This window comes from Salvelinus alpinus, chromosome 25 (assembly GCF_045679555.1).
Source record: "Salvelinus alpinus chromosome 25, SLU_Salpinus.1, whole genome shotgun sequence".
Lineage (NCBI taxonomy): Eukaryota > Metazoa > Chordata > Actinopteri > Salmoniformes > Salmonidae > Salvelinus > Salvelinus alpinus.
In genome coordinates this window covers 14,492,311-14,636,489 of record NC_092110.1, presented here as the reverse complement: position 1 = coordinate 14,636,489, position 144,179 = coordinate 14,492,311, and the positions used below count along the sequence as shown (strand labels likewise).

Below are 144,179 nucleotides of genomic sequence, written 5' to 3'. Positions count from 1 at the left end.
CTACAGGACAATAGGCAAGCAGCTTGGTGAGAAGGCAACAACTGTTGGCGCAATTATTAGAAAATGGAAGCTGTTCAAGATGACGGTCAATCACCCTCGGTCTGGGGCTCCATGCAAGATCTCACCTCGTGGGGCATCAATGATCATGAGGAAGGTGAGGGATCAGCCCAGAACTCCCTTCAATGACCTGAAGGGAGCTGGGACCACAGTCTCAAAGAAAACCATTAGTAACACACTACGCCGTCATGGATTCAAATCCTGCAGCGCACGCAAGGTCCCCCTGATCAAGCCAGCGCATGTCCAGGCCCGTCTGAAGTTTGCCAATGACCATCTGGATGATCCAGAGGAGGAAAGGGAGAAGGTCATGTGGTCTGATGAGACAAAAATAGAGCTTTTTGGTCAAAACCACTCGCTGTGTTTGGAGGAAGAAGGATGAGTACAACCCCAAGAACACCATTCTAACCGTGAAGCATGGAGGTGGAAACATCATTCTTTGGGGATGCTTTTCTGCAAAGGGGACAGGACGACTGCACCGTATTGAGGGGAGGATGGATGGGGCCATGTATCGTGAGATCTTGGCCAACAACCTCCTTCCCTCAGTAAGAGCATTGAAGATGGGTCGTGGCTGGGTCTTCCAGCATGACAACGACCCAAAACACACAGCCAGGGCAACTAAGGAGTGGCTCCGTAAGAAGCATCTCAAGGTCCTGGAGTGGCCTAGCCAGTCTCCAGACCTGAACCCAATAGAAAATCTTTGGAGGGAGCTGAAAGTCCGTATTGCCCAGCGACAGCCCCGAAACCTGAAGGATCTGGAGAAGGTCTGTATGGAGGAGTGGGCCAAAATCCCTGCTGCAGTGTGTGCAAACCTGGTCAAGAACTACAGGAAACGTATGATCTCTGTAATTGCAAACAAAGGTTTCTGTACCAAATATTAAGTTCTGCTTTTCTGATGTATCAAATACTTATGTCATGCAATAAAATGCAAATTAATTACTTAAAAATCATACAATGTGATTTTCTGGATTTTTGTTTTAGATTCCGTCTCTCACAGTTGAAGTGTACCTATGATAAAAATGACAGACCTCGACATGCTTTGTAAGTAGGAAGACCTGCAAAATCGGCAGTGTAACAAATACTTGTTCTCCCCACTGTATCTATAACAGGGTCCGTAGCGTAACGGTTGGCGTCACTGCCCTGGGATTTGAAGGTCCTGGGTTCGCCTACCGGAGGGGATATTTTGACCATTCTCTTTCGTGTATAGATTTTGACACCCCCCTCCCTTTCCCAAAACACACACACCGTCAGATGCACTCTATCCCTACAGTACAAATGAACACAATAAATTGCACAGGTTGTAAACGTTTCTCCTTTTCTGGCGCCACTTTCATTTGAGAAGCTAAGAAATTTGTCAAGCTGGCCCGGGTGGAGCTGAAAAATGACTCGCACATCTTAAGGTTATTGTACACTATCAGTAGTACTTATTTAAAAGCAGCCTATGTTCTCTTACAAATGAGTACTCCCATCTGTTTTCATATTTATACTGCCATTTATAAATGTGGGAATGTGTGCTCTTTTACTGCTGTTGGACAGCTGTGTACAGCATTACTAAGAGCATTTGTAGCTGAAGGATTTGTAAATATGTGTTCTTAAAAGTGTTTTTAGCAGTTTGCCACAGTGTTTGTATCAGGAGTTACCAAGATTGCTATTGACAAGCCACAGGGTTATGCAGGCTTTTTTGTTCAAGCCCCGTGCTACCACACCTGATTTTACTACTCCGCTGTTGATCAAGACCTCAGCTGTTCATCGAGACCTTGAATAGTACAGTCAGGTGTGGTAGAACTGGGCTTGAACAATAAATCCTGCATAACCCTGTAGCTCTTAAAGAGCAATTATGGCCATCCCTGAACTATATCTGATGAATATACGATTGTACATTGTATATTTTGTAATAACTCACTATTGTTTACAGGTAATGTAGTGTCCTACTAGGCCTTTCTTCAGTACACTTTAAAGTACATTTTCATGTTAATAGGTACATGTTGATTATTTTGTATTTTCCAGCAGCTTTCTCATTTTTCTTGTTACAAGAGATCAGTGAAAAATTATTCAGTTTACACCATATATTGGCTTAAATGGGTTTCTGGTTTTTCGCTTTCCTCTGGAAAATCAGCTGTTAATATAAAATAAATACTAATAACTACATTATTTCAGTTGCCATTTGTCATTATTGTGTACTTTTACTTTTATTGCTATGTTTTGCTGTATTATAATGTTGTAAAATAGTGTTATATAAGCACCTTCTGGTGTAAAAACCATGGCAATTAGTCAGGCTGTTTGAGAAGGTTTGAATTCTAAGCAACCTGCCTACACATTGTTTGTAGTACAATAGACCAGCATAGCTACTATAGTACATTAGGTCAAAGCTGTGTGCTGGAAAACCTTAGAGCATCGGTGAAGTACGCATTGTGGTGCACATTTCCTTTTTTGGCTTCAGACCAATGCCTACTCTCACTTAAAACATATTTTTTTTAGTTTGACTGGGCTCTGGGTGAGAACTTCACTGCAAGGCAAAAAGCTACTTCAGAAGGTGTATGTTCTAATGATGTATATAAAGACTAGAATGCTGATGCTATGTGTTGGTCAGTGAGAGGCTTTAAAGCCACCGGTCGGCCATATTGGCACGCCCCAGTAATAGCGGTCCTCCACAAGAATGAATGGAATTCTACAGTATTTCAAATAAATATTTAAAGGACAAAATTATGTGTATTTAAGTATTTTGTTTTTGTAGTGGGGACAGTAACATTAACACTTTCTAACAATTATACTTTAAGGAGAATGTTATATATTTGATTATTTATATGTTTAGCTCACATAATATATTTTAAAAGTATGCATTAGGTGTCTGTAATAGAATAAACGTGGTAAAAACACTTTTAAACATTAAGACATTTCTATAGCTTCCAAAATATATTTTTTTACAACGGTGGGGAAGTGCGAAGATGGAGGTACAGTGGCTTAAAAACAGCACCCCCTGTCAGTTATCTAGTGTATATATATAAATTCTGTATGGGTAGTGGGTATCGCATGATTTGGCCATCGTTAAAACTGTCTGCCCCAACCAACAAGTTTATACAGCTTATCTGAGGAAGTTGAAGCTTGATTACCTAACTGTTTTCTTTTATATGCAACTCTGAGCGATAACATTGCAAACATAGAAAGTCAAACTTGAGGTCATTGTTAAAGTTGTGCTTTATAATCCTGTCCTTGTCCTTTCTCAATAATAACCATTCAACCAGCACTAAACATGTTTCTTCCTCTCAGGGTGATATCACATCCATTCCTGAACTGGCTGACTACGTCAAAGTCTTCAAGTAAGTTCAACAACTGCTTCAGTGGTAGAAGTTGTCTTTAATCACAGATCTAGGATCAGTGTATCATCCTGAAATCCATTAGGGGGAAATTCTAAACTGACCTTAGATCAGTGGCAAAGAGCCAACTAGCCAGTTCCTCCTAACTCTCCAGACTGCCTCCGTTGATTCATTTTAGCCCTTTCTTGATGTTTGCTAATGACTGGCCATGCGCCTTTAAAGAAGGCATTGTCCCTGGGATGTTAAATCTAATACTATGGGAGCAGGAAACAAGGTTTGGGCCTAAATTGGAGAGCTGTTGTCTGTTCAGTATCAAACTTGGCTGTATGAATTGGGTTTGTGGGCTGGCTTGTTCCCAGGACCAGCTTATTGGTGGGGCTCAGGATGTATCAAAAACACTGATTACTGCAGTGATTCGGGTTTACGTTAGGACTAGGACCAGTTATAATGGTCCTCTTCAGTTGGTAGAGCATGGCCCTTGTAACACCGGGATAGTGGGTTCGACTCAAGAGACCACCCATAAATAAAATCTATGCACGCATGACTTAGTTGCTTTGGACAAAAGCATCTGCTAAATGGCATATGTTATATTGTTATTATATTATAGGCTCTAACTAGGGCACAAAGCAATATCTTTTACATAGCTAGGCGCCCAAAGTTTTTCCTGGTCAGGTGGTGAGTAAAACCCCTGGCCCTAGTCATAAAAGCCTTTTGGCCACAGGCCCGTGTTGACAAGCAGGTAGCTCTTGCAGCTTTAATAATGTTGTAAAAATATAAGCTGTAGACTATTACTGAGAGGTATTTCCACAGTAATTGTCCTCCATTAAAACTCATGTCCAACGTTGGCTCCTCTCCCATTCATGCTACTGACTCCGTTATGGACCACAGAAGGAGGCTGAGAAGGCTCTCGCTGTCTCTTTCTCTCGTCTTTTTTTCTGTTAGACTTGGCCCCTCTGAAGTGGAAAAAAGTACCCCCTTTTTTATGTGGCGTGACGGCTCCTCTTGGTGTCTGGGGTTGGGTTAGCGTTGCTAAGCTATGTGTTTTGTGATTCAAGCAGAACTGACTACCCCCCTGTCGCTCTTTTTCTCTCCTATGTGTTTTCCAGGCCAAAGAAACTGACACTGAAAGGCTACAAGCAGTACTGGTGCACGTTCAAGGACATCACAATTTCCTGCTACAAGAGCAAAGAGGAGGCTCATGGGACACCCTCTCTCCAAATGAATCTAAGAGGTACTAGTACACACACACACACACACACACTAAAGAATTCAACAGTTCCTTTACAACCTGAGTCTGTGTGATCCCCAATGGTGTGTGATGGATGGTTTTGACCACCTACCGCCCCCTTCCTCTCTGAACTGTTCGTGTTTTTGTAGGTTGCGAGGTGACACCAGATGTCAACATCTCCGCTCAGAAATTTAACATCAAGTTGCTTATCCCGGTAGCTGACGGCATGAACGAGATCTGGCTGCGGTGTGACGCTGTGAGTACGGCTTTTTGGCCCCCCACAGGCAGACCTCCCCCCAGGGGAAACACTGATACTGTAAATGCAGTACATATAGTCATCTTATAATCATAACCACCATCCTTCTCTCTGTCTACTCCCTCCCCTCCCCATGCAGGAGAAGCAGTATGCCCACTGGATGGCAGCGTGCCGCCTGGCCTCTAAGGGGAAGACAATGGCAGACAGCTCCTACAATCTGGAGGTCCACAACATTCTGTCCTTCCTCAAGATGCAGCACATGAACCCTGACCCCCAGTTCATTGCGGAGCCAGCCGTCACCAACGACATCAACTCTGAGTGCCTGGTGTCTCCGCGCTACCTGAAGAAGTACAAGAACAAGCAGGTAACTGAAATAACCAGTGTCTGTGTGGAGAGGAGACCCCATTTATGTAGCCTACAGCTGAATGGCCATGGATTCAAATATGCATGCAGGTGGATACATACACTGCGAGTGAACAGACAAAGCTATGGCAGCAGAAAGCAACCCTGGCGAGATAATGGGGAAATAATTGTTCCAGGGGGAGTTTGTTGTGTATCCCCTCCCCGATGCACCCCAGCTGGGCGCCTCCTGGCGTCTGGGTTGTCCTGCACAGGAATGCAACCTCCCTCCCTCTTTCGCTCCCTCCTTCCCTCTAAGGGGAACCCAGGACAGCGGACCATGCACTCAGCAGTCTAAAAGGGAGGATTACCACAAGTGAAGCTCAAAGGCGATCTCCTTACTCTAAACTAGCTACCTTCCCTCGTCTCCTTTCTGTCATTATAACTGAAAGGTGACTAGCAAGGAAGCTAGTTGACTGGATAGAGGTCCACCATGTTAATTTCACACATCCATGCCCTGCCAGATCTGTGCTCAAGAAGGAAAGGAGAAGAGGAAAATAATATAATACTGAAGACTATTGAGAGACGCAGCCAGAGAAATCCAGACAACCTAAAGGAGTTGTCTCACTAAGAACTCGGAGGCAAACCACCAAAAGCCAACCAATGATGAGATGTCACATTTATGCATTAGATGAACTTGTTTAAGGGGCAGTATAATTGTGCTCTGTACTTAGCAAATTCCCATGTAAATAACAGGCTGATGTATATACTGTACATTAGACATGCAGAGCACATGCCTCCACAGATGGGTGGGGGAGTGGCCTTCCCTCGCTTACTCACTCAATGAGGTTCTGATTAAGCTGTATAGGAAAAGTGGGAAGTTATTTTGGTGTGGGTGTGTGTTTCGGTGGTTAAGTGATGACTCCATACTAGTCTGGGTTTGGACTGTAACCATAGCTTCAGCCTGGCGTGTTACTGGGTCGTCTAGGAAAAGAGCATGGGGAAAGACCACTCCTGATGTGTGAGTGAGAAGGGAGGAGGGGGAGAGCTCTTCAAACAGGAAATGTCTATCCTGAGTGGACATCCTGAAAACAGTCATTACTGTGTCCACTGAATCACATTGAAATTGTATTTTTGTTCTAAAAAAAGGAATGAGAAAGAGCCAAACTTGTTTATTTGGCATTGCTGCCTATAAACAGGATAGGTGTGTGAGTGTGTGTGTGTGTAGTGTGATGGGCCTTCTACTCAGATCTCATTCAAATTCTCACCCCTCCTAGCCTCTTTACCCAGGCCTGCGGGGCAGTCTGTCTGTATGGGGCTGTGGTTCTGGCCCATCTCCAGTCTCTGTCTCAGTGTGAGGCTCTGAGCTCTAACCCAACCGAGCCTAGCTAGGCAAGCAAGGGATGGACCAAAGGCACCTCATGAAACACTCCTTTCATCTCTGGCTGGACAGGGCTACTGGTGGTGGGATTAGCAAGGGAAGTTTTGAAGAGCATTGTGTGCTTTTTGAGAATTTGTTCTGTAGTTTTTGTGTGTGTTTTGGAGGGGAGTTTCAAGACATGAGTTCCGCCACTGTCAGTCAGTCAGCTAGTTGTGCTGTGGGAGAGATGTTTTCAGGGTACTGCCTCTCCCCCCCCAAACTGGACTTCCTCTTCTCACCCCTCCCCCCCCCCCCCTCCCCTCCCCTCCCCATGGGACTTCGTGCTCTAATCCCAGCAGATACGCACAGGAATTTATAGATTGCCGAGTGTTGGGCTAGATGGTTTCTTAACTTCCTAGCCAAACATACAATTTTACATAAGAGAAAGCAAACTGGGGAGGCCAAATAACAAACCCCAGGATTTTGCTAGTTAACCAAATCCAGAGAGCTGTAGCTCTCTATACTACAGCTGTGTGATGCCTTGGTATGTATTACCACCTGGTGGACATAATGGGAATTGCATACACAAGGCTGCTGGCCTGCCCTACAGTACTCAAGCTAGTTAAGTGTAAAATAAAACCTTCAACAACTATCACCCAGGTCTTTCAAGAAATAATTACTCCAATTAAATGTTTCAAACCTGTAAATCAATTAAATCAGTTTGTAATCGTTTGTGTCCAGATAACTAAACCCTCTGCTTGCCCTGACAGATACTGTACTGTGACTGCTGCTGCTTTCTCTCCACATGGAGACTGCTGCATGATCCTACAGACTCAACTCTCCTGTTCACTTGCCCTGTTCTGATTCAGATTCTGCTGCTTTCTCTCCACATGGAGACTGCTGCATGATCCTACAGACCTCAACTCTGCTGTTCATTTACCCTGTTCTGATTCAGATTCTGCTGCTTTCTCTCCACATGGAGACTGCTGCATGATCCTACAGACTCAACTCTCCTGTTCATTTACCCTGTTCTGATTCAGATTCTGCTGCTTTGTTTTGGAGCTATTTTCTTTGCTCCATGGCCTTGTTCTCACCTGCTTGTTTTTCTTTCTTCTTTCTATCTTCCTTTCTTTCTTTCTGTTTTCCCACTACCTCCCCTCCTTTTGCACTCTTCTTCCATCCCTGCCTCCCTCCCTCTTCAGCCAGGCTATATCAGGGACCTGGTAAGTGGAAATGGCTTTGTCTTGGGGTCGTGGTTGATTTACCATAGTAGTAGTTGTTTAACAGTCTCAATAGCTAGTTTGTTTCACCTTTAGTCTTAGGAAACCTGAAACTTCCCAGTCCAAGTGTGATTGCTAATTGAGTTTTGTTCAAGCCTCATTTCCTCTCATTTCTCCTTCAACTACTAACACACCCTGAATGGGATAGTAAGATGGTAAAGTGGTGAGTCTGTCCTGAAGACCCAGGTCAGCATCTGTCCTACTCCTCATCCCACTGACTCATACGCCATGGGTTTGGGCTGCTCTCCTTCGAACTCAACTTTAGGGCTGTAAAGAACCACACTTGCGCCGGGGCGGGGAGGCACTTCATGGGCCATTAGACTTAGACTGACCTCTGGGGATCTCAACTGTTGGTTCATACTTTAGTTCGGTGATCTTGTGTGCCTTCCTATATTTACGGGGAGGTGTCTTTGGGTTTGGGGGTTTATAGCGTGGTTTTAGTGTGGTGAGGGTGGGGCCATGTGTGCACAGTAGGCCAATGTCTGTGTCTAGGGCAGGGCAGGGCTGTTCAATTCAGGTCCTGGAGGGCTGAAAAACATTAATTTTTTGTTTCTACCTGGTAGTTAATTGCACTCACCTGGTGTCCCATGTCTGAATTAGTCCCTTATTAAAAAGGGAGGATGAAAACCAGAAGTGTTTCAGCCCTCCAGGACCAACATTGAACAGCCCTGGTCTGGGGTTTGGTTTCAGAGTGGAGGTGGTGTTGGTGTGTCACGTGTTCAACAGCCTTTCGATATGTGTTAATCAGATTTCGGCCCGGATCCTGGAGGCACACCAGAACGTGGCCCAGATGAGTCTGATCGAGGCCAAGATGCGCTTCATCCAGGCGTGGCAGTCCCTGCCCGAGTTTGGCATCACTCACTTCCTGGCCAAGTGAGTCCCTCTCTCTTCTTCCTCATACAGAAAATAACAGACATTTTCCCAAGTCTGTGTTTCTCTGTCTGCCTCTCTCGGTGTCTTTGTGTTTTTGGACTTTTTGTTTTATGGCTAACAGAAATGTTTTTGTCAGATACAAAGTTGCATGGTTGAAATCCAATAAGCATATTACTTCCAAGAACCACATCCCAAGCAGTGAGCTCACTTGGAATTCTCTGTCATTCCCAGATTCCAGGGCGGGAAGCGGGATGAGCTGATCGGCATCACCTACAACCGTTTGATCCGGATGGACGCCAACACCGGAGACGCCATCAAGACTTGGAGGTTCGCCAACATGAAGCAGTGGAACGTCAACTGGGAGATCAAGATGGTACAAATTTCAGCTTTTAAACCAGGAAAAAAACAGTTTGAGACAACGTATTCAATACTCTAAACAGAGTCACCGTCAGTTTGTTTTCGCTTTATCATCTTAACATGGCATTTCACATGTAAATCTTTCACATCTTTACTAAATGAATTGTCAGTAAAGTCCTATGGTTTTGACTGTGTGATCACCCTGTGCCCTAGGTGACGGTGGAGTTTGCAGATGAGCCCAGCCTGGCCTTCATCTGTGCGGAGGTAGACTGTAAGGTGGTACATGAGTTCATCGGAGGCTACATCTTCTTGTCCACGCGCGCCAAGGACCAGAACGAGTCTCTGGATGAGGAGATGTTCTACAAGCTGACCAGCGGCTGGGTCTGAGTCTGACTACCCTGTGCCAGGGGTCAGAGGTCAAGAGGGGAGGGAGGGTGGGGACTAGATCTTATGAGTTTATTTTATTTGTTATATATTTTTGATGGTTTTATTTTGGAACTGTGCTAAAGAGACCCACACGGCCGCCCACTATCGTTATTGCTGTTAAGAAGCTGACACCCTTTATTTTTTGTTGTGTTAATGCTGACAAAGGTATTTGTAAACACTAATATTTTGCGCAATGCTGCAGCCCAGATGATCTCTGAACTCCAAACCCTGCCTGTGGCTCCCCCATCCCTCTCCAATGCACAGGGGACATCGTCTACTTCCTCAAGCAGCGATCACAAAGCTACGTCCATGAGAAAGTATCACATGTCAGGAGACCTCTCCCTCACAAAGACTCTTTCTAAATTCCCCCCCCCCCCACTCCGACTCACCTGAAGGAACTGATCAAATTGGCCCGTCAGCTACTCCACTACGTCGTCATCGTAATCCGACCAGACCACAAAATCACGTATCAGTGTTAATGAAGAATCACATTATTTATTTATCCCTGTTTTGTTTTCCTGTTTTAATTTGGCATTTTAGTAAGATGTGGTGCTCTACTTAGTTTTTGAAGTGGCCTGTGGTTTGCCTCACATGCTACTCCTGTGATATGATACTCTGTCTAATTTATGCTGCGGAGTGCCACTTCACTCTCACGTATTGTATAAATATAGGCAGTAGCAATCACCAAAGTAAGAGTATCGGCGAAACGGCGACACACTTTTACTTCCTCGGCAGAGACAGGAAGTGGAAGTGGGGTAATTTCCTTCCGTCATTAATGAAAGGCTGAGGAGAACGCATAGCTCATGGAGATACTTGGGCACCGTGTCCTCTCCACCCAATGAAGGAGTTTCACTTGATCTAACTAGTCCATATGAAGTCACGTGTAAGCACTTCTCCAGTGTACATATGATCCCTGAATAAGCTGTAGTAGTTAAATTTATTTTTAAATTTTTTTTTACAGTGTTTTCTTTGTCTGAGCATACCTCCAGTGGCAGTTTCCTCTCCCCTGTGTTCAGTAGTGTGCTTTAAGAGTTGAAACAAGCCTTGGTGCACACCTACAGTAGTGCTTTCCTGTTGTCTGCATTAGTTAGTGTGACAGCAAAACAGGTTCTGAATATACACAGAGCTCAACCAGGGTGAATGTCCTACAATGTGTTCTGTAAACACCTGAATAACCATGCCTAGTTCTTACAGCTAAAATATGTCAGTGTGGTGCTTGATCATCTAGAAGGGGTCACTGAAGGATACTCTGTTTGAGAAGTTATTTTTATGGTTATCTTGTTGACAAGTTCTGAGGTAATTACTAAAAATGCGAATGTGTATGTTATTGTCATGGAACATGTGGTGCCATGGCTTGTTGGCCAAATGATGTGGCTCAGGTACATGCTGCTAGCCACATAGGGTTGTCAGATGCCCACAGCATGTAGGAAAGGCCTCAGCTCTGCCTTGAGACTCAGACCCTTGCCATTGCATTGTGCATGTATAGTACAGCTGGAGGGATATTACCAATAATAACAGTGGTCCCAAGTGCAGCCTCCTCTTTACGTTATCGGCATTCATTATCTTACACCGTATAGTATTATTATTATTCAGTACCATTTTCATTGTTACGCACCAGCAATAGGTCACCAAGTTTGAAGAATGAATTATGCAAAGTCCGGATTTCTTTTTTCCTCGGTATGAAGGAACATTAAATGAAGTATTCGTTTTTTGTAACTTATGTAAAAACACAGGTTGAATTAAATTGTACAGTTGTTCTTTTGTTGCTGCTTTTTTTCTTGTTTTTTTTTGGAAGTGTATTTTTGTTTCCAGATAAGAGGGGAGCCATTGGTCAACATTGTGTAGTATGAAGATTTGTGCCTGCCAATGTTACGGTCTTATTGAGTTTTTAACATGATCTATATATGAAGATAACACTAGTCTCAAACTCCAGGTTGGTAGAAAGTTCATGAAGACTTGTCTCACACTACATATTATTATTATTACTCAGAAACATTGATAAAAGGGCTTTTCAATGTACTTTTTTCTTGTTGCCTCCTATAATCAGAATTACATTGCTAATTTCTGTTCTTGCCTTTTTTTTGGCACTGAATGCGCTCTAGCTCTGTAAAATTTCACCAATGACACCTCCCTAGGCTATCAAACTCTTACTCTGTTCAGTGCCTTTAAAAAATATATATCACTTAATTTTCAGAGTTGATCACCATTGTAGCTTTTCTTTGAACAATGTTTTTGGTATGAAGGAGACCCTTTTAGTTGAGATAGAACCTAGTGTTTGAGACAAACGAGCGTAAATGAACTGAAGAGAAGGAAGCTTAGCCTATTTTTTTCCTACTATAACGTTGTTTTTTTGTTTGCCTCCAATGTCCAGAGCAGCAGTGCATGGCCTGCTGTTTTCAGACTGCAAAGAAATGCATTTATTTTAAAAAATAAAAATACTTTTTATTTAAGGTTTGAGTTATAATATTATATTCCTACTTATTCAAACATCGAGGAAGTGATGATCGCAGATTACTGGGGACCAGAAATCATTCAGGATACCGCTTTAAAGCTACAGTATGTAATTTTCTGTATCTGCAACAATCGAAATTTGGGTGATTCTACCCTGTCTCCACCAGAGGGCAGTACGTAACCACCCCATCTTCCACCCACTGCTGCAGTCACGTCATATCCAGGACTGGATCCAAACTTCTCTAAAGGTCACTCACTGTTCTTAAAGCGGCTTCCAATGTTATCTGGCATCCGTCAGAAACAGAGTGGCAGATTGATGGGGAGTTAAAATGAGCTCAGAGTGTTACCAACCGTCTTCGTTTACAGGCTTTTGGCGCCCGATCCCTGTCCCGCCACGGCAACCGTCCGTCTGTCACCTGTGGAGCAGCTATGGTGTGGAGGTGGAGGTGCCATGATGATGGCACTCAGGCCACCTGGTGGCTGCAGTGTCTTGGCATCCTGTAGGGTGAGGTGGGGTGTGATTCAGACAGGTGACAGAGGTGCGGGTGGTGGGGGGATGCTCAGGAGGTGTGTCATAGGTGTAGACGGTTGGATTTATTCTGTCTCTTTGGATATACATATGTGATCGTAGCTACATTATCTGAGAGAAAATGTTAACATACACATCACAGTGCAGTTTCGAAAACAAAATGGGTAGCATAGTCTAGTCATGTTCATGGAATCGCAGAGACGTCTGAGCATGTAGGATTATTTATGGTGACATTCAGTATCCCTCTGTGTGAATAGAACTAAGTGCTTGTCCACTCGTCTCCACCCTCAGTCCTGTCCTGAGGTCAGATGAGGTGTTACTGGTGTAGCTCTGGGTACAATGAAATCTACAGGAACATCCTGCCCTTCAAAAAGATGTCAATGACAGAATCGGGAGATAAAACGAGGCATTCTTCTGCAGTAGCATTTACACAGTAAAGTACTATTCAAAGCACCCTTATTTTTTATCAGGGGTAGTGGTTCAGACATGTATATCTGCATGGAGGATGTCACTCAACCAACTAAAGCTGTGTGTGTATCCTCAGTGTGCTTTTGTGTCAGTACCTCATCTCACAGCCAGCCGCATCCTTTCCCCACGTTCCCTTCCCTGGGTCTTCTCCAGAGGGAATATTCCCATTGTGTGTGATGCTGAATGGGAAGTGGGGAAGTGCCTGTCCTCAACCAGTCGCCACTCCACCTAGTGTCACATAATTCCTATGACCTCATGGTACAACAGGGTGACGTCCACCAAGATAGGAGCAGAAGGAGTAGAACTCTTCAAAGAAAATCCACTCCGTTGAGTTTGAATAGAATTACATTGAGTTTCAACTGATTTAATTAAATGACACACATTAGACACGGAGGGTATCTGACACCACCTGTAACTACTGAAGTGCCAGCTGTCTTCCACAGTTAATTTCTAAGAAGCATATTTCCTCGTCTTCCTCATACCTAGTTAATGGAACTGAGGGTTGATTCATTTTAACTTGATTGGTTGAATGAGGATTTTTATTTGTTAGGGGGGGTGCAACTCAATATTAGGAAGGTGTTCCTAATGTTTGGTATACTCTGTGTGTGTGTGTGTGTGTGCGCACACATTCATCCTCATCGAGAGTGATGTTTAAAATGTGTGCACTGCTTACATTTCCTCATGACTGCATCAAAAGGCCAACTATTTGGCAGGCGACTCTATATTCCCAGTCTATCGGAAAAGTGAATGTTACACATTGGAATAGTGTAATGCCGTCCAGGAAAGCAGACCATAATAGGCAATAAACCAATGGGAAATTACAAACAGTCATTCTCTGGAGCTGGATATTAATTTATTTCAGGACTAATGCATCTTCCCATACTGGGGAAACATGTTTGTCTTTGTGTTCAGATGCTGCCTTAGTAAATAGAGTGATTGCTTTCTGGAGAATGGATGTATTATGTCCATCTTGTAGTATTTCTCCTTGCCTGTAGAGGGTACTGATTTCCACTGAGGTGCTATGGGGTGCACATGATTAAAGTACATCAGTGCACGCACATCAAATCCTGTCAAGTCAATCATTAAACACTTAACTTGTACTGAACTTCCTCAGCCTTGTTTGATTAGAAAGGACCATTGTTACGCACCAATGTACAGATGTCAGTGATGGACCTGTTGGCTGGGGCCAGGGCATGCGCCTTAAGTGTGAAGCTTGTACGTCATAAAGACTTAGATCATGTGCCAAAGGGTGTTCTCTCTGATGAGGTCACATGGTAAGATGGTGTTTATAGAGATGAGCTGTGTCTGTAATGGGAGCCAACAAAGTTTGTATAATTTGCGGCAAGTCGTTACTTTCACACAGACATGCACACTGGTGAACACCCCTCTACACACTCCCAAAGGATATTGCAAAAACTTTTCTTTGGATCAAATTCTAACTAAATATCACAAAATAATCACATTTTAAATATAATTTCCCAAGTCAAATCTGCATCTTGGTAAACATTTTATAATCTCTCTAGTTGTGTTTACAGTCAGAACCTCTCAAGGTATAATCCTCTCTCCCAGGGCAGGTTGCAGCTTCAGGCATTCTGACTCAAAATTGGCTCATTTGCATTACCGTCGCCCCCGAAAGCCTCTTTAATTCAGTACAATCTTGTTTCTCACACGAGCTAATGCAGTCTGGAGCATTGACCTTATTTCAGAACATAGGAAACGGGTGTGACGATCAACAATGAGAGTGAGGCCATGCAGGTCCCAGCACCCCTAAGGGGTTTGTGGGGTTTGGAGCTGTGCTCCATTGACATAGGCCTACATTACATGTTGTGTAAGAGCTGTAAAAAACAACATCAATCTCAACACTAAACCACTGAGAACGGTAGCCAAGGGAGGAATAAAAATGTATGCAAATGAATTACGTACAGTAGCCTATTTCGTTATGTTTGGAAGAAACAGCCATGTTGTCAGAGACGTCTCAGCGAGATCTCTCTTAATTGTGTGTTGCCAAATGACATCACCTCAACACAATCAATTATAAATGTATTATTATCAATGATCTTGTCCTTGACAGATCACTGACAGGAGCCACCCTGGGTCCAAATCTACCCTCTTCTAAGTCAGCTCATCCGTTTCCAAGTATCTATTGATTACTTATCTGCTGCTTCACATCTCTAACACCCCCCACCATAGAAACGTAATAGGCAATAAGCTCCGTCTCCACCATTCATCCCCGGGATCCGGCAGCCTACGTGTCTCCACATTAGCCCTCTGCAGTATAGATATGAGAACTTCCCGATGTGACACACTCACTCTGACTGTAATAAAGCCCAAAATTGGACTTTGGAAAATAGAATTGGATCCTCAGCTGCTTGTCATACCCAGGGGCTGTCTGGCCATTGATTGACTAAATTAGCTGGCCGGCTGACGGTTATCTGACAGCAAAACAATAAAGAGTCAGCACTGATTGGGTTACTGCCTGCTGGGGACATGGGGAGACAAGGGTGGGACGTGTTGAAGATGAGGTCTCTGCAGTTGATACAGGGACAGCAGAGGAGAAGCTATCATATGAACTGCAGTGTATATGTAAAGATAGTGCAGTCTTCTAAGGATCTCATTCGTCCCAGACCGTGATAATGGATTGGTTCTTGTTAGCAGAGTGCGTTTGTGCTGATAAGTGAGGCGGTGTGAAATGTTCTGATGAAGAAAGACCCAAGCTATACTCTAGGTTCTATATTGGCTGTATAAACTATAACTAATGCCCATTTTTTTTTTTCTTGGTCAGGGTCCTAGTGATGACTAATGGTGGATGCATCACAGCCCATTTAGCTAGCACTGCATGAATATGGAGTATTACTGAATATGATCTGAATATGATCTGATACAGGGATTCCTCTGAAATTCCTGCTTTCACGTCTAAGTTAAGCTGCCTTTAGGCAAAGAGTGAGATGAAATGTTTTCTCAGTGTTAGCACAATGTACTTCATATTGTCACATACACTGGAGAGGTTAAGTGCAATGTGGTGTTTTACCGGGTCAGTCATAGCAGTACAGCACCACTGGAGCAAATCAGGGTTAAGAGCCTTGCTCGGGCCTCCCGGGTGGCGCAGTGGTCTAAGGCACTGAATCGCAGTGCTAGCTGTGCCACCAGAGATTCTGGGTTCGAGCTCAGGCTCTGTCACAGCCGACCGCGACCGGGAGGCCCATGGGGCGGCGCACAATTGGCCCAGCGTCATCCGGGTTAGGGAGGGTTTGGCAGGCAGGGATATCCTTGTCTCATCGCGCACTAGCGACTCCTGTGGAGGGCCGGGCGCAGTGCACGCTGACCAGGTCGCCAGGTGTACGGTGTTTCGTCCGACACATTGGTGCGGCTGGCTTCCGGGTTGGATGTGCATTGTGTCAAGAAGCAGTGCGGTTGGGTTGTGTTATGGGGGGGCGCATGGCTCTCGACCTTCGCCTCTCCCGAGTCCGTACGGGAGTTGCAGCGATGAGACAAGACTAACTACTACCAATTGGATACCACGGAATTGGGGAGAAAAAGGGGTATATAAAAAAATACAAAAAAAAGATCCTTGCTCAAGGGCATATTGACAGATTTTCACATAGTCAGCTCGGGTATTTGAACCAGCGATCTTTTGGTTACTGGCCTAGTACTCTAACCGCTAGGCTACCTACCGCCCTACTACAAGTACTATTTGTTTTGACCAGAAATCCATTACTTGTGACTGCTTGAAAGCCCTTAATTGATTCATACTTATTGTCAAAGTCTAATCAAAGTGATTTTGTAGAGTTTATTTAGGAAATTTAAATGCTGTAAATGTCTTTTCAATTATATTTTCCTGCTGAAATGGCTGCTCAGGGAAGTCTCCATATAAAAAGGCACTGGCAACATGTAAAGCTTCCTTCCAGTTTAACATCAGTTCTAGAGTGCATCGTTGGCGGCCCACTATTTAGTATATAATTGCTCTGCAATACATGTCAATTCTCCCTTATGTGTTTATTGTGATAATGTTCAAACTCATTTATGAGTTTATATTGGAGCGCAGATTCTTCTTCTTGCTGATAAATATTATATAACATACTGGGATATCCAGCACCTGCACAAAACAAGGGTATGTTTGTGTACAGTCTACTCTTTTTCTTCCTGGTGTATACCACAGGCTAGGCTGTAGTGTAGAGTGGATCTGCTTTCACTTTGTGATTGAAAGGTCATTGAACAATCCTAGTCACGTGACACATTGTTCAACAGCAGAGAAAGTCTTTCTAAAGACCAACCGTTATGCCTGACCGAGCCGCATCAAGGAAGTAGTAGTTGTAATTATAAAGCTTACTGCACCTTCACTCTAAACATTGTTTCATTGTTTTCTTTAGAAATGTACAGTCGTATGACCATAGTGAATCTGATCCTATTCGGAATGCTCAACAGAGCTTAATTACTTCCGCTTGTGTGGAGCATTGTGCTAGAATAAAGTATGATTAGGTATTAAACTGAGATACACTCGAGCAGAGAAACTTAATTGAACAAGGAAATCGGGAGACATAAAGCAGAACACAAGAAAAGTTAGGTTATTTATAATGCGAGTCAGGTCACGACCCAACTGTGTGACTAAAATAAGTGGTTTGGCTATGGGTGACGTGTCACAGAAATTCAGCCTGCCTCTCCTGTCTAAAGTCAATAAAGGGTTGTGAGCTGAACGACGATTAGTGTTTGACTTCACACAAACCTACTCGAATTGGAACAAAATCATTTGGGTATGCACTGTCCCCACTTGCGTCAAGATGTCCACTATTGGTGCGGTCTGCCCAACGCATCACCGGGGGCACACTGCCTGCCCTCCAGGACACCTACAGAACCCGATGTCACAGGAAGGCCAAAAAGATCATCTAGGACATCTACCACCCGAGCCACGGCCTGTTCACCCCGCTACCATCCAGAAGGCGAGGTCAGCAGAGGTGCATCAGAGAGACTGAAAAACAGCTTCTATCTGTTAAATAGCCATCATTTGCTGGCTACAACCCAGTTACTCAACCCTACATCTTAGAGGCTGCTGCCCCATATACATATGGTCACTATAATAATGAAACACTAGTCACTTGAATAATGTTTACATACTGCTTTACTCATTTCATATGTATATACTGTATTCTATTCTACTGTATTTTAGTCAATGCTACTTCGACATTGCTCATCCTAATATTTATACATTTTCTTAATTCATTTATTTTACTTTAGATTTGTGTATTATGTTGTGAATTGTAAGATATTACTGCACTGTTGGAGCTAGGAACACAAGCATTTCGCCACACACGCAATAGCATCTGCTAAATATGTGTATGTGACCAATAACATTTGTTTGATTTGAAATGTTGAAAACTAAGATAAGATTTATCTAGAGCCAGTAAATCACTCTGATGAAAGAATATAAGACATGCTCTCTGTTGTTTGATTTACTCCCACTGTTTGGTTCAAGGAGATACACAACCAAACACACGCTAGAAATGAAGCCTTGTCCTCCTCTATAAACTATACACATGTATATTCATCTTACATGCAGATCTCATGCCCTGCTTTCCCACCCATCAGATAATAAAAGACCAATTCTCTCCTACATTTCTCACGTAATCCTATTTCACTGTAATGACCAGGGTATGAACTCTTCAACATACTGATTTGAATAAACAAGCCACATGAATGCCCCTTTTGAGTGGAGCGTTTGATCAGTCAGAGGAAGGGAAGGGGGATACCTAGTCAGTTGCACAACTGAATGCATTCAACCGAAAAGTGTCTTCCGCATTTAACCCAACCCCTCTGAATCAGAGGAGGCAGCCATCTGGCCGCATGGGGAGAGGAGAAGCGGCCCGCGCTAGGAGAAGAGCAGAGGGTCCGGCCTTGCCGTTCTGCTCCCCTCCCCTCTCGTCCCCCTGTTTACACTATTCTCTACACAGGGACTGGGGCGCCTTGTTCTCACTCCCTCCTCTCCTGGAGCCCAGCTCCACCACAGTGATGTCATGGGCAGGAATGATGTTTATGTGTTCCAATGTGAGGAGTGTGTGTGAGGTGTGTGTGTGAGGAGTGTGTGTTGCAAGGGTTGGAAGGGGTGAAAGCAGCCCTCAGGGTGATGGAACTCAAAGAGAGGGAGTGCTAGGGTCTGCAATACTGCTCCTCAACCAATCAAAGTTATATTAGATAGATAGATACAGTACGAGTCAAATGTTTGGACACACCTACTCATTCTAGGGTTTTTCTCAATTTTTATTATTTTCTACATTGTAGAGTAATAGTGAAGACATCAACACTATGAAATAACATACGGAATCATGTAGTAACCAAAAAAGTGTTAAACAAATTAAAATAGATTTTAGATTCTTCAAAGTAGCCACCCTTTGCCTTGATGACAGCTTTGCACACTCTTGGCATTCTCTCAACCAGCTTCACCTGGAATGCTTTTCCAACAGTCTTGAAGGAGTTCCCACATATGCTGAGCACTTGTTGGCTGCTTTTCCTTCACTCTGCGGTCCAACTCATCCCAAACCATCTCAATTGGATTGAGGTCGAGTGATTGTGGAGGCCAGGTCATCTGATGCAGTACTCCTTCACTCTCCTTCTTGGTCAAATAGCCCTTACACAACCTGGAGGTGTGTTGGGTTATTGTCCTGTTGAAAAACAAGTTAGTCCCACTAAGCGCATACCAGATAGGATGTCTTATCGCTACAGAATGCTGTGTGCTTTCAGAATGCTGTGAACTCTGTGAAGCATTTATTTGGCATACAACTTCTGGTAACACCAATGAACTTATCCTCTGCAGCAGAGGTAACTCTGGGTCTTCTTTTCCTGTGGCGGTCCTCATGAGAGCCAGTTTCATCATAGTGCTTGATGGTTTTTGCGACTGCACTTGAAGAAACTTTCAAAGTTCTTGAAATTTTCAAGATTGACTGACCTTCATGTCTTAAAGTAATGATGGACTGTCGTGTCTCTTTGCTTATTTGGCTGTTCTTGCCATAATATGGACTTGATATTTTACCAAATAGGGCTATCTTCTGTATACCACCCCTACCTTGTCACAACACAACTGATTGGCTCAAACACATTAAGAAGGAAAGAAATTCCACAAATTAAATTTTAACAAGGTATACCTGTTCATTGAAATGCATTCCAGGTGACTACCTCATTTTTTATTTTTTTTATTTTTTTATTTCACCTTTATTTAACCAGGTAGGCTAGTTGAGAACAAGTTCTCATTTGCAACTGCGACCTGGCCAAGATAAAGCATAGCAGTGTGAACAGACAACACAGAGTTACACATGGAGTAAACAATAAACAAGTCAATAACATAAACAATAACAATAAACAAGTCATGAAGCTGAGATGGCAAGAGTGTGCAAAGCTTTCATCAAGGGTGGCTACTTTGAAGAATCTCAAATATATTTTGTTTTGTTAAACACTTTTTTGGTTGCTACATGATTCCATATGTGTTATTTCACAATGTTGATGTCTTCACTATTATACTACAATGTAGAAAATAGTAAAAATAAAGAAAACCCTTGAATGAGTAGGTGTGACCAAACTTTTGACAGGCACTGTAGATAGATACATAGGTAGATAACAACCATAAAAAAAGTGTTCCACCCATCTGAAACGTCCACATAGCCTCTTCTGCCCAACTGAAGATGTGGCATCTGTCTGGTCTCTGTGGTGTGGGAGTGGTGTACGAAACACCTATTTACAAGATCTTACAGAATTGAGCAATAACTACTCTCTGTTTTTCCACTTATTGAGCAATCCTTTCCTGCAGTTTGAGAGGTGAGTTGAGCCTTTGTAACCTTGACTCAGTTTCATGCTGAATGTTTTGTTTCTTTCATCGTCTCCGCTTCTCAAATTCCCAGTCTCTCCTCAGAGACACACAGCTGCCCAAATTCCCAGACAAGCCGGCAGGAAATACCTGATGGCCCTCTCTAACCCCCTGGATTCTCTCCCTCTCTGTTTCTCTCTCTCTCTCTCACACACAAACACGCACACACACACATTCCACATGGAACTACTGAAGAGGAAATATGACTCATTAGTTTGAGTCTGTTTGTCAGAGTGGGTTACCGTAGAGACGGTAATGCTACTATATCCCTGCCTCCAACTTGTCCTGTCCCAGTTGGCTCAGGGTAAGAGCAGCAAACTGCTATCATACAACATACAGGTTCAAATTTACTAGCTATAATAAAGCCCCAGTAAATCACATTGCAGAGGTACGGAAAAAAAGTATGTCCCAGAAGAGTCCCAAGAATCACAGTCAAATTGTCAATTCTTTCAACGAACGCTCTCCACATGTTGAACTAGATGCTTGCATGGTTCGAGATACTGAAAACACAACACAGAACTTCACAAACTATTGGAAATTGGTCCAGAGGAAGCTTTGATGGCCAGAGAAACAGTTCTAGTTCTATGACTGCCAACATAATCTACTGTATATCTAGGACTATCAGTGCTTGTGCTTAGGGAATTTTATACTGATCTCCAAATGACTCATATTCATGGGGCAATTAACCTGACCTTACCCCTAATTCTCCAGAATGGTGGATTCATGCCAGTGGTTGATGTTATGATCAAGTTAACAGGACTACAAAGAGTGTAGTGTTTGCTGAAAAGCAGGGAAGCAATGGCTGGTGCAGTACTTTCTGCAACAAGAAAATAGGTGATAGATAGCGAGAGGATTTATAATCTCTTATTCAAAAATCATGGATCACCATTGTCATAGCCACATCCAAGTGTCCCAATAATGTCCAAATAGTCTTCAATGATTTCCTTTTGCTAGTTTATTTTCCTCGTGACCAGTCATGAAAGGAGAAAATGAGGAGAACCTTTTTAAAACTACTGAGACACATATTAAACCTGTTCTCCCTGTCTTTGGTGTATAAAAGAGAAACTCTGCCAGGACAAGAGTTAGAGGTCTCTAAAGAAACTGGATGACTCGCACTCAACCAAGCAGAAAACTGGACACACACACACAGCACACTCAGGGTCTGATTAATGCAGGGGCTTACCGGGCTGAAGCCCCTGGGCCCAGGCCCATGGGGGGCCCAAGAGGCAGCAGCACAGAAAAAAATAATCGAAAAAGTCTCAAAAAAATAAATAAGGAAATAAATACAGTATATATTAAATATACAGTATAGATTATATATATATGTATATATATATGTATATATTTACTGCAACTGCCAACCACAATGAGTGTGGATAGCCTGCTGCTGCCTGCTGCTATGCTAATTGTCAGATGGGGAGGAGAGGAGGTAGGGGTCCACATGGATAAGTGGGTGGCCCTGCCTTGATTGGGTAACTGATTCATAAAAAAATGAAGATAAACTGCATAACAAATAAATGTGACTGGTCAATTGTGTCATTCAGGGGCTGGGCCCCCCAAAAATACATATACAAATAACATACTTTTTTTGCCAACCACAGGAATGTTCTCAATGTTCAAAATACACCAGAGAGCATAATTTACCCACAGAGAATCAATAGTTTATAAAAATAATTACTGTGGATCACAGGAGGTTGGTGGCACCTTAATTGGGAAGAATGGGCTGATGGTAATGACTGGAGTGGAACCAGTGGAATGGTATCAAATACCTCAAACACATGGTTTCCAGGTGTTTGATGCCATTCCATTTGCTCCGTTCCAGACATTATTATGAGCAGTGGATGAAGTTTTATCACAAGCACATACAGGTAATTACCAAAATAAAGGAAACACCAACATAAAGTGTCTTAAAAGAGTGTTAGGCCACCACAAGCTGCTAGAACAGCTTCAATGCGCCTCGGCATAGATTCTACAAGTGGACCTAAACAATACCAGGAAAATGCACCTCACACCATAACATATACTTTGTATCCCTCATTTATTCAAGTGTTTCCTTTATTTTGGCAGTTAATGGTATACAGTTGAAGTCGGAAGTTTACATACACTTAGGTTGGAGTCATTAAAACTCGTTTTTCAACCACTCCACAAATTTCTTGTTAACAAACTATAGTTTTGGCAAGTCGGTTAGGACATCTACTTTGTGCGTGACACAAGTCAGTTTTCCAACAATTGTTTACAGACCGATTATTTCACTTATAATTCACTGTATCACAGTTCCAGTGGGTCAGAAGTTTACATACACTAAATTCACTGTGCCTTTAAACAGCTTGGAAAATTCTAGAAAATTATGTTTTGGCTTTAGAAGCTTCTGATAGGCTAATTGACATATTTTGAGTCAATTGGAGGTGTACATGTGGATGTATTTCAAGGCCTACCTTCAAACTCAGTGCCTCTTTGCTTGACATCATGGGAAAATCAAAAGACATCAGGCAAGACCTCAGAAAAAAATTGTAGACCTCCACAAGTTTGGTTCATCCCTGGGAGCAATTTCCAAACGCCTGAAGGTACCACGTTCATTTGTACAAACAATAGTACGCAAGTATAAACACCATGGGACCACGCAGCCGTCATAACGCTCAGGAAGGAGAAGCATTCTGTCTCCTAGAGATGAACGTACTTTGGTGCGAAAAGTGCAAATCAATCCCAGAACAACAGCAAAGGACCTTGTGAAGATGCTGGAGGAAACAGGTACAAAAGTATCTATATCTACAGTAAAAAGAGTCCTATATCGACATAATCTGAAAGACCGCTCAGCAAGGAAGAAGCCAGACTACGGTTTGCAACTGCACATGGGGACAAAGACCTCACTTTTTGGAGAAATGTCCTCTGGTCTGATGAAACAAAAATAGAACTGTTTGGCCATAATGACCATCGTTATGTTTGGAGGAAAAGGGGTAGGCTTGCAAGCCGAAGAACACCATCCCAACTGTGAAGCATGGGGGTGGCAGCATCATGTTGTGGGGGTGCTTTACTGCGGGAGGGACTGGTGCACCTCACAAAATAGATGGCATCATGAGGGAGGAAAATTATGTGGAAGGACAATTATGTGGATATATTGAAGCAACATCTCAAGACATCAGTCAGGAAGTTAAAGCTTGGTCGCAAATGGGTCTTCCAAATGGACAATGACCCCAAGCATACTTCCAAAGTTGTGGCAAAATGGCTTAAGGACAACAAAGTCAAGGTATTGGAGTGGCCATCACAAAGCCCTGACCTCAATCCCATAGAAAATTTGTGGGCAGAACTGAAAAAGCGTGTGCGAGCAAGGAGGCCTACAAACCTGACTCTGTTACACCAGCTCTGTCAGGAGGAATGGGCCAACATTCACCCAACTTATTGTGGGAAGCTTGTGGAAGGCTACCTGAAACGTTTGACCCAAGTTAAACAATTTGAAGGTAATGCTACCAAATGCTAATTGAGTGGATGTAAACTTCTGACCCACTGCGAATGTGATGAAAGAAATACAAGCTGAAATAAATCATTCTCTCTACTATTATTCTGACATTTCACATTCTTAAAACAAAGTGGGGATCCTAACTGACCTAAAACAGGGATTTTTTACGAGGATTAAATATCAGTAATTGTGAAAAACTGAGTTTAAATGTATTGGCTAAGGTGTATGTAAACTTCCAAATTCAACTGTACCTACAGTCGTGAGTCCGCAGTTTGGGCAGCATGTGTGCAAAATATACAGCTTGTGGCCATAGACATATAATCCATAGAAGGGTTTTGGAGACTCTTACCCTTGCAATTTGACTGTTAAACTCATGGGTAAACTAGCAGTGGGTGCCAGTCCTGACTTGAATGGGAACTGCCATCTATGGATCATATTTCTATGGTTGGTTGCGGTTGTAGGTTGGCTTTTTGCAGATTTCAAAACACAATCGCTGAAAAAAAAATTGGTTTGGAAAGCAAATGCCCACTCTTGTCTGTAGAACAAATATAACGTTTTTTCAGGGCCTCCCGAGTGTCACAGCGGTCTAAGGCACTGCATCGCTGTGCTTGAGGCCTCACTGCAGACCTGGGTTCAATCTCAGGCTGTGTCACAACCAGCCGTGACTGGGAGTCGCATAGGGCGGCGCACAATTGTTCCAGTGTCGTCTGAGTTAGGGGAGGGTTTGGCTGGGGGTGGCTTTACTTGGCTCATCGCGCTCTAGCGACTCCTTGTGGCGGGCCGGGCACCTGCAGGCTAACTTCAGTCATCAGTTGAACAGTGTTTCCTCCGGCACATTGGTGTAGATTTGGTAGGTCATATTTCGGAGAACGCATGACTTGACCTTTGCCTCTCCTGAGCCCGTTGTGGAGTTGCAGCAATGAGACAAGATCGTAATTGGGGAGAAAAAGGGGGTAAAATACACAAAAAAGGAGAAACGATTTTTTCTCAACAACTTGCACATTTTTGTGAACAGCAGCAGTGTTCTTCAAAGTAGCTCATCTTGAGATAAGCTATTGCCACAACAAGCACATCGGCCATCACCATGAGTAGCCTATGGCTTCATCTTCATCATTAGTAGCTTACTGTAGCCTATAATATATATATTTCCTCCTAATATTGTACAATCTATGTGTCATTTCATTGGCCTGGGCTATTGTTGGTTTGAAGTCAAGACCAGTTTAATCTCAGTTTGTCAGTGTCAGAGTAGCCACTCATTTCAGTCATTTGTGTGGTATTAAAAAACATTCAACTAATGTCTTCCATCATGTAAATGAGGTGGAATTGCATGAAATGCATTTTTAAAAGGCAGATTTATTTTCAGACCCTGCCCCCCAAAAAATCCCATGGGTGGAAATCCTTTAAACGCCTCTGCTCAACTGTAGCCTATTCCACATCGCAAATGTTATTATGGGTTTATTATAAAGAGGCTTTTTCTTCATCAGTTAATTTACCACTCATCGAATTGCATCTTGGTGCATGGAGTTGTTTGCAGAAAATTATGGTCTGGGAGGCGCAAAAAAAAAAAGCCCTGGGGCCTATGATTTCTTAAACCGGCCCTGGGCACACTCTGTGGGAATTCCTATGGAACACCACACTGTTGGCATGGCTATGGGAATGAACACACTAGCAGGCAGGGTGGCAACAGCTGGCATTTGGGGAGAGCAGGCATGTGGTGTGTACATTGACAACATTTATTTAGCCTAATAGGCTACCAGTCAATTAGTGCAGAACTTTGTGCAGTTAATCAAGGAAATATACATACTGTACGTTTCCAAGCAATAATTCCAGGCAATTAAATGAAGTGTTGCAAATATTGGTTTCATGAAAGTTTATAGCCAACAATTGAAAAACAACTTTGGTTGGCCTACCAAAAGAGAGATTGAATGCATTATCATGGATGCATAGGCCTATCTATTCAAGGCCAATATTTCAGATTTGATATCAAGCAAAGTAAGAAAATATAGAAGGACAACCACTATAAATCCTTCTCATTCGAAGGAAAACAACTATAAATCATGGCAAACATACTTGTTATTTTGGAGGAGTGCTTTTGAGAGTCAAATCAAATCCAGATTGCATTTACGTAGCGCCTACTCCACGTGACTGGCGGTTTGGAAACCTTGCTGTGAGAACCTGCTACTGCTTTTCCATCGAGACAGCAGTTGTGGCGCGCTAGTAGTCTAGCTCTGCGAGAGTTTGAGGCGCTCTGTCTTTCTTTGAAATACGACTGTTGAACGAAATTAGGCTACTTCTTTGTCAAAAACGACATGCTACCTTTAACTTTGATTAGATAACAGGAACGACTTTGCAAGTGAAAGTTCATGGACTCACGGTGATATCCTTTGAGGCTTTGACGCTTGAACCACACGTGAAACAGTCGCCTAACAAGAAGTGAGTTACTTTTATATTTACTGTTCTGTTTACTCTCGGTTTTTCATATTATGAAAATGTTATATACACATAATAGCAAGTTCAAATTGTGTGATGAGTTAGTTATCTACGTTTGTACTGGACTTTCGTTCAACTATTAACATTAGAGCGCAGAGTCCTGTTTGTGTCACTCTGTCTTCACGGTGCCTGTAGCAAGATTCAGCTAAATATCTCCTAGAAGTTGTTACTGTTAAAGGCACTTCATTAGTTTACGACCTATTGCACACGTCAAAACATTCATTCAATGGATTATTCAGGATTTGAAGACTTACATCTTGTAAAATGCATGCAAAACAAATAATTTAAGTATTTGGGGCTGAAGTCTGACACCAAGTTAATTTCAATGCTACACTGTCTAAGTAAAGTTTGTTCAAATTGTACAGAACATTCGACTATTGCAAAATCTGGCTTTCAAAGGCATGCCACTCACAGTACACCGCAACCACGCCGCCTAATTTTGAAGTCTGATTTTCCCATGCTCATAATTTTCAAACTGAGACTATGGTGTTTTGAACACTAGCCAGACATTGTTCAAACTTCAAATAGCCCCCGATCTGATTTCAGGGAGGCTTTTGTCACAAGCTTCATAGAATGGCAAATATTTCATTTATGCTCCTAATAATAATGCATCCTGCTAGTTTCATATAAGGATGCTTTATTGCAAGAGCTATATTTTCATAACCTGAAGCTCATTATTATGTGCTCATCTGTATATTAAGACATTAACTGTGGGTTGAACTTAATATAAAATGTCAGTCAGGCTCAGGGGAGAACGACTGACCCCTCTCATTGAAGCCACGACGTTCAAGGCCAACCACGGTACTGCAGGCATTCTTTGCAGAAAACCGGATCTCCCATTTTATAGGGAATGGGGAAATGGCCATTTTATATTACACCTGATGTATGTCCTTGAACCGATTATTCTTAAATCGCACACAGAATAAGTTATAAGGATCATTTAGTAGCTATTGGCAGCCTGCAGTACCCCGGTCGGCATTCTGCTTGACATACTCAATGAGAGGGGGCAGTACTGAGCTAGCCTGCAACGTCAATAAATCTCCCACATGAAACGACATTTTAAGACTTCCTTGGCTTCAAATGCACTATTTAGTGTTCTCATAGGAACGAATTGTATCACGTGATCGATAGCTTTTTCCATTCATAAATAGTCATTGGTCAGGCTATTGAGAAAGTCATTAATATACGTGGGATTTGATTTGTTTGAATACCACACCCAGCAATAAGGAAAAGTCACATGAGTATCATTGATCATAAGTTTGTTTGACTTTTATGGTTTATAAAAACCCAGGATGTCCTGTTCATATGAAGCTATTGTTGAAAGCAGTAACCTAATGGAAGGCAGTTTTCCATGAGAAAAAAATAAATATTTACCAGCCTAATGGCCAGATACTATTGTGTATGTGTAACAATGCAATGCTCAGACAGCTGATTTGAAATGGGGGTAGTACTTGACTTCAGTTCTCTCACACACCTGCACACAGAGAGAGAGAGAGCGAGAGAGAACATTTTCCACATGTTCACTTTAATAAATACAATCGTGTACCACGTGATCCTATGGAACATTACAAGAAGGAGAATGTAAAACACAGCCAAAAACATGGCTTGCTGAATCTATGGAACATATGTTCTGAAGTGCTGTGTTTTGAAGCACTTGTGGAAACCGTATCATTTTGCAGGGCTATTGGCCCTACTCCAAAACCATATCAAAGCAATTCATTAGTTATTAGTTCATGCAGATGTGCATGTTGCTGTAACCTTGCTAACCTACAATATTACTCTGTCATAACTTAGTGGCTATCATATTGGACTTGAGTAATATCAAAAACCTCTTAATTTGATGTCATTGCAAAGCAATTAGGCTAGCCCCAAATGTATTATGTAACAAGTCTAACAACATGTCCGTTTTGTTACTAGGGTAATTACAGTAGCCTTCAGGGTTACTCAAATGGCATGAGTGGAAGGTAATGTAAGGTGTGAACCCACTAAAATCAGGCTGTTACTAATCATTTTCCTCTGAACATTGTTATTTTTCCCAGTTCCATAGTGTTTAGGCAAGCTACAATGCTGAGCTTGAGTTTGTATTGGAGCCAAAGTGTGGAAAAAGCCATTTGGAAAATGCAATACATTTAAGCTGGGTGGTAATTGCTCATTGCAGATAAATCCTATCTCTGTATTGCCAAGTCTCTGACAGGTTGGGGCCATGCAGGGCTGCTGCTTCCACCTTATTCACCTCATCTCTTGCTCTCCTTAATACTACTTCTTATCTCCTAGCTGTTGACCAACCCAATTAACTCCAAATGCACACCACACTCCCATGAATATTTAATTGCAACATTTAGGCTGCTCGAGTACACCATGAAAGATAGGCTATTGGAAATGATTAGACTATCTAACCTATTACACATGGTGTGATGATTTTGACTGGTTTTTCTCTGAATATCCACTGCCATGCTTGCTGGAAGGGAAAGTGGAGACACTCCTTTTTTGTGCAATGAGAAGATAGCCGAACTAACGAGGCCAGTTTCCTGTCTTCAGTGGCTCATATAATGGAGAGTGGAACAAAACCAATCCTTGCTAGTTTCCGATGAAGCTTCAACATGGGAACACACTGTCCCATCCCACCACTTGGCTGGAGGATGCACACATGAAATGACATCACTAGGCAAGTGTGTATGGGCAAACAGCCTTAACACACTTTATACAAATTACAAAGCATATTCATGCAAAACCAACACAGCTAAGGGAATGTTCAGTGAAACTTAAATAACAGGTTTCCAATTTGTCATACTTCAGCTAGTTTGGATCTTTGTTTGTTTTACAGGTAAGGAGGATCTATTGACACTATGTAACTTTGCTTGTAATACTTGCAGTGCATTTGGAAAGTATTCAGACCCCTTCCCTTTTCCCACATTGTTACGTTACAGCCTTATTCTAAAATCGATTAAATACATTTCTTTCCTCATCAACCTACTCACAGTACCCCATAATGACAAAGCGAAAACAGGTTTTTAGAAATTTTAGCAAATTGAAAACATATCTTATTTACATAAGTATTCAGACCCTTTGCTATGAGACTCGAAATTGGGCTCAGGTGCATCCTGTTTCCATTTTTCATCCTTGAGATGTTTTTACAACTTGATTGTAGTCCACCTGTGGTAAATTCAATTGATTGGACATGATTTGCAAAGGCACACACACCTGTCAATATAAGGTCCCACAGTTGATTGTGCATGTCAGAGCAAAAAACAAGCCATGAGGTGGAAGGAATTGTCCATGGAGCTCCGAGACAAGATTGTGTTGAGGCACCGATCTATGGACGGGGTACCAAAACATTTCTGCAGCATCAAAGGTCCCCAAGAAGACAGTGGCCTCCATTCTGAAATGGAAAAAGTTTGGAACCACCAAGACTCTTCCTAGAGCTGGCCGCCCGGCCAAACTGAGCAATTGAGGTTGAAGGTCCTTGGTCAGTGGGGTGACCAAAAACCTGATGGTTATTCTGACAGATCTCCAGAGTTCCTCTACTGAGATGGGTGTCTTTCTTGAAGGTTCTCCCATCTCTGCAGCGCTCCACCAATCAGGCCTTTATGGTAGAGTGGCCAGATGGAAACCACATTCAAATGTTTTGACATGATTTAGAAATAAACACACCTATCAATATAAGGTCCCACAGTTGACAGTGCATGTCAGAGCAGAAACTATACCGTGAAGTCCAAGGAACTGTCCGTAGATCTCAGAGATATAATTGTCATGAGGCATATATCTGGGGAAATGTATAAAACATTTTTAGTGTTGAAAGTTTCCAAGAACACAGCGGGAAATGGAGAAAATGTGGAACTAACCAGACTCTGCCTAGAGCTTGGCTGACCAACTAAACTGAGCAACTAGGCAAGAATGCCCTGTGTCAGGGAGGTGACCATCAACCCAATGACCACGCTGACAGAACTAAAGAGTTCATTGGCTAAGATGGTAGAACCTGCCAAAAGGACAACAGTCTCTACAGCACTTCACCAATCTGTTCTTTATGGGAGAGGGGCCAGATGGAAGCCATTCCTGAGAAAAAGGCTCATGAAAGCATGCCTGGAATTTGCAAAAAGGCACGTGATAGATTCTGTGGTCTGATGAGACAAATGTAACTATTTGGCCTGAATGCAAAGTGTAATGTCTGGAGGAAACCAGAAACAGCTCATCTCCCATCTAACACCATCCCTACCGTGACGCACGGTGGTGCATCCCCACAGCATCATGCTATGGGGATGCTTTTCAGCAGCAGGGACTGGGAGACTGGTAAGGATAGAGGGAACATGGCGCCAAATACAGGCAAATGCTTAATGAGAACCTGCTAAAGAGTGTAAACAACCTTTGACTGGGGGTGCGATTTACATTCCAACAAGACAATGACCCCAAGCATACAGCCAAAGCAACGCTGGAATGGCTTCAGAACAAGAATGTGAAAGTCCTTGAGTGGCCCAGACTTCAATCCCATTGAAATTCTGTGGAAAGACTTGAAGATTGCTGTTCACCATCACTTCCCATCTAACTTAACAAAGCTTGAAAATCTGCAAGGAAGAATGAGAAAAAAATCCAGATTTGCAAAGCTGATACAGACATACAAAACACGACTCAACTGTAATAGTTGCCAAAGGTGCTTCTACAAACTATTACACATTTCTAAAAACATGTTTTCACTTTGTCATTGTGTGTGAGAGAGAACCTATTCAAGCTGTAACACAACATAATGTGGAATAAGTCAAGGACTTTCTGAAGGCACTTCAATAGAATGAATAGAACGCATTCAAGTCAATGATGGCATAATGGGTGGACTGGCAGCCATTGCGAGTGTACCCATTAGAGCAAAGCAGGAAGTGTACCCATCAATATGTGCTATGATTTTGTTGATTCAACTCCATTGACATTACGAAAAATCCATTGCATGAGCCATATCAGTTAACATCATTTGAATTAACATTCTACATTGGCATGGAGAAGATTGCATCATAATATCAAGCAGCTATTGCGAGTGTACCCGTAAGATAACGAGTCAAATTGCCAGGGTTAGAGGTTCAAAGTCCATTATATTCATTGTTTGCTACAATACCTTGCTTGTTTCAGCAAGGGGCAAACATTTTTAGCACGTTGTTAAGAGTCCATATTATTGCCTCCCGAGTGGCGCAGTGGTCTAAGGCATTGCATCGTAGTGCTTGAGGCGTCACTACACACCCGGGTTCGATCCCAGGCTGTGTCACAACCGGCCGTGACTGTGAGTCCCATAGGGCGGTGCACAATTGGCCCAGCATCGTCCAGGTTAGGGTAGGGTTTGGCCGGGGAGTACCATTACTTGGCTTATTGTGCTCTAGCGACTTCCGGTCGTCAGTTGAATGGTGTTTTCTCCGACACATTGGTGCAGCTGGCTTCCAGGTGTAAAGAAGCGACCTTCATCTCCCCCGAGCTCGTTGGGGAGCTGCAGCAATGAGAAAAGATTGTTATTGGATATCACGAAAAAGGGGGTAAAAAATTAGTCCATATTATTGCAGAAACGGAGTCAACCGCACAAATGCGGTCTTCGTTAGCTGTTCGTTCCAAACGGTTATGACTGTTATTTTCATGACGCTCTTCATCCATAACCGTCGGTTACACGATTATACGGTAATTGTGCCAGTCCTACTACACTGCCAGTATTTCCTTACTGCTCATGTTAAGAGGAGTAGGCTTACTAAAAAATGCCCTGACCCAAACCAATTTAAGATTTGTACTGTTTCTCACCTCACGTGATAGTTTTATGTGGAACTATGCCACTAATGTTTTCAGTGAATGTGTTCTTCTGCAATGTATTTCTCACCTTAGGCCTAGATCCTTCAATAAATATAGCATAAAGAATGTTGTCACCTTGTTTTTTAAAACATTGTGCAGACAGTGACACCATTGTGCAATCTCTCTGCTGTAAGTAATACTCTGGAACAATTTTCACGCACCTGTTGTGGAACATTTCAAGTTAATGTAGGTCTATCTTCTACATACTGCATCCATTTCAAGCACAGTGTTTTACCTGCCAAACGCTATGCAACTGTATTCCTTTAGAAATAAATAGTATTTTCCCGATATGAATATTCTCATTCCTCCCCTGAAAGACAGCTGTTTTAGAGCGGGCTCCCTCTCATCATCCTTCCTGCATTCTACTCTGTTAGAGGCCCACCCTCTACAAACTCACACTCGAGCAGAGCTGAAGAGTAGCTGTTATTCCTGTTGATAGTGGAGCGTTCTCTAAGGAATGTGAATGGAAGATAAGCCCCAGGAATGTGATTTCCCCTGCTTATCGCCGTCTCACTGGCTCGATCTGCAAACTGCCATCTGAAAACAACACTGGATGTGGCACAAAGAAAGTTAAACATAACACCTTGGCATCACACCAGGCACGGTGCTCCAACTGTGGGTTGGTTAGTGCACAGATTAGAGTTGGGCGGTATTTGGGTGGATTTTCATACCGTTTTGTACCATACCGCACAAAACAATTCAGGCAACAGGGATCTTGATCCAGATGGGGATTGAAGATTGAATGTCTGTAGTCTGGTACCAGTCTTTGCCACTCTATCTCATTGCCAAAGAGACTGGCCTTTCAGCAGTCTCAATGTTCAATATGCAGCTGGATTTAAGGCGGAGTTGCTCGTTGGTTGTTGGAAATAACATGAGTATGTTGATAACCTGTGAGGGTTATCAACTCATCAGTTCTCCTCGATCATTAATGATTCATATTTGAAGATGACAGAAAGGCCAGTTTCTTTGGCAATGACAAGGAGTGGTAAGGAGTGGAATGTTAGCTAAAGAGACTCGTACTTAGGCTAGAATGTCTCTGCTGTAACCAAAAAGCTTGATCTAGCCACTCAGCTAGCAAGTTAGCAAAACAAATGCATAACTGGAGCCCTGAGCTGTGTGTATATACTTTATTTGACACATCTTACATTTCTTGTAGTTATACTTCATTTATAGTCATAAGCATTGCAATATCATACCGTCTGTATTTCAAAATACCCCAGTATAAATGGTATATCGCCCAAGCCTATTTCAAATCCTCCCTTTTCTGAAGGATTCTTCAAAGGGTTGTTAAACCCTAACCTTTCTCCATTAACTGTAAATGTCAGAGGAAAGTAGCTGTAACAACAGCATTCCAAATTTCTCACTATACCAAAGATTAATCATAAACAATCAGGAATCAGTTGTTTCCTGATTTTTCTGGTCGTTTTTTAAATCATTGTTTGGCAATTCTGGAAGATGTCAAACTAATTGAACTGGCTTTGTGGTAGCCTCCGCTTTTGCAAATCCTGCACCTGTCCTATTGTTGTGAAGCTCTCTCAGCCTGGCTGTTGTGCCAGAATTCTATTGGCCTGTGTAAAGAAGTAAGCAGGGAAAGGAGTGGTGGGGAGTGCTGAAAGTTTTGGCTGTGGGCTAAAGCGAAGCACCCTTACTCAAGAGGCCTCTGGAGAGCCGTGAGCTCTGGCTGAACAGATTTCACGTTAACACACTAAACAAAAGGAGAGACTGCATCCGGCACCGACCCCTCCTTTCACCGCTTGGCGAGGTACAGTGAATTAAGTGTTTCTGGGAAGGGAGTGATTGTCACTGGAAAATGGGGTGACAGACATGGTTACAACGCAAGTCTCGTTTTCAGTGTCGTAAAGTACTTAAGTAAAAATACTTTAAAGTACTAAAGTATTTTTGGGGGGTATCTGTACTTTACTATTTATTTTTTACAACTTTTACTTCACTACATTCCTTAAGAAAATAATACATTTCCAGAAGTACTCATATTTTGAATGCTTAGCAGGACAGGAAAATGGTCCAATTCACACACACTTATCAAGATAACATCCCTGGTCATCCCTACTGCCTCTAAACAGCCATCACTAACATAGAGAGTCTGCTGCCAACATATGGACTCAAATCTCTGGCCACTTAAATAAACAGACTTAATAAAGGTATCACTAGTCACTTTAAATAACGGCACTTTAATGTTTACATATCCTACATAACTCATCTCATATGTATATACTTTATTCTACACCATCTACTGCATCTTGCCTATGCCGCCCGCATGCCATCGCTCATCCATATATTTATATGTACATATTCTCATTCATCCCTTTACATTTGTGTGTATAAGGTCGTTGTTGTGAATTTGTTAGATTACTTGTTAGATTTTACTGCATAGTCGGAACTAGAAGCACAAGCATTTCGCTACACTCACATTAACATCTGCTAACCATGTGTATGTGACCAATACAATTTGATTTGATCTGGCGGACTCACTAAACACAAATGTATTGTTTGTAAATTAGTGTTGGAGTGTGCCCCTCGCTATTCATGTATGTATGTTATTTATATATATATATATATAAAATGGTGCCTTCTGGTTTGCTTAATATAGGACTTAAAAATGATAATTATATTATAGCAATTATGTTTACTTAGGTATATTTAAAACCAAATACTTTTAGACTTTTACTCAATTAGTATTTAACTGAGTGTCTTTCACTTTTACTTGAGTCATTTTCTGTTAACATGCATTTACTTTTTCTATAGTATGACAATTGGGTACTTTTTCCACAGCTGGTTTTCACCATTGCCAGGCAGTGTCGGAATGTAAGGCTGATGTAATTCAAACCATCACTGAAAAGTGAAATCCACCCTCAATCTCCAAGGTCCTCCCTTCCATCCCTCACGCTTCAGTTGCCCACCTGAGGCAGGATATAGACTCCCCACTGTCTGCTTACAGCTTTGGGAGACACAGGGAGCCTTCTCTCTCAGCTGGAGGATGGTAGTGGATCGGTAGGGACACCCAGGATTAGGGCTACTATCTGTATCCCTCTCTCGCTCTCTCTATGCCTCTATACCCCCTTCTTAAGGTGACAGTAGGACCATTGACATTTGACGTTCAGGTTTACTTGTGTCTTCATATGATTTGTGTTTGAGGCCATCTCTCAAAAGAAAATCGAAGTTTTCATATGTTTTATTCATACGCGTAGGTTCATAATGAAGCGTATTATTCCCACTATTATTAATTTCATTTAAGTTCTGAATTACTAGAGAATCATTTGTACAGAGATTGGTGGGCACCACTGGGCTGAAATGGTGGAAGAACAAAGTGTTTCTGTTTTTTATAGGAAACGGAACAAGGCCCTATCTGTCTGTGTGTACGCCTGTGTCATTTAAGATTAGGTAGGACTAGGGTTGCACATTTTGGGGAATATTCAGAGGTGGAAACTTTCCGTGGCAATTAACGGGAATACATGGGAATAAATATTAATACCATTTAAATGTAGATGTTTTTTGCATTGGATATATTTACCATATCATATGGAGACATAAACCTTTTACCTTATCATAAGTAGACATAATTGCAAATGATTAAATCCTTCCACTAGAAATGAAAAAACTATTTTAGTTATGAATTGAACATTAATTAAATTCACATGGGATTATTTCACTGAACAACAAAAGGGAATATTGAATGATCCCCAATGATCCATCCCATCTCCCAAAAACGTTTTCAATATATGTCTGTAAAATGATAGTCTAGAAACAAAAGCTTTGGTTGTCTTCCCCTCAGGCTTCCATGTCTTCTCCCTGGACCTCAATGTCCACCTCTTGAACATCAGTCTGAGGCCTCATCTTCATTGTCACTTACCAACCTTGTTGAGGATGGCTCGTTGTCATGCTCAAAAAGCCTCAAATTTGCCCGGGTGGCCACCAATTTTTCAACCCTTGTATTGGTCAGCCTGTTGCGTGCTTTGGTGTGTTCCCAAACAAGGGCCAGTTGCGCTCTGAGGCGGCTGATGTTGGTGGGATTTGGAGGATGATGGAGGCAACAGGGGAAAGAGCCTCAGATCCACAAAGTCCCTTCCACCAGGTTGCTGATGAGATATGTTGGCACGACTGCCATATTGCATCCATCCTAAAGCCCTTGACTGGAAGTGTACTTCGCCAGACTGCCAAGAACCTTGCCCTCATCCAGGCCAAGGTGGCGAGACACGGTAGTGATGACACCATAGGCCTTGTCGATCTCTGCACCAGACAGGATGCTCTTGCCAGCATACTTGGGGTCCAACATGTACGCTGCGGTGTGTATGGGCTTCAGGCAGAAGTCTTCATGCTTTTTGATGTATTTCAGAACTGCAGTTTCCTCTGCTTGGAGCAACAGTGAAGTGAACAGGGCAGTATGGATTTCTTCTCTTACACCTGCAAGCAGTCTGAACTTCAGACAGGATGGCATTGTCTCCCTCAATCTGTGCAATGGCTACTGCTATAGGTTTCAGGAGTTTCAGGCTGCTTATCACTCTCTCCCAAAATAGATCATCCAGGAGGATCCTGTTGATGGGGCTGTCCATAACGGCAGACTGTGATATGGCCATTTTTTGGAGAGACTCCTTCCCTCCAGGAGACTGTCAAACATGATGACAACACCACCCCAACTGGTGTTGCTGGGCAGCTTCAATGTGGTGCTCTTATTCTTCTCACTCTGCTTGGTGAGGTAGATTGTGGTATAACTTGATGACCCTTCACATACCTAACCATATCCTTGGCTCTCTTGTAGAGTGTATCCATTGTTTTCAGTGCCATGGTGTCCTTGAGGAGCAGATTCAATGCACGAGCAGCACAGCCAATGGGTGTGATGTGAGGGTAGGACTCCTCCACTTTAGACTAAGCAGCCACCATGTTTGCAGCATTGTCTGTCACCAGTGCAAGTACCTTGTGGTCCAAGGTCATTGATGACTGCCTTCAGCTCATCTGCAATGTTGCTTTTTCTTCTACATTAGCTGCAGTGAAATGTCTCCACATATCAGATTGTGCCCGTGGCATTTTCTTGTAAAGATTAGTTAAGCAGTTAGATTAAACAACTAATTTTGTAAGATGTTTTAAAATGAAACGTGTATGGAAACCGGTGAATTAACGCTCCTCAGTTAGCAGGCTCAAGCAAGCTAAAACCCACATGGTAGCAAAAACTAACTAGCAGAAATTGTTAACAAGTTAGAAATTATTTAACACACTTTGCTGTAGGCTACTATTTACTAGTTGACAAAAAATCATGTATGTTATATACAATATATTCACCCCACCCAGTATTGTAATCAAAACTTACCAGAAAGCATGTAGTCCTTGGCTCAGACAGTGTAGTAGTGTGGCCTCAAGAGCTTCTCATTAGTGTGCAAGATCTTGAGAATCAGCTGTGCATGATGGAAGAGTGCACTGCACATGTGATAAAAGAATGCACTTTTATGAGCATGGCATAATTTTTGGGAATGTAGTATTATTGTTATTATTATTATTGCCTGCATCTAGCTGATCTAGGGTTTAATCATTAGTCCAACAATTGGAAACAAGAGTTTCTATTGGACAAATTCAGATATGTTTATCCCTGTTCTGTCTGCTTACGTTAAACATTTTTCAACAGAATCGCCGATATGAATACACCCCTGATCACCCGCACACACACTTCACTTTAATAGCAACCACATATAAACCGCATGATCACTTTGCTTGTTGTATATTTCCTTCTCGCATCTACACGCACTCCTCCTCTCACCTTTTCTCTTCGCTTGTGGACTTCAGTGCCCAACACAACAGCTGTCTGTGACCAGGCGAAAAACCTTTCCAAGCCAAACCTTCATACTATAACCAATAACCGCTACACACAGCTTACATCGTTGTCACCATATTAGCTAGTCATAGTCAACATAGCTAGTAGACATGTCAGTTCATGTTGCAAGAGCTCTCATAGGTTGGAGGGCACCCTCAGAAGTTGTCATAATTACTGTGTAAGTATGGAAGGGGGTGAGAACCATGAGCCTCCTAGATTTTGTATTGAAGTCAATGTACTCAGAGGAGGACAGAAGCTAGCTGTCCTCCGGCTACCCCATGGTGCTACCCCAGGGAGTGCTGTTGAGGCATCAAGTGTGTTTTTATCAATTTGTTGACGTGAATATGTAGAATAGTTTTATCATTTTTTATATTTTACTTTTACATTTAACTATTCACATTTTTTTGAAATTCACTGAGGAGGATGGTCTTCCCTTTCCTCCTCTGGGGAGCCTCCACTGGTGTATGCACATGTCTGTAGATTTAGGTGTTGGATGTTTTAAACATTACAAGGAAAGACACTTTTGTTGGCTAATTGCTCTTAAAGAACTCTTGACTTGTATGGTGTTTACTCTGAGATAGACAATTTGTTTAGAGCCTCATCTGCTGATGTTTTGAAATGCCATTTGCTGAGCTGGATTGTTTTACTGTTTGGTTTTTAGGCCAGTTAAATTGTGCCCTGTGGATAGGTGTACCTAGCAGTAGAAACAGTTACTGTGCCAATGCTTAGAACTAAATCTCGCCAGATGCAGCACCATTCATGATTCAGAAATCAAAATGTCTGAAAGTAAACAATCCTGGCTTTTCTGGATGGAATCTCGATGTCTCTTGACGTTTCATATTACCTGTTGTATTTATTGTTCTCAAAGAAAGACCAGAATGTTTTTCTAGCTGGACTGTTGAAGATGAAGAGATGGGTGCTCAGTGTTTCCTCTATCTCAGAGCTTCAGATAAGTGTTTGGCAGTTGAGGAGGAGAAACAAGGAAACAAAATAGTTCCACAGAAACATAATCCGCAGCGTTGGAAGCTTAACCTTGATGTACAGTCGTTTGCTTATCTGGTTTAATAAGTCAACTGTTCTTCCTCCATCAAAACTACAAAAAGCTGTTAGTGTTTTCCCTACAATTAATTAGTCTTGGCAACGCTTCTAACGCTGCGGATTATGTTTCTGTGGAACTATTTTGTTTCCTTGCTTCTCCTCCTCAACTGCCAAACACTTATTTGAAGCTCAATGCAGTGTGAAAAACAGTTATTTTGGGCCTGCTTATTAGAAATCCAAATTGACGATGGCAGTGTTGCTATGCCTCCTCTGAGTCGCCTAATTCATGTAGCATTTGTTGTGACGGACAGTTATATTTTTGTATCACCAGTGCACCACCTCCGTGTGTGTGTCTGGCTGAGACAATGATTAAACGCCATAGTTCTCTGGAGAGCATTTGGACACAATTAAACACTGTTGTTTATGACTGCGTCCTCCATTAATGTAACCACAATTGCACTGCCTCAGCACTGCTTTCTCTGACACGATCAGCAAAGCACATTGTGTTTGAGGACCTGGGTGTTCCGTCTCATTCGATGACGAGCTGCCAGTTTATAATGTGAACAAAGTTACATTTAAAAGATATATTTCAAGTAATGTCAAATGTGATGACTGTTCAATGGCAATGAGATGTTTCTGAAAAGTTTCCTAACTGAAGTCATTAAAATTTTGCAGCAGATGTTGGAGGGAACATTGCCTGTGTAATATTAAGAGAGATGTCGATATTTGCACCACTCCACTGAAACGATGGCCTGTCTTCCATATTGGAGGCGGTCACTCATTCTGTCATTACATTTTTTTATAGGGCCATTTATTTTGGGGAGCAGAATGTTTCTGAAATGAGATTGGAGTGGTCTTTCTGATGCTGGGGACTGGAAAAGCACAAAGCAGTCAGATGTAATGGCCATTTTTCTTTTATTTCTTCCGGGACTGATCTCTCACTGCTTTCGCAATGTGATTTCTTCTGACATGTAACAAAGACATTGTTTCTACCAGTGTGTCTTTTCCTCCCTTCATAATAAGAATAATTCAGTGATATGGGCTGGACTGATTGATTTAGGCTAGAATGTTCTGGAGAAAGTTTGCATTGACAATACATGATTTATGTGAGAGCTACAGGTAACTGCCAAAATAATGGAAACACTTAAGTAAATGAGGGATACAAAGTATATTGAAAGCAGGTGCTTCCAGACAGGTGTAGTTCCTGAGTTAATCAAGCAATTAGCATCCTATCGTGCTTAGGGTCAATTGTAAAAATGCTGGGCAGGTAATTATTTTGATCATTGTTTTGGCTACAATGGCTATGCCCCAACAAGATGACAATGCCCCCATCCACAGGGTACGAGTGGTCACTGAATGGTTTGATGAGCATGAACATAATGTCAACCATATGCCATGACTGACTCAGTCACCAGATCTCAACCCAATTGAACACTTATGGGAGATTCTGGAGCGGCACCTGAGACAGCGTTTTCGGGGTCACCTTATTTTTTTCATTGTGAAGATAGATTTTTTTGCAGCTGCAGAGTTTTAAAACAGCCTATCACTCGAATGTTGTTGTATTAAATCAATGCATGCGCAAGCACTCTCGCAGTCTTCCTCAATTAGATTCAAATTACATCCAAAGTAGATCATCCTGTTCAAGATTGATATATGCATATATATATATAGATGTCCTCGCTTACCTCTTTCAGGTAATACATTCAAAGCAGTATTTGCTTTATATTTAGCTAATTAATGATGGGTTATGCATAATAAGCTTCTAACTTATAGCCTCTGTCTCTTGCGCAATACACACACACCTGTGCTCCTCTGGCCTCTCTCCTTAAAAAAAGCTCCTTAGCTCTTGGAGTCCCATGCAAGAAAAGCTAGACTAGAATAGCTTGTCGGACATTTTTTTTGTGTATTTCTCATAGCAATAGACTATTCAAAGAGGGATGCAAGCTCTTGTTTGCTGAATGTTAAATACAGCAGCCAATAGAACTCATGGGTAGTTTGAAAGAAGAGCGAACGCGCGATGGCGGTAGGCTATAGCATTCATTTATTCAGACACATAACCATTCAATCTTCATGAAGAGAAGTGAAAGCCATCAATCTAATTATAGTCCTATTATACAAGCATGTCATTAGAATAATGAAGATGAGGACAACAAAACTTATTTAACTGTTGTGAGGAAAGAATGAAGCAACAATAGAAGAGGTAGGCTATAACATTAGGGGAAATATTATAAAATGTATATATGAGTCAGCCTCCTAATACAAATAGGCCCTATTATATTTTAAAATCAAATTCTCTAGCCTATACTTATAACTGTGTAGGCCGTATGTAATGCACCAGAATCCGCATGTGCCGCACCAGAAAGTTCTGTCCCAACTTTATCATGAGTTGGACTGGAATTATGCACCTCCTTCATGTAATACAGTTTACACTCAATAAGATTAGCCTACTGGAGCTTGTTTCATTTATTTACCCAAGAGAGCATATAGCTAGCTACATCTATGGGCTTTTATGTTTTTATGACATGCGTAAAGCCTATAAATCATATGTATTGGACAATCATGTAGGATATTTTTGGGTTTTGGTTTCATAAAATGTATTTAATGTATAGCTTATCAGGCTCAGGAAGCATCAGGCTTGATTTAAAAAAATATATATTTATATGCTTCATATCTTTTTGAATTAAACTTCCGGTTTTGGCAGGAAATACTGGGCTACCCGGGAGAAAAGAGATTCATTCTCAGGATGCAACATTTGTAAAATACTGGGAAAATATTAAACCCTATAACCTTACCCCTTCCACCAAAGTCAAACAGTAACACTCACCAATGATCTTATCTCTTTCCATCCACAGAGGAGCGCTGACGACCTCCTCTCCATCTACCCTCTCTCTCTGCGACTCTTCCCCCCTCCCTCAAGATGAGTGCCAAGTCAGCCATCAACAAGGCGGTGTTCACACCCCACGATGAGAAGATGCTTGCAGCCGTGCAGGTGAAGAGGAGGACCAAGAAGAAGATCCCCTTCCTGGCTACTGGAGGACAGGGAGACTACATGACCTTCATCTGCCTCTCAGGTACTACAACCCTCATTTTTCACCTTTTTCATTTATTTGTCTTTCCTCTTTTTACCTCCTATCCTTTCCTAGTTGTACCTCTTTTTCTCTCGTTGTTCTGCCATTCCTCTCTTTACAGTCTTGTGTTCCTTTCCTCTCTTCACATCTGTGAGTGCTGGGGCTCCTGGGGCTCCTGTGCTGATGATGACTACTCCAGACTGACAGGTTTCCCTGTAGCATTGTCTGTGGCATGTGGCTATAATGTCCCTGCTATTGACAGGTTTTTTGATGGCAGTGGTATGAGTGTGTGTGTTTATTTGTATGGATGTGTGTGTGTGTTGGTGGCCCGACTAGAGGGTGCTGTGCTGCATCTGATCGAACGTGTGCCCAGAGTGATTATCCTCACTGTCAGTGTTATCAGCCTGGAATTGAGGTAACATGCTAGAGAGACCACAGTCACATTGCAACACACGTCCCCTTCAATTCACCTTCTAATACGCTCTCTGAAGAGCCTGTTTACTGTTGCTGAGCCAATATAGCAAGACCCTTAACCAATTTAGGGTTTAAATGGATGACATTTACTTTGAAATATATACTTTAAAAAAACTGAAATTGGGTTTAAAATAGTTTCTGAAAGATGTTCTATCCTCTGAAATATTGCACTCTTAATCAGTCATGCTCATTAATATATGTGAGATCGAGAGGAACGGGTACAGAGCATTTTCACTAGGCTAAATTACATTTCTTTAACCCATTCTGCAGTCCTATTAAACCATTCTTTGGCAGCAAATCATGTCATCATCTCAAGGTCTCAACTCATTTAATATGGATAGTGTGGGGAATTGATCTATCAGTTACACGCAACCTTGAAGGCCAGAACTACCGTGTCAAGACTCAATGTAGTCTCCCAGTAAGTAATTACAACATGGTGCAATATGACAGTTGACACTCTTTTTACACTGATGTCTCTAGTACTGTACTGCACTCCTCTTCACCAAAATATTTTAATATATTATTATTATAATTATTCTTTTTAGATCTTAGGCACCTTTCTTAGACCTTAAGCACCTACAAATTCGTAACGTGTTGTACGAAGTGGATTTGTAACATATACGAATTGCAAGGAGAAAAATAAATATTGATATATGCAGCCATGCAATCTCCTTAGGTAAACATTGGCAGTAGAATGGACTTACTGAAGAGCTCAGTGACTTTCAACGTGGCACCGCCATAAGATGCCACCTTTACAAGTCAGTTAGTCACATTTCTGCCCTGCTAGAGATGACCCGGTCAACTGTAAGTGCTGTTATTGTGAAGTGGAAATGTCTAGGAGCAACAATGGCTGAGCCGCGAAATGCCACACAAGCTCACAGAACGGGACCGCTGATTGCTGAAAATCGTCTGTCCTCAGTTGCAACACTCACTACTGCGTTCCAAACTTGCATAGTGCCAACTGTAAAGTTTGGTGGAGGAGGAATAATGGGTTGGGGCTGGAGTTTGGGTAAAGCCCTTTCCCGTTTTAGCATGACTATGCCCCCGTGCACAAAGCGAGGTCCATACAGAAATGGTTTGTCGAGATCGGTGTGTAAGAACTTGACTGGCCTGTACAGAGCCCTGACCTCAACCCCATCGAACACCTTTGGAATGAATTGGAACGCTGACTGCGGGCCAGGCTTAATCGCCCAACATCAGTGCCCGACTTCACTAATGCTATTGTGGCTAAATGGAAGTAAATCCCTGCAGCAATGCTCCAACATTTAGTGGAAGAAATAAGAAATGAATGAAGTTGTGCAAAATTGTAAGGGCCCATTTTGGCTTGTGAACACTACTTTCAAAACTACTGGCTGAAATTATTCAAAACCTCCTACAGCGTCACTTTAAATATCACTGTAAATATGTGATGCAAAAACTGTGTTGGTGGGATTTGTTGGAGGGGGAAGAAGATGAATCCTCCGTTTGTCCCACTGACTGCTATAATGTGAATGGATGCACATTCACAATTCCATTCTGGGTTCCTTGTACATGTAGCTAGGTCTACTACTACTTCTTGTAAGGGTTGTGCTTTGTGGAGCATCACAGATCCTGTCCCTCTATATGGCTCATCAGCTTGTAGGAGCTGTACACATTCACTACCGACTAGGCCAGGCCTGGGCAATTATTTTCCATGGAGGGCCACATAAGAATATATTTTTGCCATCGCGGGCCAGGCTCATATTACAGGACTATACATCATGTGTATGACTGTGTTGGCAGATATATCTACTGTAAATCACATCCAGATATGCTACATATTTCACTTTTTTAACATGCACAGAAACCACATCCATGTTCTCATTTTGGTAGGTAATTTCATTATTAAACATGCAATGAACTACACAGAGGGAAAAGTACACTGTGCATTCAGCACCACGGACAGAACTCTTGTTATTGGGTATGAACAAAAACACAGAGAGAGAGCTCTACATTACATTTAAACTACTCAGTGTGAGTAGATGATGTGTGAGTAAATGATGTGCACTGACTAGAGCGGTGAAGTCAGGTATAGTTTCTGACGTCGTTATGCTTAGGATTGCTAAGAGGTGAGAGTCAGTGAGAGATGATCTGTGCCTTTTTATTTCATCACTGATCATGTCTGTTCACATACGTAGGTTGACCCAAACAGTACAAACATCTTCTGGGCATGACTCTTAATCTTTGGAAAGTTTTGTTCATCGAGAGATGCATAGAACCTCATCAGTGACATTGTTTTGAATAGTTCTCCAATCACTGCATCAGACTGAAGATTGATAAGCTCAAGTTGCAGGTCAGTGGGGGCGTTATCCACATTGAAGGTGAAAGGAGAGGAAACCAACAGCATGTCATTTTCCAACACTTTGAAATCCTCAAAACAATGAGAACTCACCGTTCAAAGCACGCAGCAGCGATGTATACTTCTCCCGCTGGTCATCTGATAGAGAACAGACTAGTAGTGTTGGAAGGTGGATGTATACTTCTACCGCTGGTCATTGATAGAGAACAGACTAGTAATGTTGGAAGGTGGATGTATACTTCTCCTACTGGTCATCTGATAGGGAACAGACTAGTAGTGTTGGAAGGTGGATGTATACTTCTCCCACTGGTCATCTGATAGAGAACAGACTAGTAGTGTTGGAAGGTGGATGTATACTTCTCCCACTGGTCATCTGATAGCGAACAGACTAGTAGTGTTGGAAGGTGGATGTATACTTCTCCCGCTGGTCAACTGATAGGGAACAGACTAGTAGTGTTGGAAGGTGGATGTATACTTCTCCCACTGGTCATCTGATAGAGAACAGACTAGTAGTGTTGGAAGGTGGATGTATACTTCTCCCACTGGTCATCTGATAGCGAACAGACTAGTAATGTTGGAAGGTGGATGTATACTTCTCCCACTGGTCAACTGATAGGGAACAGACTAGTAGTGTTGGAAGGTGGGTGAGATTGTTGGCTTCTACTTGGCGGGTCAGGAGGAGTAATTTTCCCTTGAAGGCTTTGACAAGGCTGTACATGTGATGTGCAAACTACTTCCCTTGTAGTTTGGAATTAATTTCATTCATGAGGGCCATGATGTCCACGGTGAAGGCAAAATCAGCCAACCATTCTTTATCTTGCAGTTGATACTCAGCAATCTCTGACTTCAGATTGGCACTCCACCAACGTTCAGTCAATAAAATAAACTAACATAACTCAAGTAGCAGATATAGGATATGGTAGAAAGAGTATGTGGCCTTTTCTGTAGTCGACAGGCTGGAGGTAAAATATATGATGTAATAAGACGAACACTTTTTACATAATGCAGGTTTCTCCGATCAAATGGCCGAACCTAAATGGACATTATGGAATGGAGGAGTTTCACCCCATTGTCATGATCAGTGGTTTCAAGTTTGAATCCGTAATTCTTTTTGACAAGCTGATCATGGCGAAAAAGAAAATACTTCTGCATTTCCGGCTGTGTAAACACATTGCAAATAGGCTCGCGATAACTCCTGATAAGGTTGGGTAGCTGATATTCAGTGCTTAAATAGCCAACTTTATTAGTCATAGGAATCAGGACTAATTAAGCCAGTGCAATGGGCCATGTGGATGGGCATTCATAAAATTCCGTTGTGCGCTGACGTGGTAGGCCACACCCTGGTCCAGCCCGGATGTCGTTTTTTGGTGCTTGACAGACGGTAGGCTTACCACATAGATAGCCATTCATAAAATTATATTTCAGGAAACACTGTAGGCTATACATCAGTAAGCACGGACCGATGCCTTTTGGCTGTCACTTCCACGGACATTGGTCCAGACAATCTAAACCAATGATAGATGTTTATGTTTGGTTCAGATTTTGTCCGGTCTGGACCAGCCTTGATTTGGTCCAAACATAGACCTCTATAAATTACTTATTTTCAACTTTCATTCAGAACCGAAAATTAACCTGATTTCAACGTCCGGATTTTTTTGTTGTTGAAAATGACGACCAATCGAAAGAACAGCTGACTCTTTGTCGACCACCATTTATGACATTTTTTGTCAGGGACAGCCATACTTCTGTGTGTGCTTGTGTGTGTGGGAAAACCTCAAGGATGCTTTGACAATCCCATGACTGCTGCTCCAGTGGTACAGAACAGTAGGCAGTGAGGCTCAGGGAAATACAGAGGCACTTTTATTATGTAAGAAGCTATTGACACGCCTTTGGTACAGTAAGGCTGCTGTGTTGACATGGCCACCATACTGACCTAGGATCAGTGTGCCCAGAGTGCTCTACTGTACTTCACTTTCTCTGGCCACTGAACGTAGTGTACCGCTACAGCCAGTGACCCCAGGCAAGATGGATGCCGTTCAGATCGGTCCAGTCAGGCCATGACTGGTCTAGTGCCCTACCGCATGTCTTTACTCAAGCAGAGAGTAGAGCATCCTTTCATTCAGACTATGCGAGAGGTCTCTCAAAGAACATTGTCATGAATGGTCTCGTTACGTTTGCATACAATGCACTTTATCATGACATAACCATTATTGAATAGTTTGGTACAAAATGTTACCAAGTAGCCTGATTTTAATTTATTGGTACTCAATGCACAGTGAAAATAAATTACTGCCGATGTTGGTCTTGACAAGGTGTTCTTTACAGCGTACAGCATTGATCTTAAATCAATTCACGCTCAAGGCCATGATTTTATTCAATTGACCTTCTAGCAACAAGAAAGCTAAAAGTTTAAAGGTGTGTGTTTGTTCACTGAGTGTGAGTTTAGTGGGTGTGAATTGGATGGATGTTCTGTTGTTCTCAGGGAGCTGTGCGGCCGGTGCATTCTTCACTGAACCCTATAGGCCTGGACAAGATGCTGCGACTGCACTTTTCCTTGTTTTCTTTCACTTCTGTCTCGGCAGGAACCACACGAACGCTCGCTGACTTGACTGTTTGGCCAGGAGGGCCAGAACTAGCAAGTGAGTCAGTGTACTCTGGGATCATCAAGTAGAATAGTGTTACTTAAATGACTCTACTACAGGGCATTTCCTGTAGCATTATTTGCCTAAAATCAATGAGCTGGCTATTAAGATTTACTATCGCTGCACTGTCAGTGTTATAGGAATGTATTAAACAGGGTGTGATGTATACACTGTTGGAATAATGGCTGGAAACTCTTGCACTGCTTTTTATAAAATGGACTTGAATTGGTGGAAATGTAGTCAGACATTGGAAGGAAGTTGGGACATAAAAAACAGTGGTACAGTGGATGCTGTTGTTGCTGTGTGTGTGTGTGTGTGTGTGTGTGTGTGTGCGCGCGCTTAATACGCTTGTATAAAAGGACATTGATCTCAGTCTCTCTCTCTCACACACACCTAAAGGATAGTGCATCAGGGCTTCGTACTCCGTATGAGAGAAAAGGAAAGTGCTGGCGTAGTGCCAGGAACCCAGGCAGGGCCAAGTCAGTGGGATCAGACTTTGATCACTGTGTTCCCATGTTTGTCTCTCTCCAGTACTGAATCTCAGGGCTTTTACACTGGGCAGGACAGCTAAACAAGTGTTGAAGACTATATTGACATGAAGTACAGTATAAACAAAGGGCAAACGAGCACCTTTGCAGTTTTGGATGTTCTTGTATCATTTTCCCGTTTGTCTGTCTGTGCGTTGGAGGCTGGTCAGGGCTTAAGGGAGTTTAGGGCAGGAAATGAGGAGCAGGCAGTGATATGGGGCCGTTCCTGTCTTATAATACACAGCAAGACCCTGCCATGTCCCTAACAAATCTGTGTGTTTATGTGCAGGTGTTGTGTTTTGGTGTGTGTGTTTGTATTGTAAGTGCTTATGCAGGCGTACGTTTGTGTGTGGGAGCACATGCTTTTGTATGCATGATGTGCTTGTGTGTTCACACCGGTGTGGATGACCATGGTTGCATGTGTAAAGGGTCTCTCTCTGTGTGTGTCGACATTCCAGCAGCCCCAACCCCCTGTAGGTAAATGTGAACCTGAGACATACTCCACCAAGCACAGAAGGCCTGACAAACATGAACGCATTGATCTCCAACTTGAATTGGGACCAATCCGTCACTGATTTTATGAACATTAGCCGCCTCCCCCTTCCAGGTCCCCACCAGTAAGCAGTCAGAACAGATTTGGCTCCTTCTCTCACCCTATTCTACTAAACAGATCAGACTCCGCAACAAAAGCCAAATGGCAATATATCCATTTGGAATATTGAATAGTTTTAGAATGTCGATTTTATGGTAATCACAATACATTGCATTCACATGACGAATACAACTATTCATCACCTTCATAGATGATTGATTATGTAGGGAGATGGATTGGTGTGTAGCCCCACAGGCATATTTGTAGACTAAGCTTCTTAGCTGTAGTGAATAGGTAAGTCAAGAAAGCTGTCTGAACTTAGTTATCAAGTCTGAATCACAGCAGAAATCCTCCCCACCATGATTATGTATTCACATGTGGTTTTGCAGAGAGGTCAGTGTAACCCACACGGTCCAGATGGAACGAGGATGGATGCATATTTATTTAGAGAGATAGATGGAAGGCTTTGACACCATCTGCGCTACAAGATGGATGACAGTGCTTTTAAAGGCAGGTATCCATCAGGGAAAGGTTACACTGAATCTCTCAGCACTTCAAAGTCTCATGTAGTTAACTTAAGAAATATTGGATCATTGTACTTCTCCTCTGCAACTCTCCCCTAGGTCGTTGCTGTATGAAAAAGTGTTTTCAGTCATCTTACCTCGTGAAAGTAGTCGTGACGAGAAAGTCAAAGATTTGGATTTACATTTCTTTGCCAGGATTTGAGAAAAGTTCCTGAGTGTTTAGCTTGAAATGAAGTCAATGTTCTCAACGTCTTGACAAATAAGTGTTTGTGGAGGTCAGACTTGGTTGGTCTGGTGTTGGTTTTGAGGAATGTTCTGTATTCTTCTCTCAAGGCTGATGATGCAGCAAGCCACTGCAGATTGATGCGGGACTTTGCTTTCAGTATTTACAGAGTGGAGAGAAATAGTGCAGGACATCAGCAGGATGGTATCTGTGTGTAGGACTGTATGTGCCTGTCTGCGTGTGTGTGTGTGCAAGCTAGGCTTGGGTGGTATATCGCATACCGGGGTATTTGGAAAAAGCCATAGGATGGTTTCTCAATACTGTCAATTAGAGGTCGACCGATTAATCGGAATGGCCGATTTAATTAGGGCCGGTTTCAAGTTTTCATAACAATCGGAAATCTGTATTTTTGCGCACCGATTTGGCCAATTTTTATTTTATTTTATTTTTTACACCTTTATTTAATCTTTATTTAACTAGGCAAGTCAGTTAAGAACACATTCTTATTTTCAATGACGGCCTAGGAACGGTGGGTTAACTGCCTCGTTCAGGGGCAGAACGACAGATTTTTACCTTGTCAGCTCGGGGGATTCAATCTTGCAACCTTACAGTTAACTAGTCCAACGCTCTAACCACCTGATTTACATTGCACTCCACGAGGAGCCTGCCTGTTACGCGAATGCAGTAGAAGCCAAGGTAAGTTGCTAGCTAGCATTAATCTTATAAAAAACAATCAATCAATCATAATCACTAGTTAACTACACATGGTTGATGATATTACTAGTTTATCTAGCATGTCCTGCACTGCATATAATCGATGCGGTGTGTATCGTTGCTCCAATGTGTACCTAACCATAAACATCAATGCCTTTCTTAAAATCAATACACAGAAGTATATAATTTTTAAACCTGCATATTTAGCTAAAAGAAATCCAGGTTAGCAGGCAATATTAACCAGGTGAAATTGTGTCACTTCTCTTGCATTCATTGCACGCAGAGTCAGTGTATATGCAACAGTTTGGGCTGCCTAATTTGCCAGAATTTTATGTAATTATGACATAACATTGAAGGTTGTGTAATGTAACAGGAATATTTAGACCCGTTATCTACACCCGTTAGATAAAATACAGAACGGTTCCGTATTTCACTGAAAGAATAAACGTCTTGTTTTCGAGATGATAGTTTCCGGATTCAACCATATTAATGACCTAAGGCTCGTATTTCTAAGTCTATGATTTGATAGAGCAGTCTGACTGAGCGGTGGTAGGCAGCAGCAGGCTCGTAAGCATTCATTCAAACATCACTTTCCTGCGTTTTGCCAGAAGCTCTTCGCTGTGCTTCAAACCTATCAACTCCCGAGATTAGGCTGGTGTAACCGACGTGAAATGGCTAGCTAGTTAGCGGGGTGCGCGCTAACAGCGTTTCAAACATCACTCACTCTGAGACTTGGAGTAGTTATTCCCCTTGCTCTGCATGGGTAACGCTGCTTCGAGGGTGGCTGTTGTCGTTGTGTTCCTGGTTCGAGCCCAGGTAGGAGCGAGGAGAGGGATGGAAGCTATACTGTTACACTGGCAATACTAAAGTGCCTATAAGAACATCCAATAGTCAAAGGTTAATGAAATACAAATGGTATAGAGAGAAATAGTCCTATAATTCCTATAATAACTACATCCTAAAACTTCTTACCTGGGAATATTAAAGACTCATGTTAAAAGGAACCACCAGCTTTCATATGTTCTCATGTTCTGAGCAAGGAACTTAAACGTTAGCTTTCTTACATGGCACGTATTGCACTTTTACTTTCTTCTCCAACACTTTGTTTTTGCATTATTTAAACCAAATTGAACATGTTTCATTATTTGAGGCTAAATTGATTTTATTGATGTATTATATTAAGTTAAAATAAGTGTTCATTCAGTATTGTTGTAATTGTCAATATTACAAATACATTTTAAAAATCGGCCAATTAATCGGTATCAGCATTTTTTGGTCCTCCAATAATCGGTATCGGTATTGGCGTTGAAAAATCATAATCGTTCGACCTCTACTGTCAATATCTTTCTTTGAATTTTTTCAATACATTTGAATATTTGTAGCTACTTTTTTAAGTTAATACCTGCAGTCAACTTGTGCAATATGTTAGATGAAGCATATTGCGTTCTTCATTTCACCTGTCACATTATGAAGCTTAGCGTAGTTCCCCAGAACAGTCACGTGTTGGTAAATAGCACAACAGGAGGAAGCGGGAGCCGGTGAGTCTATCGTGTTCTATAACTATTGGAGAGTCTACGTTGTGCGGCGCACAAGAGGTGATGAAGTTACACTTGTATGCAATTCACTACTAACATCAGATATCTTATAATGGCTTTCTGCTAGAAGTCAAAGAGCTCTGGATGAGTTATTTTTTCCTGTGCTTCCTATTAGTGTTTTTTTCCTCCTCCATTCTTCTCCCCTCTGCTCAGTGTACACATGCTGCTCTTCCTTTGGAAAAACATTCATCACAACTTTGTTCCTTTAAAAAAAAATCTCATTCACTTTCGCTTGTAAATGTCCACACTCACTGAAAATTACATTCGGTTGCTACTAGCTATGCTTGTATAACTTTATGAGCTGGATATGCCTGTCTGCAATTAGTTTGTTTGTTGTAGCTTATAATTTTTTTCGAATTTTGTCGATGTGATTTCACTATTTTATGCTAATTCTGTTAGCTTTCTGGTAATAAAGGCCTTTTCTTGCGTTTTTAGTACCCCCTTGTGTGCCATACCGGTAATACCGTACATCCTGGGATGAGCGAAGGACAGTATGATATGAAAATCTGGATACTGCCCAAGCTTAGTGTGTGCCAATGCCAGTAACTGGGTCTGTAGTTAGATTTGTATGCACCAGTGGTTGCCAACCTTTTTTGAACAGTTGCACAACTTGAAGGGATATAAAATTCTGTGGCACACCTAAAACTTCCCTATGAATTTATTTAGTGGTAATGACCTCCATTTCATCTGGTCCATACTGCAAACCTACTATTTTCTGTGACAAAATTCCATGTCACGTTTATACACTACATGACCAAGAGTATGTGGACACCTGCTCTTCGAACATCTCATTCCAAAATATGGCCATTAATATTGAGTTGGTCCCTCCCCTTTGCAGCTATAACAGCCTCCACTCTTCTGGGAAGGCTTTCTACTAGATGCTGGACCATTTCTGAGGGGGCTTCCATTCAGCCACGAGCGCCTTAGTGAGGTCGGCACTGATGTTGGGCGATTAGGCCTGGCTCACAATCGGCCTTCCAATGCATCCCAAAAGTGTTCATTGAAGTTGAGGTCAGGTCTCTGTGCAGGCCAGTCAAGTTCTTCCACACTGATCTCGACAAACCATTTCTGTATGGATCTTGCTTTGCACACCTGGGCATTGTCATGCTAAAACAGGAAAGGGCCTTCCCCAAACTGTTGACACAAAGTTGGAAGCAAAGAATCATCTAGAGTGTCATTGTATGCTGTAACGTTAAGATTTCCCTTCACTGGAACTAAGGGGCTAACCATGAAAAACAGCCCCAGACTACTATTCCTCCTCCCCCAGACTTTACAGTTGGCATTATGCATTGGGGCAGATGGCGCTCTCTTGACATTCGCCAAACCCAGATTTGTCCGTCGGACTGCCTGATGGGGAAGCGTGATTCATCAGTCCAGAGAATGCGTTTACACTGCCCTAGAGTCCAATGGCGGCGAGCTTAACACCACTCCAGCCGACGCTTGGCATTGCGCATGGTGATAGGCTTGTGTGCAGCTGCTCGAGCATGGAAATATATTTCAGGGAAACTCCCGTAGACCAGTTCTTGTGCTGATGTTGCTTCCAGACCAGAACAATTTGCCGAACTGACTTGTTGAAAAGGTGGCATCCTATGACGGTACCACTTTGAAAGTCACTGAACTCTTCAGTAAGGCCATTCTACTGCCAAAGTTTGTTACCGGAGATTTGCTCGATTTTATACACCTGTCAGTAACGGGTGTGGCCGAAATAGCCGAATCCACTAATTTGATGACGTGTCCACATACTTGTGTGTGTGTGCTGGTGTGCATGCATAAGACAGTCTCTAGAGAGAGCCAGCTTGTTATGTGTGTGTAATAGAGGATGTTCTATCCAAGCCATCAAACTAACCTCGGTAAAGTCTGACCGGTTCCGCCACATAGCTCCTTTTCACTTAACGGGATTGCAACCATAAGAAGTTAACGGGATGATATGACAACAGCCAGTGAAAGTGCAGGGCGCCAAATTCAAACCAACAGAAATCTCATAATTAAAATTCCTCAGACATACATGTGTCTTATACGATTTTAAATGTAATCTTGTTGTTAATCCCACCAAAGTGTCCGATTTCAAATATGCTTTTCAGCGAAAGCACCACAAACAATTATTTTAGGTCACCACCAAGCCACAGAATAAGCACAGACATTTTTGCAGCCAAAGATAGCAGTCACAAAAAGCACAAATAGAGATGAAAGTAATCACTAACCTTTGATCTTCATCGGATGACACTCGTAGGACTTCATGTTACACAATACATGTATGTTTTGTTTGATAAAGTTCATATTTATATAAAAAATCTGAGTTTACATTGGCGTGTTACGTTCACTAGTTCCAAAAACTAGTTCCAAAAACATCCAGTGATTTTGCATAGCCACATCTATTCAACAGAAATACTCATCATAAATGTAGATGATAATACAAGTTATACACATGGAATTATAGATATACCTCTCCTTAATGCAACTGTGTCAGATTTCAAAAAAACTTTGCGGAAAAAGCAAACCATGCAATAATCTGAGACGGAGCTCAGAACAATAGCCAAATTAGCCGCAATGTTGGAGTCAACAGAAACCAGAAATTACATGATAAATATTCCCTTTGATGATCTTCATCAGAATGCACTCCCAGGAATCCTAGTTCCCCAATAAATGCTTGATTTGTTCGATAATGTCCGTTATTTATGTACAATTAGCTACTTTGGTTAGCGCGTTTGGTAAACAATTCCAAAGGCACGAAGCGCATTCACTATAACGTGACAAAATGTCCAAAAGTTCCGTAACAGTCAGTAGAAACATGTCAAACGATGTATTGAATCAATCTTTAGAATGTTGTTAACATACATCTTGAATAACGTTCCAACCGGAGAATTACATTGACTTCAGATGTGCGATGGAACGGAGCTCACGCATGTGAACGCGCATGGTCAAAGAATGGTCACCTCATGGCAGTGGTGACTAACACTTCTCTCATTCGGCCCCCCTTCACAGTAGTCATCAGACAAAGTTCTACAGACTGTTGACATCTAGTGGAAGCCGTAGGAAGTGCAAACAAATTCATATCTCGCTGTGATTTCAATGGGATCTTGGTTGAAAATCCACCAGCCTCAGAATTTCCACTTCCTGTTTGGATTCTTTCTCAGGTTTTTGCCTGCCATATGAGTTCTGTTATACTCACAGACGTAATTCAAACAGTTTTAGAAACTTCAGAGTGTTTTCTATCCAATACTAATAATAATATGCATATATTAGCAACTATGACTGAGGAGCAGGCCGTTTACTCTGTGCACCTTTCATCCAAGCTACTCAATACTGCCCCTGCAGCCATAAGAAGTTCTTCTCCTTCTCTGTCTAACTCTATTCCTCTGGCTTTTATTGCCATAGATATATATTTATTTGCGTTTTATTTAACCTTTATTTAACTAGGCAAGTCAGTTAAGAACAAATTCTTATTTACAATGACGGCCTACCAAAAGGCAAAAGGCCTCCTGCGAGGATGGGGGGCCTGGGATTAAAAATTAAATACAATATAAATACAGGACAAAACACACATGACAACACTACATAAAGAGAGACCTAAGGCAGCAACACATGACAACACAGCGTGGTAGCAACACAACATGGTAGCAGCATAAAACATGGTACAAACATTATTGGTGCACAGACAACAGCACAGAGGGCAAGAAGGTAGAGACAACAATACATCACACAAAGCAGCCACAACTCTCAATAAGACTGTCCATGATTGAGTCTTTGAATGAAGAGATTGAGATAAAACGGTCCAGTTTGAGTGTTTGTTGCAGTTTGTTTCCAGTCGCTAGCTGCAGCAAACTGAAAAGAGGAGCGTCCCAGGGATGTGTGGGCTTTGGGGACCTTTAACAGAATATGACTGGCAGAACGGGTGTTGTATGTGGAGGATGATGGCTGCAGTAGATATCTCAGATAGGGGGGAGTGTGACCTAAGAGGGTTTTATAAATAAGCATCAAACAGTAGGTCTTGCGACTGGTATACAGAGATGACCAGTTTACAGAGGAGTATAGAGTGCAGTAATGTGTCCTATATGGAACATTGGTGGCAAATCTGATGGCCGGATGGTAAAGAACATCTAGCCGCTCGAGAGCACCCTTACCTGCCGATCTATAAATGATGTCTCCGTAATCTAGCATGGGTAGAATGGTCATCTGAATCAGGGTTAGTTTGGCATGTATAAACTCCTCCATTACAGCTCTTGCCACTTGGCAGCCCAGTGACTTTACTGTGGTCATTTCTTTGGCTGTGTAGAAGTAACATATTTTTGTTTAGCAGTAGGGATCCCTATCTCTTTATGACTGGAACTCTGATAGTTGAGGGGAAGAGGAGGCGGTGTGTTATTTAGATTTTTTATACATTCCTCTCGATCGCTCTCTCCTCCCCACCTTGCCCTTTGGCTGCTACCTCTCCTCAGCTCCTGATTTAAGGCTGCACAGAGCCTGTGAGGGTCTCTTCTCACACTGGAGGGGAACAGAGGAGAGGGGAGAGGTGGAAGGGGGATATTTGGACAAGGAGTTAGTGCTTTGAGTCCCCTCCAAGATTTTAAACCTATAATGGACAGACTTGTATTGAATATCTATGCATCAGACAAATTATCTGGAGATGGCATACTGCTATGTATTTGAGTTAGTGTGCCAATTTTGTGTACTTGTGTGGTGTAATGGATCAGAGCTAATAAGCTTATGTTTACAAAATGTGGAATTCTTGATGCCGTGAAGATGTTTGTTGCTAGTCTTCACTGCAGTGGAAAACTCAGCATGTTTTCTTGTAGATGCCACAAAAATTAATTGTATAAGTTTTATTGCACCCAAGTCTGAGTGAGGCTTTTAACAGCTTGGCTCAAGGCCAAAGAAGAATATGTTCACAATCTTCTCCATGAGACCAGTAAACAAGCTCCTGGGGCGGCAGATGGCCTAGTGGTTAGAGCGTTGGGCCGAATCCCAGAGCTGACAAGGGAAAACTGTCGTTCTGCCCCTGAGCAAGGCAGCAACTGTTCCCCGGGCGCCGAAGACGTGGGTGTCGAATTAAGGGAGCCTGCCGCACCTCTCTGATTTAGAGGGGTTGGGTTAAATGCGGAAGACACATTTCAGTTGAATACATTGTTGCACAACTGACTAGGTATCCCCCTTTCCCTCATGTCCTGTAGCTTTGGAGTGCTCACCAATGCCCATGTTTGACTTACAGTAACAACAAGTGGGGTCGGCTGGTTCCAAACTCTTAACACGTAGCAGAGGATGCATCTTACAGGCGTTTGTAACCAGACAAACTCTTAACACGTAGCAAAGGATGCATCTTACAGGCGTTTGTAACCAGACAAACTCTTAACACGTAGCAGAGGATGCATCTTAGAGGCGTTTGTAACCAGACAAACTCGAGTTTGGATGTCTCTTCTCTGCTGAGAGATGTAGTTACTTTCTAAATGATTGAAAGTCATGGTGGTTAATGTTTCACAGCTTGTGTTGAGCTGATGCTCGTAGAGGACAACGGTGCAGAGGATAACAATGAGGTGATTGGATAGTTAGATACACAAGGGCAACCGCTCAGCCAACGTACTGTATCATGACCAGAGTTGAACCAAAGGTACATTTCCTCTTTGCAATTGAAACTGACCTAGCCGTCCTCAGGATGTTTTCGGCTGTTTGGTTGTACCAGAGCATCATCTGTGAGGTGTGCAATGTGTTAAAATAAATTGACAGCATTGAAAATGTAGGGAGGATGAAAATAAAAATAAAGTAATATACAAAGTCTCTGTAGTGGCTGTTGTAAAAGGCAGCCATGCATATTATTGGCCAGTGCCCTGTACTTGTCAAACGGAAGGCCTTCATGACTTAACACTTAATAACCTGCTTTATTTACAGCTTCTCAGTGACTTCCAACCACTTTCTACTTCAGCAGTAATTAACTGCCTCAGATGTTTGGAAAAATAATGGTTTGAGAATTAATGCTGGCCAAAGATGAAAAAATATTAATGTCAGCTTTTGACCACATTTAATATTTTATTAATTCATACTTTGATTAGTTCATATTAATATTGTAGAGCAAAGTATCCAATGCTACGTGAGACTGTTGTAGAATGTAGCAATCATAGTGACACTTTCCCTCTAGAGTCAACTCAAAATAAGCAAACAAAACCAATGTCTTATTTAAAACCTCAGGATCAGACCCATTTTCTCTTAAAATGACATACCCAAATCTAACTGCCTGTAGCTCAGGACCTGAAGCAAGGATATGGATATTCTTGATACCATTTGAAAGGAAACACTTTGAAGTTTGTGGAAATGTGAAATTAATGTAGGAGAATGTAACACATTAGATCTGGTAAAAGATGATACAAAAAGACAACATGCATTTTCTATTATTAAATGTTTTTACATCTTTGAAATGCTAGAGAAAGGCCTTAATATAATATTGCAGTTTAGTGGGTGGCAGCAGTGGGTGTGTGCAAAGTTTCAGATTGATCCAGTGAAGCATTGCAATACTGGACAACATTTTGTATCAAGTCTGCCCAAATGTGCCGAATTGGTCAATTGATACATTTTAAAGTACATAACTATAGAGAACATACATTTTGTATTACCATATATCATTTTTGTAAGTTTGCACACTCCCAGGAATGTCATACATGATGGATCATTCGCTTATACTCTAACTTTCACACATCTAAATGGCTGAGCGGGGTGGGTGTAGAGCCAGAGACGGCAGCGGTTTAAACTGTACATTTGTATATAAAAATGGATTTCATCAAACTATGCTACATTTTATCTCTGGCACCCTCAGGGTGACAAATCAGAGCAAGATTACTGAATGTAAGTACATTATTTACCTTCAGAGGTGAATGTATCAAACCAGTTGCCGTCATGCATCGTTTTAGTTGTTGTGCATTCTCCTCAAACAATAGCATGGTATTCTTTCACTGTAATAGCTACTGTAAATTGGACAGTGCAGTTAGATTAACAAGAATGTAAACTTTCTGCCCACGTAAGACATGTCTATGTCCTGGGAAGTTTGCTGTTCCTTACAACATCATGCTAATCACATTAGCGCACGTTAGCTTAACCGTCCCAGTGTAGGGACACCGATCTTATTAAAGTTTCCCTGCCCTTGATTTGGTCTTTCTAAAAAAAACACAACAGGAGACCACAGCCATGTAGTCTGAATGAGGTCTGAATGGTTTGGGTCCGATTCATTCAATTGTCTGGTGTGTTTAGTGACAATTCCATGCTCCTGCAGGATAGGAGGATGTCTGTGGAGAGAGAGAGAGAGGAGAAATAGAGGGGGAAGAGAGAGGGAGTTCTCCAGGGACTTAGCATCTGATAGGCCTTACTGGGAAAAGAGGCATGGAGATGTGGAAAATATGAGTGATGTGGTTTACCCAAACGCTTTTAATAGGTCTTTGGTTTTACAAAATCCTGACCAATTGAGGAGAGAATATATAATGTAACATATCAAATATTGATCCAAATTTCGGTATTCTGTAGCCTTCAGAGTAAGTTTTTTTTAAATATGGTAAAGGACAACGCCATGTCTTCTACCATTCCAAACTAAACCAACTGACAGTATATTCCCAGTTTGACTGTACTACATAGTGTAAGCATTAACACATTTTCAATTTATTTCCAGTAGGAGCAGAAATGTCATTGAGGCAGCAGCTCAAGTTCCCCCTGTTGTTTTCAAATAGGTTTATCATTTTAAGCCATGCTGTGCATGAATACGCCATGCTAGGAACAATGCAAAACAAAGACGGTGGATCCAGCTCGCAGTAAATCACAAAGTTTGCCTTATCTCAGGATGTTACATGAGCCAAATGCTTATTCCACAACTCTTAATTCCACACACACTCATACGTGGCGCTCAATCTTCCCAAGCGGCGGTGGGAGTGTAATTTGTGCCGTGGACTGATATACAGCCCCCCCCCCCCCCCCCCCCCGTCCAACAGAGAGGTGTCGTCCGAGACCCCCAGTGCTGCATAAATAAAACATTGAGAGAGACGCCATCATGAATTAGTCACAACCTCTGGATGATTATGGCTCCCGGTGCTGTCACTGTCTTTCCCTCTCTTTGGGATCCCTCCAGGGCTCATGTTTCTCAGTGCCTCCTGCCTGTTATAGAGAAGCCTCTGTTGCTTTCGGATGCTCCCAGTTGAGGCAGATCTAGTTTCCGCCACGCATTGAGATCTCAGATTGAGCTGTCTGTCACACTACAGAGGCAGTAGGCAGGAGGCTACTATCTCCCTACAAAAATCTGTGTCTATCTGGTACAAAGGCCTCAGGAATATATACATTTCACTTACCCACAGAGATGCCCTTTTGTAGTGATATTGTGCTCTTGTCTTACTAGGCAACGGGTGTTTTCTGAAGCAGTTCAGATGCAGTACTCCTCTCAGTATCAGCATCTTCACCCCACTGCTTTCCCCATGAGGGAATAATGTCATTGGAAACTAGAATGATTGATTGAACAAATTAAGTTTCTTCATGATACACTACGAATGACTACATGTAATTCAGCCTAATGCTTTCCTTTCTTTCAGTGAGGGTTTTGCACCTTTACACTCTCTGCCTTTTGCACTGCAACCAAAGTCTGCTGAACCAGTCCCACGAGTATGGTCTCCTAGTGCCTCTGTGAATATAGATTACACTGAGAAAAAAACTACCCTATCTGTCTTAACAAAATGTTGCTTAGGTTCGTTGTCAACCCAAGCCAATTCCTCAGGACAATGAATTGGCTCATTGGCTGGTTGTAACTTATTGTGTCAGTGTCAGAGAATTATCGATCAGCTTTTTGCAGAACAGTCTGCACTTTTCTCTTTCTCAAAAGCAAATATTTGTTCTGCTCTCTCACCGGCCTTGTGGGTTGGTAACGGGTAATAACAAATACAAGGCTCTTTTACCCTGGCACATAAATAAAGATACACTTTTTGGAGACTTCAGATTGGTGGCGTTGTCTCGTTACTCATTTCCATTTTCACACATCAAGGCGTATTCCTCTTGCCTGTCACATTTTATCTTTGGCACTTGATCCATTTGATCCCACTCTACTGCAGCAGCAGGAGCAGAATTTGCCCCTAAAGCAATTTTGGATTAATGACATTCCCCAAACTCAGGTCGTAGGTTCCTGTCCATTTTATTACCCTAAACTGCCAGGAGTGTTTCTCAGCCGCAATCCCTCAGAGTAGTCTTGCAGTATGCTCAGGCTGCCTATACACATTTATCTTATTGCATGGAGGGAGAATGGTCTTCAGGAGTCCCCTTCACTGCATATTCATTGAAGATTATTTCTGAAAGGGGGGCGATTTTAAGTGAATGCTGCACGTTTATTGCTTTCATTTGTCATCTGCGTTGAGTGCGGTATACCATGAATGATCCACACTTTCACACGGGTGACATGCTCAATGAGGAATGCACATAGCTTCTAGCCCAAGGGCCTGTGTAAATGTAGCACACACACACACTTACATATACAGTGCCTTCAGAGTATTCACACCCCTCAATTTTTTTCACATTTTGTTGTTACAGCCCGAAATTAAAATAGATTCAATTGAGATTTTGTGCCACTGGCCTACATGCCAATACCCTATAATGTCAAAGTGGAATTATATTTTTTTATACATTTTTACAAATGTATTGAAAATGAAATGCTGAAATGTCTTGAGTTAGTAAGTGTGCAACCCCTTTGTTTAACAAGTGTTTTAACATGATTTTTGAAGGACTACCTCACCTCTGTACCCCACACATACAATGATCGGTAAGGTCCCTCAGTCAAGCAGTGTATTTTAAACAGACTCAACCACAAAGACCAGGGAGGTTTTCCAAGGCCTCGCAAAGAAGGGTACCTATTGGTAGATGGGTTAAAAAAAAAGCAGACATCGAATATCCCTTTGAGAATGGTGACGTTATTAATTACGCTTTGGATGGTGTATCAATAGACCCAGTCACTAAAGATAAAGGCGTCCTTCCTAGCTCAGTTGCCGGAGAGTAAGGAAACCGCTCAGGGATTTCACCATGAGGCAAATGGTGACCTTTAAAATAGTTACAAAGTTTAATGGCAGTGACAGGAGAAAGCTGAGGATGGATCAACAACATTGTAGTTTCTCCACAATACAAACTTAAATTACAGAGTGAAAAAAAGGAAGCCGGTACAGAATACAAATATTCCAAAACATGCATCATGTTTGCAATAAGGCACTAGAGTAAAACTGCAAACATTTTTGGCAAATTAACTTGTCCTGAATACAAAGCATTATATGTTTGGGGCAAACACAACACATCACTGTGTACCACTCTTCATATTTTTAAGCATGGTGGTGGCTGTATCATACTATGTGTATGCTTGTCATCGGCAAGCACTAGGGAGTTTTTTTGAATAAAAATAAACGGAATAGAGCTAAGCACAGGCAAAATCTTAGAGGAAAACCTGGTTCAGTCTGCTTTCCAACAGACACTGGGAGATGAATTCACCTTTCAGCAGGAAACACATGACCAAATATACACTGGAGTTGTTTACCAAGACGACGTTGAATGTTCTGGAGTGGTGTAGTTACAGTTCACTTAAATCGGCTTAAATGTATGGCAAGACTTGATCATTGCTAGACAGCCATGTTCAACAACCAACTAGACTGAGCTTGAATAATAAAAAAATGATCATGTGCAAATAGTGTACAATCCAGGTGTGCAAAGCTATTAGAGACCTAACTAGAAATACTCAACTGTAATCGGTGCTAAAGGGGATTCTAACATGACCCCGGGGTGTGAATACTTATGTAGATTATATTTCTGTATATCATTTGTGACTCGTTTCAGGAAACTAGGCGTATGTCGTGGTTCACTGCTTCATAGGAGAGCCATTTGAACGTAAACTTTTTGGGGGGCAGAAATGCCTTCTGGAACATGTGAACTTTCATGTGCCTTAATAACAGACTTGTATGCCATCTGTAAATACAAATACAATTGTTAAATTACGAGCATAGTTGGTTTACCCACAGCAAAAACAGCAACCTTCCATGATTGGCTGAGATGAGTGGGCTGGGCATGCCAAGAGATGAGTTTGGATTGGTCTGCCATATAGCACACTTCTATTTGAGCTGGTCAGTAACGAGGTAATCCTGTCTAACACTGCTTTAAAAAAAAATGTATCGCGACCTGTTGCTCTCCACTTTCTGGAGGACCGAGGTTTGAAATCAGTGGAGTTAGAGTATAATAGCTAAGGAGATGGAGAAAACACCTGTATCCGGATTACATCTTCAAATTAAGGGCAACCATGGCATCTGTGACAGGGAGAGGCATACATCCATGATGTATACGGGTAAGATGATCTAGTTAACTACATTTTCAGATATTACACGTCTCTAATTTTGACAGTCGTTTTCATTTCAAGTTAGTGTACTGTTAGCTAGCCAGCTAATGTTACGTGTATGGTCTTATTATTCCTATCTCAGAGCCATTTGCTTTGCTAGTTTGGTATTGGTATTTTAAAACCCTAAACCCTAAAACCCTAAACATAATACAGAACATCAATAGACAAGAACAGCTCAAGGACAGAACTACATACATTTAAATAAAAGGCACACTTAGCCTGCATATCAATGCATACACACAAACTATCTAGGTCAAATAGGGGAGAGGCATTGTGACATGAGGTGTTGCTTTATCTGTTTTTTGAAACCAGGTTTGCTGTTTATTTGAACAATATGAGAAGGAGGTTCCATGCAATAAGGGGCTTTATATAATACTGTACGCTTTCTTGAATTTGTTCTGGATTTAGGGACTGTGAAAAGACCCCTGGTGGCATGTCTAGTGGGACAAGTGTATGTCAGAGCTGTGTGTAAGTTGACTATGCAAACAATTTAGTATTTTCAACACAAGGTTTCTTCTAAAAAAGAAGTGACGCAGTCAGTCTCTCCTCAACTCTTAGCCAAGAGAGACTGGCATGCATAGTATTTATATCAGCCCTCTGATTACAATGAAGAGCAGAATGTGCCGCTCTGTTCTGGGCCAGCTGCAGGTTAAATAGGTCTTTCCTTGCAGCACTGGACCACACAACTGGACAATAATCAAGATTAGACAAAACCAGAGCCTGCAGAACTTGCTTTTTGGAGTGTGGTGTCAAAAAAGCAGAGCATGTCTTTATTACGGCCAGACCTCTCTCCATCTTTACAACCATTGAATCTATATGTTTTGACCATGACAGTTTACAATCTAAGGTAATGCCAAGTAATTTAGTTTCCTCAAACTTGTTCAACAGCTACACCATTCATTACCAGATTCAGCTGAGGTCTAAAACTTAAGGAATGATTTGTACCAAATACAATGCTCTTAGTTTTAGAGATGTTCAGGACCAGTTTATTACTGGCCACCGATTTCTAAAACAGACTGCAACAGCTTTGTTAAGGGTTTCAGTGACTTCATTATAGCATAATGTTAGCTAGCTAACATTGTACCTAGTTGGTTAGCTACCTGCAGATTCATGCAGGGTAGTAACGTCATGAGTTGGGATTATGCTTCATTGTTTAGCTAGCTAGCTACATGTCTTCACAAAAGACTCCACTATGCAAGTATACATTTCAATAGAATGTCAATGCGACAACTGCTAATCGACGTAGCTGGTAAATTCTTTCTGGCTATCTACTTCAATTTCAGAGCACAGGTAAGATAGTCTAGCTAGCTACATTTTCAAATATGTCACACTTCTAATTTTGACAAAGCCGTCTTCCTTTCAAGTTAGTGTACTGTTAGCTAGCTAGCTGACGTTAGCTGACTCGTTAGCTAACGTTATGCATATGATATTATTTGTATCAGAGCCATTTGCTTTGATAGCTAGCTAACATTAGGCTGTAACTAACATTGAACCTGGTTGGTTAGCTACCTGTACATGCAGGGTAGTAACATCATGAGTTGGGATTATGGTTTATTGTTTACCTAGCTAGCTAGCTACATGTCTTAACAAAGACTGCAATATGCAGGTACCCATTTCAATAGAATGTCACTGCGACAACTGTTGATAGACGTAGCTGGTAAATTCGCTCTTGCTATCTACTTAGATTTCATTGTTGCCAGCAGCACAGTTGCAGTCACCAACGCTCTGAATAAAAAAAAAAGGCCTAACCAACTCTGCTAGGGCGAGTAGAATGGTCAGTGAGCTGTTCCCTCATTTGTGTCTGGAAGTAGCTAGCAAGCTAGCCAACGTTAGCCAGTTAGCTTGGGTGCTTAACTACTGTTGTTAGTACAGAACGCTAGGATCAACCCTTAAAGAGATGGGTGGGCTAAAGCTTAAGAGAGTGTGAACGATGCTGAATGGGTGTTGACAGTAGGTACTAAAACATTCAAAGGCCATTTTCTCTTAAGTGAGGTTACAAGTTTATCAACTTTCAAAGTAGAATTACTTTCCCATTGTTCCTGAAAATGCACAAAAAAAACATTTCATATTTTGCTGCATAAGACCGAATCAAGGCTGTCGGTCACATTTTCAATAAACATTTTCTTAACATGTTTTCACTGTCATTATGGGGTATTGTGTGTAGATGGGTGAGGTAAAAAAATCTATTTAATTCATTTTGAATTCAGTCTGTAACACAACAAAATGTGGAATAACTCAAGGGGTATGAATACTTTCTGAAGGCACTGTATGCACATGCACATACAAACACTTGTGCACACACAGTCAACAATTAGTTTCCCTAAGGGTGGGTAGAGACTGCTAGCTGTGACAACAGGCTCTTATGCAATTTCCATATTCACAAAGCTGATCACTGTAGGAGGAATACTTACATGTAATTTGAAAGGTTGTCTTTGCAATGGAATCTCGCTGTGATTAAACATTGAAAAGGTCATCTCGAAGTTACCTTTCAGTCGATACTTAAAATTACAACGTATTTAGGTCAATGTTTGGAGTTGTGCTGTTGAATACAAAAGGCAAACAATGTGAGGATGTTGAGTAAGTCCTTTACACCCAGTGGGGTAAATGTAAATGTTCATGAATCATTAATGTTGTGATGACTCAAGTTTGACAAAGTATATTTGTTTCTCTCTGAGTCTATTTACTTACCGTATCATTTTGTTATGTTGACCAGGAACCTTACTTAGCGTGAAAACACTGAAGTTACACACACCAAATGGGCTACATTACGCATATAAAATTGTGCAATTGTCCATAAAACATGCCTAACCTGGTGGCCCCACTCTAGAGTCCAGCACCTGTGTTTCCTGTGCTTAGGCCTATCGCTTCATCACTAAGATTACTCCTCTAGCATTGATATATCCCTAGCAATTTCAATTTACTTTTTAATGTCATTCCCTCACCTTCCCTGTCAACGACCTGCCAGACTGCAGCTGTTTGAGATGACAGATATTTAGGAGGACTGAGGGAGCGGCTTCAGAGGGAATGTTCTAACAAGCCGCACCACAATTGATATCTACAGACTTAATGAATTCAGAAGCGTATCTGATTCCAGCCTGATGTGCCAGCCCGCTAGCAGATGATTCTCATATCATTTTAAAGCCGTATTGATTTTGAAGGTGCACAGATTTGGCAGAGTCTAGTGCTTCTGGAGTTAACTATCACTTGTAAGAGAGTGAATTAATTAAGATTTTCACAGCCTCGGATAAAGACTGGTTCAGCTTCTTTTTTTAAAAAGTTACCCCTATGGAAAGCTAAGAGGTTTTATTAAGCCGATTTCATTAATACAGCACTTGCAGTAGGCTGCATCTGTTTGGGGACGTAAAGAGTGGAAGTATTTCTGTTCCCATAGATTCCTGCACTCTTGGATAAACCTACAGGAGCCTTATATTCCCCCCCCCCTAAAACTTTAGTGCTTACATTTGGAGCTGGGCAGGGTACGAAACAAGCCTCTATAGATCCCTGTCTTAGACTCTCAGTTTATAACCCCCCCTCCAGACCCTAAGCATATGTAGAGCAGTGGTTCCCAAACTTTTTATAGTCCCGTACCCCTTCAAACATTCAACCTCCAGCTGCGTACCCCCTCTAGCACCAGGGTCAGCGTACTCTCAAATGTTGTTTTTTGCCATCATTCTAAGCCCCCCCCCCCCCCCCCCACACACACACACACACACACACTATACGATACATTTATTAAACATAAGATTGAGTGTGAGTTTGTCACAACCTGGCTCGTGGGAAGTGGCAAAGAGCTCTTATAGGATTAGGGCACAAATAATAATATAATAATAATTTTGCTCTTTATTTAACCAGCTTACATATAAAACCTTATTTGTTCATCAAAAATGGTGAAGAACTCACCACAGGTTAATGAGAAGGTTGTGCTTGAAAGGATGCACATAACTCTGCAATGTTGGGTTGTATTGGAGAGAGTCTGTCTTAAATCATTTTCCACACACAGTCTGTGCCTGTATTTAGTTTTCATACTAGTGAGGGCCAAGAATCCACTCTCACATAGGTACGTGGTTGCAAAGGGCATCAATGTCTTAACAGCGCAATTTGCCAAGGCAGGGTACTCTGAGCGCAGCCCAATCCAGGAATCTGGCAGTGGCTTCTAATTAAATTACATTTTCACAGAACCACTTGTTGCAATTTTAATAAGGCTCTCTTGTTCAGATATCGGTAAGTGGACTGGAGGCAGGGCATGAAAGGGATAACGAATCCAGTTTGTCGTCCGTTTTGGGAAAGTACCTGCGTAGTTGAGCACCCAACTCACTCAGGTGTTTCGCTATATCACATTTGACATTGTAGCTTGAGTTCATTTGCACACAAATCATACAATGATGGAAAGACCTGTGTGTTGTCCTTGTTAATGCAGACAGAGAAGAGCTCCAACTTCTTAATCATAACCTCAATTTTGTCCTGCACATTGAATATACTTGGAGTCCCCTAATCCAAGATTCAGATCATTCAGACTAGAAAAAACATCACCCAGATAGGGAAACTCATCATCATGCAAGCAGTCAGACAAGTGAAAAGTATGGTCAGTAAAGAAAATGTGTCAATACTTTGCCCCATGATAACCAGCGAACTTCTGTATGTTGTAAAATAGTTACATGGTCGTTGCCCATATCATTGCATAGTGCAGAAAATACACGAGAGTTCAGGGGCCTTGCTTTAACAAAGTTAACCATTTTCACTGTAGTGTTCAAAACGTCTTTCAAGCTGTCAGGCGTTCCCTTGGCAGGAAGACTCGCTCGGTGGATGCTGCAGTGTACCCAACTGCTTGCACGCGCGTTACCACTCCACTATGTCTCCCTGTCATGGCTTTTGCGCCATCAGTACAGATACCAACATGAGCAGCAGCTACGTTTTGGCTACATACTAGTGGATTCCCCGCGAAAGAGTAACGGTTAATGTGATAGGATGTTAATTATTTGAGTAGGTTACCTGTATTTGACATTGTGTTGTTAATTTGCTGAACACTAGATGGTTTAATTTTGTTTTTGGCAGTGAAACGAGGCTACTCGGGTGGGGGGTTGGAAAAAAACTCACCCAAATGTATAGCCCCGTTGGAAAATATAATAATTGCATCACATTACTCATTGTTATGGTTATAAGATAAAAAGCCCCTCAAATGCTCATATTGAGGCTGGAGTGAACAGCCTTTTGGGTGAGGTTTTTATGAAAAATTATTATTTGGAAATATTGAGCAGCGTCAAGGTAAAGTCAGATTAAGGGCCTTACAGTATGAGAGTATGAGCTCTGAGAGTATGAGCTCTCTTGCCAGAGAGCGCTGTGATGTCACAGGTGGACACTTTGTCTGGCCAAAATGTTTTCATGGATTTCTTTTGTCAAATGTGATATTTGACAGGAAAACGTTAAAACCCACTTAAGCTCCTGCCCTTATTTTGTTTCTAAGTGTCTATAACCTGTTGTTTTTGCGACATGTTTTCCTATTTTGTAGTTATTCTAGTTTTACCTTAGTTAACCCTGTTTGTCTTGCTTGTTTCTCGCAATTGTTCTCTTTTAATAAAGTGAAGCCAGTTCAGAAAGGGAACCCCAACTGCCCGCCTCAGCTGAACCATCATATTTGGCGGCCTATTTAAGATGACCTGTTCTGCTCACTCATCCTGCTGCCTCTTGCTACTACTGCTAGTGTGTGTTTGCAGAGCCTGTATTGCCAAGACTTGCATTATTCATTCTTTAACCCCTGGAGTCGATTGATTCACCGGTGTGTTAGTCCAAGTAACATAATAAAAAATCCCCATCAGTTCAAGCTAGAGATGTTTTTGTTGTATTGAATGCGTCTCAATCCACTGCATCCACAGATGTTGCACTTCGGCATCTGTGGTGAAAGGTGGTAGAGCGAGAGCGGTGTTTGTCAGACCATGAGACATCCCAAAAATTGGTCTCTGTAGCATCTAAACAGTTTGGCTATTATGACCGCTCTATGGAAAGATGAAACTGTCACAAACATGATGGTGGTCCTTTTTGCTCTACAACCCCCACAAGTGTGTCAGGGGGGAGGCAAATAATTATATCTCCTAGAGATAGGACAGACAGTTCAAAACCTTATTCCTTATGATTTTGTTTTTGACAATTTTTTACCGTTTATGAATGTTATTCAATGTGTTTCTATGGGCTATTGTAGTAAAGGCCAAATTCAGTATTCAATCAAATCATTAAATATATACACACACACACACACACAACCATTCAAAAGTTAGTCACTTAGAAATGTCCTTGATTTTGAAAGAAAAGCCCTTTTGTTTTTTGTCCAAATAAAATAAAATAGATCAGAAATAAAGTGTACACATTGTTAATATTGTAAATGACTATTGTAGCTGGAAATATGGAGTGAATGGCAGCTTCATTAAATAGTACCCGCAAAACACCAGTCTCAACGTCAACAGTGAAGAGGCGACTCCGGGATGCTGGCCTTCTAGGCAGAGTTCCTCTGTCCAGTGTCCGTGTTCTTTTGCCCATCTTAATCCTTTTTTTTTTATTGGCCAGTCTGAGATATGGCTTTTTCTTTGCAAATCTGCCTAGAAGGCCAGCATCCCGGAGTCGTCTCTTCACTGTTGACGTTGAGACTGGTGTTTTGCAGGTACTATTTAATGAAGCTGCCAGTTGAGGACTTGTAAGGCGTCTGTTTCTCAAACTAGACACTCTAATGTACTTGTCCTCTTGCTCAGTTGTGCACCGGGGCCTCCCACTCCTCTTTCTATTCTGGTTAGAACCAGTTTGCGCTGTTCTGTGAAGGGAGTAGTACACCGCGTTGTACGAGATCCTCAGTTTATTGGCAATTTCTCGCAAAAACCATCAAGTGCTATGATGAAACTGGCACTCACGAGGACTGCCACAGGAAAGAAAGACCCTGCATTACCTCTGCTGCAGAAGATAAGTTCATTAGTTACCAACCTCAGAAATTGCAGCCCAAATAAATGCTTCAGAGTTCAAGTAACAGACACATATCAACTGTTCAGAGGAGGCTGCGTGAATCAGCTCTCTGTAGTCGATTTGCTGCAAAGAAACCACTAATAAAGGACACCAATAAGAAGAGAACTTGCTTGGGCCAAGAAACACAAGCACTGGACATTAGACTGGTGGAAATCTGTCCTTTGGTCTGCTGAGTCCAAATTTGAGATTTTTGGTTCCAACCGGCGTGTCTTTGTGAGACGCAGAGTACGTGAACGGATGATCTCTGCTTGTGTGGTTCTTACTTTGAAGAATCTAAAGTATATTTTTACTAGAAAATTGTAAGTAAAGAAAAACCCTTGACTGAGTGTCAACTTTTGACTGATAGTGTGTGTGTACACATACACACTTTAAGGTGTCCTAAAATTCCAAATCAAATAGCTAAATGATCCCGCCAACTGCTTGGACTCTTAAAGATTAATAAATGGTTAAACATATTTCTACGTGGTTTCCTGTCTGAACCTCTTGCCATTTTCTAGCAGCTGATCTACATATAAGAGAGGAACAAAGCCCAAGTGATGAGTAAGTGTTGAGAAACCTAATTAGAAACAGAAGTTTCTTATTCATGATCAACATCAATTGTAACATGGATCAGAGCACTGAAGTCAGAGAATGACATACAGTAAGTGTTATGGCTGTATGTCACTCTCAATGTCTGTGGACTTTTCGGCTACTACAGTATGTGTGTGTGTGGTTTAGAGAAGGCCTGCTCTGTTGACTGACTCCATCGTATCAATAATATTTTGACCCTACTATTTAGAGAATATGTTCTGCGTATGTGTGCGTGCGCAGGTCTGTCTACCAGATCAGGGTTCCCTTTAGGAAAATATAGCGCCTGACATTTGACTGGCAGCATTTTAATTTTCCAAACATTTGAGAAATGTATCAGACCCATTAATTGGGTGCGTAACCTGATTAGGGCGTCCACCCACGGTGCTCAGAATGACAGAAATTGCATTTATACTGAACAAAAATATTAACTCACTGTAAAGTGTTGGTCTCATGTTTCATGAGCTGAAATAAAAGTTCCCTGAGTTTTTCCACATGCACAAAAAGCATATTTCTCTCAATGTTGTGCACAAATTTGTTTACATCCCTGTTAGTGAGTATTTCTCCTTTGCCAAGATAACCCATTCACCTGACAGGTGTGGCATATCAAGAAGCTGATTAAACAGCATGATCATTACACAGGTGCACTTTGTGCTGGGGACAATAAAAGGCCAGTCTAAATTGTGCAGTTTTGTCAACACAATGACACTGATGTCTCAAGTTGAGGGAGTGTGCAATTCGCCTGCTGACTGCAGGAATGTCCACCAGAGCTGTTGCCAAATAATTGAATGTTAATTCTCTACCATAAGCCAGCCGCCTCCAACGTCATTTCAGATATTTTGGCAGTATGTCTAACCGGCTTCAACCACAGACCACGTGTAACTATGCTAGCCCAGGACCTCCATATCCAGCTTCTTCACCTGCAGGATCGTCTGAGACCAGCCACCCGGACAGCTGATGAAACGGAGGAGTATTTCTGCCTGTAATAAAGCCCCTTTGTGTGGAAAAACTCATTCTGATTGACTGGGCCTGACACCCCAGTGGGTGGGCCTATGCCCTCCCATGGCTGCGCCCCTGCCCAGTCATGTGAAATCCATAGGTTAGGGCCTAATACATTTATTTCAATTGACTCAGTAAAATCGTTGAAATTGTTGTTTATATTTTTGTTCAGTATAGATTATGGTTATTCATATTAACAGAACGAGGATGCAATAATGTGCGGTGCTTCTTACCTAATTCTGATGCGTACTTTGAAGACGTTAGAATAACTGTCCAAATGTACTATTCCTCATCCAACAAGACGAGTAACGAACAGCAACATCACTAGCCTGTCAATCTACTATCCCCCATAGTAGAGAAGTTGACCTATTCTATTGGTCAGCTTGTCGAGAAAGAAATGGCCTGTTCCAAATAGACTCTGGGACAGTTGTGGCACGATAGATCCACAATTCATACAACCAGTAGGCCTAGGCTACTTAATTATATATATATTTTTTAAATACGTTAAAAAGCAAACTATTCACATTATAAGCGCAGCAATGCGTGCAAGGTAGTAGGCTACGCGGGGATGTTTGTTCCATAATGCAATTAGCGGAAAAACACTGTCCGCACATGCCAGCGGTTTTATTTAACAGATGAAAATATCCGTTAGAAATTTAGAAAAAGGGGCGATATAATTTATATAATAAAATAATTGCCTGCACTGATATGGTCGGATTTTGGCAAGGTAAGACATCCCTCATAATATGTAGTAAAACATTCAGCGCTCAAACAATGAAGTGTATGTTTTCAAAATGCATACTTCCTCCAGCTCATTGCAAAGTGGTGTGTGACGCGCTGATTAAGCCTGCCTTCAGTTGGCTGTGCATTTGCTGTTTGAGATGCTGTAGCAGCAGCAGCTCTCGCGCTGTTTGATAGATTTCCCACTCAAAGGCTCCTGTATCTGTATGCTGTACGATGTGATAAATAAGAGCCTACATAACGAATATACTGTACACACATATGCAAATTAACCCATAGACCGATAAGCATGACCAGTCAAATGTATTTACATGGACTGGTATTTCCATCAATGGCTAGGCTAAAAAGCATTATTTCGCAATGGAACTTTTTCTTCTTCTCCCGGACAACTGGCAATTTTATTCATTGGCTTTAAAAATATATATATATATATATATATATATTGGCTTAAAGCCAGCTATTACCAGCTAATGGAAACCCTGGTGCAGACATAGGCCATCTTTGTAATATGTTTACCTGACAGTGACCTCTCTTGCCCCTAGCGTCTCCACTGTAGAGAATGTGATTATTAGCTGACTGCAGATCAGTGAAAGGCGATTCTGAGAATATACAGTCAAACCGTCCATCACTACTCCCCCTGGTACCTGGACGATCTGGTTATTGCTAAAAGGAGTAATATTCAGGCATGATTCAGACTCAAACAACAATCTCCCTTGAGTCATGTCCTCTTGAGGCGTTTGATACAGTAGAAAACAATATAACCTCTCAAAATAATTGACATACATTGGCAATATTGTTCAGCAGGGCTGTATCAAAAATAGTGGCCTGGATGTATGTGTTGTTTTCCTGTACAGGACATTCTCTCATCACACTGTTATATGAAAACAATGTCCTGTGCATTGGATTGAGAGAGAGATGATGTGAAGAACATGTTCTAATCATGTATTTTGCCATTGCACTGATATGAACTGATTTTCAAAAGACTCAATGTGAATGGTCCTCTGCTATAAGTGGGACACATGAGGAAACAGACGGGGAAAAAACTATTTTCTTCACTCTTCCTCCTCAGTGCCAGGCTGCTCTAGAATGATGAGTAGCAGGGGTGAGGAAGATAAATGCTACTTCCATTACAGGAAGTGCAGCCCTGGATAAGGGGTGCAGTGAAGGACTCTGTGTGAATTTATGGGGGAGTGAAAGTGGGTTTGTGGGAATCTAGTGGTGTCTGTGTATTGATGTGGGTGTGAAGATTATCAAGCTGACATAGGCTGAGTAGAAGTTATGAAATGCTTCCGATCTCTCTCTCTCTCTCTGATCATGGCTTCTTTTCTATGACTTTGGGGAAAGGAATTCTACACTACAGGTTGCAATGCACATTGAAACATCTCTCAATTATTTATCAAATATACTTGCCAAATATTTTGGAAAGCGAGAATGATTAGAAATGACACAATCTGCTTTTTCACCTCGCCATGCTACAGTGTTACTGCTTCAGTACTCTTCATATTACTCACTTTGTCATTTTATAATTGCATACCTACTGATTATGGAATTCACTTTCTATGAATATTCAACCTGAGCCATCAGTGCATTTTCCTTAGCTCTCTGAAAGCCAGGCAGAATTAAGCCTTCCACAAAATGCTTTTAAGTGCTCTGCTTGTCAGGATGTCAAGCTACTCTCTACAGTAACAAACAGTTCTGCAGTGCTCTGGCTCCGCAGCCAAGTGCATGTCAATAGAGCTCAGTGCAGGTCAAGAATTTGTGGAATACGAACACTGTACGCTATGTGGAAACAGTGTATTGTCTGACCTTGTGGCAAACCATTTGGATAATTTACTCCACTGAGAAGTCTATTGTCATTTGCATAAAATACAAACACAGGAGACCAAAGACCTGATGCTTGCAGTTATTTGCAATGGCCTTATCTTAAATGCACGATTTCTTTGCATATAATGCCTTCCTTCTGTTGGCTAAACAACCCTTGGCCAATTAGTGTTCCACAGTAAACCAAAACTCCGGTATTTGTTTTGATACTAGAACATGAAAAACGGTTTAACTTCTTGGAACTATAGGGGGTGCTGTTTCGCATTAGCATTTTTTGGTCTCCAAATTAAACTGCCTCGTGCTCAATTCTTGATCGTACAATATGCATATTATTGTTATTATTGGATAGAAAACAGTCTCTAGTTTCTATAGCCGTTGGAATTTTGTCTCTGAGTGGTACAGAACTACTTCTACAGCACTTTTCCTGACAGGGAGTCAGATTTCAGAAATTTTGACCCCTGATCTGGGGTCGGTTTTAAGGTGCCTGTAAATGCTATGGAGAAACCGACACTGCCTACGTCTTCCTCTGGGTGTCAGTACGTCATGACGCTTTGAATGGAGTCGATTGCGCAATCAGAGCCACTATAAAACAACAAAACGTGGAAGTACCGTTCTTTCGCTTCGTGCGTCTTACGCAAGATGGACATCGGACTTGCCTCCTTCCAAATGGTTGTTTAGCCAGCAATATTTCTCCGGTCATGTTTTTACTCGTTATAGTTGTTAAAAACATCATAATGTAGTTAATTTGAACCGTTTTATAGCAATTTATATCCGTTTAGTGCGATTTTGAGGAATTTCTTTGTCGTGCACTTTGAAGCTTTGGGCACGTTTCGGGGTCTCGGTCGATGTTAGTGGACATTTCGAAGGACAGAGGACATCTATCGACCAAAAGAAGATTAGACCCAAGAAAGGATACATTGCCCAAGAATCTGATGGAAAATCACCTCATAGTAAGAAATATTTAATATGATAAATCGTTGTTCTGTCGAAATATTTTAAACGCATATTCCGCCATTTTGTTTGTTATAGCTTCTCTTGGCGAACGCTGTATAAGAAAGTAAGGATAATTTTAGAAATGTAAATCAGCGATTGCATTAAGAACTAATTTGTCTTTCGATTCCTGTCAACCCTGTATTTTTTAGTCAAGTATATGATTAGCTTTCGATTAAACTAGATCACTCTGAAAGATGACGTCCGACATTTTGAGGCTTGATTTGCTACTATTTTCATTGTATAACCACGGTTTTTTTATGGCTAAATATGCACATTTTCGAACAAACTCTATATGTATGTTGTAAAATGATGTTACAGGAGTGTCATCGGAAGAATTCTGAGAAGGTTAGTGAAAAAATTAATATATTTTGGCGATGATTACGTTATAGCTCTCTTTGGCTTGAATCGATGCTCTGGTAACGTTTGCACATGTGGTATGCTAACTTATCGATTTATTGTGTTTTCGCTGTAAAACGCTTAGAAAATCTGAAATATTGTCTGAAATCACAAGATCTGTGTGTTTCCATTGCTATGCTTTGTCTATTTTTATGAAATGTTTTTTTTATGAAATGTTTTATGATGAGTAAATTGGTCATACACGTCATGCTCTCTGTAGTAATTCTAGTCGAGTTGTGATGGTCGGTGCAATTGTAAACTGTGATTTCTACCTGAAATATGCACTTTTTTCTAACAAAACCTATCCTATACCATAAATATGTTATCAGACTGTCATCTGATGAGGTTTTTTCTTGGTTAGTGGCTATTTATATCTTTATTTGGCCGAATTAGTGATAGCTACTGATGCAGGAAAAAAATGGTGTAGTTAAAAAAGTGGTGTATTTTGCTAACGTGGTTAGCTAATAGATTTACATATTGTGTCTTCCCTGTAAAACATTTTAAAAAACAGAAATGATGGGTTTATTCACAAGATCTGTATCTTTCATCTGGTGTCTTGGACTTGTGATTTAATGATATTTAGATGCTACTATCTACTTGTGAAGCTATGCTAGCTATGCTAATCAGTGTGTGGGGGGGTGGGGGGTGATCCCGGACCCGGGGTAGAGTCTCGTGAAAGGTTAATAGATTTTTTTTTTTAAATTTTAACTTCCGGTACTTCTGTCAAATGAGTCACATCATCTACTGGTCGATAGAGGATCATCTATCAGTGCAGCCCAAGTCTCCTCCGTGTCTCAGTGTCTGCTCCACTTACTCATTGCCAGCTCTGGCCTGTCCTGAGGAGCCACTGCCCTCACTGGGAGTCTGGCATGTCCTGAGGAACCACTGCCCTCACTGGGAGTCTGGGCTGTCCTGAGGAGCCACTGCCCTCACTGGGAGTCTGGGCTGTCCTGAGGAGCCACTGCCCTCACTGGGAGTCTGGGCTGTCCTGAGGAGCCACTGCCCTCACTGGGAGTCTGGGCTGTCCTGAGGAGCCACTGCCCTCACTGGGAGTCTGGGCTGTCCTGAGGAGCCACTGCCCTCACTGGGAGTCTGGGCTGTCCTGAGGAGCCACTGCCCTCACTGGGAGTCTGGGCTGTCCTGAGGAGCCACTGCCCTCACTGGGAGTCTGGGCTGTCCTGAGGAGCCACTGCCCTCACTGGGAGTCTGGGCTGTCCTGAGGAGCCACTGCCCTCACTGGGAGTCTGGGCTGTCCTGAGGAGCCACTGCCCTCACTGGGAGTCTGGGCTGCTTCACCACTTAAGCTGCACAGAAGTTAACACACATCAATAATGCAACACGGCATGTAGAAAGGTTGAAACTGTTAATTACTGTTAACAAAACAATGTCCATTATTAAAGACTAAAACACTTTACAATGCAAGAAGATACTGGTAGCTTTCAGCTTGGAATGCTAACTTTCCTCGCTAGCTTACGGCTGAAGGCGAAGCCAACATCAATTCACTACCCTAGTACCTTGTTTGTGATAATTTGCAAATCACAATGGTAACTATTGCTTATTTCAAAGCTGATTGTCACCAAAAACTTTATTAATTTACTTCGTCTCCGCTGCCTCATGTCTCTCCCAGTCGAGATCATCTTTGCTCGAGTCTCGAACTGACTGTGTGAATGATGTTATGAGTCTTAGACAGCGCTTACTTTTATAAAAGAGATTGCTTCTTCTATGTTAATCTTGTTGATCAGTACAATGAAATTAGTCTCAAATCAAAGTGAAGGATTGTTTTTCGTCTATAGTCTTATGAAATCAGCCTAAACAAGCTTCATTACTCGATGCACTCCTATTGAATATGCATTCACATGTATTGTGAATAGGCCTAGACTACATCTTGATTTACCCAGTTTATCAATAGATATTTAAATGATTACCATTATTTTGTTGTGTAGTTAGGTTGGTAAAAAACTTAGTCAAATTGATTTAAATTATTGTATTGATTAATGAATGAATACATTCAAAAAGTGTACATTTAAAATGTAATACTATTGACCTCAAAAGATCTGTCTGAATTAAGTGCCATTCTGTGACTGGCTAATACGCCTTTTTTGTTGTGGTATCGTTTTGCTATAGAGTATCGTGATACTAAACCTGGTATTGGTATTGAAGTAAAAGTGTTGATATCGTGACAACACTACGGCCAATACCTCTCTGCTCTGTTCTGGCGTTACAGATCCGGACCCTTTCACTGCCCAGTTAGGCTGCCCTGTTTTTGTGTGTTCCCTGCTCCCTCCCCAGTGACCTGTTTTAGATGCAGAAGACACAGATTGTGTTCTACTAGACCAGATTAGAGCAGGGAGACGATGGTCTCAGCCTTGCTCACCTTGCCTGGCCTCTTGGTTTTTCTTTCTAAGCATGGAGAGGAATCGATTAGCCCCCAGACTAATCTCCAACCAAAGGGACTGAATAAAGTGCTCATTAGCTGTAATGTGATCCAGAGTGGGATAGTTTTCCTATCAGGGGTTACTGGTGCGGGAGGAGGTTACTGGAAGAAGATTGAGGACTGCTCTATTCAGACATTGGGTTGGTGTCCATTCTGTCTCAGCTCAGTATTTTAAGAGGTGGGATTGGATTTAATTCACAAATGGGAAATTGCCCATTTTCTATGCAGAATTCCAATTTAATCAACTAATTATCATGACTTTGATTAGCTGAATCTGCTGTGTTAGTGCTGTGTTATGCTTATTCACACTTTTCTGGGTGGTAGAGTGATTTCTCTGTAATCTCTTTAATCATACCAGTCAGCCAGGTCAACTAAATAACCATTTGTCCTTCAGAGTAGTTGGTATGCATTTATAACCTGAAGAGTGGTCTCACCTGCACTGCCTCTGCAGCAGGGCAATACGACAGTCAATTGTCTATACACACTTATATGGTCAGGGAAATTCCAAAGGCCAGCACATTCAGCCTATATCAAAATCGTCATTCATGACAGGGGTTTATTCTCTACTATGGCGCTGCTGTGTCATACCCATTACCCAGCACGGATCTTCCCCTGCAAGGCTGCAGTACAGTATCATACCCAGCACAGTCAGTCTCTGAGTGACACACATGCTGATGAAGGTCACCCCGAGGAGCAGCTGGAGTCCCTCCCTCTGTTCCCACAACACACACTGCAGGAGTACGGACCTGCTGTATGGGTCACACCAGGACCCTGCAAACCACCAAATGCTCCCCACCCATCACCTAACTCCTTTCACAATACCGCTACTTTGAAAAGCCATCCAGGCTCTGAGGCTCTAGGAAAGTGAGAGGAGTGAACACCCCGTCCTGTGGTACACCCCGTGCTCATAGAAAACACTCCAACACAAAACTACAAGGATTAGTTTGTTTCTACTGCATACTCATTACCATAGCTCTGCAAGTATTTAGAACTCTTGAAAACAACATTATTCACCTCTAAATAGATACTCTTGTTGTTTTTTCCCACTGCCTGAATCATTGAGATTCAAACAAGCATTCTATTATGATACATTGATATGAGAACAAAGACCTTTCACACAAAGCACATGGGTTTGTTATGAAACTGCACGGCACACAGCCTTCATTTTGGGTGAAGGAAAGGTTGAAGTCAGTGGTGGGGCAGAATGGAATGCAGATGGAATGACCCCGCCCCTCAATCACCCGCACCATTACACCACCCACACTGCATTACAGCAACCCTGAACCTAACGCTGAATACAGCAGAACCTAGGCCTATAGCGTGTGCACTATAGCATTTACTAATCTTAGAGTGATGCTCAGTTTACAGCGAAAGTCAACCATACACGGTGGATCATTATTTGCACTAGAGTTTAAAAATATATATATAATTTTTTTATTTAACCTTTATTTAACCAGGTAGGCCAGTTGAGAAACAAGTTCTCATTTACAACTGCGACCTGGCCAAGATAAAGCAAAGCATTGCGACAAAAACAACAGAGTTACACATAAACATACAGTCAATAACAGAAAAGAAAAATAGAAAAATCTACACTGCTCAAAAAAATAAAGGGAACACTTAAACAACACAATGTAACTCCAAGTCAATCACACTTCTGTGAAATCAAACTGTCCACTTAGGAAGCAACACTGATTGACAATACATTTCACATGCTGTTGTGCAAATGGAATAGACAACAGGTGGAAATTATAGGCAATTAGCAAGACACCCCCAATAAAGGAGTGGTTCTGCAGGTGGTGACCACAGACCACTTCTCAGTTCCTATGCTTCCTGGCTGATGTTTTGGTCACTTTTGAATGCTGGTGGTGCTTTCACTCTAGTGGTAGCATGAGACGGAGTCTACAACCCACACAAGTGGCTCAGGTAGTGCAGCTCATCCAGGATGGCACATCAATGGGAGTTGTGGCAAGAAGGTTTGCTGTGTCTGTCAGCGTAGTGTCCAGAGCATGGAGGCGCTACCAGGAGACGTGGAGGAGGCCGTAGGAGGGCAACAACCCAGCAGCAGGACCGCTACCTCCGCCTTTGTGCAAGGAGGAGCAGGAGGAGCACTGCCAGAGCCCTGCAAAATGACCTTCATGTGTCTGCTCAAACGGTCAGAAACAGACTCCATGAGGGTGGTATGAGGGCCCAACGTCCACAGGTGGGGGTTGTGCTTACAGCCCAACACCGTGCAGGACGTTTGGCATTTGCCAGAGAACACCAAGATTGGCAAATTCGCCACTGGCGCGCTGTGCTCTTCACAGATGAAAGCAGGTTCACACTGAGCACGTGTGACAGACGTGACAGTCTGGAGACGCCGTGGAGAATGTTCTGCTGCCTGCAACATCCTCCAGCATGACCGGTTTGGCGGTGGGTCAGTCATGGTGTGGGGTGGCATTTCTTTGGGGGGCCGCACAGCCCTCCATGTGCTCGCCATAGGTAGCCTGACTGCCATTAGGTACCGAGGTGAGATCCTCAGACCCCTTGTGAGACCATATGCTGGTGCGGTTGGCCCTGGGTTCCTCCTACTGCAAGACAATGCTAGACCTCATGTGGCTGGAGTGTGTCAGCAGTTCCTGCAAGAGGAAGGCATTGATGCTATGGATGGGGCCGCCCGTTCCCCAGACCTGAATCCAATTGAGCACATCTGGGACATCATGTCTCGCTCCATCCACCAACGCCACGTTGCACCACAGACTGTCCAGGAGTTGGCGGATGCTTTAGTCCAGGTCTGGGAGGAGATCCCTCAGGAGACCATCCGCCACCTCATCAGGAGCATGCCCAGGCGTTGTAGGGAGGTCATACAGGCACGTGGAGGCCACACACACTACTGAGCCTCATTTTGACTTGTTTTAAGGACATTACATCAAAGTTGGATCAGCCTGTAGTGTGGTTTTCCACTTTAATTTTTAGTGTGACTCCAAATCCAGACCTCCATGGGTTGATAAATTTGATTTCCATTGATAATTTGTGTGATTTTGTTGTCAGCACATTCAACTATGTAAAGAAAAAAGTGTTTAATAAGAATATTTTGATGACAATTTTGCATTAATACTGGAGGGATAGATGTGCAGATGATGATGTGCAAGTAGAGATACTGGGGTGCAAAAGAGCAAGAGGGTAAGTAAAAATATGGGGATGAGGTAGTCGGGTGTGCTTTAATTGAAGTCGGTGGTTTACATACACTTAGGTTGGAGTCAATAAAACTAGTTTTTCAACCGCTCCACAAATATCTTGTTAACAAACTATAGTTTTGGGAAGTCGGTTAGGACATCTACTTTGTGCATGACACAAGTCATTTTTCTAACCATTTGTTTACAGACAGATTATTTCATTTATAAATCACTATCACAATTCCAGTGGGTCAGAAGTTTACATACACTAAGTTGACTGTGCCTTTAAACAGCTTGGAAAATTCCAGAAATGATGTCATGGCTTTAGAAGCTTCTGATAGGCTAATTGACATAATTTGAGTCAATTGGAGGTGTACCTGGGGATGTATTTCAAGGCCTACCTTCAAAGTCAGTGCCTCTTTGCTTGACATCATGGGAAAATCAAAAGAAATCAGCCAAGACCTCAAAAGAAATTCTGGTCTGGCTCCAATTCCAAGTCTGGTTCATGCTCCTTTGCACCCCAGTATCTCTACTTGCACATTCATCTTCTGCACATCTACCATTCCAGTGTTTAATTGCTATATTTATTGACTTAACTCCCTTATCATACCTCATTTGCACACACTGTATATAGACTTTTTGTTTAATTTTTTCTACTGTATTATTGACTGTATGTTTTGTTTATTCCATGTTTTGAATTGCTATGCTTTATCTTGGCCAGGTCGCAGTTGCAAATGAGAACTTGTTCTCAACTAGCCTACCTGGTTAAATAAAGGTGAAAAAAAAATATTATAATAATTTCAGCTTTTATTTCTTTCATCACATTCCCTGTGGGTCAGACGTTTACATACACTCAATTAGTATTTGGTAGCATTGCTTTTAAATTGTTTAACTTGTGTCAAATGTTTTGGGTAGCCTTCCACAAGCTTCCCACAATAAGTTGGGTGAATTCTTCTGCCCGTTTTCTATAGTTGGGATGGTGTTCTTCGGCTTGCAAGCATCCCTGTTTTTCCTCCAAACATAACGATGGTCATTATGGCCAAACAGTTCTATTTTTGTTTCGTCAGACCAGAGGACATTTCTCCAAAAAGGACTTGTTTTACTGTGGGTATAGATACTTTTGTACCTGTTTCCTCCAGCATCTTCACAAGGTCCTTTGCTGTTGTTCTGGGATTGATTTGCACTTTTCACACCAAAGTACGTTCATCTCTAGGAGACAGAACGCGTCTCCTTCCTGAGCGGTATGACTGTTGCGCGGCCCCATGGTGGTTATACTTGCGTACTATTGTTTGTACAGATGAACATGGTACCTTCAGGCATTTGAAAATTGCTCCCAAGGGTGAACCAGACTTGTGGAGGTCTACATTTTCTTTCTGAGGCCTTGGCTGATTGTCTTTTGATTTTCTCATGTCAAGCAAAGAGTTTGAAGGTAGGCCTTGAAATACATCCACAGGTACACCTCCAATTGACTCGAATGATGTCAATTAATCTATCAGAAGCTTCTAAAGCCATGACATCATTTTCTGGAATTTTCCAAGCTGTTTAAAAGCACAGTCAACTTAGTGTATGTAAACGTCTAATCCACTGGAATTGTGATACAGTGAATTATAAGTGAAATAATCTGTCTGTTAAAACTTCTTAGGGATAGGGGGCGGCATTTTCACTTTTGGATGAATTGGTGCCCATATTAAACGGCCTCGTACTCTGTCCTAGATCATATGATATGCATATTATTATTACTATTGGATAGAAAACACTCTGACGTTTCTAAAACGGTTTGAATTATATCTGTGAGTAAAACAGAACTCATATGGCAGGCAAACTTCCAAACAGGAAGTGAAAATTCTGAAATGGGTCCCTGTGAAAGGCATCGCCTATTCAATTATCCTATATTTATGGATCGGTATGCACTTCATACGCCTTTCACTAGATGTCAAAAGGCAGTAGAACATGGAATGAAGCGTATAGCTTGATGTGGGACCGGATGAGAGCCATTAGAGTGACTGGTCAGGCATATTGCCAGTTCTTGGCCACGCACACTACTATGTGATGTCCTTCCTTGCTATCGGTTATATAAATATGAAGAAATGCACCGTCTGGGATGTTATTGGATATATATGAGAAAACATCCTGAAGATTGATTCTCAACTGAGTTTGACCAGTTTATTCGATTTGTAATATCACTTTTTGAAGTTTTCGTTCATTAGCGTAAAGTTCTATGGACACGTGAACTACACATGCTAGCCAAACTTGCTAATTCGACAGAAGTAATGGACATTATAATACAAAAAAACTATTTATTGTGGAACTAGGATTCCTGGCACTGCATTCTGATGAAAGATCATCAAAGGTAAAGGAATATTTATGATGTAATTTCTGTTGACTCCAACATGGCGGAGAATGGCTGAGCGCTGTCTCAGATTATTGCATGCTGTGCTTTTTACTAAAGTTATTTTTTAAATCTAACACAGCGGTTGCATTAAGAACCAGTGTATCTTTAATTATATGTTAACCATGTATCTTTCATCAAAGTTTATGATGAGTATTTCTGTATTTCACGTGACTATCTGTAATTACTTTCGCTATTTTGTAGCCATTTCTGAACATGACGCCAATGTAAAACCACGATTTGTGGCTATAAATATGCACATAATCGAACAAAACATGAATGTATTGTATAACATGATGTCATATGACTGTCATCTGAAGTTGTTCAAAGGTTAGTGATTAATTTTATCTCTATTTGTGGGTTTTGTGAAAGCTATCTTTGCTGTGAAAAAATGGCGGTGTGTTTTTGGATATTGTGGTGAGCTAACATAAATATATGTTGTGTTTTCGCTGTAAAACATTTCACAAATCAGACATGTTGGCTGGATTCACAAGATGTTTATCTTTCATTTGCTGTATTGGACTTGTGATTTCATGAAATTATATTATATCCCTGTGGCGCTAGGCTAGGCTATGCTAGTCAGCGTTTCTGATGACAATGATCCCGGATCTGGGATGGGTAGTCCAATTGTCGGGAAAATTACTTGTGTCATGCACAAAGTAGATATCCTAACCGACTTCCCAAAACTATATTATGTTAACAAGAAATGTTTGGAGTGGTTGAAAAACTTGTTTAACCTCTCTGGGATATGTGGGACGGTAGCATCCCACCTGGCCAACATCCAGTGAAAATGCAGAGCGCCAAATTCAAATAAATTACTATAAAAATTAAACTTTCGTGAAATCACGCAGTCAATACACCAAATGAAAGCTACACTTGTTGTGAATCCAGCCAACGTGTCAGATTTCACAAATGATTTATGACGAAAGCAAACAATGCTATCTGAGGATAGCACCCCAGCTAAAAATCAGACCATCATATTTCAACCCTCCCGTTACGACACAAAACGCAGAAATAAAGATATAATTCATGCCTTACCTTTGACGAGCTTCTGTTGTTGGCACTCCAATATGTCCCATAAACATCACAAATTGTCCTTTTGTTCGATTAATTATCTCAAAAGTTACCTGTAAGCTTTGTCCAAACATTTCAAACTACTTTTGTAATACAACTTTAGGTATTTGTTTTATGTAAATAATCGATAAAATTGAAGACGGGATGATCTGTGTTCAATACCGGAGGAAAACAATGTGTAGCATGCTTTCTGGTCACGCGCCTCTAACAAACAGTACACTTCACTGGAGCCTCATTCTGAACATGGCTACTTCTTCATTTCTCAAAGGAAAAACCTCAACCAATTTCTAAAGACTGTTGACATCCAGTGGAAGCGATAGAAACTGCAGGAAGGTCCCTTAGAAATCTGTATTCCCAATGAAAACCCATTGAAAAGAGTGACCACAAAAAAAAAAAGAATCAGAATGGTTTGTCCTCAGGGTTTTGCCTGCCAAATAAGTTATGTTATAGTCACAGACATGATTCAAACAGTTTTAGAAACTTCCGAGTGTTTTCTATCCAATACTAATAATAATATGCATATATTAGCATCTGGGACTGAGTAGGAGGCAGTTTACTCTGGGCACGCTTTTCATCCAAACGTGAAAATGCTGCCCCCTATCCTAGAGAAGTTAAATGACTCCAACCTAAGTGTATGTAAACTTCAAACTTCAACTGTAAAACAGTCATCCAAACAGCCAGTATAACAGTCTTTGACTAAAATGTTGCTAGCGATACGTGGTACCGTAATGCGCGCGCAACAAACTGAGCATTCATTTTCCAGAATGAATGTTTATTGGTACATCCATTTTAGTAGTGTCTGCTCTGCTCTGAATTTTAGGACTAGAAACAAATGGTACGGTTTGAAAAGTTACAGTAAAATAATGTCTCCGTGTTTCGGTGTTCATATGACCGATTCTGTTAAACAAAACCTCAAATGCAGATAGCGAATTGAAACTGTTTGTCAGAGAGGAAGAAGTGATCTCTCATCTTTGTTTGTAGGGGGAGGGGCAATGAGAGAGTCAAAGCGAGAGGTTTCACTCTCCAAAATTTGTCCAAAATAAGCCCAATGCGTTTCTATGCACTTACTTTGAACCTAAGCTTGTTGCGGACGAGACCAAAAAGACAACATGAGACCAATGAGACTAACGCTCAAAAACAAAAAATACAAAAAAAATTGATTCTACGATACATACATTTTGGAATATCACGCAAAAACATGATTTCGAATGAATCAAAATAACTCAAAATATCACACAGCCCTAGGATAAATACCAAGTGAGTGAGCCAGGCGCCCTAATTGGAGACTTGACAGGTTCTGGGTTTTATCAGCATTTTGGATGAGTGAGTTTTGCCGATATTTCAGCACTCTAGGATGATTACTCTCCCTCCTTCCCCTCTACTCCTCCTATCTAAGTGACTTTTCTTGAATTGTCACTCTCTTCATGGTTTAAAAAAAACACCCCAATCCAACGAAGCTGAAATAGCATTTCAATATTAAACGTCAAATAACAAAAAAAACAGGTATGAAATATTGGCCAAATCCGACGGGACACCTTATTTACAAGTTTTATTTGTTTTAGTGGTACTGTAGCTAGCCGCTGATGCACCGCATGCTTTCATTCATCAGACTGGGTGTGCTGTGACACTAGTCATAAAGTCCCTGATGCAGGCCTGGGGTGGTATAGAGAGCCACACGTCACCACGCCATGGTTTTTATACCTAACACAAATATAAACGCAACATAAAGTTAGTCCCGTGTTCCATGAGCTGAAATTAAAGCTCCCAGAAATGTTCTATATGCACAAAAAGCTTATTTTTCTAAAATTTTGTGCACAAATATGTTTACATGGGGCGTCAGGTAGCCTAGTGGTTAGAGCGTTGGGCCAGTAACCGAAAGGTTGCTAGAACGAATCCCCGAGCTGACAAGGTAAAAGTCTGTCGTTCTGCCCCTGAACAAGGCAGTTATTAACCCATTGTTCCTAGGCTGTCATTGTAAATAAGAATTTTTTCTTAACTGACTTGCATGATCATTACACAGGTGCACCATGTGCTGGGGATCGTAAAAGGCAACTGTAATGTGCATTTTTGTCCCACAACACAATGCCACAGATGTCTAATGTTTTGAGGGAGCGTGCAATTGACATGCTGACTGCAGGAATGTCCACCAGAGCTGTTGCCAAATAATTGAATGTTAATTCTCTACCATAAGCCGCCTCCAACTTCGTTTTGGAGAATTTGGCGGTACAGTGCATTCGGAAATTATTCAGACTCCTTGACTTTTTCCAAATTTTGTTACGTTACAGCCTTATTCTAAAATTGATTAAAAAATAGTAATCATCAATCTACATGCAATACCCCATAATGACAAAGCAAAAACAGGTTTTTAGAAATGTTTGCACATTTATTAAAAATCAAAAACAGTACTTTTTGATAGGTATTCAGACCTTTTGCTATGCGACTCGAAATTGAGCTGATCTACATCCTGTTTCCTGTTTCTACAACTTGATTATAGTTCACCTGTGGTAAATTCAACTGATTTGATATGATTTGGAATGGCATACACCTGTCTATATAAGGTCCCACAGTTGTGAGAGCAAAAACCAAGCCATGAGGTCGAAGGAATTGTCCGTAGAGCTCCAAGACGACAAGAATGTGTCGAGGCACAGATCCCTGGAAGGGTGCCAAAATATTTCTGCAGCATTGAAGGTCCCCAAGAACACAGTGGCCTCCATCTTAAATGGAAGAAGTTTGGAACCACCAAGACTCTTCCTAGAGCTGGCCGCCTGTTAAAACTGAGCAATCGGAGGAGAAGGGCCTTGGTCAGGGAGGTGACCAAGAACCCGATGGTCACTGACAGAGCTCCAGAGTTCCTCTGTGGAGATGGGAGAACCTTCCAGAAGGACAACCATCTCTGCAGCACACCACCAATCAGGCCTTTATTGTAAACTGGCCAGACGGAAGCCACTCCTCAGTTAAAGGCACATGACAGCCCGCTTGAAGTTTGCCAAAAGGCACTTAAAGGACTTTGACAATGAGAAACAAGATTCTCTGGTCTGATGAATCCAAGATTGAGCTCATTGGCCTGAATGCCAAGCGTCACATCTGGAGGAATCACCATACGGTGAAGCATGGTGGTGGCAGCATCATGCTGTAAGAATGTTTTTCAGTGGCAGGGACTGGGAGACTAGTCAGGATCGAGGGAAAGGTGAACGGAGCAAAGTACAGAGAGATCCTTGATGAAAACTGCTCCAGACTGGGGCGAAGGTTCACCTTCCAACAGGACAACATCCCTAAGCACACAGCCAAGACAGTGCAGGAGTGACTTCGGGACAAGTCTCTGAATTTCCTTGAGTGGCCCAGAAAGAACCCGAACTTGAACCCGACAGAACATCGCTGGAGAGACCTGAAAATAGCTGTGCTGCAATGCTCCTCATCCATGCTGGCAGAGCTTGAGAGGATCTGCAGAGAATGTTTTGGGTAGTTTCTCCCACAGGTGTGCCAAGCTTGTAGTGTAATACCCAAGAAGACTCGAGGCTGTAATCGCTGCCAAGGTACTTCAACAAAGTACTGATTAAATGTCTGAATACTTATGTAAATTTGATATTTAGTTTTAATACATTTGCAAACATTTCTAAAAACATGTTTTAGCTTGGTCATTATGGAGTACTATGTGTAGATCGAGGGGGAAAAAATGAATCAATCCATTTTGAGAATAAGGCTGTAATGTAACAACGTGGGGGGAAAAGGGTCTGAATACTTTCCAACTGACCTCACAATCGCAGACCACATGTTGAATTATTTTTTATTTAACCTTTATTTAACTAGGAAAGTCAGTTAAGAACAAATTCTTATTCACAATGATGGCCTACCAAAAGGCCTCCTGTGGGGACAGGGGCCTGGGATTAAAAAATATATAAATAAATAAAATATAAATATAGGACAAAACACACATCACAACAAGAGAGACGCCACAACACTACATAGAGACCTAAGACGACAACATAGCATGGCAGCAACACATGACAACATAGCATGGCAGCAAGACAACATAACAACAACATGGTACAAACATTTTTGGGCACAGACAACAGCACAAAAGGCAAGAAGGTAGAGACAACAATACATCACACAAAGCAGCCACAACTGTCAGTTAGACTGTCCATGATTGAGTCTTTGAATGAAGAGATTGAGATAAAACTGTCCAGTTTGAGTGTTTGTTTCAGCTCGTTCCAGTCGCTAGCTGCAGCGAACTAAAAAGAGGAGCGATTACGATGATTGAAACCAAGTCTAGATTTAATTTTAGCCTGCAGCTTTGATATGTGCTGAGAGAAGGACAGTGCACCGTCTAGCCATATTCCCGAGTACTTGTATGAGGTGACTACCTCAAGCTCTAAACCCTCAGAGGTAGTAATTACACCTGTGGGATGAGGGGCATTCTTCTTACCAAACCACATGACCTTTGTTTTGGAGGTGTTCAGAACAAGGTTAAGGGTAGAGAAAGCTTGTTGGACACTAAGAAAGCTTTGCTGTAGAGCATTTAACACATAATCCGTGGAGGGGCCAGCTGAGTATAAGACTGTATCATCTGCATATAAATGGATGAGAGAGAGCTTCCTACTGCCTGAGCTATGTTGTTGATGTAAATTGAGAAGAGCGTGGGGCCTTGGATCGCACCTTGCGGTACTCCCTTGGTGACAGGCAGTGGCTGAGACAGCAGATTTTCTTTATACACTGCACTCTTTGAGTGAGGTAGTTAGCAAACCAGGCCAAAGACCCCTCAGACACCAATTCTCCTTAGCCGGCCCACAATAATGGAATGGTCTACCGTATCAAAAGCTTTGGCCAAGTCAATAAAAATAGCAGCACAATATTGCTTAGAATCAAGGGCAATGGTGACATAATTTAGGACTTTTAAGGTTGCAGTGACACATCCATAACCTGAGTGGAAACCAGATTGCATACCCGAGAGATTACTATAGACATCAAGAAAGCCAGTCAGTTGATTATTGACAAGTTTTTCTAAGCAGGGTAAAATAGAAAAAGGCCTGTAACAGTTAGGATCAGCTTGATCTCACCCTTTAAATAAAGGACCAACTGTGGCTGCCTTCCAAGCAATGGGAACCTCTCCAGAAAGGAGAGAGAGTCTTGGCGATGATAGGGGCAGAAACCTTAAAGAAGAAAGGGTATAAACCATCTGACCCAGATGTTTTTTTGGGGACAAGTTTAAGGAGCTCCTTTAGCACCTCGGACTCAGTGACTGCCTGCAGGGAGAAAATTTGTAGCGGGGCAGGGAAAAAGAGGGAGAAGCATTAGAAGGGCATAGTCGCATTAGAAGGGGTGGGAGATGAGGAAATGTTGGACGGGCATTGAGGCATGGCTGAGTCAAATAGGAATCCTGACTTAATGAAGTGGTGATTTAAAGAGGTCAGCCATGTGCTCCTTTACAGTAACAACCACATCATCAACATTAAGGGACATGGGCAGCTGTTAGCAGGAGGGTTTATTCTCCAGGTCTTTAACTTTTTTCCAGAACTTCTTGGCGTTAGACCCACAGAGAGAACTGCTCCTTAAAGTAACCTACTTTGGCCTTCCGGATAGCCTGAGTGCACTTATTTCTCATTTGCCTGAACGATAGCCAGTCAGCCTTAGTATGCGTGTGCCGAGCCTTTCGCCAAATGCAATTCTTGAGGTGGAGTAACTCTGCAAGATCACGGTCGAACCAGGGGCTGAACCTGTTTTATAATTCTCATTTTGTTTATGGGGGTGTGTTAAGAATACCACTGAAAATATTTAAAAAAGTAGGTCCAAGAAGAAGAAGCTGATTCTATACCATTCTACAGAGGCCAGTTCATGAAGGAAGGCTTGCTCATGAAAGTTTTTTTTAGCAAGCATCTATGACAAATCAGGACAGGTTGTTTCACTGACTAGCCAATACAAACATAGTGATCACTGTTTTACAGCTTAAGGTCATTACAGAAAATGTCAGACTGTTACCTATCAGGATTATTTGTGAGGATAACATCAAGGAGAGTAGCCTTTTCTGGGTATTTGGAGTGATACCTTGTGGGATTGGTAATAATCTGAGTAAGATTTAGGGAGTCCCATTGCTTTAGGACTTGGTCAGATGGTTTAAGCATGTCCCAGTTTAGGTCACCTAGCAGTACAAATTCAGACTTAGTGTAAGCGGCCAGGACAGAGCTTAAGGCAGGTAGGATACAGGCTGGTGCTGATGGAGGACGATAGCACCCACCAACATTCAACAAAGAGCTATTTGAAAGTTTAATGCTTAAAACCAGCAAGTCAAATTGTTTGGGGACAGACTTGGTGGAGACAACCGAGCACTGAAGGTGTTCCTTGCTAAAGATTGCTGTTCCACCACCTTTGGAAGATCTGTCTTGCCAAAAAAGGTTATAACCAGAAAGGTTAACATCAGTATTCAAAACACTCTTCCTTAACCACGTCTCAGGAATGACCAACACATCTCGATTGGAGCTGTGAACCCACACTTTCAATTGATCCATTTTAGGTAATAAGCTTCTAGTGTTAACGTGCAGAAAACCCAGGCTTTTACGTGAGCAGAAATCAGTGTAGGAGATATCAGAGCACAAGTCAGAATTTGGGCTAGCAATAGTAGATGGGCCAGGGTGTACAGGCACATTTCCAGATATCATCAGCAGTAATACAATCAAGGCACAGCAGAGGACAGGGAGAGCTCTGCAGTGCTGATTTATGACATCGGAATGTGCTCATCAGATGGCAACGATCATATTGTACAGCAATTTCATCAGGTAACATGAATACAAAGCCGACGAGGTAGTTGGAATAGGATGGGAGGCCAAAGTCTGTGTAACCAATATAGTCAGAGTCCCGAGTGTGGGAACAAACAGTTTGTCCCACGTTTGGGTAAAGAATGTTTGTAGTCAACAAAGTATGCAGGAGTCATGAGGCAAAATGCACAAGATTTAAAAAAAAAAATATATATATATATATATAACAACTTGTGGCTGGCCATTGTAAGTTCGGAGTCACTCGCCCCAACAGTGCGTGTGTGCTTTTATTTCTGGAAGCAGATTTCTTGTAGAAAATGCCAGTGAACAGCAGGAGGGGGCTTCAGAGGACACTTCAAAGACTCGTGCAACTTGTTTGGCCCAAACGCCTCGACAGCTTTTACTTCTCACATTAGTGCGAATTGAATTTGTTTATGGTCTGTCCTTGCAAGCCTGGGAGCCTTAACTTCTCTAGGATAGGGGGCAGCATTTTCACATTTGGATGAAAAGCATACCCAAATTCAACTGCCAGCTACTCATCCCCAGAAGATAAGATATGCATATTATTATTAGTAGGCTTGGATAGAAAACACTCTGAAGTTTCTAAAACAGTTTGAATCATGTCTGTGAGTATAACAGAACTTTATTTTGCAGGCAAAACCCCGAGGACAAACCATTCAGATTTTTTTTGAGGTCACTCTCTTTTCAATGGGTTTTCATTGGGAATACATATTTCTAATTGACCTTCTTGCAGTTCCTACCGCTTCCACTGGATGTCAACAGTCAGAAATTGGTTGAGGTTTTTTCCTTTGTGTAATTAAGAAGTACGGCCATCTTGAACGAGGGTCACTTGAGATGTACTGTTAGTTAGAGGCGCATGACCAGAAAGCTAGCTACAGTTTGGTTTAATCCTGTATTGAACACAGATCATCCCTTCAATTTTATCGATTATTTACGTTTAAAATTACCTAAAGTTGTATTACAAAAGTAGTTTGAAATGTTTTGGCAAAGTTTACAGATAACTTTTGAGATATTTTGTAGTCACGTTTCACAAGTTGGAACCGTTTTTTTTCTGGATCAAACGCGCCAAATAAATGGACATTTTGGATATATATTGACGGAATTAATCGAACAAAAGGACCATTTGTGATGTTTATGGGACATATTGGAGTGCCAACAACAGAAGCTCGTCAAAGGTAAGGCATGAATTATATTTTTATTTCTGTGTTTTGTGTCGCGCTGCAGGGTTGAAATATTTTTCTCTCTTTGTTTACTCTGTTGCTATCCTCAGATAATAGCATCGTTTGCTTTCGCCGAAAAGCCTATTTGATTTCTGATATGTTGGCTGGATTCACAACAAGTGTAGCTTTAATGTGGTATCTTTCATGTGTAATTTAATGAAAGTTTGATTTTTATAGTAATTAATTTGAATTTGGCGTGCTGCATTTTCTCTGGCTTTTGGCCAAGTGAGACAGTAGCGTCCCGCCTAAACTCAGATTTTTGGATATAAATATGAACTTTACCGAACAAAACATACATGTATTGTGTAACATGAAGTCCTATGAGTGTCATCTGATGAAGATCATCAAAGGCTGGAAAAATGGCTGTGTTCTTCTGTGACTTGGCTCTGACCTAACATAATCGTTTGGTGTGCTATTTGAATTCTGACATGTTGGCTGGATTCACAACGAGTGTAGCTTTAATTTGGTATCTTTCATGTGTGATTTCATGAAAGTTAGATTTTTATAGTAATTTATTTGAATTTGGCGCTCTGCATTTTTACTGGCTTTTGGCCAAGTGGGACATTAGCGTCCCACATATCCCAGAGAAGTTAACTCAGCATTCAGTCCCCATAAAGTCAAATATATAATTGTAATGTACTTTATTTGTAACCATGCGTGTAACCATGCCAGCCTAGGACCTCCACATTCGGCGTCTTCATTTGCGGGATTGTCTGAGACAGCTGAAACTGTGTGTTTGCACAAACAAAGAATTTCTGTCAGAAACTGTCTCAGGGAAGATAATCTGCTTTCTAGTCGTCCTCACCAGGATCTTGACCTGACTGCAGTTTGACGTCGTAACCGACTTCAGTGTGCAAATGCTCACCTTCGCTGGCCACTGGTACGCTGGAGAAGTGTGCTCTTCACAGGTGAATCCCTGTTTCAACTATACCGGGCAGATGACAGACAGCATGTATGGTGTTGTGTGGGCGACCGGTTTGCTGATGTCAACGTTGTGAACAGAGTGCACCATTGTGGCGGTGGGGTTATGGTATGGGCAGGCATAAGCTACGGACAACGTACACACTTGCATTTCATCGATTTGCTATTTGAATCCACAGAGATACCATGACGAGATCCTGAGGCCCATTGCCCTGCCATTCCTCCGCGCCATCATCTCATGTTTCAGCATGGGATGTTAAATGGTTGACCTGATTCTCTATGGTCACTTAAGATCCCATGGCACTTATTGTAAGAGTAGGGGTTTTAATCCCAATGTCCTGGCTAAATTCCCAATCTGGCTTCATACCATCATGGCCACCTAATCATCCCCAGCTTCTCATTGGCTCATTCATCCCCACACTTCTCCCCTATAACTATTCTCCAGGTCATTGCTGTAAATGAGAATGTGTTCTCAGTCAACTTACCTGGTAAAACAGTGGTTAAATCAAAAATGATAATGCACGGCCCCATGTCGCAAGGATCTGTACACAATTCCTGGAAGCTGAAAATGTCCAAGTTCTTCCATGTCCTGCATACTCACCAGACATGTCACCCATTGAGCACATTTGGGATGTTCTGGGTCGACGTGTTCGACAGCGTGTTCCAGTTCCCGCCAATATACAGCAACTTTGCACAGCCATTGAAGAGGAGTGGGACAACATTCCACAATCAACAGCCTGATCAACTCTATGCTAAGGAGATATGTCACGATGCATGAGGCAAATGGAGGTCACACCAGATACTGACCTTCTGTGGCCAGCAGATGCATATCTATATTTCTGTTGTGTGAAATTCATAGATTAGGGCATAATGAATGTATTTCAATTGATTGATTTCCTTATGAACTGTAATTTAGTAAAATATTTTTAATTGTTGCATGTTGCGTTTATATTTTTGTTCAGTGTGTGTATATATCACTTTACAAATGTGTTCAATATTTATAGATCCCTGTTTATGAGTCTGTGTCATTGAGTGATCCCAGACCCATTCTTTTAATGACGAAAATAAATTATAAAGCTATCATAACAAAATGGATTACACTTTTGTAGCATTGTTTGATTGGTTTGTATCATCACTTCGCTCACATAATTTAATGTATTAACTAGTAACGATTTTGTATAAGCTCTCCTCGTGAACACTGATCCAAACTGTGAAACGGGCTTTGATTCTGATAGATGGATTTCATGCAGGATATCCTCTGAAATGACTTCCCATTGGGTTCTAATTATAGTTCGCTTTGTCCCTGGTGTAGGAGAACCATCTGAGATATTGTTTAAAAAAATGCTCTATCTGTCCTTTCTAAAGACGGATTCCACACAATGCCACCGACCAACCCCGGTACCTTTCTTATTGACTAGATGTGAGGAGGGGAGATGCATTGCTGCTATTTAACAGAGAGACCATCCATCATTTACTCTGTAGGAAGGGAGGAATGGTCAAAGGTTGACGAGTTTAAGATGCCATGCACCTGAAATGTGATTTCTTCATGGACGAAAGTTGACGTTAGTTTACAAACATGCGAGTCAACCTGACTTGAATGAGTGATTATGTTGTGTGATGCAAGATACAGTGACGCCTGAATGATTGAGTGATTGGTACCTAAATGTTTAAGTTGAAAATCTCAACACACTCTGTTTACTAGACCTGTTAGATGTGGAATATTGGAGGAGTATGTTAAAATTCAACCTTATCAAGTTACCTAACCATGCACTCAATTCCCCATGCAGTTGTTGTTTTTCTGTTGTCTGAGTTGTATTATCCTCACCTGAAATGTCTACCTTCCTCCTTGAAATGCTGACGTTATTTCAGATTGGGCTCTTATCCTGTCTGGACATGGAAAACAATGCCTTAGCATGAGGGAGGATCACACTTGTCATGCCCCGCATTCTCAAAAGTAGATGTGACGACAACAGAAAACAAACGTTATCCTCCAAGACAAAAGTCAAGTTATCCTTGTCCCCATCATAGAGAAAACAACAATGACACAAGACTGCTAATGACAAAGTACTCGTTCTATATTTTAGGGAAAGTGTAGATAATGTCTCCAGACTGAGTGGAATGGAGTCCCTGACAGAATACTAATGAAACAGGGTGATCACAGAGATGTTTTCATACTGAGAACTTTGCCAAAGATTGAATTGGTGAGATTTATCTGATTTTTCTTAGACAGGCAGTATCTGAGTTTAACTGGCTATAGTAGGCAGGTTTCCATTGACCCAGGATTATTTGACAAAGCAATGCAGGAAAAAAACAATACAACATGTGTAATGGAAATAGCAGCTATAGGAGAAATGTTCTGAAGATTAACATTTTATCTTGTCGAACTTTATTGCGACCAAATTATGGAAATTGTGTTTTTCAAATAAATGATAATTGCAGAATACATTTGAAGGTACTGTATGCGGCATGTGATGTCATCACGTAACCATAAAGCTCGACTCCACATTTAATTCTAAATGCCTACTTCTCGCTACATCTATTTTTCAGCTAAATAATGTTTTCTTCTCCGTGCTTTTCTGGTTGGCCACCTTGGCTGGATGCAAGCTTCACCATCCAATTATTTCAGATCCAATTACTCTCCATCCAATTATTTTAGAAGACCCTGAAGGCCAAATGCCAAAACGCGGCGTTTCTACGCTTTGCAATAAAGAAGCTTTTTTTATTTAATTCCATTTGTCCTTCAAGTGTTTCTGAATCTGTTTCCTCCTCAATTCATGCACCTTGGTTGGAATGAGGTAGTGGTAGTAATCCATTCCCAGATCTACAGGAGTAAATGATTTCACCCTGGCACGGACTGTGGCCATGTGTTGGCACATTAAATTTATTAGAATATTAAATATTAAATATGTTAATTATTAGTCAATTCTTGCATTCTATCCATGCTGGCTTTTGTGGGCTACCTGAGACAGGAAATGGATAGGTGGGAGGGTATAGAGGCTGTTGCCAATTTATTAATGTGCAATTTTCCTAAATGTACACCACCCTTCAAAAGTTTGGGGTCACTTTAGAAATGTCCTTGTTTTTTAAAGAAAAATACATTTTTGGGCTATTAAAATAACATTCAATTGATCAGAAATACAGTGTAGACATTGTTAATGTTGTAAATGACTATTGTAGCTGGAAACGGCTGATAATTTAAAAAAATTTTTTTTTTTATATAAATGGAATACCTACATCGGCGTACAGAGGCCCATAATCAGCAACCATCACTCCTGTGTTCCAATGGCATGTTGTGTTCCAATGGCATGTTATCACTCCTGTGTTCCAATGGCAAGTCTATCATTTTAAAAGGCTAATTAATCATTAGAAAACCCTTCTGCAATTACAGTTGAAGTCAGAACTTTAATCAGTACAACAGTTTTCAGCTGTGCTCACATACAGTTGAAGTCGGAAGTTTACATACACTTAGGTTGGAGTCATTAAAACTCGTTTTTCAACCACTCCACAAATTTCTTGTTAACAAACTATAGTTTTGGCAAGTCGGTTAAGACATCTACTTTGTGCATGACACAAGTCATTTTTCCAACAATTGTTTACAGACAGATTATTTCACTTGTAATTCACTGTATCACAATTCCAGTGGGTCAGAAGTTTACATACACTAAGTTGACTGCCTTTAAACAGCTTGGAAAATTCAGGAAAATGATGTCATGGCTTTAGAAGCTTCTGTTAGGCTAATTGACATTATTTGAGTCAATTGGAAGTGTACCTGTGGATGTATTTCAAGGCCTACCTTCAAACTCAGTTCCTCTTTGCTTGACATCATGGGAAAATCAAAAGAAATCACCCAAGACCTCAGAAAAAAATGTAGACCTCTGCAAGTCTGGTTCATCGTTGAAAGCAATTTCCAAATGCCTGAAGGTACCACGTTCTTCTGCACAAACAATAGTACGCAAGTATAAACACCATGGGACCACGCTGCCGTCATACCGCTCAGGAAGAAGACGCGTTCTGTCTCCTAGAGATGAACGTAGTTTGGTGCGAAAAGTGCAAATCAATCCCAGAACAACAGCAAAGGACCTTGTGAAGATGCTGGAGGAAACAGGTACAGAAGTATCTATTTACACAATAAAACGAGTCCTATATCGACATAACCTGAAAGGCCGCTCAGCAAGGAAGAATCCACTGCTCCAAAACCGCCATAAAAAAGCCAGACTACGGTTTGCAACTGCACATGGGGACAAAAATCATACTTTTTGGAGAAATGTCCTCCGGTCTGATGAAACAAAAATAGAACTGTTTGGCCAATATGACCATCGTTATGTTTGGAGGAAAAAGGGGGATGCTTGCAAGCCGAAGAACACCATCCCAACCGTGAAGCACGGGGGTGGCAGCATCATGTTGTGGGGGTGCTTTGCTGCAGGAGGAACTGGTGCACTTTACAAAATAGATGGCATCATGAGGGAGGAAAATTATATGGATATATTGAAGCAACATCTCAAGACATCAGTCAGGAAGTTGAAGCTTGGTCGCGAATGGGTCTTCCAAATGGACATTGACTCCAAGCATACTTCCAAAGTTGTGGCAAAATGGCTTAAGGACAACAAAGTCAAGGTATTGGAGTGGCCATCACAAAGCCTTAACCTCAATCCTATAGAAAATTTGTGGGCAGAACTGAAAAAGCGTGTGAGCAAGGAGGCCTACAAACCTGACTCAGTTACACCAGCTCTGTCAGGGGAAATGGGCCAAAATTCACCCAACTTATTGTGGGAAGCTTGTGGAAGGCTATCTAAAACGTTTGACCCAAGTTAATCAATTTAAAGGCAATGCTACCAAATACTAATTGAATGTATGTAAACTTCTGACCCACTGCGAATGTGATGAAAGAAATAAAAGCTGAAATAAATCAATCTCTCTCCTTTTTTTTATTACATTTCACATTAAAATCAAGTGGTGATCCTAACTGACCTAAGACAGGGAGTTTTTACGAGGATTAAATGTCAGGAATTGTGAAAAACTGAGTTCAAATGTATTTGGCTAAGGTGTATGTAAACTTCCGACTTCAACTGTAGAAAACCCCATTGAGGACATCAGATAGCAGGCCAGGCCCACTCCACCACAGAGTCAATAGGAGAGAAGCCCCTTGGCAGGTACCAGGTCTCTGCCCCTGTGTAATTAAAGGGTTATTTTACTCCTCCAGCCCCGGCTCCTGAGGAATTCTTAGTATGTGCACAGCAGGGCCCAGGCTGAATGGTCTGGAGAATGCCCTGTGTTATTAACAGAGCCCAGTGTGGTAAACGAGCGGTGGGGCTCAGAGTGTGTAGTCAGGGCCTCACAGCACACCCTCTCCATTTCCCCTTAACCGGTAGGAGAAATGAGAAGGGAAGGAATGAGCTGCCACTATATGGAGGCTGGAAGTATTTTATTTCCCCTGTATTTGGTGATGAATGTGTTCCTGGTTTCCTTTTCCAAACATCTCCATTATTGCTGTATGACCTGTTGTCTGGCCACACGTCGGTCATAAATCCTGAGCTGTGTGTGTGTATTTGCATCAATAATTTTTATGGCTTGTCATTGTTTCGTCTTTATTTTCAGAAACATGACTCGCTCTCTACCAGAGAGATTGTGACTTTGTCCCACTTCTTCTGAATGTCCCTTTCCTCTCTAACCGGCTCCAACTCTGAAACTCTTCTTGTACTCTACGCAGGTTTACCATTCAGAATAGTGTTCGACATATCTTTGACCTGATATGTCGTCATAAGAAAAGATCTCTCTCTCTCTCTTACTCACTCTTACTTTCACTCATTCACTCACTCTCTCTCTCTCACTGTCTCTCACTCTCTCTCTCACAATAACTTTGATCTTCCAAACGACCCTCATTATAGCCGTTATGTCTGTTGTTAAATCTTCTCATCACTCATGTGTCTGTGGGGAACAGCGTACTGACTCCCATCCTCTTCATCTCTCATTTAACCACTAATCAGCAACATCTCCCTGGCACTATTACAACCTGTCAGCAGAATCCAGACAAATTAACTTCCACATCTTTCAATAAATTGCTGTACTCCCAGTAATGCATGTAGGGACATTCCTGTTTTAATAAGGCATCCTACATTCTACCGCCCGATTTAGCGGCTCCCCCATTGGTTTTTCATGGTTGACACTCATGATTTTCCAAGCCCTCTAAATCGCTTTAATGTGCGGTCTATTGCGGAGTGTTTTAGATGGAATGTATTACAGAAGTGACTGAAGGCAAGAGGAGCTTTATTTTAAACAGCTCATTAGGGTGTAAAACATTCAGCATCACAAGGACAGAAGAAGAGAATAAATTACCTTCAGAACATGGAAGAGTAATGGGCTTGCTCCCGAGTGGCGCAGCGGTCTAAGGCACTGCATCTCAGCGCAAGAGGTGTCACTACAGTCTCTGGTTCGAATCCAGGCAGTATCACATCCGGCCGTGATTGCGAGTCCCATAGGGCGGCGCACAATTGGCCCAGCGTCGTCTGGGTTTGACCGGGGTAGGTCGTCATTGTTAGTAGAATTTGTTATTGACTGATTAGCCTAGTTACATAAAGGTTAAATAAAAAATATATAAACTAAAGGCTAGCTTGAAGTTTGGCAATAATTTGGCTAGGAGATAGTCCTCCCATTGATAAGGTAGAACTAGGGCTGAGCGATGAGTGCTTTTGAGGTCGCTTCGGTTTGATTATTTAAAAAAGAATCATGATTTTTTTTGTGATTTCGGTTTCAATTATTTTTTATATGAAATGCATTAGGAAATAACGACATTAAATTATTTTTTATGCAAATTTCTAAGCCAAAAATAGTGAACATTCAACTGCCAATATTCCGTTGTCTCTGTTAGGTCCACATTGGGTAGACATCAATAGGAAATTACTATGAAAGAATAAAATATTTCAGTTGTGTATTACTACTTTTTTATTTTATGACTTTAGTCATCCTATTTAGCTAGGCTAGTCTGCATAAGGATGTTGCGGAGCTAAAGAAATGCCTCATTGGGCTCACAAAAAAAAGAACTAAAAATAATTGAAGTAATTCTACCTAGTGCCCCCCCCCCAGCACTAGGTAGAACATATCATGTTTTCATTATCCAAAAACCTCTCTGACCATTTAATGCTCATAAAAAAATGCAAGTCTCTTGTGTAGTAAGTAGTCTTTAAAATAGGCTGATGTTAGTAATTCAACGTATCTGTAACTTCTCACACAGTTCTAGTAAACATGCCCTGACAATCCATCCTAATTTTGTGGTGTTGTCATAGTAATGATCATTAGGTTACCCCATGCATATGCTACACACTCAGAACCATTTGCATCACAGCGGAATTGATGTTGTGCTTGAAGGTAATGAGACGTTAAATTCAAAATATATTCAAACATAGCTAAAAACACCTGGAAAAACTGACTGGAAAGAAAATTGTATCCCTATTTCTCCATCCAACTGTCAAACTGACATGAATAACTTTCTCTCTCTCCAGTGTCCTGTTTCAAAGGGTTTTATTTCATCCTTGTCCACCCAGATAGTTGGAGCTGTTCAAATATTGAAACAGAGAATAATTGTATCTCTTTTCAGAATGCACAGATATCGTGTTCTGGGTAGTGATGTGCCCCTGATTTAAATTACAAAGGGAAGTGTTACTGTCGGCAGATGAGTAAATCATTTTGGTCGGCTTCTGTCAGTTAATCTCCATTTTTCATGGATCAGACTGTTCTTTTCCCCTCCACAGCAAAGACCCTTTCATATTATGAAAATACTCTCTGAATATGGGATTAAAGGGAGATTAAAAATATCTAAAATCCATTTAAAATAACCCTGCCTGGGATTTGTCCCAGTCATTGAGATATAAAAATGGAAGGGTGTAAACTCTCAAAGAACAGGAGTTTCATGTATTCAAACTCTGTCCATAAACTGTGTGACAGGACAACAACCTCTCCCTCAACGTCAGCAAGACAAAGAAGCTGATGAACTACAGGGAACTGAGGGGGCTGTAGTGGAGCGGGTCGTGAACAAGTTCCTCGGTGTCCACATCACTAAGGAATTATGGTCCCCACACACCACACAGTTGTGAGGAGGCACAACAATGCCTCTTCCCCCTCAGGAGGCTGAACAGATATGGCCCTTGGATCCTCAAAGTTATACAGCTGGACCATTGACAACATCTTGACTGGTTGCATCACCGCGTACTATCCGACTGCAAGATGCTACAGAGGATAGTGAGTACGGCCCAGTTCATCACTGGGGCCGAGCTCCCTGCCATCCAGGACCTCTATACCAGGCGGTGTCAGAGGAAGGCCATAAACATTTTCAAAGACTCCAGCCACGCAAGTCATAGGCGGTTCTCTCTGTTACCACACGGCAAGCGGTACCGATGCACCAACTCTGGAACTAACAGGACTTTGAACAGCTTCTATCCCCAAACCATAAAAGTGCTAAATAGTTAGTCCAGGTAGCTATTTGATTTAAAGGTATAATCCACCCCCAGAAATAAAAAATCATGAACCTGTCAATTTGGTGAAAGCCAATGTTCTATCAGTGGGTAAAATAGGAAATTGTGTAGGAACGCGTCATTGGTATACAATTCCTGTTACTGGAGATTAGTGTAAGCCCCTATCACATTTCATAACGCTTTTAAAACAATGACATACACTAGATCACCAAAATCAGCCAATAGATGGTATGGCCATACTTGTCTATAACACATCCATCTGTTTATATCGTCATGACAAAGTACAGATTTCGCATAGATGTGCTCAGTCTAAACAGTCTACCAAATTATTAACGACCGTTTCTCCTTCAAGTACCATGTTGTAATGCACCGTGTCTGTAGGAAACAGATATATTACAGAAAGAAAGAGATGGGAATCCCATTGGGCAATTAATGGAAAAACGCCCCACCCAACTGACTGTCGACCAATCGCATTCACGTGTCATGCTGCGTCACGCGGTTGCTAAGCTAATGGTCACACAATCCGATTCTAATGACGTTTCCCATCTCAAAATTAGCTCTGTGGGAAAGCAACATAATGCTGCTCTCGCTCTGGGCAGAGACGCCATTTATAGCTCAGTGGCAGAGACAAGCTGCAAGTTGAACTCTGTGAGAGACTCCTAAATTGACAGCGCAGTATGTTTAGGCGATTTTACAGCTAGCTACTTCAAATGCTGATATTGAGTTTGGTATGATTGTGTGTAACTATGTTTTGTAGCTAGCTACTTAGCTAACCAGCCCGCCCAGGGAGATGGAGAATATTGCATTGTGGGTTTTGTAGTAGACTTGAGAGACAATGGATTTCCCGAAATGATTTTCCCATGTTTATACCAATCTTGTTATTACAACAAAATGTTTTCACTTTTAGTGTTACTTAACATTGTTATTAATAGGAATTAGTGGTTTGGGGTGGATTATCCCTTTAACTATCTGCATGGACCATTTTTGCACTAATTCTTTTGAGTCATCACATATGCTGCTGCTACTGTATATTATCTACCCTGTTGCCTAGTTACTTTACCCCTACCTATATGTACATATCTACCTCAATTACCTCGTACCACTGCACATCGACTCGGTACTGGTACCCCGTGTATATACGCAAGTTATCGTTACTCAATGTGTGTTTGTTCCTTGTTATTATTTTTCTATTACTTCTCATTTTTTCTCTTCATTGTTGGGAAGGTCCTTTAAGTAAGCATTTCACTGTTAGTCTACACCTGTTTACAAAGCATGTGACACAACTTTATTTGATTTGAGCCGACAGAGCTTGCACAATAACCACTTCAACATTGTCTTTGGTATGATAAAGATTTCACTGTTTAAGAGAATGCACATGATTCCTCTCTAACACAGACAAACACTTCTCTACTGTTTCTCCCACGTGTGAATAAATGATGTCTTCTGCATCTGCTGGGTGATTGATTAACTGAGTCTCACATAGCATTGAACCAAGCAGCGCTCCATTGCTCAGTTGTTAGGTACCATGGTGTGTCCTCTCCACACTACCACGGTGTCTGGCCATGGCATGGCCTCCACCCTGCACTAACATGGGCCACACAGCAAGTCCTTGTCCCTGAGCCCATGAATTGACTGTGGACGGGATTGTTGTGGGCTGCTGTGGTCTGTCTAGCCAGTATTAGCCTAGCGCGTGTCACAGTGACAGGCTCTGTTGGAGTGTAACAATGTGTTCCAGTTCAGCTTGAGTGGGGCAGGTTTAAATAGACCAGTAATGATGCAGTAGGCCCAGACAGAGAGCCGCGTTAGATGGGTCGTTCCAGCACTATAATAACAAGTTAGAGCATGGTGAAGGCATCTCCTCTTCACGGACTCAGAATCCAGTCAGTTCGCTTGTTTGTTTATCCGTCTGTATACATAGTTTCCAGGGAAGCAAGAGAGCTGTTTGAGTCTTGAAACATTAGCCTACTTTTTAAGCTGTGATTGGCCAAAGAGCTTTTTGAAAATCATTTGACCACACTCACCACACTGTTTCTGAACTTTAACTTTTTAATTCTGTTTAAACATCACAGTGGACCATGTTAACTAGCCTACAAGAACGTGGGTCCGTGCCAAGTGAATGAGTCCAAACTCTGCAGAATTTACCTTAACATGCAATCTCTACAGGGATGGCATTGATATCAGTGTCTATTGTCGGAGGACCTTGGCTCACTCTGTAGTGACACCTTTAGCACTGCGATGCAGTGCCTTAGACCGCTGCGCCACTCAGGAGGAAATATAACACATTTTAAGGCCGGCCCTCCGGACCCAATGCGGCCCCCAGGGCCTAATGAGTGACACCGCTGCCCTAAATTAACCAGCTACAGATGGCACCCCTCCTGTGAAATCAGTTGTTTTTGTACCATGCAGATTAGATTGCCATGGTAACCCTCCCTCTCTCCACGGTGCCACTCTGGCCGAACAGATCTGACTGAAGGATTTTAATTCTCAACAGGGTTTCACCCACCTGGTCTGGAGAAAGCTTTGAAATTGATCATATAGAGGAAGAGAGAGAGAGAGTCAAACGGTGCACGTCAAAAAGCTCTTACGTCTTCCAAGCTTGATGAGTGCTTTATTTTCCCATCCACCTTAGTGCTTTATGGAAAGAGGGTGGACAAATGCGGAGCTACAGAAGTGTGTCCACACCTATAATGTGAAGTGCTATTAAGTTCTGGGGGTAATCATAGGGGTAATCATGTTTCAGAACCTCCTGGCGTGGCTGTGTGCATGCATACGTGTGTACGTGTGCACATTCCTTCATGGTACAGACAGGTCTTTGAGAGTCTGCCATTAACTTCAAGTAATGATTTACACGAATGTCTGAGTTGCTTCTTCTTAATTCTACTCTGAAACGGGCATTTACTGCATATAATGTTATCCTGAATGGTTTTATAAAAAACATTATCTCAAATGTTCATTATCTACTGGAACACCCTAGTCTCAAGTGAGTGAAAACAGCATCATGATTTACAGTGTGAACTTCCTTTGAGGGACACCTTTTGTTTTCTTACAATCCTTTCTCTGATATTGGAGCCAAGGTCTCTGATGGGATGTAGTAATTGTCTGATAACATGGAGACAAACTCAGACAAGGTAGGAGTCAACAGCAGCATAAGAAACTGATTGGATCGGCTCAGAGGTGTCTGCTTGTTTAATTCAGAGTGTTGACAGTACAGCCGAGTGGCCCTGAGATTTCAGCACTCATTAACTGATGAGCCTTGTCCTTTAACAGAGAAACCCATCCTATTTCTTGAGACAATGCCACTCATATCTCTCCAAAGAAGAGCAAAACAAACATGTCTTCCCCAAACAACAGTCTTTGTAAAAAATATATTTTTACTTCACTTCTGTAACGGATCATTTCAGATGCATTTCTCCCGTTGTTTCATGATGTTGGTTTCCCAAGCGTTACATAACCGTTATTCACCATCCTGGCATCAAGCAGATTGTTTTGAAAGCGAGCTCGCCACGAAGCCTGTAATTTGCTGCCTTGCCATTGAGCAGAGGAATATGCTAATGATGGATCTGTTAGTCAAGGCTGTTCGGTCCCAAAGGGGAAGAATCATAACACTTCTTGTTGTCAATCTCCATGACTTTATTGATTTTCACGCACCGTTATTTTGAGCGATGACATAAGTCTGACTTTTCGTCTTACCGCAGCCTCTCTTCCTAAGTGATTCTTTAAAACCAGGCCTACGGTACTTCATTCTATAGAGCTCTTACTTTACTTTCAGGTCCATTTATTTCTGCCTCTTAATTTCTGTATACAGTTTGGTATTGTCTTCTGATCAGCAGGCAGCTCACACTTTTCATTTGGCATCGGTGTCAAAGGGATGGGGAGGATAGGGTTGGGATGATGGCAATTCAATATTATGGTCTCAGCAGAGTAGTCTGCTCTCTCGCTCTCGGATATTTTGTAGACGACACTCCCCCTCCACCGCCTCTCCCAACTTGCAGTAGAACCACTGTACAGTAGAACCATTTGGCTGTTTAATCCATTTTGGGAGAATTGCTTTGCGGTCGATACTGTATGTTAGACATATCTATTCTGCCCTGCCTTTCTAAAGTCTTCGAAAGCCAAGTTAACAAACAGATCACCTACCATTTTAGAATCCCACTGTACCTTCTCCGCTATGCAATCTGGTTTCCGAGCTGCTCATCGGTGCACCTCAGCCACACTCAATGTCCTAAACGATATTATAACCGCCATTGATAAAAGACAATACTGTGCAGCCGTATTCATCGACCTGGCCAAGGCTTTCGACTGTCAATCACTGCATTCTTATCAGCAGACTAAACAGCCTTGGTTTCTCAAATGACTGCCCCGCCTGGTTCACCAACTATTTCTCAGACAGAGTTCAGCGTGTCAAATCGGAGGGCCTGTTGTGTGGATCTCTGGCAGTCTCTATGGGGGTGCCACAGGATTAAATTCTCGGACCAACTCTTTTCTCTGTATACATCAATGATGTCGCTCTTGCTGCTGGTTATTCTCTGATTCACCTCTACGCAGACGACACCATTCTGTATACTTCTGGCCATCTTTGGACACTGTGTTAACAAACCTCCAGACGAGCTTCAATGCCATACAACACTCCTTCCGTGGCCTCCAACTGTTCTTAAATGCAAGCAAAGCTAAATGCATGCTCTTCAACCGATCGCTGCCCGCCCGCCCGTCTAGCATCACTACTCTGGACGGTTATGATTTAGAATATGTGGACAACTACAAATACCTAAACTCAGGGGGAAAAAGAAACGGCCCTTTTTCAGGACCCTGTCTTTCAAAGATAATTTGTTAAAATCCTAATAACTTCACAGATCTTCATTGCAAAGGGTTTTAACACTGTTTCCCATGCTTGTTCAATGAACCATAAACAATTAATGAACATGCACCTGTGGAATGGTCGTAAAGACACTAACACCTTACAGACTGTAGGCAATTAAGGTCACAGTTATGAAAACTTAGGACGCTAATGAGGCCTTTCTACTGACTCTGAAAAACTCAAAAATAAAGATGCCCAAGGTCCCTGCTCATCTGTGTGAACGTGCCTTAGGCATGCTGCAAGGAGGTATGAGGACTGCAGATGTGTCCAGGGCAATAAATTGCAATCTCCGTACTGTGAGACGCCTAAGACAGCGCTATGGGGAGACAGGACGGACAGCTGATTGTCCTCGCAGTTGCAGACCACGTGTAACAACACCTGCACAGGATCGGTACATCTGAACATCACACCTGCGGGACAGGTACAGGATGGCAACAACTGCCCGAGTTACACCAGGAATGCACAATCCCTCCATCAGTGTTCAGACTGTCCGCAATAGGCTGAGAGAGGCTGGACTGAGGGCTTGTAGGCCTGTCATAAGGCAGGTCCTCACCAGACATCACCGGCAACAACGTCGCCTATGGGCACAAATCCACTGTCACTGGACCAGACAGGACTGGCAAAAAGTGCTCTTCACTGACGAGTCGCGGTTTTGTCTCACTGGGGGTGATGGTCGGATTCGCGTTTGTCGTTGACGGAATGAGCGTTACACCGAGGCCTGTACTCTGGAGCGGGATTGATTTGGAGGTGGAGGGTCCGTGATGGTCTGGGGCGGTGTGTCACAGCATCATCGGATTGAGCTTGTTGTCATTGCAGGCAATCTGAACGCTGTGCGTTACAGGGAAGACATCCTCCTCCCTCATGTGGTACCCTTCATGCAGGCTCAGCATGACAATACCACCAGCCATACTGCCCTTTCTGTGCGTGATTTCCTGCAAGCCAGGAATGTCAATGTTCTGCCATGGCCAGCAAAGAGCACGGATCTCAATCCCATTGAGCACGTCTGGGACCTGTTGGATTGGTGGGTCAGGGCTAGGGCCATTCCCCCCAGAAATGTCCGGGAACTTGCAGGTGCCTTGGTGGAAGAGTGGGGTAACATCTCACAGCAATAACTGGCAAATCTGGTGCAGTCCATGAGGAGGAGATGCACTGCAGTACTTAATGCAGCTGGTGGCCACACCAGATACTGACTGTTACTTTAGATTTTGACCCCCCATTTGTTCACGGACACATTATTCCATTTCTGTTAGTCACATGTCTGTGGAACTTGTTCAGTTTGTTTCAGTTGTTGAATCATGTTATGTTCATACAAATAATTACACATGTTTAGTTTGCTCAAAATAAACGCAGTTGACAGTGAGCGGACGTTTCTGTTTCTGTGAGAGGGTGTCTGCTTACACTGTAAACTCTCCTTCCAGACTTACATTAAGCATCTCCAATCCAAAATTCAATCTAGAATCGGCTTCCTATTTCGCAACACAGAATCCTTCACTTATACTGCCAAACATACCCTCATAAAACTGACTGTCCTACAGATCCTTGACTTCGGCAATGTCATTTACAAAATAGCCTCTAACACTACTCAGTAAATTGGATGCAGTCTATCACAGTGCCATCCGTTTTGTCACCAAAGCCACATATACTACCCACCACTGCGACCTGCATGCTCTTGTTGGCTGGCCCTCGCTTCATATTCGTCGCCAAACCCACTGGCTCCAGGTCATCTATAAGTCTTGGCTAGGTAAAGCCCCGCCTTATCTCAGTTCACTGGTCACCATAGCAGCACCCACCCGCAGCACGCGCTCCAGCAGGTATATTTCACTAGTCATCCCCAAAGCCAACTCCTCCTTTGGCCGCATTTCCTTCCAGTTCTCTGCTGCCAATGACTGGAACGAATTGCAAAAATCACTGAAGCTGGAGACATATCTCCCTCTCTAACTTTAAGCATCAGCTGTCATAGCAGCTTACCGATCATTGCACCTGTACATAACCCATCTGTAAATAGCCCATCCAACTACCACATCCCCATGTTATTTTAAATGTTTTGCTTCTTTGCACTCCAGTATCTCTACTTGCACATTCATCTTCTGCCCATCTATCACTCCAGTGTTTAATTGCTAAATTGTAATTATTTCGCCACTATGGCCTATGTATTGCCTTACCTCCCTAATCCTACCACATTTGCACACACTGTATATATACTTTTCTATTGTGTTATTGACTGTACATTTGTGTATCCCATGTGTAACTGTTGTTTGTCGCACTGCTTTGCTTTATCTTGGTCAGGTCGCAGTTGTAAATGAGAACTTGTTCTCAACTGGCCTACCTCGTTAAACAAAGGTAAAATAAAAAGTTGTTTGAGCTCAATAGAAATATAAGATCCTTGCTGGTATATGATAACCTCTCTTTACCCTCTGACCTTTCTGACTTGATTCATTGCTTCCCTTTTCGGAATTGACCAGTGTAATATAGGATCGGATCCCTTCATGCCTCTCCTGTCATGGCTGACTGACTAGTTCTCGCTGTGCTCTGTAGGCGTGCTAGTCGAGAAGAACCATTTAAAGAAACCAGTTCCACTTTGTAGAAGCATACTTTTACTGGTTAAACAGAAGGTGCTTCCAGTGCTCCCTGGAAGCCTGTAATATCAAAATGAACAGAGTAGATCTTACCAGAAGCACCACGCAGCTCAGGTAGAAAACGGGACTCTTCACACCAAGCCCCTGACTGTCGAACCCTGAGATCAAAGTCCACAACTTCCGCTGTTAGATACAGCTGTATAAATGGACATGTACAATATATCCAAACATCTCACCAAGGAGATACTATCACAACAAACAGGATGATGCAAAAAAAGACAGGGATCTAGCCCTACCTATGTTATTAAAAAGACAATGTGAAGAACAGGAGAAGGGCTTGGTCTGACACTAGGCCTCAAAAACATGTCTGTAACTGATAACAACCTGCCCAGATGGGACTGTGTTTTGGAAACCGAACTCGGAACAGAAGAGGAGTGACCTACACTAGGCCTATCTGTCTATCCAGAAAGACACAATGGCAGAAGGGGAAAGCGGAAACAGTGGCCTGGTATTTGGGCCAGCAAAAACAACACAGGAGCATGTTGGCCCTTCCAAACAGATATTGGCGTGCCTGGATCCATCTGTGCACGCATGCAGTGGTTCTGACACATGACGGAACATTGAACAGGATGCTCTGTAAACACAGAGCTTTGATCCATGGAAAGAGTCTGGGCTGCAGGGAGGTGTGGTGATATTCTGGTGATGTCACAGGGCAGGATGTGGATACTAGATACTACAGTAGGCCTCAGGCCATACTCACTAATATGAGTGCTCCTCTTTGGCTCAACCACACGTGTTGATTTATACTTTCCCTCTTTCTCCAGATACTGAGAGTAGATCATCTACCACAAGGCTTTAGCCGTTCTTGATATCCACTTAGATTTAGCCGACAGAGGACAAGAAGCAATACATCATTTTTATCAATACAAACGGGTGCTTTTCTTTTGTGCGAGTTGCATCTGGTGAAGTGTAAAAGGTGCTATAACCGCAGACTCTGACAAGACCAACAAAGTCAACTTTTTATTTTCTTCGTCACACTGCGCCTTATCGTACTGTCAGACACTGTGTGGTTGGGTTAAAGACGATAGCTCCCATTGGAAGTAAATGAAAGATTAGTAGGAATATTTTGACTGGATAACTATAATGTCCAAGGCCCGGCCACGGGGAGGTCCGGTCAACATTAGGCCAGGCTGTCCCTCAGGAAAAAATAGCTTTTTATTTTCTGTTGCTTTTGCTGATAAGCTTATGTTGTTTTTGGCACCAATGACCCCTGTATTCCTGAACACAGTTGCTATGGAGGAAGCTTGTCACTCTCATTGCTTGTGGTGACCGTAGTGTGTTCTCACATTCACTCTGTTCAAAACAGCACCTTCGTTATATGAACATTTGGCATCTAACTTTGTTCAATTTAAGTTGAATCCCTTACTATTGTTAACAGATCATTTGTTTAGTTTGAACTAATTGTTACTTAATTTCTTCTCCCCAGTGACGAATAAGAAGCCTTCCCATGTGTCCATCACCAAGGTGAAGCAGTTCCCAGGCTCATCGTCCTTCGCCAAGAGGTCAATGTGGACCATCGACCAGCTGAGACAGGTCAACGGCTGTGACCCCAACAAAGTGAGTTTACAGTTCACTGAACCTCCCTGCCGAGGGCTGAGTTTTTCCTGACTACATGACCTGACCCATTTCATTAGGGCAAATCTCATATCAACACCTACTGCCTGGGTCATGCTTGTTCTCTATCTCTCTTGCTCTGTTTCTGTATCTCTCTATAAGGACTGTCCAGAGTTTGACTTGGCATTTGACAATGCCTTTGACCAGTGGGTGGCTGGCTCGGCCGGCGAAAAGTGCACCTTTATCCAGATCCTCCACCACACCTGCCAGCGCTACAGCTCTCAGAGCAAGCCAGAATTTGTCAACTGTCAGTCCAAACTGCTGGGAGGTAAGAGACACAGTGACAAGACACACCATCTCTCTCTCTCTCTCGCTCTCACTAACTGTATGAAAGTCAGTGTTTTTTCTGCCTTTTCAGTTTTTTCAGGCCGCCTATGTCCAAACAATAACTTAAACGACTAAAACCAGATATTAAGTATGTAGAAAAGATCATGTGGGGGCCTCCCGAGTGGTGCAGTGGTCTAAGACTCTGCATCACAGTGCTAGCTGTGCCACGAGATCCTGGTTCGAGTCCAGGCTCTGTCACAGCCGGCCGCGAGACCCATGGGGCGGCGCACAATTGGCCCAATTGTGGGGAGGGTTTGGCCGGCAGGGATGTTGTCCCATCACGCACTAGCAACTCCTGTGGCGGGCCAGGCACAATGCACGTTGACACGGTTGCCAGGTGTACGGTGTTTCCTCCGACGCGTTGGTTGGTGCGTCTGGCTTCTGGGTTAAGCGGGCATTGTGTTAAGAAGCAGTGTGGCTTGGTTGGGTTGTGTTTCGGAGGACGCATGGCTCTCGACCTTCGCCTCTCCCGAGTCCGTACGGGACTTGCAGCGATGAGACAAGACTCTAACTACCAATTGGTTACCACGAAAAAGGGGTGAAAATAGGAAAGATAATGTGTAGAATTTCAGGATATTTGCATTAAAACTGCAAAATTGCATCTCTGCCACATGGCAAAATGTATAGAATTGCAGGAAATTAGCCAGTGACGCCAAGCCCACCACCTAAGCCCCATTTTGATCCAGAAAAAGCTCTTAGTCAGATCTAGTGTTCTCACTCCAAGGTCTGTTTTGTCTTTCAACTGAAAAGTCCTTCATGCCACTTACAAATACAGATCTTATTTGTTGTATAACGACACTGAGTTATTATTCCCATTTACTTTGAGGACTTTTCATTTTAAGGATTGCCTTTTCCTAAATACATCATTAAATCTACCTAATGATATTTAACTGTACTATGATACATCATCATTAAATCTACCTAATGATATTTAACTGTACAATGATACATCATCATTAAATCTACCTAATGATCTTTAACTGTACTATGATACATTATCATCATTAAATCCAGTTACTCCTGAGATGATGGAAAAACCAGTCCACTGAGAACTAACCTTTAGTCACAAGGAATATTAACTCACTCCCACACTCTAACTAAAAAATATACACAAGCTTATAAAAAAAAAGAACATACGTTCACAACACAACCAATTCCTATATGAATTGGCCACCTAGCTAAGCAATATGAAGTAATTTCCATGTTGTAGCATGTTATCCTTACAGGGGAGGTAGAAGGTAGCCTACTGGTAGAGAGGGAAGGCTTCTTCGGTGTTCCTGAGCCAGAGGGGGGGTTGTGGAAGACCCTGTTCTTAATCAGCTGTAAACCTGAGACCTGAGAGGGGAGCTATAGCAGAGAGATATGATGTGTTTGATCAAATGTAATGAAATGTGATTCAATGGGCGTACTCCAGAAAAGCTATTTGTGTTAACATTAATAAACAGTTATTTTGAGAGGAATATTGCACACTGATCATGTATTCTTTATAGACGTAGTACTGCTTGATCATTATTGTAACAATGCATTTAAAAATAGATCATTCCCACTATAGAAAAAGCTGTATTAGCCAATTACTATTGAGTGGAAAACAGCTCCTTTCCATTCCCAGCTACTCCTGCTGTTAAAGTTCCCTCTACTCCTCATTGCTATATGCCTCTGCCCTGATCTTCTCCCTCCTACATCATAAACCACAGCTTGTATGTTTTTCTTCCTTATTTAGCTTGTACAGTGTAACCCCTGACAAGTACAGTAGTGTATAGCTGGCTGGGCTGTAGTTATAGTGTGGGTAGAGGTTATTGTATTGTCCTCCGGGGGGCTGAAGAATATGACAAAACATAGAGATAACATCTGTGGCCTAACTCTCATTCACTCTGTCAGACATCTCCAGTTAAATGGTCATCTGCATACTGGGTGTAATGGGATGTCGTGTAGTGTCTCACTTATGCAACAACACACATACATACTTAAAACACTAACACAAAGCACACTTTATGCCAGTATTTTGGCAACGGTTTTTAGTTTATTTATGTAACCACCAGCTCAACCAGTAATTGACTCAAAATATTAGTTTTACTATCAATATCCAATCCCCAAATCTGCTAATGCTTTCAATCTAATAGACTTAGATTGGATATAGACCATAGAAAGACATTGACCTGGCAACGCCATGCCTGTTCAATCACATCAAAGCCAACTCTCAGCTCCCAGGAAGCATAATGAGTAGCGTGACTGCTAACGGAGGTGACCGCACAGCCAGAGACCTAGTGACAGTAGAAAGAAGAGGATGTCAGAGTGCTGCCACCACTGTCCCCTCCAGTTTAAGTCTCACACCAGTGCAAAACAAATATCATGACGCTGCTCCGGTGTGGGACAATAACTGTGTGGGACGCCCCTCTTCTGACTGACCAGCATGGGGAATAGGGATGACAAAGCAACTACCTCTGGAGTATAGGACCCTATTCAAAATTCACATACACTACTAGATTAGATAGTTTGGTATAGATATAGCTTGAACGTCTTTAGTGTAACCACAATGTATTGTATTGCTTTACTGGACTCGTTAACTTCCCAGATAAAAAATAACATCCTGCTGTCAATGTAACAATAAACAAGGTTCGTCCCGTTGAACTGTCACGAAGAACACATTGAGTCAAATGGTCAGGAACATGTTGTTTACACACTACCTTGTTGGGGTTGACACGATCACTATAATGGTGGTTGTGTGTGTGTTGAAGGCTTTAATAGACTAGTTGTTGTCGTAACTGAGGGGCCTTCGATAACATACTTATTATTACACTGCTAGAACACACAGGGCCTAATGAGCCACTGGAGGATTCTGGGATATTGCCCTTTCTTGCTGGTTAGATTTGCCTTTAACACAGAACAGAGGCGCTTACTCTACACTGGGTCACTCTGACAGGCAATTATCTATTCTACACAAGAGCTCGTCTTTGTTAGCTGGGCAAACACAAAGAAATGGCTTGTCACTTTGCCACCGTTTTAGTGAGGCAGAGTTATGTGTTAGTGAACATGATATTAATTGGCAGGCCGGACTCAGGGACGGTTGCTCTTATGCGTTGAGAGATTGTAAAGGTTTGACAGGACAAGGTCGTCAGCCTTACTGTGGATTCTGTTAGCTTATGACAAACTTTATTCATCCTTTATTGAAATGGCCTGCTGGTTCACTCTGGCAGATCTACTTCATCTGAAGAAAGGTCTAGAATTATAATACAGAGGTGGGCTTTAAGGTGAGGGTGAAGGCACTCTCCATTGCTGTACTTCCCCTTGTGGTAACAGTATGAATTCCACATAATGGAGGTTTAGACCAAAAGGTTGTGCAATACTCATAAATAGGACACCTGTTTTTTTAATGCATGTGGTTAAATAATGACAAGCATTATTTTCTCATCAAAGACTTCCATCTTGGTCACGTCTTTTGGTTGTCACCTCACTAGTTATGTGTAGGTGATGCACGAAAAGCCTCCCTCATCCAGAGACCGCTGTAAACTCCCTTTAGAGCCGTGTGGAGGAGATGTGCAGCCAGGGACTTGTGTAGTGATACCTGATGGGCCGTGTAATAGGGCCTGAATTAAAGCAGCGTTGCTGGACTCATTTTGTTAAAACCACGTTATCAGGATCGACTGAGGCTGCAGCACGCGCTCTTCCCCACAGACTCTCATGGACCTCTGGTTAAGTGGCAGAGCGTGTCTTAGAATAGTGAGAGGGAGTTTAAAATATTGGCTGCTGCTTTCATCCGTTTTTGAATTCTAGGATGCTAAATGCTAATATACACTCCTTTTATTAGCTATTGGATCATTATGGAAACTATCATGCAAATGCTTACTGTCAGGAGGGCACTTCAAGCAGACTTCTTTACACCATTTTAAACTGTTGTGAGATTTCTTATGGGAAACCGTGCTGATAGATTATGCAGTCAAATACAGCTCAAGTGAAAACGTGTAAGAATATAGGCTACCTTTCATCAAGTTAATAACAAACCATGCTTCATTTCTACTTAAACGATCCCCTAACTTCCCTCATCTATTCCAGTTACCTCAAATTAACATATTTGATTTCTTTCCTACTTCACTGTTTGAACGAAACCCTTTTAATGACGTAATACAGTAAGTCTGTTACATTATTTAACCAAAGTTAACAAAAATGACCATATTAGAACAAACTGTACTGTGTTGTAATAAGTATTATCCAACATACAGTAACTTCTTCGGTCTAACAGATAAAATAACAAAAACAAACCCAAATCAAGACATTCCTTTTCCATTTTCTTGTCACAGACGATGAAACTGTAGATTCAGTCGTTTTCCGTTGCAAGGTCTTTTTGAACAGAATGAGGAAAGAAGTTGTTTTAAACAGTCGACGCCAAGGTCGGCGGCTACTCTTAGAAGGTAAGCAGGAAACAAATCTTACATTCAACTAAAATAATTCATCATTTTACTAACAAGGCAGTTAAGCGCCTCAATCTTCGATCTTCAATTAATTATATAACATTTGATGGCTTACAGAATGTACAGTGTGTGTTCTAGAATATCTGTATGCACACAGAGTATACGACTTCCAAGTGTGATACTGTCATTTTGCGGGACGGGTGTACAGAAAGGGCTCCCCTTTTAGATGCACAGCTTATGTGAGTTATGTAGATCGACGATCACCTCACTGACAGCCTTTCAGATTAAACAAGCTAATTCACTCCGAGGAACCATGTCATCAACTTAAGTCTTATGTTCTCTCCACCTCAAGCACAAGGACAGTAAATGACAAAATGAGCATTACCTACGATAGTCACCTCAATACCAATTCATCCTCAAACTCTCCTTGAACTGATATAAACAAGGCAATTATGAACAGGGTTATGGTTTTTCAGTATAATATGCAACCCTGACGTTTATCTCTTTAAACTTTCATGAGGGTTACGGTACTTGAATACCTAGAAGCAATTTGCTCCATTAGACCGACAGTGTCTCTTCGGTTCAGGGACAGAATGTTCCATGTTTGTTTCCATTAGCATCCCCACTCCCTGACTGCTGCAACCCTATTAGCAGAGCAGTGCCAAAATGAATGGGCAACTCTACTGTAACCATGCTGAGAATGTCAGAAGAATCTTCCCCTTTCTCCTAATGACTTTTTAAAAAAGTGGATTAACACTGTATTAAGAAGAAAACGGGCGGCTTAGGTTAGAAGTTAATGTTAATGAAGTTAAGTTAATGTTAAGATTTGCATGAATTAGACAGCAGAAAAGTGGAGGGGGGAGTTAGGGAACGTTCAATGGATTTGTCTCCTTGGTTTCTCCGCGGGGGGGGGGGTTCGGTGGGTACAGCAGTGTGCCAGTGTGATGCCATCCTGTTGGGGAGCTCTGCTTTACAGGGTGGGTGACATGTTGAGTTCATCCTGTGTTGGCTACGTCAGTCTCTATTGACGACTATGTATACTTCTCACTCTCCCTTTCTCACTATCTGTTTTGCCTTCTCTTCAGCTCTACATCACTCTCGTCTCTCCTCCTCTCCCCGTCCCTGTCGCTGTGCACAGCATGTGCAGCACCATGTTGAGCTGCAGGGTGTGAAATTCTTACTGACAAACTAAGGATGACAGGGGAGTGAGTTACTGTAGCTACACAATGTTACAGCTGTTCCATTTTCCAGTAGCTCTGCTTTAAGGGGAACAACGGCAATATAACTAATATGGAAAGCTTTTGATGAAATGTGTAATGTACAGATTAGTAGATGGGGCTGTACTCTACAGGAGATTCTCTACCATAGATATAGAACCCATCTCTGGTCTGTACCCCCTGTCCTACCACACCCACACAGAGACTGTCTCAGGGCAGCATACTGGTACACTATTCATACTGGATGGTAATTGACTCTGCTTGAGCTTACCTCTTTAAGATAGTTGGCCTATGCAAGGGTGTGTTTGTGCTAGCAAGCATGTGTGTGCCTCCTAAGAATGTATGCCTGAGTGTATGCTTTCATTGGTCTGAGTGTAGATGTATTAACTGGGTGATTTACAGTCCGGTTTTCCCAAACTCTGTCCTGCCCCCCCACCTGGGTGCACGTTTAGTTTTTTGCCCTAGCACTACACAGCTGATTCAAATAACTAACTCCTCAAGCTTTGATTATTTGAATCAGCTGTGTAGTGTTAAAGCAAAAACCAAAACGTGCGCCTGAGGTGAGACGATGGGGGCTAGGACCGAGTTTGGGAAACTCTGAATGGCATAACCAATCAAGCAGGCTTTGAGAGAAAGTGGCGATTGACAGTCATCATGTTTCTGCACATTAAACATTTTCACAACCACAACATTACATTGTGTCGGCCAGACTTGCGGTCACTTGATTATAGAGGTCAAAGGCTCAAGGAATGGAATCGCCCTGGAATCATGTTTTTGGATCATCTTTCTCTCCTACTGGGTTCATTGTGGGGCATTTCACATTTCTTGAACTTTTGTTGCAGAAAAAAGGTTTTGCCTTTTTGTTTTACAGGCGCGCCCTGATTATATTGATATCATGGGGATGTAGAAACGCATTCCCCCTCCATTGTTGAAGCAGGAGTTCCCTGGTCATAGGACACAGCTTCAGGAAGGTTAGATTCCTTTACAGGGATAGTCAGCGAGCCATTTCAGGAAAAACACACCAGACAAACACAAATACGTTATCGTAACAAATTTCTCCCCCCAAAAATGTGCCAGCTCTCAACCCTTTTTTTAAAATTTTCTCTGAGCAGAGATTACTTTTGTTTCCCAAAAAACCAACCCAGAGGTGCTTGTTTAAAAGCAAGACATCACTCCCCCATGTTCTTGTAAAGAGAAACCTCAATAGAATCAGAGGACAGAGAGTTGAATCACCATGCGCTCTGTTCCTCCTTCCAAATCCCCCTTACAGAATGACTGCACCTTAATCAACTCTACAGAGTAAAGACCCAGGGCATTAGTCACCACACAACCTGCCTCCCTGCTACTCTTTTAAATTACATTCACCATAGGAGGGGACTCAACCAGCAGCTGGCTGGAATTGCCCAGCCCAGGGAATGGAGTGAGAGTCGGGAAAGTGGGAAGAGTGTGTGGGATGGAGGGATGAGGGGAGTGTTAATCTCTGGGCCCTCTCTCAGTGGAGAGAGTGGATTAAAGGGATGTGGATGGAGGTGAAGAGGTCTCATCCCGTCTCTGCTCTCAGGGGAAGGAGAGGGTTTTATTTATTAAAGGATGGGAAGGGTGACGTAGAGGGAGACATGTCACTTGTGTCCCAATACAAGTCCTTATTTCAATACTGTGAAGAAGATGGAGGCCACAGCAAAGCTAGATAAACACACGTCTCCTTCCCTACACTATAATTAAACCCAGAGCCTAGCCAAAACCTTTCGACTTGGAGATCTTCTACAAGTCAAAACGCTGCCATGGAAAAATGTTGGAACCGCGGTGATGGTGCTGGGTTTGGCTCGAAAATGTGTAGTGTCTCTGTACTCCTAATTTATTCCATTATCCATGAAAATGTGACATCTAGCTTTGGGGTGAGTGTCTACCGGAAGTGTTGTGGAATCCAATGGGTTGCTTTAGCATTAGCTAGCTTTGCATGAAACGGATTTTACTTTATCAAGTTAACTTCCTTTGAAGGAAAGCAGAGGAGAGAAGAGGAACACCAGCTGGCATCCCGTCTGCTTTGGGCTGTCATTTAACCCGCTGCGCCACAACTCCAATTATGTATCAGTCAGCATACCTGCCTGGGCGCCACAGGACAGCACTGCATAGCCTACACTCTACAGTATGGGTTCCCTTTGGGAGGACATGTTAAAATGACTGGCTGTGTTCAATATCTTTAGTGGCTTCCCTCTCCTGCAGCAGAACCTGGATGTCCTTGATCTTCCTATTCAATTATTTCAACGCAGAAATGGAAGCAATATTGTCTTATCTTCTAACTACAGACCTTTCAGAGAAATGGGGATGACATATTGGATGATTTGTTATATTGTCAAAGCCCCGTTATAGAATTGGCTCTGTGATTGTTTATGATTTGGTTTTGATCTCATGGGCTGTTTAGAACTGAACTCTAACCCCATATTTCTCCTAAGGTCATCTAACACTGAAGGCCTCATTTACATTGAGTTCCGCTGTATTTCCTATTCCTTCCACAACTAGCCAGTTGAGAGGAGCACATTATCAACTCTGGCCTCTTTTTTTGGTGGCGTTTCTTTTTGTCCATTGTTCAGACAGAAAATTGCAGTACCAGTCCCCAGTTTCGTTGAAAGAATGGCTTGTTCACAACTTTGGAACAACCGATCAAAAAACATCCCCATTGTCTTCTTTCCCAGGCAACCAAAGAACCACAGCCAGGTCAACAATAGAAGACACTTCAAAGGAAAAGCAATGATCAAAACTATTCAAAGGTGCGCTGCCCTTGGATATATCGCCACATAAAGAGATGATTATAAAGTACTGGCACTGCGCCAGGGTAATGGCTCTGAAGTGAAAGTTTTGAGCACACGGCGGTCCCCAACCAAAAGCATGGATTGTTAGTGTAGTGCTAGTCGACGGCAGGCAGCGCTCCCCAAAGTCGTAGATTAATAGCTTGCCCGTTTGAAACATCCGCAGGGTCGGTGCTATCGGAGGAAGACCATGTTCTGTTATTTCCTCTCATCCACACAGCTGTGCCACCAGCGCAAGGGGTTCAAAGTCGAACACACTCGTTCCCGCTCTGCTATTATCACACTGTCTGAGAGGAGGAAAAGAGAAGGAGCTGCCACAAAGAAGAAGAAGAAGAATAATAACCCTTAGAAACACCTGGAGCTATTTGGAAGGCTTTTAGTTCGAGTTGGTTGTTTCATTTCATTTGAGAGAAATGGCGTGATAGACAGATCTAAGCTTTGTAAACGAGGAGTGTGACACGTTTATTTCAATGGCTCATTTCTTACTAGAAACCAACCTCTGTAGAAAAACTCATTAGCTGGCTTCCTAGGACGTCCCTGATTGGAGTAGCCCTGTTTTTTCACCTGTTCCTTATCAATAATCAAAGTCCGGCCAGGGATGCTGAATGAAACATCAACATTAACTTCTAAAGCAGAGCATTTCTGTAAGGCTCATGTCACTGCTGCATTGAGTTATTTTGTTGATAGTGATTCATACTCTTGCAACTGCAGCACCTCACCCTCTTCTCCACCAAGGCACTGTATAATTTATTATATTTATCCCATCTCTTTTCCCCTCTGTCTACCCCCCCTTCTCCCCCCTGCTCCCCATTTCTCTCTCCTCTCCAGGTAACAGTATACTCCACTCTGCAGCAGACAGTGTGACCAGTGCTGTACAGAAGGCCAGCCAGGCTCTGAACGAGCGAGGGGAGCGGTTAAGCCGGGCGGAGGAGAAAACAGGGGAGATGAAGAACAGTGCTGAGCAGTTCTCAGTCACCGCACACAAGGTGAGACACACACACACACACACACATAGGCACGTGTCACATATCAGATCATTACAAGGGCTTGGGGAGTTGTTCCTCACCACATGAACTGAACAGATCAAATGTAGGCCCTACGGTAGGTATAGGCTATAACATTGCTAAAACATAATCACACATTACCGCATAGTGATACCATGTAACCCCCATTTCCCAATTGTATTTGACTAACAATTCATCCCATCTATCGTGAAAATGTCAACTCAGTAGGAGAAAGATCCCAGTGTTCTACTTCTTCAGGTGATTCAGTTGAAGTGGTTAGTTTGTTGCTTCTGGTTCACTAGCTAGATGTTCTTGTTAGGAGTCCCCCTCTCCACAGTGCGTTCCTTTATTCTGTCCATCCCAGCTCTTCTCCATGGGCTGCTCTCATCCTCTCCATCCAACTGTATCCCTCACACAAGTAAAACGAATCACCTGCTGCTTAACGATGTCATTAGCATAATATGGTTTTGCTGCAAAAACGGGAGGAAGAAATATAATGATAAATGAATCGTTCTCCGCTTCTAGCCCGCGCCCACGACTGTGATCAATTCCAATAACTTTTTAAGTAGCTAGCATTTTTTCCGAGCCTGCTTCTGTCATCTCCTGTAAAAACGGGATCTCCCCACTTCGGTTGACCCACTTTCCATCCACTCTGGACCGGAACGCCAATTCATTCGTTTATAAAACGGTTCACATTGCATTAATTTTGAACACACAAATGAATAATGCATTACTGCAATGGCGGTCTAATTGAAAGCCATTTGATGGGACATGGTCGGCCCCTCACTGTTAACAGATAAAGACCCTGTGGTGTGAAATTAATCAAGCTCATGGGAAAACTCTTTAACTCAGAGAATGACCCTTTAACTCCCCATGCCATACAGGCCCAGTCATCCACTTCCCTATTGGGCTCCAGCTATTAGATGCTTCATTGTACGGGCTATTTAAATAGTTGGGTGTCTTCCACTTTTTGAAAAGTTAAGACTCACTTAAGCATGTACAGTATGTGACTTTGTTAAAAGCTGCAGCCCTATATGTGGATAACCACTGTGTCATTTGGTTTTAGCTAGCTACACTAAATGCATTCTGCAATGTCTTTTCTGCCTGGGGATAACATTAAACTAAAATCGTTCAAAACATGAAGTAAATCATCTTTCCCCCTCTTGAGTCTTGATGTTAGTTGGGAACATTGTATATCTGCCAACTATTGTACAGTAAGAAGGCAGGTTTGTGGTTAGAATCTTGTAAACTTTCCCCCTTGTCATGCCATTGAACAAGATATCATTTCTACCTGTGATCCAGTATTTATTGGTTGAAGCTGAGAGCATACGGTATCTTGTGCTGGACTTCGTAACAAGGAAGAAGTTCTGTGTCAAGGTGACCTGGAGCAAGAAACCGCACTGCAGGTTCTGTTAGTCCGTCTCTGCAGTGTCTCCCACCTGCTTAGGCTCTGTGACAGTCCCAATAGCAGCACTGTTGTGCTCTCACCATCCCCTCAGCACGACTGTCTGGTCTGTGCTGCAGCTCTGCTGCCCCCACTTGTTAGCTCTGGAGATTTCAACCCGCCTCTATTTTTAACTGTAGGCAAGTAAAGTGTGTGTGCGCACGTCTCTGTGTGTGAATTAGATTGGTGGCCCTGGCCTTTTCTCTAATGAACCTCCAGCCAGGCCTATTAGAACCCTTGTTAATGAGCCAGGGTGATGAAAACACTGGGGCCTGGGCCTCTTACCAAGCCTGAGGATTGGCATCACTCTAATAGCTATCATTCCTCTCTGCCTAGAGAATAGACCCTGCTTCTCTCCCTGTTCTATTACTCACCATGCCAACCATGTTAGCTTCCGCCAGTTGGGAAAACAAAGCAGCATCAATTAGATTATTTTACTTAGTTGGTGGTTGGTTTTTAATGTGCTAGCTAACTTAAGAATTGACTGGTTAATTGACGGATTAATAGATTTTGCGTCTCACTTTGTTTTGATACTTTTTTAGGCAGATTTTTGAATGATTTGTGGCAACCCCAAGACATCTATTCAGAGGGACTGTTGAAGAAATGTTTAGTTAAATAGCTTTCTCGTTTGGTTTAGTCACTGTATGTTTTATATATCCCCACAGCTTACTATTGTTGACATGTAGCCTACTTTTTGTCCCCTCTCTCTCTCCCTCCCCTCTCCACAGCTGGCCATGAAGCACAAGTGTTAAACCATTGCTACGCCTTCGGGAGTAGGGGTCCGGCAAGAGCGCCAGACGCCATTAAGGACGGATTTCTGATTTTATTCTTACAACTTTTAACATGATTACTCTTGTTAACAACGATAACATTTACATTTTATGTTGTTGTGTAGCTACCTTGTTTCTAATGAAGAATATATGATGACGTGGAGGGGGGAGAGCTCAGACAGTTAAGAGCAAAAGTTTCACAGCTAACTCCTCTTTCACTGCCTCCATTGCCCCCAAAGTACTCCATGACTTTACCCTGGCAAACCATGGAAATGGTCACTGCCATCCCCAACCTAGACACACACACACACACACACACACACACTGTCCAGATCTCCCCCCAAAAGGAGCAACTCTTCGACTCCGCTGTCTCTCTCAAAGAAGTAACTTTATATATACAGTGCTGGAAGAGGAGAATTTAACAAGACAGAAGAGATTGGATGATCGTATCACATGATGGCTATTTCCTGTACTTGGCGACAACAATGTACATCCCTGTATGTGAACATTAACTTGTTAAAAAATATTAGATCTCTTTTGCCATTTGACTATTTGGCATCATACTGTTGTAAAGGCTCATTGGTGCATTCATTCATTGCAGACATAATATTAGCCAAATGTGTGAAGGACATGTTGCTTCAAAAAACTCCTGCTGGAAGACTAGATTTCAACTAAGACGGTATGAAATGTGCTGTTTTGCAAAAAAAAGTCTGAGTGACCAAGTGTTCAGGTGCATGGTCTGTCAAAAGGTTGAATGAAACCTACAGAGTAAAAACGAGCATTTAGGCTTTACTTTTGGCAACATTTCAAAGGGTTATTGAAGCACTTGGTTGTAAGGACAAGATCCGACTGTTTATTGTAAGGTGAAAGACTACAGTACCATTGTAAATTAGCTTCAACTGTTGTTAACAAGCTTATAAACCTGTAAATTCATTCTACCACAATCTCTGAAAATAATATTTTCATTCTAACCCTTTCGATTCCAAACTTGGTCACATCTTGTAATTATTGTTTAATTGGGGTTTATTAAATGTTTTCTGTAAAACAGCTTACTGACACGTCTTCACTAGCGGCATTGTACAGTATTGGTGTCCATTCACTGACTGTGTAACCGTGGCTTCATCACAAACAAGTAACCACCCACAGTGTGGGTATGTTTATTACTTTTAGATTCTATATGTCTTGCTGTTACAGTGCACTGACAACCTTACCTTGCAGAGCACTTAAGTTCTTAATTCAATTCTCGTTGCCTCAACTTCTAGTCTGCTTTAGTCCTAACATTTTGGATATTCATTGTTTTTAATAAAAATATTGAAACTAATATGTATTATGGTTATGAAAGTTATTTATTTATTTTTTTGGTAGTGGAAGCCCCTTAGTTGGTCTCTGAATAAGTTATTATCCTTCACTTTTCATAGGACCAGATGAGGTCTCTAAACAAAGTGCAATGGTTCTATATTGGTGCCTTTTTAAACATAGTCTTTCATTAGTACTTCAACAGCATGTGGTTTTACTTGAGCAGTCCGATTGTGTTATGACAACACTCATGGTAACCCAGGCGAACAGTGCCTTGCTATATTGATAACTGAAGGGAGAAAGTAAAGTATGTTTTGTACCAGGTTTGAAAGAGGCTGTTGCTTAAGATGTATGGTGCTTGTTGGAATTGAATTGTGTGATGAATACAGAAGGCCATAGTATGTAGAAAAGGCTGAGTAGGTAGTTATAACAGAATGACTAGGGGGTTATTACAGAATGACTAGGGGGTTATTACAGAATGACTAGGGTTATTGCAGAATGACTAGGGGGTTATTACAGAATGACTAGGGGGTTATTACAGAATGACTAGGGGGTTATTGCAGAATGACTAGGGGGTTATTGCAGAATGACTAGGGGGTTATTACAGAATGACTAGGGGGTTATTACAGAATGACTAGGGGGTTGTTACAGGATGACTAGGGGGTTATTACAGGATGACTAGGGGGTTATTACAGGATGACTAGGGGGTTATTACAGGATGACTAGGGGGTTATTACAGGATGACTAGGGGGTTATTACAGGATGACTAGGGGGTTATTACAGGATGACTAGGGGGTTATTACAGGATGACTAGGGGGTTATTACAGGATGACTAGGGGGTTATTACAGGATGACTAGGGGGTTGTTACAGAATGACTAGGGGGTTGTTACAGAATGACTAGGGGGTTGTTACAGAATGACTAGGGGGTTGTTACAGAATGACTAGGGGGTTGTTACAGAATGACTAGGGGGTTGTTACAGAATGACTAGGGGGTTGTTACAGAATGACTAGGGGGTTGTTACAGAATGACTAGGGGGTTGTTACAGAATGACTAGGGGGTTGTTACAGAATGACTAGGGGGTTGTTACAGAATGACTAGGGGGTTGTTACAGAATGACTAGGGGGTTGTTACAGGATGACTAGGGGGTTGTTACAGGATGACTAGGGGGTTGTTACAGAATGACTAGGGGGTTATTACAGGATGACTAGGGGGTTGTTACAGAATGACTAGGGGGTTGTTACAGAATGACTAGGGGGTTATTGCAGAATGACTAGGGGGTTATTGCAGAATGACTAGGGGGTTGTTACAGAATGACTAGGGGGTTATTACAGAATGACTAGGGGGTTGTTACAGAATGACTAGGGGGTTGTTACAGAATGACTAGGGGGTTATTACAGAATGACTAGGGGGTTATTACAGAATGACTAGGGGGTTATTACAGAATGACTAGGGGTTATTACAGAATGACTAGGGGTTATTACAGAATGACTAGGGGGTTGTTACAGAATGACTAGGGGGTTGTTACAGAATGACTAGGGGGTTGTTACAGAATGACTAGGGGGTTGTTACAGAATGACTAGGGGGTTATTACAGAATGACTAGGGGTTATTACAGAATGACTAGGGGGTTGTTACAGAATGACTAGGGGGTTGTTACAGAATGACTAGGGGGTTATTACAGAATGACTAGGGGGTTGTTACAGAAGGTCTCAATACTAGTCAAATCTAATACAGACAAACACCATTATTTTCATTTAAACATAACAGACCAAATCGTTTTAGTTTGAATGTAACATATTGAGTTATTTCAAAACATCTGTCTCGTTGTCTATATCAGATTGCATACCATCTAAATAAACAGAAATTGTCTCAAGTCTCTCTTTAAATTGTTGACAATGTTTTTTTGTGTGGGGGGGCGAATTTGACAATAAGGCCAATAGATTTTGTAGGAAACTAGAAAAAGTCATGGAAGAGGCAAGATGTGTTTAGGTAGTGGTAAGGAGTAGTGAATTACATGTAGTTCAACTAGTAATTTAACTACATTTTGCAGTAGCTTGGTGGTAGTTGAACTAAATTCAAATCTTGGTAGTGTTTTCATTACTTGTTTGCCATATAGTGGTGTAGTTAATTAACTAATGGAACTAGACAAAACTTTTTTTTGCAAAAAATAAAATATAGTTAAAACATTTTGTTTCTTTTTCGTCATCAGACCTGCACAAATTCACTGGAAACATGCTTTTTGTGTTTAATAGGCTAAATGACACATTCAGTGAACACCTGACTGCAGAGTGAACTTGCATTTTATAGTCTGAAATTTCAGATTTAGATAGTCAATTTATCACAAAGTAGTTTGAATGTATTGAACTACTTTGTCAAAGTCACTTTCTTTAGTTAACTAAACTATATTTGTATTAAGGGTAGCTTTAGTGTACCTTAGCTTCTCCCAGTGTGAAGTGCTTGGTATAATTACTTCTCCAATGCTATATACTGTAGGTCATACCCTGTAATCCACTGCTTTACTGGGGTCCCTTTTTGTAAGAGCTAACATTATCAAAATGACACAGCATGTGTGCAGGCTTATGTCTAAACATTACACTGAACAAAAATATAAGCGCAACATGTAAAGTGTTGGTCCCATGTTTCATGAATTGAAATAAAAGATTCCAGAAATTCCAAAGCTTATTTCTCAATGTTGTCCACAAATTCATTTACATCCCTGTTAGTGATCATTTCTCCTTTGTCAAGATGATCCATCCACCTGACAGATGTGGCATATCAAGAAGCTGATTAAACAGCATGGTCATTACACAGGTGCACCTTGTGCTGGGGACAATAAAAGGCCACTAAAATATGCAGTTTTGACACAATGCCACAGATGTCTCAAGTGTTGGCATGCTGACTGCGGGAATATCCACAAGAGCTGTTGCCAGAGAATTTAATGTTAATTTCTCTACCATAAGCCACCTCCAACGTCGCTTTAGAGAATTTGTCAGTATGTCCAACCGGCCTCAGCCGCAAACCACGCCAGCCTAGGACCTCCACATCTGGCTTCTTCACCTGCGGGATTTGTCTGGGTGTGGAAATATTTCAGTCTGTAATAAAGCCGTTTGTGAGGACTGCAAACAAGTATGTATTTTGTGAACCCTCAATACATTTGAGTTCATCATATATTCATCCCAAATACATATATGGATGTTCTTGTGAAGTTCAAGTTTTAAGTTATCTTAATGTTTGTATTGTATTTGTGCCATTTCAAGTTCACCAGTTATAGGCGTACTGTAGGGACTGCAGGTGTGTACAGTGAACCATAACATGCCAAACTATTCTCTCTGTTGCTACAACTTGCAGATCTTTTTTTGCAAAATACTGTCAAAAAAGTGTGCGGTTCTTTAAAGCTGCACCACTAGGCCAACAGATGTTTTCTTGTCTAGCCCTTATCCCTATATCAAAGTTCTCCAAAGTTTTTTCAATGGAGTTGAGGAGAGATGGTGGTGGGTGGACTGAACCTCCGACTCCATTGAGTCGCTGTCAGTTGATACTTTTAAGAATATAAATTCTTAACCTTCACCTATGTTTGTCCTCTGTAGCTGCGTGCCTTTCTTTGTTTGCTGAAATCCGTACTTTTTAATAAAACCTTTGTCAAATACAACCACAAACTGTTTCCTCATATCGACTGACGGCGACTCGGAGGTAGTCGGAGGTACACGCCGCCCAGTCATCATAACCCAACTTAACCAAGATGTACAGTGCCTTCAGAAGGTATTCATAACGATTTGACTTATTCATCATTTTGTGTTACAGCCGGAATTCAAAATTGATTATATTGATTTTTCAATTGATTGGACATGATTTGGAAAAGCACATGTCTATATAAGGTCCCGCAGTTGACAGTGCATATCAGAGCAAAAACCAAGCCCTGAGGTCGAATGAATTGTCCGTAGAGCTCCGAGACAGGATTGTGTCGAGGCACAGATCTGGGGAAGTGTACCAAAAAATGTCTGCATGATTGAAGGTCCTCAAGAACACAGTGGCCTCCATCATTCTTATATGGAAGAAGTTTGGAACCACCAAGTCTCTTCCTAGAGCAAACTGAGCAATCGGGGGAGAAGGGCCTTGGTCAGGGAGGTGACCAAGAACACGATAGTCACTCTGACAGAGCTCCGGAGTTCTTCTGTGGAGATTGGAGAACATTCCAGAAGGACAACCATCTCTGCAGCACTACCATCAATCAGGTGTTTATAATAGAGTGGCCAGATGGAAGCCACTCCTCAGTAAAAGGTACATGACAGCCCGATTTGGAGTTTGCCAAAAGGCACCTAAAGGACTCAGACCATGAGAAACAAGATTCCCTGGTCTGATGAAATGAAGAATGAACTCTGGCCTGAATGCCAAGTGTCGCGTCTGGAGTAAACCTGGCACCATCTCTAGGGTGAAGCATGGTGGAGGCAGCATCATGCTGTGTGGATGTTTTTCAGAGGAAGGGACTGGGAGACTAGTCAGGATCGAAGGAATGATGAACGGAGAAAGTACAGGGAGATCCTTGATGATAAACTGCTCCAGAGCACTCAGGACCTCAGACTGGGGCGAAGGTTCACCTTCCAACAGGACAACATCCCTAAGCACATAGCCAAGACAACGCAGGAGTGGCTTCGGAACAACCCTTGGAATGTCCTTGAGTGGCCCAGCCAGAGCCCGGACTTGAACACGATCGAACATCTCTTGAGAGAATTGAAAATAGCTGTCCAGCAATAATCCCCATCCATCCTGACAGAGCTTAAAAGGATCTGCAGAGAAGAATGGGAGAAACTCCCCAAATACAGGTGTGCCAAGCTTGTAGTGTAAACTCAAGATGACTCGAGGCTGTAATTGCAGCCAAAAGTGCTTCAACAAAGTACTGAGTAAAAGGTCTGAATTATTTTTGCAAACATTTCTAAAAACCTGTTTTTGCTTTGTCATTATGGGTTATTGTGTGTAGATTGAGGGGGGGACAATTTAATCAATTTTATACGGAGGCTGTAACGTAACAAAATGTGGAAATGTGAAGAGGTCTGAATACTTTCCCGAATGCACTGTATCCATTCATCAATAGCTTCTCCCAGGTCTTCCTCACATTTTTGTTTTACATGTTTTGTGTCATCGGAAAACACCTCGATCAACCCTTAATACAGAAATCAACTTTAGACAGCTTCAGACAGCCTTAAAATAGTTTAAATCTTTGAAGCTTCTTGCTTGTCCAGTGTTTTCTGCACCGAGAAAATAAAGTGTTGTATCTGCGAAAATTCACCTCAGCTCTGTCACAGACTGGTCTTCCCTGGCTGCCTGACCCTGATGAGACCCCTGTCACAATCGGATCCTGCTCAGATGAGGCATGACAAATAATTACATTTGTGTACATTTATACATTTGACATTTTCAACATGTCCCTGATTGAGTCTGGAACACCAACATGTTTCAAGCAGACCACCATAGTCTCTGTGCCCAAGAACACAAAGGCAACCTGCCTAAATGACTACAGACCCGTAGCACTCACATCCGTAACCATAAAGTGCTTTGAAAGGTTGGTAATGGCTCACATCAACACTATTATCCCAGAAACCCTAGACCCACTCCCATTTGCATACCGCCCAAACAGATCCACAGATGATGCAATCTCTATTGCACTCCACACTGCCCTTTCCCACCTGGACAAAGGGAACACTTATGAGAGAATGCTTTTCATTGACTACAGCTCAGTGTTCAACACCATAGTACCCTCAAAGCTCATCACTAAGCTAAGGATCCTGGGACTAGACACCTCCCTCTGCAACTGGATCCTGGACTTCCTGGCGGGCCGCCCCCAGGTGGTGAGGGTAGGTAGCAACACATCTGCCATGCTGATCCTAAACACTGGAGCTCCACAGGGGTGCGTGCTCTGTCCCCTCCTGTACTCCCTGTTCACCCACAACTGCATGGCCAGGCACGACTCCAACACCATCATTACGTTTGCAGACGACACAACAGTGGTAGGCCTGATCACCAACGATGACGAGACAGCCTATAGGGAGGAGGTCAGAGATCTGGCTGGGTGGTGCCAGAATAACAACCTATCCCTCAACGTAACCAAGACTAAGGAGATTATTGTGGACTACAGGAAAAGGAGGACCGAGCACGCCCCCATTCTCATCGTTGGGGCTGTAGTGGAGCAGGTTGAGAGCTTCAAGTTCCTTGGTGTCCACATCAACAACAAACTAGAATGGTCCAAACACACCAAGACAGTTGTGAAGAGGGCACGACAAAGCCTATTCCCCCTCAGGAAACTAAAAAGATTTGGCATGGGTCCTGAGATCCTCAGAAGGTTCTACAGCTGCAACATCAAGAGCATCCTGACCGGTTGCATCACTGCCCGGTACGGCAATTGCCAGTCATAGACTGTTCTCTCTACTACCGCATGGCAAGCGGTACCGGAGTGCCAAGTCTAGGACAAAAAGGCTTCTCAACAGTTTTTACCCCCAAGCCATAAGACTCCTGAACAGGTAATCGAATGGCTACCCGGACTATTTGCATTGTGTCATCCCCCCCCCCCCCCAAACCCTCTTTTTACGCTGCTGCTACTCTCTGTTTGTCATATATGCATAGTCACTTTAACTATACATTCATGTACATACTACCTCAAATGGGCCGACCAACCAGTGCTCCCGCACATTGGCTAACCGGGCTATCTGCATTGTGTCCCACCACCCGTCAACCCCTCTTTTACACTACTGCTACTCTCTGTTCATCATATATGCATAGTCACTTTAACCATATCTACATGTACATACTACATCAATCAGCCGAACTAACCGGTGTCTGTATATAGCCTCGCTACTGTATATAGCCTGTCTTTTTACTGTTGTTTTATTTCTTTACCTACCTATTGTTCACCTAACACCTTTTTTGCACTATTGGTTAGAGACTGTAAGTAAGCATTTCACTGTAAGGTCTACAGCTGTTGTATTCGGCACACGTGACAAATAAACTTTGATTTGATTTACCCATGAATAGAATCAGTTGAAATGACCATAATTCCCAGATTCCAGACTGTAGCCTACCCATCAACTCAAGATGGAACTTTGTATCTGTTCACTGATTGTTATAATATACTGCGAATATCATATGAGCTCTGTGGAGTGGTCTTCTCTGGCTGTCTGACCCTGCACGGACCCCTGTCACCATCTGATCCTGCTAAGATGATCAGCATAGTGTTGTGTACTGACTGCACCATGACAGTGAAGCCTGTAGAGCTGTTTATACCATGTCAGTATGAAAAGTAGGGAATTAAACTAAAGAGTAGCCAGTTTCTGCTCTGCTTGTTTTTACAACTCTGAGAGAAATTGCAACCCAGACAGCAGGTGCCTCTGTTCATCTTTCCTGTGCTGGTCCTATATGCCAGCCTTTCATAAGCATTGCCTTCACACAGCTTGTCCGCATGCTCTGTGGTGTCTGTGCGGTCCTAAATCCAGCTGGCTGAAACTGGAAAACAGCCTACCCAATCGTCAGCATGGTCCTAGCATTGGAAAACCTCCCTGGTCTTTGTGGTGAAATCTGTGTTTGAAATTCACTGCTCGACTGAGGGACCTTACAGATAATTGTATGTGTGGGGTACAGAAATTAGGGAGTCATTCAAAAAGCAATGTTAAAACACTAGTATTGCACACAGAGTGAGTCCATGCAAGTTGTGAGCTTGCCATAACAAACGGGTTGAATACTTATTGACTTAAGACATTTCAGCTTTTAAATGTTTTATTACACTGAACAAAAATATAAACTCAACATGCAACAATTTCAAAGGTTTTGCTGAGTTACAGTTCATATAAGGAATTTAAATAATTGAAATTGAAATAAATGCATTAGGTTGTAATCTATGGATTTCACATGACTGGTAATACAGATATGCATCTGTTGGTCACAGATACCTAAAAAAAAGTAGATCAGAAAACCAGTCAGTATCTGGCGTGACCACCATTTGCCTCATGCAGCGTGACACATCTTCTTCGCAGAGTTGATTAGGCCTTTGATTGTGGCCTGTGAAATGTTGTCCCACTCCTCTTCAATGGCTGTGCGAAATTGCTGGATATTGCCTGAAACTGGAACACGCTGTTGTAAACGTCAATCCAGAGCATCCCAAACATGCTCAATGGGTGACATGTCTGGTGAGTATGCAGGCCATTGAAGAACATTTTCACCTTCATGGAATAGTGTACAGATCCTTGTGACATGGGGCCATGAATTATCATGCTGAAGCATGAGGTGATGGCGGCGGATGAATTGCACTACAATGGGTCTCAGGATCTTGTCACAGTATCTCTGTGCATCCTAATTGCCATCGATAAAATGCAATTATGTTTGTTGTCTGTAGCTTATGCCTGCCCATACCAAAACCCCATCGCCAACATGGGGCCCTCTGTTCACAACGTTGACATCAGCAAACTGCTCGCCCACACGCCGCCATACACGCTATCTGCCATCTACCTGGGACAGTTGAAACCGGGATTCATCCGTGATGAGCAGAATTCTCCAATGTGCCAGTGGGCATCGAAGGTGAGCATTTGCCCACTGAAGTTGGTTATGATGCCGAACTGCAGTCAGGTTAAGACCCTGGTGAGAACGATGAGCATGCAGATGAGCTTCCCTGAGACTGTTTCTGACAGTTTGTGCAGAAATGTTTGGTTGTGCAACCCACAGTTTCATCAGCTGTCCGGGTGGCTGGTCGCAGGTGAAGAAGCCGGGGGTGGAGGTCCTGGGCAGGCGCGTTAGAAATGGTGTGCGTTTGTGAGGTCGGTTGGACGTACTGCCAAATTCTCTAAAACAACGTTGGAGGAGGCTTATGGTAGAGAAATTTACATTAAATTCTGTAGCTACAGCTTTGGTTGACATTCTAATTGCACACTCCCTAAAAAGTTGAGACATCTGTGGCATTGTGTTGTGTGAGAGAACTGCACATTTGGCCTTTTATTGTCCCCAGCACAACATGCACCTGTGTAATGATCATGCTGTTTCATCAGCTTCTTCATATGCCATACCTGTCAGGTAGATGGATTATCTTGGGAAAAGAGAAAAGCATATAATTTGAGAGAAATAAGCTTTTCATGCATATGGAGCATTTCTGGGATCTTTTTATTTCAGCTCATGGAACATGGGACTTTACATGTTGCATTTATATTTTTGTTCAGTGTAATTTGTAAGTATTTCTAAATACATAATTCCACCGACACAAAATCTCAATTAATCCATTTTAGATGTAGGCTCTAACACAACCAAATATGAAAAAGTAAAAGGGTGTGAATACTTTCTCTAGGCACTGTACGTATCGTGGAATTGAGAAACCCAGCTACCTATACCCTAAAGTCCCTCCATACCTTGGACACACTATGACAGTGGCACTGTTTAGCCAGACATTCCGTGTACAGTACTGTGTGTCTTTTCTGCTGTGAGACTTGTCTATAGTGGGACTTCCATCTGCCAGTAGTAGGTCCTTATTAAACATTATTGATTGTGTGGAACTCTTTGTACTGGTATTAATTGGATGACTTCATTCTGGTGGACTAGGAATGGAGTGAACTGACATTCATGACCACCGGTTTGTAGAATGTCTGTTGATATAATCAAATAGTCGGTTGCACGTTTCAGTGTAGGAAGCCCTATCAGCAATGTGACTTGTGTTACTTTCTTACAATAATACTCAGATTTTTTAGGAAGTTGCTAATGACGCTATTCAATTTTATTCAATTATCCATGTTATTCCACAGACCAGATCTGGAGAAGTATACGGTAATTATATCCTTCAACAATAGCACAGCAGGCGGGACTCAAATCCACTCCCAGATGAAGACTTACATTTGGATGGCAGGCACAAGCGAGCAGAATTGAATCTTGTCAAAGCATCTATATTATCCTCCTGTTCTCACCCACCCACTAATAGTGTTTTAATAGCATAATTAATGATCCTGTCACTTTGACAAGCAGGGGAGTGGGGTACAGTAATGATGTAGAAATACATGATCTATCTTTACTGCCCGGGAGGGTAACTAAGTACCCCATAAAAATGCTCTGGAGCCGGGCTTTGCTGTCATGACTCGCTCCCCAAACAGGCACTGAATCATCCTCTCCTCCCTTCCTCCTAAAAACCTCCCAATAGCCCACCTTCCCTGTCATAAAGGGGCCTGGGCCTGTTCCAAGGCTAATAGGACTGCTGCAGCCTCTCCTGTCCCAATGCACACCAGCACAGCTGTTAATGGTCAGAAGACAGAAAGTTAGCTACAGGTAGTTCACAGCGATGCTCAAGCTAAACCTGACCCTGTCCTAACTGGTGTCAGTGTTCTGCTTTAGCTAAGCCTAACTTGGCATCTATTTGGAATTGGCCACCCATCTGTACCTGGTTTCCCCAGATCTAAATTCATCTCCAATAAAAAGCAACTCTAGAAAAATCAGTTCAGTGAGACAGGTCCTTGGGGGATTATTTGTTATAATGCAGCAGGGCTGGAGGAGTGGTGGTACTGAACTTTCATGTTTTACCACTAGGGGTAGTAAAGCCCTGTCAGAAATGTTCCACTACCCAGCCATACAGTATGCCAGGGATCATCAACTATGTAGATTTTCCCCAGATTTTTTTTCCTTGAGCGGCTGGTCAGGGGACCGGAACATAATTATAAAACATTTGGAGATTGCAAATTGACCGCAAGAAGCCCAAACAGATATATTTTAGTAAACACAATCATTTTTTACCTTGCTTACATTTGCATACAACCACATATACTGAGTGTAAAAAACATTAGGAACACCTTCCTAATATTGAGTTGCTCCCCCCACCTACAGAACAGCCTCAATTCGTCGGGGCGTGGCATTTACAAGGTGTCGAATGCGTTCCACAGGGATGCTGGCCAATGTTGACTCCAATGCTTCCCATAGTTTCCCATGTCAAGTTGGCTGGATGTCCTTTGGGTGGTGGACCATTCTTGATACACACAAACTGAATCTGTTGAAGGTGACAAACACAGCAGCCTTGCAGTTCCTGACACACACAAACCGTTCCGTCTGTCACCTACTACCATACCCTGTTCAAAGGCACTTAAATCTTTTGTCTTGCACATTCACCCTCTGAATGGCACATATACCCAATTCGTGTCTAAATTGTCTCAAAGCTTAAAAATCCTTCTTTAACCTGTCTCCTCCTCTTCATCTACACTGATTGAAGTAGATTTAACAAGTGACATCAATAAGGGATCATAGCTTTCACCTGGATTCACCTGGTCAGTCTATTTCATGGAAAGAGCAGGTGTTCCTAATGTTTTGTACACTAAGCGTATAACTATATTATGCGTGAGAATACTTTGGAACAGATTTCCAAAATTAATCCAAAAATTGCTCAGATAACTTGGGGGGCCAAATAAAATCCTCCGCGGGCCTCCAGTTGAGGAACCCTGTAGTACGCTGTAGCTCTTTATTTTATTGCCAATTGATCACCAAGTGTACTTATTTGTGTGTGATTTGGTCTTGGTGGATACATTGACTGTAGTGGAGAGGCGTGAACCACTGGCTGTTTGAGGGAAGTTCGATAACTTAATAATTGTGTCAGTGAAGACATTGAGGAGAAAAGTCTCCCAGCGTCTGGAAAACTAGCATACTCCAGCTGCAGGTGTAGCAGTAGGTCTGTCCTGAGAGGATGTATGTAGACTGGCATTGTCCCATTTAGACCCAGAGAAAAACCTATTGTTCTATTTGGACTAGATTAGGGAAATATACAGTGCATTTGGAAAGTATTCAGACCCCGTGACTTTTTCCACATTTTGTTACATTACAGCCTTGTCCTAAAATTGACTAAAAATAATAATCATCATCATCAATCTACACACAATACCCCATAATGACGAAGCGAAAACAGGGTTTTAGAAATGTTTGCAGATGTATTAAAAATCAAAAACAGATCACTTATTTTGATAGGTATTCAGACCTTTTGCTATGAGACTCGAAATTGAGCTGATCTGTTTCTACAACTTGATTATAGTCCACCTGTGGTAAATTCAACTGATTGGACATGATTTGGAATGGCACATACCTGTCTATACAGTTGAAGTCGGAAGTTTACATACACCTTAGCCAAATACATTTAAACTCAGTTTTTCACAATTCCTGACATTTAATCCTAGTAAAAATTCCCTGTTTTAGGTCAGTTAGGATCACCACTTTATTTTAAGAATGTGAAATGTCAGAATAATAGTAGAGAGAATTATTTATTTCAGCTTTTATTTCTTTCATCACATTCCCAGTGGGTCAGAAGTTTACATACATTAAATTACTATTTGGTAGCATTGCCTTTAAATTGTTTAACTTGGTTCAAACGTTTCGGGTAGCCTTCCACAAGCTTCCCACAATAAGATGGGTGAATTGTGCCCCATTCCTCCTGACAGAACTGGTGTAACTGAGTCAGGTTTGTAGGCCTCCTTGCTCGCACACACTTTTTCAGTTCTGCCCACAAATGTTCTATAGGATTGAGTTCAGGGCTTTGTGATGGCCACTCCAATACCTTGACTTTGTTGTCCTTAAGCCATTTTGCCACAACTTTGGAAGTTTGCTTGGGGTCATTGTCCATTTGGAAGATCCATTTGCGACCAAGCTTTAACTTCCTGACTGATGTCTTGAGATGTTGCTTCAATATATCCACATAATTTTCCTCCCTCATGATGCCATCTATTTTGTGAAGTGCACCAGTCCCTCCTGCAGCAAAGCACCCACACAACATGATGCTGCCACCCCCATGCTTCACGGTTGGGATGGTGTTCTTCGGCTTGCAAGCCTCCCCCTTTCTCCTCCAAACATAATGATGGTCATTATGGCCAAACAGTTCTATTTTTGTTTCATCAGACCAGAGGACATTTCTCCAAAAAGTACGATCATTGTCCCCATGTGCAGTTGCAAACCGTAGCCTGGCTTTTTTATGGCGGTTTTGGAGCAGTGGCTTCTTCCTTGCTGTGCGGCCTTTCAGGTTATGTCGATATAGGACTTGTTTTACTGTGGATATAGATACTTTTGCACCTGTTTCCTCCAGCATCTTCACAAGGTCCTTTACTGTTCTTCTGGGATTGATTTGCACTTTTCGCACCAAAGTACGTTCAACTCTAGGAGACAGAACGCGTCTCCTTCCTGAGCGGTATGATGGCTGCGTGGTCCCATGTTGTTTTTACTTGCGTTCTATTGTTTGTACAGATGAACGTGGTACCTTCAGGCATTTGGAAATTGCTCCCAAGGATGAACCAGACTTGTGGAGGTCTACAATTTATTTTCTGAGGTCTTGGCTGATTTCTTTTGGTTTTCCCATGATGTCAAGCAAAGAGGCACTGAGTTTGATGGTAGGCCTTGAAATACATCCACAGGTACACCTCCAATTGACTCAAATGATGTCAATTAATCTATGAGAAGCTTCTAAAGCCATGACATCATTTTCTGGAATTTTCCAAGCTGTTTAAAGGCACAGTCAACTTAGCGTATGTAAACATCTGACCCACTGGAATTGTGAGACAGTGAATTAGAAGTGAAATAATCTGTAAACAACTGTTGGAAAAATTACTTGTGTCATGCACAAAGTAGATGCCCTAACCGAATTGCCAAAACTATAGTTTGTTAACAAGACATTTGTGGAGTGGTTGAAAAACGAGATTTAATGACTCCAACATAAGTGTATGTAAACTTCCGACTTCAACTGTATACGGTCCCACAGTTGTCAGAGCAAAAACCAAGCCGTGAGGTCGAAGGAATTCTCCGTAGAGCTCCGAGACAGGATTGTGTCGAGGCACAGATCTGGGGAAGGGTACCAAAACATTTCTGCAGCATTGAAGGTCCCCAATAACACAGTGGCCTCCATCATTCTTAAATGGAAGAAGTTTGGAACCACCAAGACTTCCAAGAGCTGGCCGCCCGGTCAAACTGAGCAATCGGAGGAGAAGGGCCTTGGTCAGTGAGGTGACCAAGAACCCAATTGTCTCTCTGACAGAGCTCCAGAGTTCCTCTGTGGAGATGGGAGACCCTTCCAGAAGGACAACCATCTCTGCGGCACTCCAGAACAAGAATAGACTGACGAGTTTCAGAAAAGTCTTTATTTCTGGCCATTTTGAGCCCGTAATCGAACCCACAAATGCTGATGCTCCAGATACTCAACTAGTCTAAAGAAGGCCAGTTTTATTGCTTCTTTAATCAGCACCACAGTTTTCAGCTGTCCTAACATAATTGCAAAAGGGTTTTCTAATGATCAATTAGCCTTTTAAAATGATAAACTTGGATTAGCTAACACAACGTGCCATTGGAACACAAGAGTAATGGTTGCTGATAATGGGCTTCTGTACGCCGATGTAGATATTCCATAAAAAATCTGCTGTTTCCAGCTACAATGCTAATGTTGTAAATGACTAATGTCTACACTGTATTTCTGATCAATTTGATGTTATTTTAATAGACAAAATAATGTGCTTTTCTTTAAAAAACAAGGACATTTCTAAGTGACCCCAAACTTTTAGTGTAAGTATTCAGACACTTTGCTGTGAGACTCGCAATTGAGCTCAGGTGCATCCTGTTTTCATTGATCATCCTTGAGATGTTTCTACAACTTGATTGGAGTCCACCTGTGGTAAATTCAATTGATTGGACATGATTTGGAAAGGCACACACCTGTCTATGTAAGGTCCCACAGTTGACAGTGCATGTCAGAGCAAAAACCCATCCATGAGATCGAAGGAATTGTCCGTAGATTTCCGAAACAGGATTGTGTCGAAGCCCCTAAAGGACTGTCAGACCATAAGAAACAAGATTCTCTGGTCTGATGAAACCAAGATTGAACTCTTTGGCCTGAATGCCAAGCGTCACGTCGAGAGAAAACCTGGCACCATTCCTACGGTGGGGCATGGTGGTGGCAGCATCATGATGTGGGGATGTTTATCAGCGGCAGGGACTGGGAGTCCCAAATACAGATTTGTTCATAACTTCAACAGGATATTACCTGCATCTGCCTCACAGGTGTTTCAGAAAAGAATTTCCCTAATGCATATTGTCTGGGAACCACTTTTGCCCCCTTTTTTATTTGTCTGTCTGTGTACTCTGTATAACATTAACATCATTACTCAGTGGTGAACAGGCTGTACAACCTATGCTATAACTAAATGTAGTATTTTACAGTCAAGTTTCGTGGTAATGTAGTAGTTTTGTGATGCCTAAAAACACAAGCTAAGAAGAACTTTAACTGTTAGGCTTAAACGCCATTACTTTTCTGATGAATTATTGGTGGGTGTCACCAGTGTGTGCGTACGTGAATGCGTAAGTGTGCGTACTATGTGTGTGCTTACAGTATATGTGTGATTGAGGAGGTGTAGTTTAGAAATCACCTCGGCGACCTGCCCATAGTGACTTGGCAGATGTGAGGTGTGGAACAGCTGCTCAACTCTAAATTGGGCCGCCCATCCTTCTCCCATCCTCCCCTCTCTGTCTTTGCGTTCCCGTGGAGTGCAATGTCAGCCACGCTGGAGTAATCATTCATTATCCACAGCCTCATCCAGCATCCCTCTACCTCGCTCTCTCTCCTTCGCTCTCTTTCTACAGTTCCCCATCCATCCCTCTCTCTACCTATTCCCGTCTTCCCATTGCACCTACAGAAGGTCGAAAAGAACAGAATGGTCTGTGTTTGCATCTGTGCACATGTATGTCTGCACCTGTGTGTGGGAGTGGCCAATGCGTGTGGTGTTATACTGTACACAACCAGATAGGATGGGGAGTAGCAACCCAAAGTAGGCGGTTCTGTGTTTATAAATAAGTGGTGTGGGTAATTTAGGAGCCGGTGGGTAAATGTGTGGAGTGGTAAGTCACTCATTTGACTGAGTGTAAATACCAGCTTGAGGTCCTGGTGGAGATCAGAGTGCTTTAAGCAGAGAGAGAGGGGATGAAGACAGGGGGGGGGGAAATAAGAGCCGCACTGACCCACTTCTACTCCTTACAGACCCTTGGGGGTGTGTATAGTGTGTGTATGAGGAAGTGTTTGGAGTGGGAGCATTGTCTTCGTGTGTGTGTGTGTGTGTGTGTGTGTGTGTGTGTGTGTGTGTGTGTGTGTGTGTGTGTGTGTGTGTGTGTGTGTGTGTGTGTGTGTGTGTGTGTGTGTGTGTGTGTGTGTGTGTGTGTGTGTGTGTGTGTGTGTGTGTGTGTGTGTGTGTGTGTGTGTAAGCATGCTCCTGTATGCTTCACATTTCCCTCACTAAGATCACCATATCCCATCCCAGCTCCCCCTTTCCAACACACTCTAGCTATGATTTAATATCATATTCCCTGCACTTTGTTCCAGGGAATGCAGTCGGTGCCAGCGCTCTTTATTAACTTGCAGGGAAAGATACAGATTGCCTCCAAACAAGCTAAGACGGCCAATCCCTCATCGCAGAGCAGTGGAACCTCCAATCCAGGTCCCAGTCACGACCTCATTACATGAACCAGTGGGCTTTTCCATTGCCACATGTCAGATAGGACGTTACTGCAGACCGTTAGTGCTGGTGTAGATTGAGCTGTGGCCTGTGGTCCCTGGATGCATGTGAAGTGGTTCACACACCGTAACACACCTCCCTGACCTGTTCCACTGTAGCTGTAGTACTGTAATAAATGATGAGCTCTGCTGCATTGGCTATATAGTAGTTGTCCATACAAAATCACTAGGTCATGTACTGTGTGTCCATAGTCACTTGGCCATAAGAAATCAGTTGAAATTACAGTCCCGATAACCCTATAACTGATACCTGCAATATGGACAAACAAATACTGCTTAGCGCCCTGCCTATACACACACACACACACACACACACACACACACACACACACACACACACACACACACACACACACACACACACACACACACACACACACACACACACACTTCTCAATAGTGGTGTGTGACGGATGGCTGGTCATTAGTCGTCCTTACATAGATCAGCCTGTCTCAGTCAGCCTCTGTTTACATTGATCCACAGGGTGAGAGCACTGATTGAATTCGGCCGGCCGCCCAGCCGTGTGTCGGTTGTGTGCGCGTGCCTCATCAACCTTGTAGCTTTCAAAGTGCAATGTGTGTGTTCATGCAAGTGTGTGTTCCTGACAGTGTGCTCAGACAGTGTCTTTGATACCCTTGTTACTTTGTGAAGGATATTCAAACTATCGATGCTGAGTATGAGCTGCCTGGATATTTGGTATTCAGTACACACCCCACAGTTTTGCAGTGCAGGCAGCGTGAACAGACTAAATTGAGCTGGAATATGCAGAGGGAGAATTCGTGACAAAATCGGTCACTTGCCATTTGTCTTTGATACTTCAACCACAGCCTTTTTACTATTCCCAAATATCACTGGAGGATTGAGAAATGGGAGAGAGGGCTGAACCCGGGTCTGCAGTAGCAGGGTTTGTCTTCGTAATGACAATGGAGATGTATCTGTGGGGCAGAGCGGTTTTGGACAAACCCAGTGTTTCAGCAACTAATGGTAGCTGTGTCACTGCTGCTCATAGGCAACAATTAACACGGATGAATCACATTGATTTAGACCCATCTCTCTCTCCTAGCTAGTGCTCTGTTCCTCGGTTCTTCTTCTCTTTTTTGCTCTCTGCCTCTCTACCTGTGATACATCGATTGATCTTGGGCTAAATCTCATTAATAGGGTGTTAATTGCCTCCTCTCACCTCTCTGTCCTACAGGCCATGGTGAAGATGTCCTGTATTCATGAATGACCAGCGTGGTCTTCTGAGTCTTCAGACTGTAGCTTTTGTTCCAGCTTCAACACTACTTGAACAACCTGCAATAAGGAACTAACAAGCCTGCTTCTGTATACCCTTATACACGTGCCTTTTGCTGCAGCAGGACTCCAGCCCTCCTCCTCTCCTCCTTTACCCCTCCACATAGGGACTACTAGTACGACAGTGGCCGTGTGGAAGAGGTAGCACTTCCACCAGCCGCCACCGGGAGGCGCTGCCGCTCAACCCCTGGCACTTGAACTATCGGACAGGCGACAGCGTCAGCTGCTCACTTCGGTTCCAGCATGTAAAAGTAGCCAGATCTGCTCAGCTGTCTCTTCTTCAATCCACTGCAGTTTGACTTTTCCACCCAAACTCCCCCTCTCAACATATCTCTCTCTCTCTAAGGGTTCCAAAAGGGTATTTCGGCTGTCCCCATAGGACAGGTATTCCCAAACTGGGGTACACACAATGCCGCCGGCGGTACGCCAAATAAAAATGTCATTCACATTTATATTTTCCAACAGGGCTATACATTTGGGTGAGGTTTTTTTCTCGCCAGAGTAGTATCACATTAACCGTTACTCTCTCGCGGGAATTCCACTAACTGTCCGTATGGAGCCAAACGTAGCTACTGCTCATGTTGGTATCTGTACTGAGGGAGCAAAAGCCATGACAGGGAGACATAGTGGAGTGGTAATGCGCATGCATCAGTTGCTCCCGACGCCACTTGGGTACACTGCAGCATCCACCGAGAGGCTCTTGCTGCCAAGGGAATGCCTGACAGCTTGAAAGACGTTTTGGACACTACAGTGAAAATGGTTAACTTTGTTAAAGCAAGGCCCCTGAACTCTCACATATTTTCTGCACTATGCAATGATATGGGCAGCGACCATGTAATGCTTTTACAACATACAGAAGTGTGCTGATTAGCAAGGGGCAAGGTATTGACACGTTTTTATTAATTGAGAGATGAGCTTATAGTTTTCTTTACTGACCATAATTTTCACTTGTCTGACTGCTTGCATGATGATGAGTTTCTCACACGACTGGCCTATCTGGGTGATGGTTTTTCTCACCTGAATTATCTGAATCTCGGATTACAGGGACTCTCCGCAACTATATTCAATGTGCGGGACAAAATTGAGGCTATGATTAAGAAGTTGGGGCTCTACTCTGTCTGCATTAACAAGGACAACACACAGGTCTTTCCATCATTGTAGGATTTTTTTGTGTGCAAATGAATTCAACCTACCGGACAATGTTAAATGTGATATAGCGAAGCACCGGAGTGATTTGGGTGCGCAATTACGCAGGTACTTCCCCGCAACGGATGACATAAACAACTGGATTTGTTATCCCTTTCATGACCTGCCTCCAGTCTACTTACTGATATCTGAACAAGAGAGCCTCATCAAAATTGCAACAAGCGGTTCTGTGAAAATTGAATTTAATGAGAAGCCACTGCCAGATTTCTGGATTGGGCTGCGCTCAGAGTATCCTGCCTTGGCAAATCGCGCTGTTAAGACACTGATGCCCTTTGCAACCACGTACCTATGTGAGAGTCGATTCTCGGCCCTCACTAGCATGAAAACGAAATACAGGCACAGACTGTGCGTGAAAAATGACTTAAGACTGAGACTCTCCAATACAACCCAACAT

At 42.2% G+C, this 144,179-nt stretch overlaps 2 protein-coding genes across 8 annotated transcripts in view; both read left to right on the top strand.

The window, feature by feature from the left end:
• The window catches only part of LOC139553412 (fermitin family homolog 2), a 95,670-nt gene extending 83,733 nt beyond the window's left edge, over positions 1–11,937 (top strand). For 4 of the 6 annotated variants that reach the window (XM_071365710.1, XM_071365707.1, XM_071365709.1 and 1 more), the window contains 8 exons: positions 3,322–3,371; positions 4,475–4,599; positions 4,746–4,852; positions 4,992–5,216; positions 7,754–7,774; positions 8,580–8,704; positions 8,936–9,077; positions 9,275–11,937. In XM_071365710.1, the coding sequence (XP_071221811.1) occupies positions 3,322–3,371; positions 4,475–4,599; positions 4,746–4,852; positions 4,992–5,216; positions 7,754–7,774; positions 8,580–8,704; positions 8,936–9,077; positions 9,275–9,448 (969 nt within the window). In that variant the 3' untranslated portion in view covers positions 9,449–11,937. The remainder of the gene's footprint in view (positions 1–3,321; positions 3,372–4,474; positions 4,600–4,745; positions 4,853–4,991; positions 5,217–7,753; positions 7,775–8,579; positions 8,705–8,935; positions 9,078–9,274) is intronic. The other 2 variants (XM_071365711.1, XM_071365708.1) reach the window with 1 other exon arrangement.
• Positions 11,938–26,359: 14,422 nt separating this feature from the next.
• On the top strand, positions 26,360–124,784 carry LOC139553411 (syntaxin-binding protein 6-like). 2 transcript variants are annotated; one of them, XM_071365704.1, is made up of 7 exons: positions 26,389–26,668; positions 42,245–42,463; positions 111,301–111,431; positions 111,591–111,756; positions 116,111–116,221; positions 121,074–121,231; positions 123,422–124,784. In XM_071365704.1, the coding sequence occupies exons 2-7, from the start codon at positions 42,310–42,312 to the stop codon at positions 123,443–123,445; spliced, it is 744 nt and encodes a 247-aa protein (XP_071221805.1). In that variant the 5' UTR covers positions 26,389–26,668; positions 42,245–42,309; the 3' UTR covers positions 123,446–124,784. The 2 variants fall into 2 exon arrangements, with proteins under 2 accessions (XP_071221806.1, XP_071221805.1); XM_071365705.1 differs by lacking the exon at positions 116,111–116,221 and having other exon boundaries at positions 26,360–26,668.
• The last annotated feature ends 19,395 nt before the right edge of the window (positions 124,785–144,179 follow it).

Bases quoted from the DNA above. Each gene is read 5' to 3' on its own strand.
- LOC139553411 (XM_071365704.1), top strand. From the start codon at position 42,310: ATGAGTGCCAAGTCAGCCATCAACAAGGCGGTGTTCACACCCCACGAT. The intron at 42,464-111,300 runs GTACTACAACCC...TCTTCTCCCCAG, and splicing joins GACCTTCATCTGCCTCTCAG to TGACGAATAAGAAGCCTTCC. The intron at 111,757-116,110 runs GTAAGAGACACA...TTCTTGTCACAG, and splicing joins TCAGTCCAAACTGCTGGGAG to ACGATGAAACTGTAGATTCA.